This window comes from Hyla sarda, chromosome 5 (assembly GCF_029499605.1).
Source record: "Hyla sarda isolate aHylSar1 chromosome 5, aHylSar1.hap1, whole genome shotgun sequence".
NCBI classification, from domain to species: Eukaryota; Metazoa; Chordata; class Amphibia; order Anura; family Hylidae; genus Hyla; species Hyla sarda.
Window position 1 is genome coordinate 321,057,447 of NC_079193.1, and position 131,788 is coordinate 321,189,234.

General features: G+C 43.5%; 2 protein-coding genes and 1 long non-coding RNA gene across 3 annotated transcripts; 1 reads left to right on the plus strand and 2 right to left on the minus strand.

The window, feature by feature from the left end:
• Window positions 1–36,238: 36,238 nt before the first annotated feature.
• Window positions 36,239–68,644, plus strand: LOC130274216 (uncharacterized). Its single transcript, XR_008844287.1, has 5 exons — window positions 36,239–36,345; window positions 37,902–38,042; window positions 39,935–40,110; window positions 62,711–62,823; window positions 68,250–68,644. It is a non-coding gene; the product is annotated as an uncharacterized LOC130274216 (long non-coding RNA).
• Window positions 68,645–73,368: 4,724 nt separating this feature from the next.
• LOC130274217 (uncharacterized) lies at window positions 73,369–74,824 on the minus strand. Its single transcript, XM_056522274.1, has 2 exons — window positions 74,210–74,824; window positions 73,369–74,123 (listed from the first exon to the last, which is right to left on the minus strand). The coding sequence occupies exons 1-2, from the start codon at window positions 74,332–74,334 to the stop codon at window positions 73,523–73,525; spliced, it is 726 nt and encodes a 241-aa protein (XP_056378249.1). The 5' UTR covers window positions 74,335–74,824; the 3' UTR covers window positions 73,369–73,522.
• Window positions 74,825–87,195: 12,371 nt separating this feature from the next.
• PSKH2 (protein serine kinase H2) lies at window positions 87,196–114,315 on the minus strand. The gene is made up of 3 exons (XM_056522275.1): window positions 113,881–114,315; window positions 102,832–103,498; window positions 87,196–87,824 (listed from the first exon to the last, which is right to left on the minus strand). Exons 1-3 carry the CDS (start codon window positions 114,120–114,122, stop codon window positions 87,510–87,512), a joined length of 1,224 nt encoding a protein of 407 aa, XP_056378250.1. The 5' UTR covers window positions 114,123–114,315; the 3' UTR covers window positions 87,196–87,509.
• Between the last annotated feature and the right edge of the window lie 17,473 nt (window positions 114,316–131,788).

A 131,788-nucleotide genomic window follows, 5' to 3' on the forward strand; every position in this document is an offset into this window, starting at 1 on the left:
TACCACTCACATTGGAGAAGTTCTAGGAGGGAAACTTTTCACAGTCTGACTTGTCACAGCAGTGGTGGTATCCTATTAGAGTACCATACTGGAATTCAGGGAGCTATTTAGAATTTCCCATCCTTTTACAATTGTATGTAAAGTTAGACTGCATACCTGAATTTATTCATGAACAGGAGTGTTCCAATACTTTTGTCGATATAGTGTAGGTTCAGGTCCCGCATCAGACATATTGAGAGGGGTCCTACCTTTGGCCCCCAGAGCCACCCCAACACTCAGCCACGCAATTCCTCCTACCACTAATCCCCACTAAGTGCTCCGGCTCAGTCAGTGATTGGCTAAGCAGGCCATCACTGAGGTGATAGGATACAGGATAGGGTATAGGTTTATAATAGCTGGGGAGCCCCTATCATTCAATGTTTTGGATCTTGTAATCTATATAAAATACTTACATATAAACTGTCCCTCAAATCTAAGCACATGGTAGCAGTATGGTCCCTTTCATCCAGGCCTTCACAGGTATCTCTTCTGATATAGGTTTTTATATCCATATATAAATCATTTTTAAAGATCCGTTTTTTGTTCCGTTATGAAAACCCTGAAAATCTGCCATTAAACGTCCGTTAGAAAATCCCATACGTCCGTTAGAAAATCCCATTATAATCTATGGGATTTTTACGTTATCCGTTTTAATCCGTTATAGTCTGTTATTAATAACGGACGTTATTTTATGACGGGAGAATGAACGGAAGAAATAGTGTATGCATTCTTTCTCCCGTTGCTATCTTCCATCACAAAATAACGTCCATTACTAATAACGGACTATAACGGATTAAAACGAATAAAGTAAAAATCCCATAGACTATAATGGGATTTTCTAACGGACGTATGGGATTTTCTAACGGACGTTTAATGGCCGATTTTCAGGGTTTTCATAACGGAAGATCAAACGGATCTTTAAAACGGATGAATTTTATAGTGTGAAAGCAGCCTAAGGCCTCGTTCACACTGACTTTGGGCTCAGTTAGGTAGAGCTCCATTGGCAGTTCCATCAAGTTTAGCAGAGAAAAAGATGTGCAAGTACTCATTTTTACTCTGCTAAATTCCTGTAAAATTACCGAATCACCGACAGACCCCATGAAAAAATTAATGGGGTCCATCGGGACCCGGCCATAGCCATTTGCATCCGACCCATTTCAGGGTCCGATTAGCTCAAGAAAAAAAAAGAGTCGATCGGACCCTTAACGGATCGGATGCAAACACCAATGTGAGCCTAGCCTTAAGGACATTTCCTAGTTATGAGATATCATAAGGAATCACTTTTTTTTATTTTTATTTTTGAAATATCCTTAAAGTCATCATTTAAACATGTTAAGCCAGAATATACCTTTAAAACCTTTTTTTTATTTTATCATTTCTATAAAAGACCAAGCAGTTATTTCTATCTTTCCATGTTACATTCCATTATTGGCCTTGATCCACTTAGAAACAACATAGGAACGTGACTGGCATTCTATTTTAATACCCCTTAATATTAAGTAGAAAGGGCTTGATTCTTGCAGGAGGGCTAGACCAGGTTTATCATCCCTAGATATAATCCAGTTAATATTTTTAGGAATGCAGCCTCCTAATTCAGCCAGTTATAATGAAACATGACTGCAAGTGCACAGCCTTGTTATGTGAAATAGCTTGCCTGCACGAGCCAGAATGCCCAGGGGAAAGCACTGGAATGTAAGGAAAAATTCACTGCTGACAAGAAATCAATAACGTAAAGGGACATTGGGATGTAATAATATTCTAGTAAACTGAGTGCACATTGACCACACACCAGGCTTCCTCTACTACTGTATATGCTGAAAAGCTCACCGCATGCAGTCTGATGCCTTACTATGAATACTGATTAAACATTTCTGTCAAGATTTACATCACATCTAAACCTATATCTCTATACTTAAATGGGAAACAACCTGTCTACGGTGTCAAAAAGGATAATAAAGTAATTTACTAATATAATGTTATTAGCTAGAGATGAGTGAATTTTTGAAAAATTCAATTCGGCCATATGGTGAGAGAATGACAAAGCCTGGAGATGGCGGCAGCCTAACCAGACCAAAGGGCTTCACAATATAAAAGATTAAAGATATTTTTTTAAATTGCATGTGGCCATGTTAACATCCTCCGGATACTTGATGAAAAACTGCCACACAGCAAAGTAGCTGATTTTCCCCCCAACAATCTGCACTGACTGACTGCTACTGCCGCCAACTCCAGGTACCCCTGTTCCACTACCTCCCAGGCAGGTAGGCTGCCGTGAAGCAGGTGGTCTACCCGGGCACGTTTGGCTCCAGACTTCTCACTGCTGCCACCATGCTGACTCCCAACCATGCTACCACCTTGCTGGCAACCTGCCAACCTCTTTTCCTGATGATGAAGCCCCTTCTGCACCTGGCTCCCAAGTGCATTCAGCTTCATCATCATTGAGTTGTGTCAGCACGTCACTGATGTCCTCCTCAGGTTCCTCAACAGTGTCTGCTTCAGGAGCCTGAAAGCTCCCAACGCCACTCTCCTTATCACTACTTGCCTGCCTAGCAAAGGAAGTGGGGGATGTCTCCTACACTTCTTGGCTGGGCTGCTGACTGTCCTCTAGTAGATCATCCTGAATAAAAAGTGGAGCTGAACCCACAGCATAGGATACTTCTATGGGGGTGGGAACAGCATAGGACAGAGGCAATTGGAAGACAGGGACTCCGCCCAGGCCATGCCAACTGATGATTGTCTCTGATGAACCCACCGACTGTTGACTGGGGGTGTCAGATGTCACTTGTGATAAAGTGGATGATCGAGTTAACCAATCAATGACAGCAGATGGGTTGCTGGTCGAGACATGACCGCTAGCTGATACCAGGAGCTCTGGCCTCTCGCTGCGACTCCTACTGCCACTCAGCCCTAGTCTGCTGCGACCTCTGCCTGCTCCTGATGAATTTAGGCCTCTGCCACTCCTCTGTGCATGCCCTGGCTGCCTGACAGACTTAGTGCGTATATGAGGGGAGTACAATACGCTTCACTACGCTTAAAACAGTATTTGTCTAGAACAGCAGCAGGTGTGTACTTTTTGCTGGCCTTTAACAGTAACTAGGCCCTTAAGAGTTTAACAGGAACAAAATGGTACAACACTTAGATGTATGTATGTGGTATACACTTATGAGGGGAGTTCAATGCACTCCAGCACGCTATAAACAGTATTTTACTCAAATATCATGTTTATTAATGTAACATTGTACAGTTACATGTTTATTCTGCTTTCTAGGGCTGTCTTAATAGGTTCCCTATACATGCAGTATCTATATGTTGGGAATAGTTATTAGGAAGCTTGAATTTTTGCGCAAAAGTGCATATCTGTTATATGTGCTGTCATTTACCAGGAATTGTGACTATCTTTTCTGTGTCAGTGATATTTTTGATTCTAATATATTTTGGGTAATTTTTTAATGTCATCCATATTAAAAGTTATGTTTTAGTAATATTTGTTAATCTATACCCCAGTATTTGATATTTGAGTAGAATGCATTAAGGTGGGGAAACATATGGCTTGCTTTTTCTGAACTATAAGAAGCATTTTTGTTACAAACAGTATTTGTCTACAACATCAGCAGGTGTGTACTTTTCGGCAGGTGTGTACTTTTGGCTGGCTTTTTACAGTAACTAGGCCCTTAAGACTTTTACAAGAACAAAATGGTACAACACTTAGATGTATGTATGTGGTATACACTTATGTGGGGAGGACAATGCGCTACAGTATGCTTAAAAAAGTATTTGTGTACAACACCAGCCGGTGTGTACTTTTGCCTGGCCTTTCACAGTATCTAGGCCCTTGAAACTTTAACAGGAACAAAATAGTACACCACTTAGATGTACTTATGTGGTATGCACTTATGAGGGAAGGACAATGCGCTCCAGTACGCTTAAAAAAGCATTTGTGTACACACCAGTACTGCAGCACACAGTCGTTGTGTACTACACTAAAATTGTCCTTTCTCTCTCAATCTCACTTATTTCCCTATCAGGGCTTCTAGGCAGGATTTATGCTTAACCCCTTAACGACCATGGACGTGTATACACGTCCAGTGGCCGTTACCGAGGTATGACGAGGGCTACAGACTCAAGCCCGCGTCATTCCGGCCAGCCCCCAGCTGATTCTTGCAGCTGGGGGCCGGCGTTAATAGCCGACATGCGGCGATCGCCGCAGCCGGCTATTAACCCTTTAGATCAGCATCTAAAGGTGCCTGTATCCAGTCCCTGGTGGTCCAGTGGGGTGGATCGCTCCCCCGCAGCGCGATCACGGGGGAGAGATCCACTACTGAGGTAGCCTGAGGGCTTACCTCTCCTCCTGTGTCGGCTCCGGCTCTCTGAATGATACAGCCTCGCAGGGCCAGGCTTTATCAATCGAGCGCAGAGCACACAGATGAATGGGATTGTATGTAATCCCATTCATCTGTATGAGGAATCAAATGATTCCTCCTAAAAGTCCCCTAAGGGGACTAAAAGTGTAAAAGAAAAAAAGGTTAAAAAAAAGTTTAACACACACACATTAACCCCTTCCTTATTAAAAGTTTAAATCACCCCCCTTTTCCCAAATTCCATATAAATAATATATAAACATAATAAAAATAAACATATGTGGTATCGCCGCGTACGTAAATGTCCAAACTATAAAAATATATAATTAATTAAACTGCACGGTCAATGGCGTACGCGCAAAAAAATTCCAAAGTACAAAATAGGGTATTTTTGCTCCCTTCTTATATCATGAAACAAGGTGAATAAAAAGCGATCAAAAAGTCCGATCAATACAAAAATGGTACCGATAAAAACTTCAGATCACGTCACAAAAAATGAGCCCTCACACTGCCCCATATGCAGAAAGATAAAAAGTTATAGGGGTCAGAAAATGACAATTTTAAACGTATAGATTTTCCTGCATGTAGTTATGATTTTTTCCAGAAGTACGACAAAATCAAACCTATATAAGTAGGGTATCATTTTAACCGTATGGAACTACAGAATAAAGAGAAGGTGTAATTTTTACTGAAAAATGTACTGCGTAGAAACGGAAGCTCCCAAAAGTAACAAAATGGCATTTTTTCTTCAATTTTGTCGCACAATGATTTTTTTTTTCATTTTGCCGTAGATTTTTGGGTAAAATGACTGATCTCACTGCAAAGTAGAATTGGTGGCACAAAAAAATAAGCCCTCTTATGGATTTTTAGGTGCAAAATTTAAAGGGTTATGATTTTTAAGAGGTGAGGAGGAAAAAATTAAAGTGCAAAAATGGAAAAACCCGTGGTCCTTAACCCCTTAAGGACGCAGGACGTAAATGTACGTCCTGGTGAGGTGGTACTTAACGCACCAGGACGTACATTTACGTCCTAAGCATAACCGCGGGCATCGGAGCGATGCCCGTGTCATGCGCGGCTGATCCCGGCTGCTGATCGCAGCCAGGGACCCGCCGGCAATGGCCGACGCCCGCGATCTCGCGGGCGTCCGCCATTAACCCCTCAGGTGCCGGGATCAATACAGATCCCGGCATCTGCGGCAGTTCGCGATTAAAATGAACGATCGGATCGCCCGCAGCGCTGCTGCGGGGATCCGATCATTCATAACGCCGCACGGAGGTCCCCTCTCCTTCCTCCGTGCGGCTCCCGGCGTCTCCTGCTCTGGTCTGTGATCGAGCAGACCAGAGCAGGAGATGACCGATTATACTGATCTGTTCTATGTCCTATACATAGAACAGATCAGTATTAGCAATCATGGTATTGCTATGAATAGTCCCCTATGGGGACTATTCAAGTGTAAAAAAAAATGTAAAAGTAAAAGTAAAAAAAAAGTGAAAAATCCCCTCCCCCAATAAAAAAGTAAAACGTCCGTTTTTTCCTATTTTACCCCCAAAAAGCGTAAAAAACATTTTTTATAGACATATTTGGTATCGCCGCGTGCGTAAATGTCCGAACTATTAAAATAAAATGTTAATGATCCCGTACGGTGAACGGCGTGAACGAAAAAAAATTAAAAAAGTCCAAAATTCCAACTTTTTTAATACATTTTATTAAAAAAAAAATTATAAAAAATGTATTAAAAGTTTTTTATATGCAAATGTGGTATCAAAAAAAAGTACAGATCATGGCGCAAAAAATGAGCCCCCATACCGCCGCTTATACAGAAAAATAAAAAAGTTATAGGTCATCAAAATAAAGGGATTATAAACGTGCTAATTTGGTTAAAAAGTTTGTGATTTTTTTTAAGTGCAACAATAATATAAAAGTATATAATAATGGGTATCATTTTAATCGTATTGACCCTCAGAATAAAGAATACACGTCATTTTTACCAGAAATTGTACGGCGTGAAAACAAAACCTTCCAAAATTAGCAAAATTGCGTTTTTCGTTTTAATTTCCCCACAAAAATAGTGTTTTTTGGTTGCGCCATACATTTTATGATATAATGAGTGATGTCATTACAAAGGACAACTGGTCGCGCAAAAAACAAGCCCTCATACTAGTCTGTGGATGAAAATATAAAAGAGTTATGATTTTTAGAAGGCGAGGAGGAAAAAATGAAAACGTAAAAATTAAATTGTCTGAGTCCTTAAGGCCAAAATGGGCTGAGTCCTTAAGGGGTTAAGGGGTTAACTTGAATCGCTGCTGTTCTGTGCAACACATTGTGCAACACACACTGCTCTCTGTCCCTCTGTGCAACAGAACGCTGATTTGACTAGGAGGTGAATCGCTGCTGGAAAAAAGCTTTTCTGGCCAACACACAGCGCTGTGTGTCCCTATCAATCTCTCTGCAATGAAAGGCTGAAGTGGCTGGCCACAGTATGGCTGCCCATTATACAGGGCTGTGATATCACAGGGGTGACTGGCTGCTGATAGGCTGCCTGCTGCATGTGATTCAGGGTCATCCCGCGTACCCTTGTTCTCGCCTTCCCAAGATTCCTTGCCCCATGTCCTCACATGTGGGTCTGCCATTTTAGATGCCCTGGAGGCTGGACTGCACTAAATGTAGTTTAATGAAGTGATTTGCGCATTGAATTGCACCGATATTCGCATTCGCTGCAAATAGAATTTTTCCTGAAATTCTAAATAAATTCTAAATTGGTCAGATTCGATTTGCTGTATAAGCTGGGCTGCCTTCCTTGTGGCATCACAGGCTCTGAATACAGAGATCTCATATACCTTTTCCCTTTTCTTTCCTGTCTGCTTATGATGAGACCAGTGATGTAAAGGTGGGAGCTGAAATTACTGTTCATTAGATTTATGACTCATTAGACAAGGCAGCAGTGAGTCTGTTCTGACAGAAAATACTGTGGCTGAGAAAGGCTTTCTGCTACCTTATCTAATTCTACATAAATGTAATAGGTAGTTATAAGACCCCCCCCCCCCCCCTCCCTTTACATAACTGGTTTCATCCCAAACAGCCAGGAGGGGAGATTTGAGGAGGCAAGGGAGCTCTTTGCATTCATAGCCTGTGACGTTATGTCTCAAGTACAAGAAAGATAGATGATATGGAAGATCTGCGAACTATGGCTAATAACATTATATTAGCAAGTTGCTTTATTGTCCTTTTTGACACCATACACAAGTTGTTTCTTTTGTTGTTGTTTTTTAACTAAAATACTACATACTGCATACATACTGCAACAGGCCAATAAATCTTTCTTATAACCCTACATTGCGAGTTGCAATGATTTTAATTGCTTGTTTCCTTTTTCTGCTGATACTTGTCTATCTAAGAAAATATCTCAGGGTCCTATATATATATATATATAGTCATGGCCGAAAATGTTGGCACCCCTGAAATTTTTCAAGAGAATTAAGTATTTCTCAGAGAAAAGTATTGCAGTAACACCTGTTTTGCTATACACATGTTTATTCCCTTTGTGTGTATTGGAACTAAACCAAAAAAGGGAGGAAAAAAAAGAAAATTGGACATAATGTCACACCATCTCCAAAAATGGGCTGGACAAAATGATTGGCAACTTTATCTTAACCCCTTAACGATGCAGGACGTATATTTACGTCCTGCGCCGGCTCCCGCGATATGAAGCGGGATCGCGCCGCGATCCCGCATCATATCGCGTCGGTCCCGGCGCTCATCAACGGCCGGGACCCGCGGCTAATACCACACATCGCCGATCGCGACGATGTGCGGTATTAACCCTTTAGAAGCGGCGGTCAAAGTTGACTGCTGCTTCTAAAGTGAAAGTGACCCGGCTGCTCAGTCGGGCTGTTCGGGACCGCCGCGGTGAAATCGCGGCGTCCCGAACAGCTGACCGGACACCGGGAGGGCCCTTACCTGCCTCCTCGGTGTCCGATCGGCGAATGACTGCTCCGTGCCTGAGATCCAGGCAGGAGCAGTCAAGCGCCGATAACACTGATCACAGGCGTGTTAATACACGCCTGTGATCTGTGTAAAAGATCAGTGTGTGCAGTGTTATAGGTCCCTATGTTAATAAAGGTCATTTAACCCCTTCCCTAATAAAAGTTTGAATCACCCCCCTTTTCCCATAAAAAAAATAAAACAGTGTAAAAAAATAAATAAATAAACATATGTGGTATCGCCGCATGCGTAAATGTCCGAACTATAAAAATATATCATTAATTAAACCACACGGTCAATGGCGTACGCGCAAAAAAATTCCAAAGTCCAAAAAAGCGTATTTCGGTCACTTTTTATACCATTAAAAAATGAATAAAAAGTGATCAAAAAGTCCGATCAAAACAAAAATCATACCGATAAAAACTTCAGATCACGGCGCAAAAAATGAGTCCTCATAACGCCATGTACGTGGAAAAATAAAAAAGTTATAGGGGTCAGAAGATGACATTTTTAAACGTATAAATTTTCCTGCATGTAGTTATGATTTTTTCCAGAAGTGCGACAAAATCAAACCTATATAAGTAGGGTATCATTTTAACCGTATGGACCTACAGAATAATGATAAGGTGTAATTTTTACCGAAATATGCACTGGGTAGAAACGGAAGCCCCCAAAAGTTACAAAATGGTGTTTTTTTTCCGATTTTGTCGCACAATGATTTTTTTTTTCGTTTCGCCGTGCATTTTTGGGTAAAATGACTAATTTCACTGCAAAGTAGAATTGGTGACACAAAAAATAAGCCATAATATGGATTTTTAGGTGGAAAATTGAAAGGGTTATGATTTTTAAAAGGTAAGGAGGAAAAAACGAAAGTGCAAAAACGGAAAAACCCTGAGTCCTTAAGGGGTTAAAGGGGTAGTCCAGTGGTGAAAAACCTATCCCCTATTCTAAGGATAGGGGATAAGTTTCAGATCGCAGGGGGTCTGACCGCTGGGGCCCCCCACGATCTCCTGTACGGGGCCCCGACTCGGTGGCCCAATAACGTGTGTTGACCACTGCACAAATTGGCGGCCGACACACCCCCTCAATACAACTCTATGGCAGAGCTGGAGATTGCCGAAGGCAGTGCTCCAGCTCTGCCATAGAGTTGTAGTGAGGAGGTGTGTCAGCCGCCGCTTCATGCGGTGGTCAACACGCCCCCTTCCCGCAGGCTGTCGGGGCCCCATACAGGAGATCGCAGGGGTACCCAGCGGTCGGACCCCCCTCAATCTGAAACTTATCCCCTATCCTTGCCAAAAAGCTCTATCTTGGTCTCATCTGTCCACAAGGCATTTTTCCAGAAGGATTTTTGCTTACTCAAGTTCATTTTGGCAAAATGTAGTCTTGCTTTTTTATGTCTCTGTGTCAGCAGTGGGGTCCCCCTGGGTCTCCTGCCATTGCGTTTCATTTCATTTAAATGTCGACGGATAGTTCGTGCTGACACTGATGCTCCCTGAGCCAGCAAGACAGCTTGAATATCTTTGGAACTTGTTTGGGGCTGCTTCTCCACCATCCGGACTATCCTGTGTTGACACCTTTCATACATTTTTCTCTTCCGTCCACTCCCAGGGATATTAGCTACAGTGCCATGGGTTGCAAACTTCTTGATTATGTTGCGCACTGTGGACAAAGGCAAATCTAGATCTCTGGAGATGAACTTGTAACCTTGAGATTACTGATATTTTTCCACAATTTTGGTTCTCAAATCCTCAGACAGTTCTCTTCTCCTCTTTCTGTAGCCATGCATAGTGTGGCACACACAGACACACAATGCAAAGACTAGGTCAACTTATCTCCTCTTTATCTGCTTTCAGGTGGGATTTTTATATTGCCCACACATGTTACTTGCCCCAGGTGACTTTAAAGGAGCATCACATGCTTGAAACAATCTTAGTTTACCACAATTTTGAAAGGGTGCCAATAATTTTGTCCAGCCCATTTTTGGAGTTTGGTGACATTATGTCCAATTTGCTTTCTTTCCTACCTTTTTTTGTTTAGTTCCAATACACACAAAGGAAATAAACATGTGTATAGCAAAACATGTGTAACTGCAATCCTTTTCTGTGAGAAATACTTCATTTTCTTGAAATATTTCAGGGGTGCCCACATTTACAGCCATGACTGTAAGTACAAGAAGGATTAAGATATTTTTTTAATAGAAGTAATTTACAAATCTGTTTAACTTTCTGTCATCAGTTGATTTAAAACAAAATGTTTTCCAGTGGAGTATCCCTTTAAGTGCCCAGTAGGCATTCCTATGCAGGGCTAGATCCCAGGTAAGTCCAGCCCATTTGCTCTTTATCACTTCCTGCTTGCATTGGCCGACCCCACTGAACTGACAGCCACTAGATATAGAAGAGATGGGCTGGACTTACCTGGACTCTTGCTCTGCAGCTGAACACCTCCTGGGGACTTGAACTTTATTTACTTATATTGCGACAATTGAGAGTACTATGGAGCTAAAAAAAAAAAAAAAAGGTTTGGCTGGAATCATGATAACTAGCCCTATCTAGTTATGTGATGAAAGGTCCTTTTAGTTAGAGCAGCAATAAAAGAGCATGGATAGAGATAGATAGATAGATAGATAGATAGATATACTGTATATTAAGGGTGTACTTTATCTAAAACCAGCACGATTCTGGTCTATGGGATTCACCTGGTACCATAGTTCAGCTTTATTCAAGTGAATAGATCTGAGCTGCAAGAAATCAATAACCTATTGAGGACATAGGTCATAAACAAGAATGACCTTTTTCTAATTTCACACAACCCCTTTAACCCCTTAAGGACACATGACGTTCTCATACGTCTCCATTTCCGAGTCCTTAAGGACACATGACGTATGAGAACGTCATGTGTTTTACCGGCCCCCCGCAACCATCTGGAGCGGAGCCGGTCCCCGATGCCTGCTGAAATCGTTCAGCAGGCATCGGGGCATATCGCCCAGGGGGGTCATTATGACCCCCCATGTCGGCGATGGCCGCAGATCGCTGGACAATTCAGTCCAGCGATCTGCGGCGGATTCCGGGTCAATCGGGTCTCCAGTGACCCGGTGACCCGGAATTATTGGCTGATCGGGGCCGTCAGAGACGGCCCCGAACAGCCAGAGGCAGCAGGGGTGAGGTGGCACTGGTGCCACCTCACGATCGCCCTGATTCGTCGGCCGGATTACCGGCCGACCAATCAGGGCGCCTGCTGCGGGTGTCACTCCCGCAACCCGCTCCGCCCCTCTTCCGGAGGACGTGAGCGGGTGCGGGACGTGCACCCCGGGTGCTGGGGACCCCGATCCCCGGCGTCCCTGTTGGGATCGGGGCCCCAGGAGCAGCGGCGGCGGCGGAGACGACGAGGGACTGACCTGTGCGGCTGGATCGTTGGAGGTGAGTGACAGCCTCCTGCTGTTGCTTAGCAACAGCTCCCAGCATGCAAAAAGGGCATGCTGGGAGCTGTAGTTATGCAACAGCAGGAGGCAGACCACCACAACTCCCAGCATGCCCTTATGGGCATGCTGGGACTTGTAGTTTTGCAACAGCTGGAGGCACATTCTTTCTATGGAAAAGTGTACCTTCAGCTGTTGTGTAACTACAACTCCCAGCTTGCACAATCAGCTAAAGTGCATGCTGGGAGTTGTAGTGGTGCATCTGGTGGTTGCATAACTACAACTCCCAGCATGCCCGTTGGCTGTCGGTGACTGCTGAGAGTTGTAGTTTTGCAACAGCTGAAGGCACACTGAGTTAAGTAGCAAACCAGTGTGTCTCCAGCTGTTGCATAACTACAATCCCCAGCCAAAGTAGTATGCCTCCAGCTGTTGCATAACTACAACACCCAGCATGCCCTTCCGCTGTCCGTACATGCTGGGGGTTGTAGCTTTTGCAACAGCTGAAGGCACACTGGTTGCAAAACACTGAGTTTGTTACCAAACTCGGTGTTTCACAACCTGTGTGTCTCCAGCTGTTGCAAAACTACAACTCCCAGCATCCACTGATAGACCGTACATGCTGGGAGTTGTAGTTTTGCAACAGCTGGATGTCCCCCCCCCCCAATGTGAACGTACAGGGTACACTCACATGGGCGGAGGATTACAGTAAGTATCCGGCTGCAAGTTTGAGGTGCGGCAAAATTTCTGCCGCAGCTCAAACTGCCAGCGAGAAACGACTGTGAACCCCCCGCCCGTGCGACTGTACCCTAAAAACACTACACTACACTAACACAAAATAAAATAAAAAGTAAAAAACACTACATATACACATACCCCTACACAGCCCCCCTCCCCAATAAAAATGAAAAATGTCTGGTACGCCACTGTTTCCAAAACGGAGCCTCCAGCGGTTGCAAAACTACAACTCCCAGCATGCACTGATAGACCGTACATGCTGGGAGTTGTAGTTTTGCAACAGCTGGATGTCCCCCCCCCCCAATGTGAACGTACAGGGTACACTCACATGGGCGGAGGATTACAGTAAGTATCCGGCTGCAAGTTTGAGCTGCGTCAAATTTTCTGCCGTAGCTCAAACTGCCAGCGAGAAACTACTGTGAACCCCCTGCCCGTGCGACTGTACCCTAAAAACACTACACTACACTAACACAAAATAAAATAAAAAGTAAAAAACACTACATATACACATACCCCTACACAGCCCCCCTCCCCAATAAAAATGAAAAATGTCTGGTACGCCACTGTTTCCAAAACGGAGCCTCCAGCTGTTGCAAAACAACTACTCCCAGTATTGCCAGATAGCCACTGACTGTCCAGGCATGCTGGGAGTTTTACAACAGCTGGAGGCACCCTGTTTGGGAATCACTGGCGTAGAATTCCCCTATGTCCACCCCTATGCAATCCCTAATTTAGGCCTCAAATGCGTATGGCGCTCTCACTTTGGAGCGCTGTCGTATTTCAAGGCAACAGTTTAGGGCCACATATGGGGTATCGCCGTACTCGGGAGAAATTGGGCTTCAAATTTTGGGGGGTATTTTCTGCTATTACCCTTTTAAAAAATGTAAAATTTTTGGGAAAACAAGCATTTTAGGTAAAAAAAATATATATTTTTTTACATATGCAAAAGTCGTGAAACACCTGTAGGGTATTAAGGTTCAAATTACCCCTTGTTACGTTCCCCGAGGGGTCTAGTTTCCAAAATGGTATGCCATGTGTTTTTTTTTTGCTGTCCTGGCACCATAGGGGCTTCCTAAATGCGGCATGCCCCCAGAGCAAAATTCGCTTTCAAAAAGCCAAATGTGACTCCTTCTCTTCTGAGACCTGTAGTGCGCCAGCAGAGCACTTTTCACACCCATATGGGGTGTTTTCTGAATCGGGAGAAATTGGGCTTCAAATTTTGGGGGGTATTTTCTGCTATAACCCTTTTTAAAATTGTAAAAATTTTGGGAAGCCAAGCATTTTAGGTAAAAAAAATATATATTTTTTTACATATGCAAAAGTCGTGAAACACCTGTAGGGTATTAAGGTTCACATTACCCCTTGTTACGTTCCCCGAGGGGTCTAGTTTCCAAAATGGTATGCCATGTGGGCTTTTTTTGCTGTCCTGGCACCATGGGGGCTTCCTAAATGCGGCATGCCCCCAGAGCAAAATTTGCTTTCAAAAAGCCAAATGTTACTCCTTCTCTTCTGAGACCTGTAGTGCGCCAGCAGATCACTTTTCACCCCCATATGGGGTGTTTTCTGAATCGGGAGAAATTGGGCTTCAAATTTTGGGGGGTATTTTCCGCTATTACCCTTTTTAAAAATGTAAACATTTTGGGAAAACAAGTATTTTAGGTAAAAAAAAATTATCTTTTCTTACATATGCAAAAGTCGCGAAACACCTGTAGGGCATTAAGGTTCACGTTACCCCTTGTTACGTTCCCCGAGGGGTCTAGTTTCCAAAATGGTATGCCATGTGTTTTTTTTTGCTGTTCTGGCACCATAGGGGCTTCCTAAATGCGGCATGCCCCCAGAGCAAAATTTGCTTTCAAAAAGCCAAATGTGACTCCTTCTCTTCTGAGACCTGTAGTGCACCAGCAGAGCACTTTTCACCCCCATGCGAGGTGTTTTCTGTATCGGGAGAAATTGGGCTTCAAATTTTGGGGGGTATTTTCTGCTATTACCCTTTTTAAAAATGTAAAATTTTTGGGAAACCAAGCATTTTAGGTAAAAAAAAATATATATTTTTTTTACATATGCAAAAGTCGTGAATCACCTGTAGGATATTAAGGTTCACTTTACCCCTTGTTACGTTCCCTGAGGGGTCTAGTTTCCAAAATGGTATGCCATGTGTTTTTTTTTTGCTGTCCTGGCACCATAGGGGCTTCCTAAATGCGGCATGCCCCCCAAAAACCATTTGTCGCTCCTTCCCTTCTGAGCCCTCTACTGCGCCCGCTGAACAAATAACATAGACATATGAGGTATGTGCTTACTCGAGAGAAATTGGGTTTCAAATACAAGTAAAAATTTTCTCCTTTTTACCCCTTACAAAAATTCAAAAATTGGGTCTACAAGAACATGCGAGTGTAAAAAATGAAGATTTTGAATTTTCTCCTTCACTTTGCTGCTATTCCTGTGAAACACCTAAAGGGTTAATACACTTACTGAATGTTTTATTGAATACTTTAGGGGGTGTAGTTTTTATAATGGGGTCTTTTATGGGGTATTTCTAATATGAAGACCCTTCAAATCCACTTCAAAACTGAACTGGTCCCTGAAAAATAGTGAGTTTGAAAATTTTGTGAAAAATTTCAAAATTGCTACTGAACTTTGAAGCCCTCTGGTGTCTTCCAAAAGTAAAAACTCATAAATTTTATGATGCAAACATAAAGTAGACATATTGTATATGTGAACCCAAAAAAAATATATTTTGAATATCCATTTTCCTTACAAGCAGAGAGCTTCAAAGTTAGAAAAATGCAAAATTTTCATTTTTTTCATCAAATTTTGGGATTTTTCACCAAGAAAGGATGCAAGTTACCATAAAATTTTACCACTAAGTTAAAGTAGAATATGTCACGAAAAAACAATCTCGGAATCAGAATGATAACGAAAAGCATTCCAGAGTTATTAATGTTTAAAGTGACAGTGGTCAGAATTGCAAAAAACGCTCCGGTCCTTAAGGTATAAAATGGCCTGGTCCTTAAGGGGTTAAGTAGATGGATTAATGTCTAATCTCTTTTTATTTGGCTTTCAATTACAAGCAGACAAGGTAATGTTGAAGTACAAATTGTAGAAAATGCCCTTAAAACATGACATGACTTACATGCAGATAACAAAGCTCAAGGAATCGTTGTTGACTAAACAAGGATAAGCCGCACAGCATAAACAAGCTGATTAAAAACACTAATAGCATAGTCAATAAACAATAAAAAAAAAAACATCATGTAGTGCAAGCTGACATAGTCCTTGATTATGTACAAAAAAATCTTTTGCACAGACTTCAGACTCCTGCTGGCCTGGCAGAAGTCTAAAATCAGGAAATGCTGAGGAGTGTGTGCAGCCTTAACCAGTCATAGCTCATCTCAAACTAAATTGCTCTGGGCTGTGTGTAGTAGAGTGAGGGAGGAAGTTCTCCTCTGTATGGCTTCTGATGATGTCACACCTGCTGGGGAACACCCCTTCCCAGTTTGTGAATCTGACTGAGACTGAGCAGAAAATACAGAGCAATATCAAGGTACAAAACTAACAAATAATAAAAGTAAAGACAGGGGGGGGGGGGTTATCATGATGGGGGCAGTGAATTGGGAGGATTATAAAATTTAACAAGATCATGAGAGGTAATCTTTAGAATAGAAGTAAAGCAAAATACCAACAAATAAGAGCTATCATAGAAGTACAAAAGATTTCCAGCACAAGTAGGATGCCCTAAAGGGAAGATAACATACCAGCCACATGCTGACCCCTGGGTTCAACGTGTGGCTGGTATGTTATCTTCCTATTAGGGTATCCTACATGTGCACTTGTGCTGGAAATCTTTTCTACTTCTATGATCGCTCTTTTTTGATAGTCCTTGATTGTAGAAAGACAAAGTAAAAACAGGAACAAGAGAAAAAGGTTAGAAGTTAAACAAAAGATAAAAAAGAGGGGGTAAATGTAGGAGGAAAAGCCTGACAAGTTGGATCTCAGCACTGCAGAAATGATGGACCAGGGGGCCACCTCTGAGTGGGCCCCCGACTGGAGTAGGAAGGAGGACAAAGGGTGCGGGATCACATAGCAGAGCTCAACAGAGAAATGTGAGAAAATCAGGGGGGTCTGTAAAAAGAATCCAGGTGCTCCAGAGTTTCAAAAAGGCTTGGGTGCTATTGTGCTTCATGAATGACAGAATCCCAGTCCGCAAATACCTCAACCAAAAACGGATGTACTTGGATATTTGGTAAAAATATATAATATTTAAAAACACATATAAAATAGATCACATATAGGCAAATAGATACCCAATATTACAATCATCAAAGGATATATTCTGTAAAATCAAAATGAAGTGGCTCAAACAAAAAGTCCGGCAACAGTATGAATCTTTATAGTATAGTAAATGAATACTGCAGTGCCGGAAGCATTTGACATCACACCCCGCCCCCTCATGATGTCACGCCCTGCCCCCTCAATGCAAGTCAATGGGAGGGGGCGACTTGTATTGAGGGGGCGGGGGTGACATCATGAGGGGGGCTAAGACGTCACGAACTGCCACCAAAAAATGGTGAAGGATTCCCTTCTTGACTAGCTATCTTAGGGGTGTTTGTAACACATCGACAAGAGCTGCTTAAATCTCAAAAATCGGATTCCAAAACTTAGAGATGGCAGGACAGCTCCCACCTCCAAGCTGCACCTTCAACACAGATCCAAGACCTCAGGGTACATACGGTGCATATCCACGGTGCAACGGTACCACCAAGAGATAATCTTTCATTATTTTCCTTTGTTATGAAACCAGACAGATCTCATGAGGGAGAACGTGCGCCTTACTGATTATATCATCCATACGTGTCAAATTTAGTTCTTTCTCACACTTATTGAAAAATGGAGCTTGTTCAACATTATATTCTCACAATAAGACATTGCACATTTTAGATCAGCACAGAGGCACCACTTCACAGGCAAGGAACAGATTATCAAAAGTATTTAGGCTTAGATATGCATTGAAGAGCACACTGTAGGTGCGGACAAAGGAGCAGAGCTTAAAGGAGTAGTCCAGTGGTGAACAACTTATCCCCTATCCTAAGGATAGGGGATAAGTTGCAGATCACAGGGGGGTTCGACCGCTGGGGCCCCCCGCGATCTCCTGTACGGGGCCCCGACAGCCCGCAGGAAGGGGGCGTGTCGACCACCGCACAAAGCAGCGGCCGGCACGCTACCTCAATACAACTCTATGGCAGAGCAGGAGCGCTGCCTTCGGCAATCTCCGGCTCTGCCATAGCAATGTATTGAGGGGGCGTGTCGGCCACCGATTCGTGTGGTGGTCGACACCCGCTATCTGGCCGGAGAGACTGGTCCCCGTACAGAGAGATCGCAGGGGGCCCCAGCATTCGGACCCCCCGCAATCTCAAACTTATCCCCTATCCTTAGGATAGGGGATACGTTTTTCACCACTGGACTACCCCTTTAAAGCATAACTGTCAGATCCCACAAAAAAACAACAACACTGTTGTATGTCACTCAGTACCTAATCCTGATCATGTGAATGTAATTTTTATGTCTATATCACCGATATTTCACTAAAAGAATAGCACATTATAGTTGCTCAATGTCTTTTCCATCTTGTCAAATGGAGGGGATGTGTCCTCTTGCCTGCACTGTGCTTACTCCTCCCCCTCCCTCACTCTGCTAACTCACTAGTGTTGGAGTTAAAGTGTTTGGATAACTCTTTTTACAGCAGTGTTGCCTTCTGCTGTGTGCCTACATCTTTTGTAAAACTATAACTCCCAGCATGCTCAGACGGTCGAGGCATGCTTGGAGTTGTAGTTTGGCAACAGCTGAAGGCACATGATTGGTAAAATTCTGTATTACAGGAGTGTTGCTGCATGCTGTGTTCCTTCTGCAGCCTTGTCAACCATCGCTGTGATGAGTGGCAGGGGCCATATTCGAATTTGCGATATTTCGCGAATATATGGACGAATATTTGTCCTATGTTCACGAAATTCGCATATTTGCTATGTTCGTTCTCTTTTTTTTCCAAGCGAAAATTCGTAATTAAAAATTTGCATAGTGCGCATGTGCGATTATATCTTTCACCTAAAAGGGATCAGTGTCCAGTCTGGAAGAGCGATATTCGCATAAATATTTGCATACATTTGCATACATTTGCATAAAACTGAATATTCGTCATTACGTATATATATATATCCTTATATTCTAAATATTCGCAAAATCGCGAAGTGCCAATATTCATGGTAAAAATTTGCATTTCGAATATTCGCGCTCAACACTACAAGCTAATGCTGCTGTGTGACCCCTAGTGGTGGGATTTTCTGAGGCACTTTTCTTTAATAAAATTTGAGCATTTTTTAAAGAAGTATATTAGAAAAACTATTGTTTTGCCAAGATGTACAACATATAAAAACTTTTTATATCTTACAGTGCCCATTTAACCATAACTAGCGAGAGAGGAGCTTCCACCGAGCTCCATCAAGGGGGGTATTCTGATGTCGACTTAGACCCGATTCAGCCTTGGTCTAGAAAGCTTATCCGGTCCTAGAAGAGACTTAGACATTCCTGGGAGGAACACTGGATTTTTAAAAATCTGGTTTACAGTAGGTGCTTCATGTCGGGTATAACTCTACAAAGACTATTGGCCAGGAACTTGGAACACATTTTAGTAACACAGTTGATCATGGATAGAGGTCAGTAGTGTCCACAGGCAGTAGGATATTTGTTTGGTTTGGGCAGGACCACCACATAAGAAGATGGATTAAGATGGCGAGATGATAGGATCAGCCGGTGAATAGGATAAGATTGCCTGCATACCAGACATATCGGCGACATAGTGTTATATTCATTGGACTATACCCCCAGTGATCACAGTAGAGATGGCTGGCTATTATCCTGGGACCCCACAATGCCCATTGCGTTGTAGTCTTAAAGGGGTACTCCGGCTCCAAGACATCTTATCCCTTATTGAAAGGATAGGGGATAAGATGTCTGATCGCGTGGGTCCCGCCACTGGGGACCCCCGCAATCTAGCATGCAGCATCCACCTGTAAGCACTGCTGGAAGCGCTGGAGGCTTTCAGTGTTATGCCTCCCGACCACGGGGATGGAGTATCATGATGTCACGACTCCGTCCCCGTGTGATGTCACGCCCCGCACCCTCAATGCAAGTCTATGGGAGGTGTGCGTGATGGCATAACACTGAGAGACTCCAGCGCTTCCAGCAGTGCATACATGTGGGTGCTGCATGCTAGATTGCAGGGTCCGCAGCGGCGGGGCCCCCACGATCAGACATCTTATCCCCTATCCTTTCAATAGGGGATAAGATGTATTGGGGCCAGAGTACCCCTTTAATAATATCTTTACATGCCCTGTGAAATCCTTACATTTCTCAGTCAATGAAATAGATAATTGATTTTGTGTCACTTTGAGCCAGGAAGGAATTTGTCTGCCTAATACAGTATTTTCCAACCAGTATGTCTCTAGCTGTTGCAAAACTACAACTTCTAGCATGCCCGGACAGCCAAGCGTGGTTGGGAAACAATGGCCTAATATGATGATGGAATGATGAAAAATCTTCAACGTTAACCAATCTGCCAAACCAATCACATCCGTGCAATATAGAAGTAAGAATTGAAGTATTCGCTGGAATCATTGTCCTCGATAGAACGGGTCAAGTGCTCCCTTGCTGGAATTTCTTAACAACGCATCCCATCCAATTTTAAAGTTTACACTTACAGGAATTAGTTCTCAGTCGTCCCTCGAGACATTTCCTATCTGTTTATATAACAACTGTACTTTGCAGGAATGCAGGTTCTTAGAAGAGATTGGTATCGACCAAAAACACTGAAAATACCCATGTACTATAATCAGACTCTACATTCCTGTGACTTGCTTAACCCAAGCAGTATACATTATATGGGGTAGGCTGGCAAAGTTTAGATTAAAGGTCGCCTATTATTTATAGGGGGGGGGGGGGACTTTTGACAGCCCACAGTGACATGTCTTAACCCCTTAAGGACCCAGCCAATTTTAACTGTAGGACCCGGCCATTTTTTGCACATCTGACCACTGTCACTTTAAGCATTAATAACTCTGGGATGCTTTTACCTTTCATTCTGATTCCGTGACTGTTTTTTCGTGACATATTCTACTTTATAAAGCAAGAAAAGAGAAAGAAACACTGTATAACAGTGCACACCCAATATTCTACTTTATGTCAGTGGTAAAATGTTGTCGATACTTGCATCATTTCTTGGTGAAAAATCCACAAATTTGATTAAATAATTGGGAATTTAGATTTTTTTTTTTTACTTTGAAGCTCTCTGCTTATAAGGAAAATGAATATTCCAAATAAATTATATACTAATTCACATATACAATATGTCTTCTTTATATTTGCATCATAAAGTTGACATGTTTTTACTTTTGGAAGATATCAGAGAGCTTCAAAGTATAGCAACAATTTTCCAATTTTTCACAACATTTTCAAAATCGAAATTTTTCAGGGACCAGTTCAGTTTTAAAGTGGATTTGAAGGGCCTTCTTATTAGAAATACCCCATACAAGACCCCACTATAAAAACTGCATCCCCAAAGTATCCAAAATGACATTAAAAAGGTTTGTTAACCCTATAGGTGTTTCACAGGAATAGCAGCAAATTGAAGGAGAAAATTCAAAATCTTCATTTTTTACACTGGCATGTTCTTGTAGACCAAGTTTTTGAAATATAACAAGGGGTAAAAGGAGAGAAATCTTCCTAAAATGTGTAACCCAATTTCTCTCGATTAAGGAAATACCTCATATGTGTATGTGAAGTGTTCGGCGGGTGCACTAGAGGGCTCAGAAAGGAAGGAGCGACAGTGGGATTTTGAAGAGTGAGTTTTTCTGAAAAGGTTTTTGGGGGGCATGTCACATTTAAAAAGCCCCTATGGTGCCAGAACAGCAAACAAAAACCCACATGGCATACTATTTTGGAAACTACACCCCTCAAGGAATGTAACAAGGGGTCTAGTGAGCCTTAACACCCCACAGGTGTTTGACCACATTTCGTTAAAGTTGGATGTGTAAATAATTCTTTTTTTCACTAAAATGCTAGTTTTCCCCCAAATTTTAATTTTTTACAAGGTGTAATAGGATAAAATGCCCCCAAAAATTTGTAACCCCATCTCTTTGAGTATGGAAATACCCTATGTGTGGACGTCAAGTGCTCTCTTGGCGCACTACAATGCTCAGAAAAGAAGGAATCACATTTGGCTTTTGTAAAGCAAATCTTGCTGAAATGGTTTTTGGGGGGCATGTCGCATTTAGGAAGCCCCTATGGTGCCAGAACAGCAAAAAAAAAACTACATGGCATACTATTTTGGAAACTAAATGTAACATGGGGTACAGTGAGCCTTAACACCCCACAGGTGTTTGACGACTTTTTGTTAAAGTTGGATGTGTAAATGAAAAAAAATTTTTTTTCACTAAAATGCAGTTTTTCCCCCAAATTTTACATTTTTACAAGGCGTAATAATAGAAAATTACCCCCAAAATTTGTAACCCCATTTCTTCTGAGTATGGAAATACCCCATGTGTGGACGTCAAGTGCTCTGCTGGTAAACTACAATGTTCAGAAGAGGAGGAGCACCATTGGGCTTTTGAAGAGTAAATTTGTTTGGAATGGAAGTCAGGGGCCATGTGCATTTACAAAGCCCCCCATGGTGCCAGAACAGTGGCCCCCACATGTGACCTCATTTTGGAAACTACACCCCTCACAGAATTTAATAAGGGGTGCAGTGAGTATTTACACCCCACTGGCATTTGACAGATCTTTGGAACAGTGGGCTGTGCAAATGAAAAATTACATTTTTTCATTTTCACGGACCACTGTTCCAAAAATCTGTCAGACACATGTGGAGCATAAATGCTCACTGTAACCCTTATTACATTACAGGAGGGGTGTAGTTTCCAAAATGGGGTCACATGTGGGGGGGGAGTCCATTGTTCTGGCACCAGTGGGGCTTTGTAAACACACGTGGCCTTCAATTCCGGACTAATTTTCTTTTCAAAAACCCAATGGCGATCCTTCTCTTCTGAGCATTGTAGTTCGCCCGCAGAGCACTTTACATCCACATATGGGGTATGTTCTTACTCAGAAGAAATGGGGTTACAAATGTTTGGGGGCTTTTTTCCTATTTTCCTATGTGAAAATGAAACATTTAGGGTAATTTTTATTGAAAAAATTCAACTTTTATGAAAATTCTTCAAACACCTGTGGGGTGTTAAGGCTCACTGTACCCCTTGTTACGTTCCGTAAGTGGTTTAGTTTCCAAAATGGGGTCACATGTGGGTAGTTATTTTTTTGCAATTATGTCAGAACCGCTGTAAAATCAGCCACCCCTGTGGAAATCACCAATTTAGGCCTCAAATGTACATAGTGCGCTCTCACTCCTGAGCCTTGTTGTGCGCCCGCAGAGCATTTTATGCCCACATATGGGGTATTTCCGTACTCAGGAGAAATTGCATTACAAATTTTGGGGGTCTTTTTTTCCCTTTTACCGCTTGTGAAAATAAAAAGTATGGGGCAACACCAGCATGTTTTATTTTTTTTACACTAACAGGCTGGTGTAGCCCCCAACTTTTCATTTTCATAAGGGTAAAAAGAGAAAAGGCCCCCCAAAATTAGTACAGAAATACCCTATATGTGACCCTAAACTGTTTCCTTGAAATACGTCAGGGCTCCGAAGTGAGAGAGCGCCTTGCGCATTTGAGGACTAAATTTGGGATTGCATAGGGGTGGACATAGGGGTATTCTATGCCAGTGACTCCAAAACAGGGTGCCTCCAGCTGTTGATAAACGCCCAGCATGCCTGGACAGTCAGTGGCTGTCCGGAAATGCTGGGAGTTGTTGTTTTGCAACAGCTGGAGGCTCCATTTTGGAAACACTGCCGTACGATACGTTTTTCATTTTTATTGGGGGGGGGGCAGTGTAAGGGGGTGTTTATGTTGTGCTTTACCCTTTATTATGTGTTAGTGTTGTGTAGTGTAGTGTTTTTAGGGTACATTCACACTGGCGGAGGTTTTCAGTGATTTTCCCGCTAGGAGCTTGCGCTGCGGCGAAAAATTTGCTGCAGCTCAAACTTCAAGCAGGAAACTTAATGTTAACCCACCAGTGTGAATGTACCCTGTACATTCACATGGAGGGGGGCAAACCTCCAGCGGTTTCAAAACTACAACTCCCAGCATGTACTGACAGACCTTGCATGCTGGGAGTTGTACTTTTGCAACAGCTGGAGGCACACTGATTGGAAAACCTTCAGTTATGTTCTGTTACCTAACTCAGTATTTTCCAACCAGTGTGCCTCCAACTGTTGCAAATCTACAACTCCCAGCATGTACTGATCGCCGAAGAGCATGCTAGGAGATGTAGTTATGCAACAGCTGGAGGTACGCAGCTACAACTGCCAGCACATGCCGAGATAGCTGTTTGCTGTTTGGGCATGCTGAGATTTGCAGTTTTGCAACATCTGGAGGGCTACAGTTTAGAGACTACTGCATAGTGATCTCCAAACTGTGGCCCTCCAGATGTTGCAAAACTACAAATCCCAGCATGCCCAGACAGCAAACTGCTGTGTGGGCATGCTAGGAGTTGTAGTTTTGCAAGATCTAGAGGGCCACAGTTTAGATACCACTGCACAGTGATCTCCAAACTGTAGCCCTCCAGCTGTTGCAAAACTGCAAATCCCAGCATATCCACACAGCAAATAGATGTCTGGGCATGCTAGGAGTTGTAGTTTTGCAACATCTGGAGGGCTGCAGTTTAGAGACCACTGTATAGTGGTCTCAAACTGTAGCCCTCCAGATGTTGCTAGGCAACTCACCGGCTTCTGTAGGATCCAGGGAGCCAGCCACACGACATCGCCGCCCACCGATCCCCGTCGCCCACTGCCGTCGGATGGGATCTTCGGTGCCGGTCCTCTCTTGGTTTCCCGTTCTGCCCCGCCTATTGTGGGTGGGCAGAACAGAGAAACCGAAAGTTAACCCACCTGCCCCCGATCTTCTATTGGTCGTAGCTTCTAGATGCCCAATAGCAGGGATAGGAGGGGTGGCACCCCTACCACCTCGCTCCTATTCCTTCAGGGGGATCGTGGGTGTCTTGGACAACCCCGATCCCCCTTATTTTCTGGGTCACCGGGTCACCATAGACCCGTATGACCCGGAATCACGCAAATCGCATGGGGAGGCCTGATTTCAGCAGGCATCCCGGTCCGATCCCCGCCCGGCACGCGGCGGGGACCGGAATTGCCCATGACGTAACTGTACGTCATGGGTCCTTAAGACCCAGGGTGCCGTGACGTAGCGTTACGTCATGGGTCCTGTAAGGGTTAACCCCTTCATGACCCAGCCCATTTTCACCTTCATGACCTGGGCATTTTTTGAACATCTGACCACTGTCACTTTAAACATTAAACTAACTAACTTTGAAACTCTCTGCTTGTAAGGAAAATGGATATTGCAAATAAATGACATATTGATTCACATATACAAAATGTCTACTTTATGTTTGCATCAAAACATTGACAAGTTTTTACTTTTGGAAGACACCAGAGGGCTTCAAAGTTCAGCAGCAATTTTCCAATTTTTCGCAAGATTTTCAAAATCGTACTTTTTCATGGACCAGTTCAGGTTGGAAGTGGATTTTAAGGGTCTTCATTTTAGAAATACTCCATAAATGACCCCATTATAAAAACTGCACCCCCAAAAGTATTCAAAATGACATTTATTAAGTGTTTTAACCCTTTAGGTGTTTCACAGGAATAGCAGCAAAGTGATGGAGAAAATTCAAAATCTTCATTTTTTACACTCGCATGTTCTTGTAGACCCAATTTTTGAATTTTTACAAGGGTGGAGAGAAATCACCCTAAAATTTGTAACCCAATTTCTCTCAAGAAAGTAAACACCTCATATGTGTATGTAAAGTGTTCAGCGGGCGCAGTAGAGGGCTCAGAACGGAAGGAGCGACAATGGGATTTTGTAGAGTGAGTTTTTCTGAAAGGTTTTTTGGGGGGCATGTCCCATTTAGGAAGCCCCTATGGTGCCAGAACAGTGGACCCCCCCCCACATGTGACCTCATTTTGGAAACTACACCCCTCATGGAATTTAATAAGGGGTGCAGTGAGCATTTACACCCCACTGGCATTTGACAGATATCTGAAACAGTGGACTGTGCAAATGAAAAATTGTATTGCGTTTATGTCAGAACTGCTGTAATAATCAGCCACCCCTGTGCAAATCACCTCAAATGTACATGGTGCACTCTCCCTTCTGAGCTTTGTTGTGCGCCCCCAGAGAACTTTGCGCCCACATATGGGGTATCTCCGTATTCGGGAGAAATTGCATTACAAATTTCAAGGATCTTTTTTCCCCCTTTACCTCTTGTGAAAATGAAAAGTATGCGGCAACACCAGCATGTCAGTGTAAAAATTTAATTTTTATACACTAACATGCTGGTGTAGACCCCAACTTCACCTTTTCATAGGGGTTAGAAAAGAAAAAGCCCCCCAAAATTTGTTAGGCAATTTCTCCCGAGTACGGCGATACCCCATATGTGTCCCAAAACTGTTGCCCTAAAATACGATAGGGCTCCAAAGTGAGAGAGCGCCATGCGTATTTGAGGACTAAAATAGGGATTTGCATGGGGTGGACATAGGGGTATTGTACGTCAGTGATTCCCAAACAGGGTGCCTCCAGCTGTTGCAAAACTCCCAGCATGCCTGGACAGTCAATGGCTGTCCGGCAATACTGGGAGTTGTTGTTTTTCAACAGCTGGAGGCTCCGTTTTGGAAACAGTAGCGTACCAGACGTTTTTCATTTTTATTGGGGAGGGGGGCTGTGTAGAGGTATGTGTATATGTAGTGTTTTTTACTTTTTATTTTAGGTTAGTGTAAGTGTAGTGTAGTGTTTTTAGGGTACAGTCACATGGGCAGAGGTTCACAGGAAGTTTGCTGCTGGGAGTTTGAGCTGCAGCGCAAAATTTGCGCCATCTCAAACTTGCAGCACTCACTGTAAACCTCCGCCCATGTGAGTGTACCCTGTACATTCACATTGGGGGGAGGGGGGGGCAAACATCCAGCTGTTGCAAAACTACAACTCCGAGCATGCCCTTTGGCTGTACGTGCATGCTGGGAGTTGTAGTTTTGCAACAGCTGGAGGCACACTGGTTGCAAAACACTTGAAAGTTTATTACTTAACTTAGTGTTTCCAAACCAGTGTGCCTCCAGCTGTTGCAAAACTACAACTCCCAGCATGCACGGACAGCCAAAGGGCATGCTCGGAGTTGTAGTTTTGGTCTGTCAGTGCATGCTGGGAGTTATAGTTTTGCAACAGCTGGAGGCACACGGGTTGGGAAACACTAAGTTAGGAAACGGACAATGTTTCCCAAGTAGTGTGCCTCCAGTTGTTGCAAAACTACAACTCCCAGCATGCCCAGACTGCCCAGGCATGCTGGAAGTTGTAGTTCGGCAATATATGAAGGATCAGATGTTGCCGAACTACAACTTCCAGCATGCTTGGGCAGTCTGATATGCTGGGAGTTGTAGTTTTGCAACATCTGGAGGTCCACAGTTTGGAGACCACTGTATAATGGTCTCCAATCTGTGCTCTTCCAGATGTTAGAGAACTACAACTCCCAGAATGCCTGGACTGACTGAGCATGCTGAGATTTGTAGTTTTGCAACATCTGGAAGAGCACAGATTGGAGTCCATTATACAGTGGTCTCCAAACTGTGGACCTCCAGATGTTGCAAAACTGCAACTCCCAGCATGCACAGAAAGCCAAAGGCTGACTGGGCATGCTGGGAGTTGCAGTTTTGAAACTCCCAGAGGCAGCGGTGAGATCACTTTATGGCGATCTCACTGCTGCCAATGAAGATGCCGCCCTGCTGCTGCAAACTCACCGCGGGGAAGCACCAGCACCGGATCGCCTGGAGGACGCCGCTCGCGCCGGGACCGCTCAGGACACCGCATGGCCAGGTAAGTGACGCCGGGGGACAGGTAAGGGAAACTTAGCAGAGCGGTGTGTGTCCCGATCCCCTTGATCGGGACTCACACACCGCGCTGCTAAGTATTCTCATAGCGAAAGCTGCTATCAGCTAGTCAGATTTCACTAGCTGATAGCAGTGATCACTGGGGGGGGGATGAAACCCTCCATGGTCGCATGGTAAGATGGCTGGCTATCAGTGATAGCCACCATCTTACCGGGCGCTGCGGGATGCCGCGAGTAGCGGCAAAAATGTTCATGACTTACCTGGTACGTCATGGGTCGGGAACACCTTCCCACTCATGACGTACAGGTATGTCATAGGTCGGGAAGGGGCTACAGGGGTACTCCGGTGGAATTTATTTATTTTTTTAAAATCAACTGGTGTCGGAAAATTATACAGATTTGTAAATTACTTCTATTTAAAATTCTTAAGCCTTCCAGTACTTATCAGCTGCTGTATGCTCCAGAGGAAGTTCTGTAGTTCTTTCTAGTCTGACCACAGGGCTCTCTGCTGAAACCTCTGTCAATGTCAGGAGCTGTCCAGAGCAGGAGAGGTTTTCTATAGGGATTTGCTTCTACTCTGGACAGTTCTTGACACGGACTGAGGTGGCAGCAGAGAGCACTGTGGTCAGACTGGAAAGAACTACACAACTTCCTCTGGATAATACAGCAGCTCATAAGTACTGGAAGGATTAAGATTTTTTTAATAGAAGTAATTTACAAATCTGTACAAAATTCTGGAACCAATTGATTTGTAAACATTTGTATTCCATCAGAGTATCCCTTTAAACCAGTGGTTCTTAACCTGGGTTCGATCGAACCCCAGGGGTTCGGTGAGTCAGTCTCCAGGGTTCGGCAGGGAGGCCAGCCAGTTGTTTTTGCCTCGGCACATCCCTGTGTTCCGAAAGATGCTTTCGGAACACAGGGATGCCTCTGTTAAGTCCCTGCGGCCCCAAGTTTACTTTAAAAACACGTTGACCTCCGGGAGCTAGCGCACGCAGGGACGTCACTCACGTCCCATGTGTGCGCCCATGGCAACGGATCGCGAAGGAGTGGAGAAGAAGCAAGAAGGACGTGCGCTGGCAGTTGGTAAGTGTTTACCAGCGGTGCGTCAGCTTCGGTGTTCCGACCAGTGATCCTCCGGTCCTGCTATGGCCGGACCCGAGGAGCGATGGTCGGAACACTGAAGTGGGGCAGTACACAGGCATACAGCCTTCAGCCATACTGTATGGCTGGAGGCTGTATGTCTGTGGGGGAACATACTGCACCTAATGTGGGGGGAACTATACTGCCAACGTAATGTGGGGGACTATACTGCCGGCCTAATGTGGGGGAACATACTGCCAGCCTAATGTGGTGGACTATATTGCACCTAATGTGGGGGAACATACTTCCAGTTTAATATGGGGGACTATATTGCACCTAATGTGGGGGGAACATACTGCCTGCCTAATGTGGGGGAACACTGCCTGCCTAATGTCGGGGAACACTGCCTGCCTAATGTGGGGGAACACTGCCTGCCTAATGTGGGGGAACACTGCCTGCCTAATGTGGGGGGAACTCTGTCTGCCTAATGTGGGGGAACACTGCCAACCTAATGTGGGGGAACACTGCCATCCTAATGTGGGGGAACACTGCATGCCTTATGTGGGGGAACACTGCCTGCCTAATGTGGGGGAACACTGCCTGCCTAATGTGGGGGAACACTGCATGCCTTATGTGGGGGAACACTGCCTGCCTAATGTGGGGGAACACTGCCTGCCTAATGTGGGGGAACATTGCCTGCCTAATGTGGGGGAACACTGCCTGCCTAATGTGGGGGAACACTGCCTGCCTAATGTGGGGGGAACACTGCCATTGTTGCGAAATTGACATGAGAGTGGCACTTGCCAAGGTGAAGCCATACATTTCTTAACTGGTCTCTGAAAGACAACAGCAGAAGTCACACTGATTTGCAGTAAATATTCATTATGTTTTTGTTTTTGTGTGAAAATCATGTTTTCATGGTTTTGTTCTTTGTGCTTAATGGTTTTGTTCATTTTGTGCTTAAATATATACCTCCTATGTTTTGAATTTGAAAAAATCATATTTTATTTTTCCAATTAAGAGGGGTTCGGTGAATGCGCATATGAAACTGGTGGGGTTCAGTACCTTCAACAAGGTTAAGAACCACTGCTTTAAAGAGAACCTGTCAGCAGCTTTTTCAAAGTGATGTAGTTTTCAGTAGTGTGATGTAGATAATTAAAAGGGGCATTCAGGGACTATATGATTGATGCCTGATCACAGGATAGGCTATAAATTGGATAGGCTATAAATTACTGCTGCTGTGGCCTTGTTACCACCAACACTGTGTCTGTCATGTTTAAGGTAAGGGATTCCTCGTTAAAAGGGGGGCTTTTGGGGGGGTTGGTGGATGGTAGGCTTTAGCAGCTATAATATCCCCTAGTCATGCGGGTCATGTGACTAGGTGAACTCTATGGTATTTAGCTTAAGGACCTTTGGAGGCCATGTGACGTAAGCAATCCCATTACACCATGTAATGGTGAGTGGCAAATGTTCGGACCAATCAGATTCACCACGCCCCCTGCCCATATAAGGGAGCGGCGGCCATCTTATCTCTCTCTTACCTTGTGGGCTGTCAAGCGAGCAAGACCTACAGCAATTATCGCAGTGAGTTAGGCCCGAGCCTTGCGGCAACGGCTGAACAATCATAATTATAGAGTGTATCCATTCCCAGACACTCTGCAGTATCTCCGGACCTAATAACTCCCCTAAATCCGGACGGATGTGCAAATCTCTCACTAAATTCAGAGACTGTATGATTGGCGCAAGGTCCGCAACAACTGTCAGTCACTAAGCCACTTAAGGACTGTTTGTATGAGACTGTTACAGAATAATGTACAAACATATGCCGTGTATGAGAGCTCATAGATGTACGCACCATGTCACTGTAGTGAACAAATGAACAGAACAATGCAAAAACCATATGCCCGGAGCAAACGCTGACAGTATACCCAGGACACATGTTAAACCGTATACACCGGACAACTGCTAAACCTTGCTCATCAAGGCTTAACCATGTACATACTAGTAAGACGCAGGGTCTCCATCCCCTTGACACTTAGCAATGCCTGCACTGACTAAACGCTATACAGTAGAATTCATAGTCTGAACTGCTATCAGCGTAAACATGACTAAACGCTATGCTCATACTAGTGATAAAAAATAATAATAATAATCTATACAGGACCATCGCTAAAGCATATGCCCAGACTGCTGAGGATGTCAACTGCTATACCTTGCACAACAAAAGTTATACCCGTAAAATACCCATAACAGTCAATTGATGTTATCACTGTAACACGTTCTGGGCATCCAAGCTGCAGTTAATCATGATGACCTGTTCTGTCTTACCGCAATCCAACGACATTTCAAAGTACACCATAACTGTGATGCCTCTGGACTCAAATTCGGAGGAATCGATAGGATCTTCATTAGTCTACAAAGAGGTGAGAGGAAAAAACTACTGGCTCAACGGGAGATTAAATTGATTGTGAAATTAAAAACAATGCAACCCTCTGGCTTAAACGATTACATTAGCTATGTCACCTTTTTTACAATAATTGATTTCAGTACACGTTTGTAATCTATTCCCTTTGGTCCAATCCCAAGTGTCTATTTCTGATTTTATCAGTGTGTTTAGATTTTAACTGTATGTATTTTATCTCTTTTTGCTTTTAGTTTTTCGGGTTTGGGAGCCCACCTTTGAGAAATCGTCCTCCATCTTGTTGCACCTTACTATTTCCAATAACCATTGCTGACTTTTGCACTTTGAGCTTTTTATTCTTGTCATTCACTTAACTATTGCTGAGCCATCACCTTTTGCCCTTAAGCACTTTTATCTTTTGTCATTTTTTGCAAATTTTCTGTTGTATTCCTAGGGCTCCACATGCCCTTGGAATTCTTAAAGGTCACCATACACAACTGGCTATTTGATTTCTTTGCATGTGGGCAATTCATCGTGTGTTCACATTTTTACAATATATGTTTCATATCTTTATATATACTTTTTAGTAAATCATGTGGTTATTCAATGCAATACCATAGTGTATATTTTTTCACACCCAGTCAGGTTGGTGGCATAATCACACACGCACACTATCCTAGTTGGATATTTATGCACACTCGTGCAACATTGTTCCACTCCCCCTTTTCCAGACAGCCATATACACTCATTCCCCCACATGCACATTTATATTTTCTCACATTTTCACAAGTTTATTCATATGTCATGTTCCCATCTATATGCATCACTCTCTTTTCCCGTTCACATACTCACAGTAACCCTTTATATGGTTTCTAGGCACACACACACACACACACACACACATACACACATATTTCACAGCATCATATTTTATTGTGAATAATAATAATAATAATAATAAAGAAACTCTCTTTGTGTACACTTTATTTGATTATCTAACACCCAACGGTATACCATCTGTATTTATTCTTTTATTGGAATATATCATTTCTAGTTGCAGATTTTTCCATATTCAGTACAGGTTGGTATATACTCACTTTCACGTTTTTTTTTTCACATGTGTTCACTGTTCACTGTTTTGTATTTTGTCACTATCACCGTTTTTATGTGGGTATTCACATTTATTCATTTGCGCATGCGCCTATAACGTTTATCCTGGCCCCGTCTTATTATCTTGTCACATGACAATTTACCTCCGTGATCTCTGCCCCCCCCCCCCCCCGGTGTGATCACGCGGTAACAGGCCAGCACCTTGTTTATGCTACGCATTTATATGCATTACGTCATCGCGCTTACGTGCCTCCGGTGACGTGACCTAATGCGGTCACGTGACCCGAGTCACTTCTGTGTTAACACGCCAGTTTGCCGGCGTTCATGGCCGATACAGCGGTCTCTATGCCACAGGTACAAGTGATTATGTCAGCTGCTCATTCACTTTAGATCATGCTCATTGGCCTTTTGAGGTGCTAATCATGCAGCGGTGTCATAGGATTGGCTAGAGCACCTAGACCAGGAATAGCCACGCCCCCTGACAAAGCGCACTAGCGCGAAACGTACGTTGGGATAAGTGCTGGTGGTGTATGGCTCTGCATTGGTAATTCTTTTGTTTCCCTCTCCATGTGCTTCCAACATCTATTGCTATTTCTTTCCGGTTTATATACTGTGATTCCATGTTTGCTCTGATTGATGTGGTTTGTACTTATTGTTCTACCTATCATACCAATGTGTAAGTCTGCATTCCCTGCTGTCTATCCAGCTCTGTGCACGGTGCTCATTTCAGTTTTTTTAATGTTTTATATTATGGATTCCTAATAAAGTTTTGTTCATTTCTATACATTGGCTGTTGCTGAATATATTTCTGGTGGTTATACAGTGGTCCCTCAACATACGATGATAATCCGTTCCAAATGGACCATCGTTTGTTGAAACCATCGTATGTTGAGGGATCCGTGCAATGTAAAGTATAGGACAGTGGTCTACAACCTGCGGACCTCCAGATGTTGCAAAAGTACAACACCCAGCATGCCCGGACAGCCAACGGCTGTCCGGGCATGCTGGGTGTTGTAGTTTTGCAACATCTGGAGGTCCACAGGTTGTAGACCACTGTTAGAGGAAGTTGTACTTACCTGTCCCGCCGCTCCGGACCGTCACAGCTGCCCGGGATGTCGCCGTCCAATCGCTGTCCCCACGTCCCCGGGGTGTCCCTGACGCTCCGGCAAGGCCTCTGCTTCCCCGGCATCCGCGCGCTCCGTCGTCGCCATCACGTTGCTACGCACGCCGCTCCTATTGGATGACGGGACGGCGTGCGCAGCGACATGATGACGTCGATGGAGAGCGCTGACGATGCAGGGGATCCGGAAGAGGACGCGCCGGAGCCCCGAGGACAGGTAAGTGATCATCAGCGGACCACATGGGACACCGTAAACGGCTATCCGGTGGCAGGTGAAGCAGTCTGCGCTGCCGGATAGCCGTTTATGCGATGGCCCCGACATACAAAAGCATCGTATGTTGATGCTGCCTTCAACATGCGATGGCCTCCGAGAGGCCATCGCATGTTGAAATTATCGTATGTCGGGGCCATCGTAGGTCGGGGGGTCACTATAGTTATCACCGTATGCTCAAATCCAGCTATGACCATGCATCGAAACAAACCCCAACGTATCTGCATAACAAATGTTAAACGTGTGCAGAACAAGTGCGAACATATGCTCAGACTGACTGGTATAACAACATCCACAGAAGACAACTAGGCACGGCATGCACGCCACAATCCTGTGCAGAATACAACTGCTAAGAACATGCCAGATGAATGCTATGAAGATGTGGGAGAAGCGCTATGGACATATGCAAGATGTAGTTATAACGTATGCTATGAACGAATGCGAGATACACGTGCCGAGACTGTGCTTAGGAAATGAGATGCTAGAATGTAAGCATGATAAGAAAAGCTAAGACCATATCCACTATATGTAGTGAATGTATGTGAGATACGAATGCTACAAAGGTATGAATCTTAATGCTACGGGCGTATGTGCAACATAATGCTATGAATGTATGCGAGACATAAACATGAGAATATGTGATCAATGATTGCTGTGAATAGTGATGAGCGGCATTGGCCATATTCGATTTCGAGATATTTTGCAAATATATATAAACAGATATCCATCCCATATTCGCGAATTTCGCGCATTTGTTATATTCGTATATTTGCATATTTGAATATTTGCATATTCGCATATTCAAGGAAGAAAACAGTGAGGGGGGTGGGCAACTAAACTATTGGTTGCTAGGGATGTTGTTGATCACCTCTGACAAGTGTATTTGCATCATTCTAATTGGCCCACAAGTGAAAAGAAGGAATATAAGAATATTCACATATGCGCATATGCGGAAAAAAGTCAATATTCGTAATTTTGAATATATAGCGAATATATTCGCAATATTTGTGAATTTGCAATATTCGCGATAAAAATTAGAAATGTGAATTTTCGCGCCCAACACTAGCTGTGAATGTGAGTGTGACATAAATGCTGCGAAGGTCAGCGGGACATAACTGCTGTGTATGTATGCGGACCATGAAAATTATGAACATATATGAGACATACATGCTATGAACACGTGCAGGACGACTATAAATGTGAACAGAACATAAATGCTACCATCACAAGCGATACGAATATGCTGTACAGTACAAATGCTAGCAGCGTGTACATAACTCAAACTACAAACATCTGCTCATACTAACGCTACAACGACTGCGCACAATAATTGCTAAATGAATGCAGCGAATGCTATAGATGCTAAATGCTATCCCATGCCCAACTAAAGCTATGACCGTACTATATGCGTAACCGCCAATAAGCTATCACCGTATGCAGCAAACAATGCTATACGCCTGCACAGAACAACACTATGCGATTATGAACGTACCCGAGATAACATATGCCAAGAACAAGAGAAACATGCTATAATGTACCTATGGTGTCAATGCTATGACTGTAAACGTAACATGCAATGCTAAGACCAAACCACTAATATGAATACTACAAGTGAGTTTGAGATAAAGGCAACCACAGATGTGACCCAAACGAGCATATGTAAATGAAAAACGCTCTGAATGTATGCGAGACATAATTGTAATAAACGTAAATGTGACATGAATGCTGCGAACCTCAGTGTGAATTACTGCTCTGCATGTATGTAAAATGAAAAGCTACGTGAGACCTACATGCTAAAAACATATAAAACTATGAACGCATACGTGACATGATTGCTACCAACATGAGCGGCCTAATGCTGTGAGCAGAAACGTTATACCTGCTATGAACCTAAGAGATACTGTTTAGAATATATGCGAGACATAATGCATTGAAACATGCGAAAATGAGACATGAATGCTGTGAATGGAAGCATCATATTAACCCTGAGAATTGTGTGTGACCTGATTTTTTTTATGTAATACATAATATAGTGCTGGGCAGTATACCGGTTCATACTGAATACCGAAATTTTTGTCCTGCACAATATGAATTTTTCCTCATACCGCAATACCAGTTCGGCCCCTCCCCCTCGGGAATAAATGAATTATCAACCCAGCGCTGCGCTTTCTCCACATCGGGGAACTAATCATATGTGACCCGCGAGCGCTGTTCTGCTTCTCCCCCCCCCCCCCAATTAATTATCAGCCCAGCGGCGTGCTGTCCCCATCGGGGAACTAATCACGTGTCACCCGCAAGCGCTGCCCTCCTTGTCCTCTTGTTTGTTGCGGGCCACCAGCACTGGAACTCTGTACTGTACGCTGTATCCCTATGCCCGGGCTGCAAAATATAAATAGAATAAACTTTAACTCACCTTCCCCCGTTGGTCCGGTACCGGCCTCACCTGCTTCCTGGGGATGGGAACGTCAGAGAGCCGTCAGCCTATCGCCAGCCGCAGCGATGTTCCGCCTCGTCTGGTGATAGGTTGAGCCCTCTGTCATGTAAGAAGCCATATCTACAAAAAAAAAAAGGGGAGGTTCATTTAGTCCGGTCCCCCGGCCCTAAGTAACGTCGGCTGGGGGAAGGGACACTGCTGCTTTAAGAGCAGAAGACGTCGGAAGCACGCTGCTGACGTCACGGTCCCTGCCCCAGCTGCGCAGGAGGACGAGGACATCCCGCCGCCTAGAGATGCTGCATCCTCCCTGCAAGACGAGGAGGTGTACGAGGCTATAAACGAATGACGGAGGGTAAGAGGTGAGAGTGGCGAGGGAGGGTTTGCTGGCTAGAAGAGCATGGAGCAGTGTTTCCCAACCAGGGTGCCATCCGCTGTGGCCAAACTACAACTCCCAGCGTGCCTGGACACCCAAAGGCTGTCTGGGCATGCTGGGAGTTGTAGTTTGGCCACAGCTGGAGGCACCCTGTTTGGGAAACACTGGCATGGAGTATGACGGGGGGCGGGGGGCAGGTACATGGAGGACAGATGGGGGGGTGGGTTGGAAAAGGAACATGAATAAGCCCCCCTCTGACCTCCTTTTCCAATACCCCCCTGAAAAAGGAGCACGGAGGAGGACAGGGGGGAGTGTTGGAAAAAGGAGCATGGAGGAGGACGGGGGTTAGAAAAGAAGCATGAAGCGCCGTTCATTCGCATAGTGACATCCTCTGACCTCGGAAGTCAGTGTTTTCCAACCATGGTGCCTCCAGCTGTTGTAAAATTACAACTCTCAGCATGCCTGGACAGCCAAAGGCTGTCTGGGCATGCTGGGAGTTGTAGTTTTGCAACAGCTGGAGGTTCCATGGTTAGAAAACATTGGCTTACAGTATCTACCTCGACTAAGAGCCAGATTAGGCTCGAAACGCGTCGGTTTCTTTCTTTTTGTGTGTCGTATGTCCATGGATATCCCATGTTTTTAACCTAATGGATTAAAAGTCAAGTTTTATATATTTTTTCACCTCTCAAGTGGAGCAGCTGGAGGCCCGTGCTTTTTTGCCCTTTCCTTGTCCATGAATGATAGATGTGTGTAAGATGTGTGTGGAGATGTATTCTGTGGGGGGGGGATCTGGAGGCGGCGGGTGTATTATGTATGTGTGTGTATGTACTGTATGTATGAATGATGTGTGTATGTACTGTAGGTGGCAGTATTATATTCAGGGGATACAGTGTGTGGAATTATTATATTCAGGGGTACAGTAGGTGGCAATATTATATTCAGGGGGTACAGTAGGAGGCAGTATTATATTCATGGGATACAGTGTGTGGAAGTATTATATTCAGGGGGTACAGTACATTGCAGTATTATATTTAGGGGTACAGTAGGTGGCAGTATTATATTCAGGGGGTACAGTAGGTGGCAGTATTATATGCAGGAGGTACAGTGGATGGTAGTTTTATATTCAGGGGATACAGTGTGTGGCAGTATTATATTCAGGGGGTACAGTGTGTGGCAGTATTATATTCAGGGGTACAGTGTGTGTTAGTATTATATTCAGGGGGTACAGTAGGTGGCAGTATTATATTCAGGGGGTACAGTAGGTGGCAGTATTATATGCAGGAGGTACAGTGGATGGTAGTTTTATATTCAGGGGATACAGTGTGGCAGTATTATATTCAGGGGGTACAGTGTGTGGCAGTATTATATTCAGGGGTACAGTGTGTGTTAGTATTATATTCAGGGGGTACAGTAGGTGGCAGTATTATATACAGGAGGTGCAGTGGATGATAGTTTTATATTCAGGGGGTGCAGTGGGTGGCACTATTATATTCAGGGGGTACAGTATTTAGAAGAATAATAATGATTATTGTCTTCATACAGAGGATGAGGATCTACTGACAAAGTGAGGAGCCTATGGTGTCCGGGCGTGAAACTCTGCAGAGAAGATGGAGCTGGAAGACGTCCTGACATCTGGACCAAATGAGGAAGAAAAGAAAAGACAACAGAGAAGACGTCATTCAGGTCACTGATATCATTGTGTATTCTCCTGACTGTCCCATCAGCAGTAATCACTTGTTAGTTCTGCAGTGATGAATGGTGACCATGTAGCCTAATCTGTGGCTCTCCATCTGTAGCAAAACTACAACTCCTATAATGCCTGAGGTCCTCCAGACATGATGGGAGTTATAGCTTTATAACAACTTTAGAGCAACTGGAACCAAGGTGATTGGTGGGGGTCCCAGCAGTTGGACCCCCTCCAGACAAATGGGCTGCTTATTTTTAAATGTCTGTTTTGTCTGTCCGGCCCTGCCTGTTAGTCACTTATAGCGTTGTGTATTCTGACTGTGTCTCATCAGTGCTGTAGTCACTGATATCTTTGTGCGGCTGAGTAAGGGGTCGTCCGGGATTGGGGTAGCGGGTCGTCAGGTGGTAGGGGGGGGGGGGCCCTGGGCAATTTTTCGCACCGGGGCCCTGGGGTTTCTAGCTACGCCCCTGTTCCCGCGAATAGTTCAAGTGAGATTGAGGATACTACCAGTAACCACGGCATTTCGTGTACTGTAAAACAGTTGTGAAGGTATAAGCATCGTCACTCCCAGTGAACGTCTAGGCAATTAGGGCGTTAAACAAATATGTGTCTGAACCTGGCATAAACTAGAGAAACAGCACAACAATAGTGCACACTTAACTGAGTTAGAAGAGGGGGAGAAAAAAGGGGGGAAAAGACGGAAGAAAAGTAAAAGAAGAAAAAAAAGGGGGGGCGCAAGAGAGGCCCAGGAAGGGGGAGATGGGGGGGGGGGGGGAGAGGGCGAAAGGAACGCCATTTTTTTATGTATATGCCATTGACCATGCAGTATAATTAACGTTTTATTTTTATAGTTCGGACATTTGCGCATGCGGCGATACCACATATCTTTATTCTTATTATGTTTACATATTTTATATGTGGAATTTGGGAAAAGGTGATTTAACTTTTTATTATGGAAGCGGTTAAAGTGTGTGTTTTTTTTTTACTTTTATTAAACTTTTTTTAAAAACGTTATTGGTTCCTTTTTATGAGGAATTCCTTATACAGATCAATGGAGTTCCATTGAACTTCATTGATCTGTGTTATCTTTGCTCATTTGGATTAGCCTGGTTCATCTAGGCTCAATCAAATGAAGACTGTGGACACCAGGGAAAAAGAGGTAAGCCCTCCGGCTAACTCCAGAGTGAACGGCCTCCCGCAACCATGCTGTGGAGGGGGGGGGGGGGGAGGAATCCACCCCACTGGACCACCAGGGAGCATTTACATCATGTCCCTTTAGATGCTGATGTCAGCTTTGACAGCAGCGATCTAAAGGGTTAATAGCCAGCCATGGCAATCGCCGCATGTGGGCTATTGACCCCGGCCCCCAGCTACAGGAATCAGCTGGGGGCCAGCCGGTATGGCGCTGGCTTGAGTCAGGAGCCCACTCATACATTGGTTGCTGTCTCCTTAAACAGCAACTACCGGTTAAACGGCTAACCGGTGGCTGCTGAAGCAGTCAGTGCTGCCGGATAGCCATTTTTGCGATGGCCCTGACACACAGCAGCATCGCATGTTGAATGTATCGTATGTCAGGGCCATCATATGTCGGGGGACCACTGTATTGGCAGTTCTTTCATGTCTTATATAGACAGGGCTGTGTCTTTAAATATCTTGTCCAATTAGTTTCCCCCTTTATCATAAATTTACAAAATATTCAAAAATTCTGTTTTCTCTTTGTCATTTTGGGGTATTTAGTGAAGATCAATGGGAGGAGGGGATTTTTTTTTTTTTTGTGTGTGTGTTTTAGCACGATGCTGCAAATGTGAAAGATATAGGGTTCAGAAAACTTTTCAGGTACACTGTATGTAACCATTCATTCTGTATTTTTTATCCTTTGCTTGTGAAGGCTTTTATGGAGACCTCCAATATAATGATGCATAATACATGAATACAGGACAGTATACGGCAAAACACATGGTAACAGATATATAAATAAATTCTTGAACATTCTATGACCCGCAAATAACTAGTAACTATCCAGCGAAAGAATAGAAGAATTCTGCCACCTGCCTGCCAGAAAAGGTATTACATACACATGAAGGCATTTAAATTAAATGTTTTTACTTATATGTCCTCAGAAATAATTGTTTGCAAATATATTTGAACAAATCCACCTTTATTATTTTACATAAAGACGATCTCAATTCAGCTGGACAAATATAGCAAGGATGAACACACTGTGTTGTGATATCCCTGTGCTATCTGTGTTTTCCATAGGACTGCATTATACATACTGAGCTGTGGTATATGAAGGTCTAAAATGTATCTATCAAGCATCTGAGACACTTTTACATTACTACTATTGACACTTTATTGCTGGTTTAACATGTTGCAGCTGCATTAAGGTGGTGTGTTATCTGAGTACTGCATACCTTAAGGACGCAGCTCATTTTCACCTTAAGGATGCAGCCTTTTTTGCAAATCCAACCAATGTCACTTTAAGCATTAATAACTCTGGCATGCTTTTACTTTTCCAAAGTCAAAATTTATTGAAAAAGTTTGTCAAAAATGTATACATCAAATGTCACAGTAATTCAACATAAATTCAAAGCAGTAGAAAACAGGGGAAGCGTTAATTTTTAACGTAAATTTGTTTTCCCTTAGTCCTAACAGCAGCACAAGTGGGGTGTTCTGCCCCTGTGAAGCTAGCAGGACGGTGGAATTTTTAATTCCGCCCAAGTAATTAAACATTTAATTAGTACCCCATATAAGGCCTCCTCCCTTAGGCCACATTGCTTTATAACAAGTAACAAACAAAAATATACGGGCGGGAAATTTGTGTGCTGCTGTTAGGACTAAGGGAAAACAAATTTACGTTAAAAATGAACGCTTCCCTTACGTCCTAACCAGCAGCACAAGTGGGGACTTAGCAAGTAACAATACAAATAGGGAGGGACTACGGCAGAGTGGCACTTAGGATTGATTGCCCAAAGGCCAACTCTTCCGATCGTTTGGCATTGACCCTGTAATGACTAATAAACGTATTATGGGTGCCCCAGGAGGCAGCCGCACAAATTTGATCAAGAGGAACAGCTTTCCTTTCTGCAAAGGAAGTAGAGACTGCCCTAGTAGAATGGGCAGTAACAAAGGCAGGAGGAGTTAAGTCCTGGGCTACAAAGGCCTCCCGGATTGCCTCCTTAATCCATCTACTCAGAGAGGGTTTAGAGGCTTTAAGACCCTTGTTCTTCCCTGAAAACGAAACAAGAAGGTGCTCCGATCTTCTAAATTCTTCAGTTCTGGAGATGTAGACTCTGAGAATTCTTGAGATGTCCAGAGTGTGGTCAGCAACTTCCTCAGGAGAAGCTGGATTAGGGCACAGAACTGGAAGGGATATGACCTGGTTGGTGTTGGAAAACGTCGGAACCTTAGGAACAAAGGTGGGTAAATATCTCAACAGGACTCTGTCCTGGAGAAACAATGTATAAGGCTCAAGGGACGAAAGGGCCTGAAGCTCGCCAACCCTTTTGGCTGAGGTTATGGCCAACAAGAAGGTGACTTTAAGGGACAAATACCTAAAGTCGACCTCTTCTAGCGGTTCAAAGGGATGAGAGCATAACCCTTTAAGAACAGTAGGCAAATCCCACTTGGGAATGGGTCTGAGAACTGTAGGTTTAAGTCTTTCATCTCCCTTAAGGAATCTTTTGATTAGAGATTCTTGAGATAAGGACCTGCCTAAAAAGGCAGAGAGTGCTGAGACTTGTACCTTTAGAGTGGATGGGCTAAGACCCTTGTCAAGGCCATCCTGAAGAAACCATAGTATTGCAGAAAGAGGAGGATCTGAGGTTACTACCTCTTTCGTAGCACACCATTGAAGGAAAATCTTCTTTATCCTGGAATAGACCTTATTTGTAGACTCTGCTCTAGAGTGTGCAATGGTTCTCAAGACCTCCGCAGGAAGCCCACTACTTAGTAGGGTCCTGTCAATCTCCAGGCTGTTAGATTGAGTCTCCTCAGATCTAGGCAGGAGCCTGTGTTGTGAGACACAAGGTTCTGCACGTGGGGAAGCCTCCAATAACAACCCTGACTCATCCTCATGAGTTGGGTGAACCAGGACCTCTTGGGCCAGAATGGTATGATGGCAATCACTGAGGTCTGGTCTTGCCTGACTTTCATCAATACCTTCGGTATCATGGAAAGTGGAGGGAATATGTAGGCCAGCCTGAACCTCCATGGAATGGACAGAGTGTCTATCGCCACTGGGTTGTCCTCTTTGTAAAGAGAGCAGAATTTGTTCACCTTGGCGTTCAGACGAGTTGCCATGAGATCTATCTCTGGCAAACCCCACCTTAAGGTTATCTTCTTGAAGATGTCTTCGTTCAGGGACCATTCTCCTTGGACCGGAAGCCCGCGACTTAGACGATCTGCCACTATATTGAGATCCCCCTTGATGTGGATCGCAGAAATGTGGGTTAGATTGAGCTCTGCCCAAGAGAGGATCAGTCCGGTCTCTTTGAGGAGCACTTGGGACTTCGTGCCACCCTGTCTGTTGATGTAAGCCACTACCGTGGTGTTGTCTGACCGGACTCTTACCGCCTTCCCTAGAACAAGAGGCGTGAAGTGGAGGAGAGCTAGACGAACTGCCCTCAGTTCTCTCATGTTGGAGGAGAGAAGTCTCTCCTGAGGGGACCAGGTACCTTGTACCGGAATCTCGTCCAGGTGGGCTCCCCAGCCCAGAAGGGAGGCGTCCGTTGTCAAAGTGATCCAACGAGGTTGAATCAAGGACTTCCCATCTGTCAGATCCCTCCACCATCTGAGGGATGCTCGGACTTCGGGCGACAGGGTGCATTTTCTGTCCAACCCTCTGGGGTTGTGGTTCCAGACAGTCAAGACCTGATCTTGTAGAGGTCGTAGATGCCATAGGGCCCAGGGAACTGTCTCTGCAGATGCTGACATGTGACCCAACATCTTCATCAGAGTTCTGATGGATACTCTGCGAGGGACCATTAGAAACTCGGCGGCTCTTATGACTCGTTCTCTTCTTTCTGTAGTGAGGGACAAAATCATCTGAGAAGAGTCGAGAATGAAGCCCAGAAACTTTCTGGAGGTGGCAGGGATTATTTCGGATTTTTCCCAATTTATAATCCAGCCCAGACGCTGGAGAAAATCTAGAGCCAGATGAAGATGGGAATGTAGTACGTCTAGAGTAGCGGCCTTTAGAAGCCAGTCGTCTAGGTAAGGTATAATCTCTAGACCTCTTAATCTGAGGGCAGAGACTACCGGAGCCACCACCTTTGTGAAGGTGTGGGGAGCAGAAGTGATGCCAAAGGGCAACACAGCAAACTGAATATGCCTTACCACACCTCTTATGGAGACAGCAACCCTCAAGAATTTCCTGTGGGCAGGAAAAATAGGAACATGAAGGTAAGCATCCTTCAGGTCGATAGTAACCATAAGATCTAGAGGGGCCAGAATGCTGATGACAGAGCGAATGGTCTCCATCCTGAACCTTCTTTTCCTTATGAACCGGTTCAAAAAGCGCAGATCTATGATCATACGCCAATCGCCTGACGGTTTCGGCACCAGAAAGATCGGGGAGTATACCCCTGAACCCCTTTGATCGGGGGAAAGTCTTCCAAGGCATGCTTTTCTATGTATTGGAGAACAGAGTTCTCTAGAATAGCCTGCTTTGGCTGAGGGAGTAGTTTTGTTAACACAAATTTTCTTGGAGGAAGGAACGTAAACTCTATTTTGTAACCTGACTGGATAACATCCAGTACCCAGGGATCTTGGATTTCTTTCATCCAAGCTGGAAGAAATAAACTTAAACGACCTCCTACCGGAGGGGGATCGGTAGATGACTTCTCTACCTGACATAGAAGGGAAGGGAGAGGGGAAACGTTGGTGGGTTCTAGAGGAGAGTCACAGCTCGGCTTTTTGATCTTTACCACGGCCACGGCCCCCTCCACGCTTCTGGTTGGACTGGCGCTTTTGGGATCTGGAAGGGCCCTGGTACCTCCCTCCCCTTGCTCTGCCCTTACCCCGAAAGGATTGGACAGGTAAGGATTTTCCTTTTCTTTCCGCATATCCTTCCATAATGCGGTCTAATTCGGACCCAAAAAGCCAATTGGGCTCAAGAGGCATACCACAAAGATTAAATTTGGAGGTATTGTCCGCCATCCAGGGGCGTAACCATAAGGGGCGCCTACTAGCCGAAGAGAGTCCCATAGACTTGGCCGCAAGCTTGAGGTGCTGTTGGGTCGATTCACAGAGAAAGTCCACTCCTAGAAGCAGTGTTTTAAAACTGTCCAGGATATCTTCCCTGGCAACATTTCCCTCAATCTCGGACTGGATCCGAAGAACTCTATCCTTCACGAATTCAGCAACTTCGTTAGAAGCAATAGCCACAGTAGCAGAAGCTGATGCCGCAGTGTAACTGCGCCTCAATAATGAGTCCACCTTTCTATCAAGGGGATCCTGAAGGTTGCTTCCATCGTCCGCTGGAACAAGGACCCTCCTAGATAGTCTATTGACCGCCATGTCGACCTTAGGTGGAGGGACCCAGGAATCTAATTCAGCCTCCGGCAATGGGTACATGAGTCTGAACCTCCGGGTGAGAACCGCTGGCTTGTCCGGATGTTTCCATTCTATTTTCATTATTTTCCTGAGGGTATCATCCACCTTGAAAACCCAAGGCTCCCTAGCGGTGGATGTTGAGGCTTCCCCCTGATCAACATCCTGGTCCCCTGACCGGATGGATCTAAGTAATCTCTGAATTTTCTCTATTGGAAAAAGTGGTTGAGAGACTACTTCTTCTACAGATAGCTCCGACTGATCTCCCACTGACATGGCGGGGTCTTCTACAACCGAAGGAGGGCTAGATGAGGTTCTAGGCCTTTTGGGAGCTAAGGAACTCTTTATTTCTGAGATAGAATTGCCCATAAACTCTTTCATCCATACAAACATGTCATGGACAGTGGGCTCCGCAGGGTTAGCAGGTGGACGACACCCAGGACACCTATTGTACTCATAGGCATCCGGTAGCGGGGTGCCGCAATCAGCACATGTCAAATGACGCTTCTTAGAGGCGGATTTGCGACCTCCAGACAAATGATCACTCAAGGAAGGAGTAGACATTGTCTAAGAGAAAAGAAATCAAAGGGTTAGAAACAATTCTACCTAACCCTGTTGCAGAGCAACCTACAAATAAATACCTATTAGGTAAATAGTTTTGCTCTAGCAAAGAAAACTCAAGGTATAGCAGAGGTTTAACCAGTGCAAGTACTCCAGCTAGGGTAGCAGCAAGAGACACACTAATGGTCCAGCTGCTTTTTATAGGGGAATGGCGCCTAGATTTAAGTTAAGCCCCGCCCCTACAGGATTTGATGTACAATACCGAACAAAACATCCAATTCATGGAGAAATGCAGATTATACAGGATGTGATCCTTCCCACCCTTGGAAGGGGCACATGCACAACAGGATTTGCGAAAAATCCTAGAAATTAAGGTAATCTGCGCTTTAGAAGCGCAGACGCCGGACCGGAAGTCGTCAGACGACGCACTTCCGGTCCACGGAGCTGCCGCAGCGATGGGGCGACACAGACAGCGCTGCCAAATAAGGTAAGGGCGGACTTAGCCCAAACAGAGAGGCATCAGCGGACCCCTAACAGTTGAGAGGGGCGCACAGAGCTGCTCACGCCAACTCTCGCAACTTTGGTCAGAGACCGAAGTCGCGGACCGCTGAGCTTGGGACAGAACGCTGTCCCGCAGTAGAAAAAGATAAGAAAACATATGTATATAAAAAAAAACTCTCCCCTAAGACTTGGGAAGGGAGAGGGATGCATGCAGGCTCTGCTAAAAAGCAGCAGAGCCTGCACCGTCCTGCTGTCCGCACAGGACAGAAAAAAAGCAATGTGGCCTAAGGGAGGAGGCCTTAAGGGAGATGAAAGACTTAAACCTGCAGTTCTCAGACCCATTCCCAAGTGGGATTTGCCTACTGTTCTTAAAGGGTTATGCTCTCATCCCTTTGAACCGCTAGAAGAGGTCGACTTTAGGTATTTGTCCCTTAAAGTCACCTTCTTGTTGGCCATAACCTCAGCCAAAAGGGTTGGCGAGCTTCAGGCCCTTTCTTCCCTTGAGCCTTATACATTGTTTCTCCAGGACAGAGTCCTGTTGAGATATTTACCCACCTTTGTTCCTAAGGTTCCGACGTTTTCCAACACCAACCAGGTCATATCCCTTCCAGTTCTGTGCCCTAATCCAGCTTCTCCTGAGGAAGTTGCTGACCACACTCTGGACATCTCAAGAATTCTCAGAGTCTACATCTCCAAAACTGAAGAATTTAGAAGATCGGAGCACCTTCTTGTTTCGTTTTCAGGGAAGAACAAGGGTCTTAAAGCCTCTAAACCCTCTCTGAGTAGATGGATTAAGGAGGCAATCCGGGAGGCCTTTGTAGCCCAGGACTTAACTCCTCCTGCCTTTGTTACTGCCCATTCTACTAGGGCAGTCTCTACTTCCTTTGCAGAAAGGAAAGCTGTTCCTCTTGATCAAATTTGTGCGGCTGCCTCCTGGGGCACCCATAATACGTTTATTAGTCATTACAGGGTCAATGCCAAACGATCGGAAGAGTTGGCCTTTGGGCAATCAATCCTAAGTGCCACTCTGCCGTAGTCCCTCCCTATTTGTATTGTTACTTGCTAAGTCCCCACTTGTGCTGCTGGTTAGGACGAAAGGGAAGCGTTCATTTTTAACGTAAATTTGTTTTCCCTTAGTCCTAACAGCAGCACACAAATTTCCCGCCCGTATATTTTTGTTTGTTACTTGTTATAAAGCAATGTGGCCTAAGGGAGGAGGCCTTATATGGGGTACTAATTAAATGTTTAATTACTTGGGCGGAATTAAAAATTGCACCGTCCTGCCAGCTTCACAGGGGCAGAACACCCCACTTGTGCTGCTGGTTAGGACGTAAGGGAAACAAAAGTTTCCCAACAGTGTAAGCTCATCGGTCACATAAAGGGTCAATTACACAGAACATAAGGGGTACTCTGAGTAGTCAATCTCTCATGAGGTTAAGTGGGCAAGAGGTATATTACTAAGGTTCATCCGACTGTGATGGCCAGTGGCGAAGGTGGGTTAGTCATTGTCGGAGAGTAATTCTAAGGGAGAGGGAGAGTACATATCAGGGAAAGTGCATCCGGAACTGGCAACAAAGACAGGACAGAGAAGAGGCCGACGACAATATCTGAAGCATAAGGTTAATAAATCATGAGAGTAGAGAAAAAAGGGAAGAGACGAGACAAAGATGGGGGAAGAGAGTGGGGGCTTTTACTTTTCATTCTGATTCCAAGATTGTTTTTTCATGACATATTCTACTTTATGTTAGTGGTAAATTTACGTCGATTCTTGCATCATTTCTTGGTGAAAAATTCCAAGATTTGATGAAAATTTAGCATTTTTTTTTTACTTTGAAACTCTCTGCTTATAAGAAAAATGGACATCCCAAATATATTATATATTGATTCACATATACAATATGTCTACTTTATATTTGCATAATAAAGTTGACATGTTTTTACTTTTGAAAGACATCAGAGGGCTTCAAAGTTCAGCATCAATTTTCAAATTTTTCACAAAATTTTCTAAATCTGAATTTTTCAGGGACCAGTTTTGAAGTGGATTTGAGGGGCCTTCATATAAGACATATCCCACAAATGACCCCATTATAAAAACTGCACCCCTCAAAGTATTCAAAATGACATTCAGCGAGTGTGTTAACCCTTTAGGTGTTTCACAGGAATAGCAGCAAAGTGAAGAAGAAAATTAAAAATCTTCATTTTTTACATTGGCATGTTCTTGTAGACACAGTTTTTGAATTTTTACAAGGGGTAAAAGGAGAGAAATCTTCCTAAAATGTGTAACCCAATTTCTCTCGAGTAAGGAAATACCTCATATGTTTGTGTCAAGTGCTCTGTGGGTGCACTAGAGGGCTCATAAGGAAAGGAGCGACAATGGGATTTTGCAAAGCAAATTTAGCTGAAATGTTTTTTGGGGGGGCATGTCTCATTTAGGAAGCCCTTATGGTACCAGAACAGCGGAAAAAAACACATGGCATACCATTTTGGAAACTACACCTCTCAAGGAACGTAACAAGGGGTACAGTGAGCCCTTTGTTAAAGTTGGATGTGTAAATGAATTTATTTTTTATCACTAAAATGCTGTTTTTTCCCAAAATTTTACACTTATACAAGGGGAAATTGGAGAAAATGTCCCCCTAAATTTGTAACCCCTTTTTATCTGAATATGGAAATACCCCATGTGTGGACGTCAAGTGCTCTGCTGGCGCACGACAATGCTCAGAAGAGACGGAGTCACATTTGGCTTTTGGAAAGCAAATTTTGCTGAAATGGTTTTTGGGGGGCATGTCGCATTTAGGAAACCCCTATGGTGCCAGAACAGCAAAAAAAAAAAAACACATGGCATACTATTTTGGAAACTACACCCTTCATGAAACGTAACAAGGGGTATAGTGAGCCTTAACACCCCACAGATGTTTGACGACTTTTCATTAAAATCAGAGGCGTAAATGCTCACCGCACCCCTTATTACGTTCCATGAGGGGTGTAGTTTCCAAAATGGGGTCAAATGTGGGGGGGGGTCCATTGTTCTGGCACTACGGGGGCTTTGTAAACACATGTGGCCTTCAATTCCGGACAAAATTTTCTCTCCAAAAGCCCAATGGGGCTCTTTCTCTTTTGAGCATTGTAGTGCACCCGCAGAGCACTTTACATCCACATATAGGGTAGGTTCTTACTCAGAAGAAATGGGGTTACAAATTTTGGGGGGCTTTCTATTCCTATTTTCCCTTGTGAAAATGAAAAATTTAGGGTAACGAGCATTTTATTAAAAAAATTTTTTTTCCATTTTCCCATCCAACTTTAACGAAAATTCATCAAACACCTGTGGGTGTTAAGGCTCACTACACCCCTTGTTACGTTCTGTGAGGGGTGTCGTTTCCAAAATGGGGTCACGCGTGGGGAATAATTTTTTTGCAGTTATGTCAGAACTGCAGTAAATTCATCCACCCCTGTGCAAATCACCAATTTAGGCCTCAAATGTGCGTAGTGCACTCTCACTCCTGAGCCTTGTTGTGCGTCCCAAGAGCATTTTACGCCCACATATGGGTTATTTCGTTGGTCTTTTAATCCTTTTACCTCTTGTGAAAAGAAAAAGTATGGGGCAACACCAACATGTTAGTATAAATTTTTTTATTTTTTACACTAACAGGCTGGTGTAAACCCCAACTTTTCCTAAGGGGTAAAAGGAGAAAAAGACCCCCAAAATTTGTAACACAATTGCTCCTGTGTACAGAAATACCCCAAATGTGGCCCTAAACTGTTTCCTTGAAATTTAACAGGGCTCCGAATGAGAAAGCGCAATACGTACTTGAGGACTAAATTAGGGATTGCATAGGGGTGGACATAGGGGTATTCTACCCCAGTGATTCCTAAACAGGGTGCCTCAAGCTGTTGCTAAACTCCCAGCATGCCTGGACAGTCAATGGCTGTCTGGAAATGCTGGGAGTTGTTGTTTTTCAACATCTGTAGGCTGTTTTGAAAAAACTGCTGTACGATACGTTTCTCATTTTTATTGGGGGGGACAGTGTAAGGGGGTGTATATGTAGTGTTTTAGCCTTTATTATGTGTTAGTGTAATGTTGTTCAGGTACATTCGCACTGGCAGGGGTTTACGGTGAGTTTGCCGCTAGGAGTTTGCGCTGCGGCGGAAAATTTGCCGCAGCACAAACTTGAAGCAGGAAAATCACTGTAAACCCGCCGTGTGAATGTACCCGGTTCATTTACATGGGGAAGGGGGCAAACCTCTAGCTGTTGCAAAGCTACAACTCCCAGCATCCACTGACAGACCGTGCATGCTGAGAGTTGTACTTTTGCAATTTCCAGAGCCCCTTAGCTATCTGTACCTTTGTGAACCTCAGGTCAGACCAGATGATTGTATCCTGCTGGGAGCCAACCTACAAAGATTTTCAAAAGTCTTCAGGGGATTTACTAACTCAGGAACTGCTCCAAATGGGTTCACTCCTTCAGCATCATCTGCCATATACTACCTAAGGTACTCCTGTTGTTGGAACTGTTCAAGACCTGAAAAAGTTCAGTAAAAGTTTATGCAGCATAAACATTTGGGTCCTGGTGTCTTAGTTCTATCTCCACACATAACATCAAGGGCCTCCCATATTCCACCGGACAGGACATCATCACTAGGAAAGTGCCCCAGGGGAAACAGACTTTACATGAACCATGCAGCCCCCCGGGGGAATGCTGGGGTCCAAACGCCCACCTAGCCACCTGTGACACCTGTGACTTCTTTGATTCTGGACGAGGAGCACTACAAGTACTAGCAGACCCTGCCCCATATTAACATGTGGACCCAACCTAAAGTTGTGTGTTTCGAAAGGGGCGCAGCTTGTGTTCACATCCCTGAAACATATTCATCAATCCCAGGAAACAGAAAATTGTCTTACAAAAAGGAAGTAAACGCCAAGTTGGAAGTGTAGATCCACCTTTTATTATGTGGTGAGACATTATAGAAATAAACTGCAGACATCTTAATCTTGAAGGGGTACTCTGCCCCTAGACATCATTGGGGATAAGATGTCTGATCGTGGGGGTCCCACCGCTGGGAACCCCCACAATCTCTCCTGCAGCACCCTGTGTCATCTTTAGCATGGAGCGCTCGCTCCGTGCTGCAGATGACACAGGGTGCTGAAGGAGAGATTGCAAGGGGGTTCCCAGCGGAGGGACCCCTGCGATCAGACATCTTATGCCTTGTCCTTTGGATAGGGGATAAGATGTCTAGGGGCGGAGTACCCCTTTAAGTATTTATATATTACATCAAACCCACTGTTATTACTAAATCATCATAAATGCAAGGGCAGAAAGAAAAAGAGGGGTGCTCTCTGGTGTGCTGTTTATAGGAAAAAATGGATAAAAACCCCCACCTCGTCGTGGGTGTCACACTTGATCCTCTGGGGTGGTCTGGCAGAACAAGCGAGACCCAATGGCGGTGGTGCGGTGGGTGGAATATGTGCAGTGTGCAGCTAACTTTCTCTTTTCTGTATCCACAAGGGTACGGAAGTGTAGAAGCAGAGTAGTCTGAGAAAAGGAGGGAAAAGGATGAAGCGCTTCTGCTGGTAATAACGGGACTCAGAACGCCACGGTAGCACAAGACGATATTTATTAAAATAATTCGGACAACGCATTTCGGTGCAGGGACACGACTTCCTCAGGTCCACAAAACAATTAAATTGCTGCGTCATGGGGTATGTTGCTGTGCTTTTGGTGGCATCAACCCAAGGACACAGCAATTTGATTGTTTTGTGGACCTGAGGAAGGCGCGTGCCTGCGCCGAAACACGTTGTCCGAATTATTTCAATAAATATCATCCTGTGCTACCGTGGCGTTCTGAGTCCCGTTATTACCAGCAGAAGTGCTCCATCCTTTTCCCTCCTTTTCTCCGACTACTCTAAATCATCATAAAGTCAATTATTAGTGTGGAAAGAACGCCAAAAGAAAAAATTCAGCTCTGCTACATCAGCAAGAAAGAGCACAAACAAACTTGCGTTTCGTGGTCACTGAACCCTAGTCAGGAAGGAGACAAGACTCATACACTTGAGAATTCCTGTCGAAAAGAGAACGATTCAAAGAACTGGGAACGACACAAGATCCGTCACATCCAGGGCGAGAAGCCATTGCGCGGCAAGAAACCGAAACTCCGGATAAACTTTAGATGTCCTTCTATTGAACCTCCACGGGGAGGAGGACTCCGGGGTCAACAACTATTATTATAAGCGTCTTCCTCATATCACTTTATTGTATGTACTGTAAGTAAATAATATAGAGAGGAATGTCTGTTTATATTTAGGAAGCAGTAAAGGAAAACTGTAAGCCGGGCCCGCAGGCTTGTCTCTGAGATTCAGAATATTGTTAGACTATTGGCATTCTTCCTGGCATTCTCTGCTCATTCACATGACAAGGACATTTGTCTGAATCAACCACTATTGTTCTGCTTGTCCCACAGTTTCTTGCAGTTCCTCAGTGCATTCCTATAGTGTTAGCTTTTATCGCCATCTAGTGGCAGTAAAGAAGAATTACTGTATTTATGAGCAAAACGTCGGATTAGTAAAGGAGGAGATTAGTGATCAAAGCCTGAAAACCAGTGCTGTTCTTCGAGGTCTTCATTGGACGATTTCTTGGTTCTTCTTAATATTAGAAGCATTTTGTTTATTGTCTTCTCTTTAGAGATCTTCTCTATAGAGCTATGGCGCCCATTGCTGACAAGATTGAAGGAGATTACATTGCTGTAGGTGTCAGTTTAGTTCTGTTCCATTTATAGATACATAAATGGAAGATGTTGATGTGATTTTTACCAAGGTGGTAAAAAAGAAAAGTACAATGTAAAATGTTTTTTTTTTTTTTTTTTTTTTTTTTTAGGCTTTAGGGTTTGAGGAAATCACCCAAGGAAACAATTTTTGCATTGATCTGTTTACTGCCCTGATTTAAAAATTAAACTCCTTGTTTTTAAGTGATGGTGCATGCAGAGGGGCCCGCCACTGCCAGCCATTTTTTCTTTTAACTACTCGCAGCGCAGGTGCATAGCAGTCAGTGACTGTGGGGCTGGCGGCCGCGCTGAGCCTCAGTCTGGTGATTACCTGCCCGTTTAGGGATAGGTAACCCTGACTGCAGGGACCTAAAGGGTTAAGGAGCCCAGTGACAGTTTCCTTCCCTTCTTTTTCTCCCAAAGAGGTAGGCGGGGATATGTGGGATACGCCCTGATATATATTAGGACCAATCCTCCCCTGGTGCTTCCTTTTGGACTTACCAGCGCTGGGAGAAGGTAACTTTCCCACCCGCCCTCCCCTTGTTTGTTGTATGATTTGTATAACTGTTCTTAGCCTCGCACCTGGTTGTAGGGCGTGCTGGTCTTTTGTTACCCCCTATATAACTAAAATAAAAAAAATTAAAAATTAAAATTAAAATGCATAAAAAAAAAAAAAGAATATGTGGATTTCAACGGAAAAAAAAGAACCTTTTTTGACTAGCAATATGTGATCTTGATGTGCTTTTGTGCTAGTGGTAATTATGCTGTTTCTCTCCCTATTTTTTATAGTTTTTTTGTACGTTCTCTAAGTCACAGCTGGCCTGGTGAGTGAGGAGTTGAAGGAAAAGGGCCGATAGCACATATGCCTGCCTGAAGGCCAGCGGCCGGCATGTTGCTTCGGCAAGAGCTGTATGCAAGTTTACGGTTAAACTTATGTTAAGGTTAACTGCAATGCAGTTTTTATATGGTTAAGCTATTGTTATTATTACAATAAATTTGAGCTGTGACCACCACCCAGCCCAGTTAAAATGGAATAAGTGTCTGTCTTTATTGGGGGAAAAGGGGGAGAGGGCTCTAGGTTATGGAGCGGTAAGTGCAGTCAGTCCCTACCTGTCCCCTGTAGCCAGTGCCGCAGCACGGGAGGAAGAAGAGAAGGCGGGACAGGCTGTCGACACCACCGTGGAGGGACTTCCGTTGAAGGAGCCGGAGCTGAAGTGAAGTGAGTGTCGACCAGACGAGGAGACTGCCTGCTTGCTTGTCAGTGAGTAGTTAAGCAGGCAGAGAGAGCAGCAGGCGCCAGCAGCAGTGGCAGTGTCAATAGAAAACTGTTGCTGTCTCCTGCAGTGAAAAGGTGGACTGTCTTTGTATGTCGGATGGGGTTTAGAGCCTTTAAAGCTGCTGTTTATTTGTTTAAAGCAGTGGTCTGCAGACTATGGACCTTCTAATGTTGCAAAACTACAACTCCCATCATGTCTGGCCAGCTCTTGGCTGTATAGGCATGCTGGGAGTTATAGTTTGGCAACATCTGGGAGGTTCACAGTTTTGGAGACCACTGCTTTAACCCCTTAACAACACATGACGTAAATGTATGTCCTGGTGCCCTGGTACTTAACACATCAGGACGTACATTTACGTCCTGTACATGACGTGAGCTTCGGACCAGTGCTTGCATCATGCATGGCAGGCATCAATATGCATGGCCCACTGTCATCAACAGATCACAGCACCTGCGGCAATGCGGGCGTCTGAAAGGATAATCATAAACTAATCAGTGTTATGCCTATGCATAGCACTGATTAGTATCTGCAATCTTAAGGATTGCTATAAATAGTACCCTATGGGGACATTAAAAAATGTTTAAAAAAAAGCTCTCCCCCCCCCCCCCAAATAAAAGTTTAAATGGCCCCTTTTTCCCATTTACCCCAAAAAGTGTAAAAAAAAAATAACCCCTTCCCTCTTTGGCGATTTTTCATTTTTGGACTTTTGTTTTTTCCTCCTCACCTAAAAATCATAACACTTTTAATTGTCACGCCCCCTCCCATAGACTTGCATTGAGGGGCGGAGCGTGAGGTCACACGGGGGCGGAGGCGTGACGTCACACGCCGCCGGCCCCGTGATCGACAGTAATCAGACCCAGAGCAAACACGCTCCGGGGACTGATTACAAACGGGGTGCCGCATGCAAGATCACGGGGGTCCCCAGCGGCGGGACTCCCGCGATCAGGCATCTTATCCCCTATCCTTTGGATAGGGGATAAGATGTCTAAGCACCGGAGAACCCCTTTAAGGTCAAAATGGGCTTGGTCCTTAAGGGGTTAATGCAAGTCTATGGGAGGGGGCGTGATAATAGTCATGCCTCCTCACATAGACTTGCATTAAGGGGACGTGGTGTGACGTCACAAGGGGGTTGGGCCGTCATCCTCCGCCCCTACATCGCCAGTCATCAGGCACAGAGCATAGCTCGCTCCATGCACATGATGGCAGGCATGCTGCAGGAGAGATTGAGGGGGTTCCCAGCGGCGGGTTCCCCGCGATCAGACATCTTTCTATCCTTTGAATAAGGGATAGGATGTCTAGGGGCGGAGTACCCCCTTAAGGACCATGCCAATTTTCGTTTTTACACTTTCATTTTTTGCTCCTCGCCCTTTAACCCTTTAATGACATAGTGCATACAGGTACGCCCTGACGTCCTGGTACTTAAGGACACAGGGCGTACCTGTAAGGCCCGTGGGAATTTTGTTCCCTGCCGCATGCTGGGCGGGGACCGGACCGGGATGCCTGCTGATATCTATGAAAAGGCACCCCGTGCAAACCCCTGGGGGGTCCTGACACCCCCCATGTCGGCAATCGCCGCAAATCGCCGGTCAATTCAGACCTGTGATTTGCGGCAATTCCGGGTCAATCGGGTCTCTGGTGACCCGGAAAAAAAGGGTGAATGGGGCTGTCCGAGACAGCTCTATTCACCCTTACCCAGCAGGAGTGAGGTGGCACTGGTGCTACCTCCCGATCCCATGATTGAACTTTCGGAACGACTGACCAATCAGGACCCTGCTGGGCGGTGATCGGGCCGGCGATCGGGGCCGGCGAGGGTCTCTTACCTCTCCTTGGTCTGGTGCGGTGGCAGGACAGGAGCAGCAGGATCGGTGGCAGCAGCAGCGGTGGTCCCGGCGGCAGGATACAGCAGAAGGTGAGGCCTGTTCACCTCCTGCTGTTGCTTAGCAACAACTCTCAGCATGCACAGCCAAAGGGCATGCTGGGAGTTGTAGTTTTGCAACAGCTGGAGTTCCAAACTACTTTTCTATGAAAAAGTGTGCATCCAGCTGTTGCATAACTACAACTCCCAGCATGCACAGACTACCAAAGGGCATGCTGGGAGTTGTAACAGTGTGCCTCCAGCTGTTGCAAAACTACAACTCTCAGCATGCCCTTCGACTGTCAATGGATGCTGATTGTTGCAGTTTTGCAACAGCTGGAGACACATTGATTGTGAAACAGAGTTTGTGTCCTAACTCAGTGTTTCGCAACCAGTGTGCCTCCAGCTGTTGCAAAAATACAACTCCCAGCATGCACTGCACTGCCGTATACGGTTTTACAAAAGCAGGCAAAAACGTGGTCGACCGCGTTTTTGCCTACGGTCGGGAAACCGCATACGGCCGAAAACGCAGCCGACCGGAGGCTGCGGTTCACTCCGGTCGGCTCATAGACATGCATTAAATACGGTTCCCCTATACGGCTGAGTGCGGGTGCCGCGATTGAGCCCCGCCCCCCTCATCTCAGCCGTATACGGGAACGGTAAGTACAAAACGTGGTGTGAAACCACCCTTAACTCCATTCCGGGCACCCTGCTTGGGGCATGAGCAGAGCTTACTGATGTCACCGCTGCTGTTCTCCCACAGTGGGACCCACAGGGAGCAGCAGCAGTGATGTTAGTAAGCTCCGCCCATGCCCCAAACCGCTGCTGCTCTCTGCTGGGTCTCAATGCAGTGGTGACGTTATTAACCCCTTCATGACCCTGGGTTTTTCCATTTTTGCACTTTCGTTTTTTCCTCCTTACCTTTAAAAAACCATAACTCTTTCAATTTTGCACCTAAAAATCCATATGATGGCTTATTTTTTGCGCCACCAATTCTACTTTGTAATGAAATCAGTCATTTTACCCAAAAATCTACAGTGAAACGGAAAAAAAATTCATTGTGCAACAAAATTGAAGAAAAAACACAATTTTGTAACTTTTGGGGGCTTACTGCTTTCTACGCAGTAAATTTTTCGGTAAAAATGACACTTTCTCTTTATTCTGTAGGTCCATACGGTTAAAATGATATCCTACTTATATAGGTTTGTTTTTATTGTAATTCTGGAAAAAATCATAACTACATGCAGGAAAATTTATACATTTAAAATTGTCATCTTCTGACCCCTATAACGTTTTTTATTTTTCTGCGTATGGGGCGGTATGAGGGCTCATTTTTTGCGTCATGATCTGAAGTTTTTAGCGGTACCATTTTTGTAATGATCGGACTTTATGATCGCTTTTTATTCATTTTTTCATGATATAAAAAGTGACCAAAATTACGTTTATTCGACTTTGGAATTTTTTTGTGCGTACGCCATTGATCGTCCGGTTTAATTAATGATATATTTTTATAATTCTGACATTTCCGCACACGAAGATACCACATTTGTTTATTTTTATTTACACAGTTTTTTTTTTTTAAATAGGAAAAGGGGGGTTTTATTAGGGAAGGGGTTTATTCACTTTTTTTTTCCACTTTTTTTTTGCAATGTTATAGCTCCCATAGGGACCTATAACACTGCACACGCTGATCTTTTACATTGATCAGTGGTTTCTCATAGGAAACCAGTGATCAATCATTCTGCCGCTTGACTGCTCATGCCTGGATCTCAGGCACTGAGCAGTCATTTGGCGATCGGACAGCGAGGAGGCAGGTAGGGATCCTCCGGCTGTCATGTAAGCTGTTCGGGATGCCGCAATTTTGCCGCGGCGATCCTGAGCAGCTCCCTGAGCTAACCGGCATTAGTTTACGTTCACTTTAGACGCGGCATTCAACTTTGAACGCCGCGTCTAAAGAGTTAATAGCGCGCGGCACCGCGATCACTGCCGCGCGCTATTAGCCACGGGTCCCGGCCGTTGCTAGGTGCCGGGCCCGACATGCTATGACGAGGGTCCACGCCGTGGCCCCACGTTATAGAATGGGAGCCGACCTATCACATACATGTATGTCATGGGTAGGGAAGGGGTTAAGCTCTGCCCATGCCCCAAGATGCGAAGATCCACGCCACGGAACGAGACAAGGTGAGTACCGTTGTCATCAGTGTCACCTGCACTACCTGTCGGTACCGACAAGTTAGTGAAGTTGACACTGGTGACAGATTTCCTTTAATAGCCATAACTCTTATTTTTTCATCTACACCTTTTTGTGAGACCAATTGTACTTTGTAACATAACATAACATAACATATGCTCCTAAACGGAAAGAAAAATATTTGTGAGGTGAAATTGGAAATAAAAAAAAGCAGTTTTGCTAATTAGTATTTTTTTCATTTTAACAACATTAACTGTGCGGCCAAACTAACATAATCTTGACGTAATGCAATTTTTGGTGGTCGCCATTAAAACAATACCCGATTTGTATAGTTTGCCTCATGTTTTACTAATTTTAAAAAAATGCGAAACTTTTTAGAAGAATTTTTGTTTTTCTTTTAAACTGCCATTGTGGTAAAAAAACGCAATTCTGGGGTTTGGTATTTTTTAACATTTGCGCCATTCACCATACGGGATAAATAATGTTATTGTAACACTCACGTTTCTGAAGACAGGAACTCTGGTGGATGTGGATCCGCTGGACCTGTGGGGCAGATGACTCGGACCGTACCAGGGAGCGGAGTCTAAGGTGCCGCTGGTTTTCACCAGAGCCCGTTGCAAAGTGGGATGGATTTGCTGCGGCAGGCGGCACCGAGGTCGCTACCCCTGGCACGGCTCGACTACACAGGCGGTTGAGGAGATGCGAGGCACAGGAGGGATAAGGCAGCTCGTAGTCTGGATAGCAGAACGTCAGGGAAGGCAGCACAGTAGTGTAATCAAGACGTAGCAGGAGTTCAGTAGGTAGGCGGCAGAGGAGCAAGGTCAAAGTCACAAAGCATGGGACCAGATACACGGCAAGGCAATACTGAGGAATGCTTTCTCTAAGGCACAAGGCAACAAAGATCTGGCAGGGGAGTGAGGAGGGTGGAGGAATTTATAAATGAGCCACAGATGAATTACACTAATGAGCGTACTGTCCCTTTAAATCTTAAAGCTCCAGCGCGTGTGCGCCCTAGGGGATGGGGACACGCGCGCCGGAGCAGAGAAGCAGAAGCAGGAGAAACACCCAGAGAGTGACGGACTGGGGCTCGCATGTGGGCGCATCCAGCGATGTGAGTCCCATCCCCATCCGCAGCAGCAGGTAAGGGGACCATGCGCTCACGGCCAGCGTCTGTGGCTGGAGCGCATAACGTAACAGTTATTATTGTATTCAGAGGGTGCAGTGTGTGGCAGTCCTCCCTTATTTGTTTAATTAGGCTGTAAAACATAGATAATTGTATTCTTTTATCTACGCTATATATTGTACACTACAGTGACAGTTAAAAAAAACAAATGTAAGTATTACTTACAAATGATATTCATGGGTGGGGTACATTAGCATGAATGTGGCATACCTTGTGGGGGAGGAGCTTAGGGGCCTCCTCAATAGCTCTCACAGGGGGCCCCCAAATTTATTGTTACCCCACTGGGTGCATGTCTAATTTTCATGGGCATGTTCACATAATGGAACTTTAAACAGAAATCCATTTAAAATCTGATCCCAAACCAAATCTTCATTGGGAACGTGCAAAATTTAATCCCAAAATCCACAGCATACAGAATGAATGCCAGTATCAGGAATATAAGGGTATGACCTTGGATTTTCGACGCAGATAAGAAACAGCTTAGAGGAATGATCAGCTCTTTTGACATGTTTCAGTAATCTTAGAACTCTATATTGTGTTGTTCCTCTGTTATTCCCCTTGGAAATTTATGAATACAGTAAACTGAGTATATTCATCATTAGGAAATGCCATATAACCGTCATACACTGATGATTTCAGGATCATTGGTTGTTTTATGCACAGTGGTATCAGGTCCTCAGGGATGTGATGTATTTATTGTAACAAACCTCCGCCTGAACTGAAGCTTTTTCATATATCACATCCCTTCCTCTTCATCCAACCATGACCCTTCCCTTCAATTCCTAGGTTGAACTTGACGGATGTACGTCTTTTTTCAACCATACAGTGTGGCAAAAAAGGATTTAGTCAGCTAGTGGGGTATAAATACTCACTGCACTCCTTATGAAATTCTGTGAGGGGTGTAATTTCCAAAATGGGGTCACATGTGGGAAGATCCTCTGTTCTGGCACCACGGAGGGCTTTGTAAACGCACATGGCCCCTAACTTCCATTCCAAACAAATTCACTCTCCAAAAGCTCAATCGCACTTCTTCTCTTCTAAGCATTGTAGTTCGCCTGCAGAGCACTTGGGGGGAGATTTATCAAAACCTGTGCAAAGGAAAAGTTGCTGAGTTGCCTGTAGCAACCAATCAGATCGCTTCTTTCATTTTGAAGAGGCCATGTTGAAAATGAAAGTAGCGAGCTGATTGGTTGCTATGGGCAACTGGGCAACTTTCCCTCTGGACAGGTTTTGATAAATCTCCCCCTTGATGTCCACACATGGGGTATTTCCATACTCAGAAGAAATGGGGTCACAAATTTTCAGGGTCATTTTTTCCTATTACCCCTTGTAAAAATGTAAAATTTGGGGACATTTTTTTCATTTACACATCCAACTTTAACAAAAAGTTGTGAAACACCTGTGAGGTGTTAAGGCTCACTGTACCCCTTGTTACGTTCCTTGAGGGGTGTAGTTTCCAAGGTAGTATGCCATGTGTTTTTTTTTTTGCTGTTATGGCACCACAGGGGCTTCCTAAATGCGAAATGCCCCCCAAAAACCATTTCAGCAAAATTTGCTTTCCAAAAGGCAAATGGAACTCCTTCTATTCTGAGCATTGTAGTTCACCCGCAGAGCATTTTATGTTCTAACATGGGGTATTTCTATACTCAGAAGAGATGGGGTTACAAATCATGGGGGGCATTTTCTCCCATTGCCTTTTGTAAAAATGGGAAATTTGTGGCAAAAACTGCACTTTTTTTTCATTTACACATCCGACTTTTACGAAAAGTCATCAAACACCTGTGGGGTGTTAAGGCTAACTGGACCCCTTGTTACATGCCTTTAGGGGTGTAGTTTCCAAAATGGTATGCCATGTGGGGGGTTTTCTGCTGATCTGGCACCATAGGGGCTTCCTAAATGCAACATGACCCGCAAAAACCATTTCAGCAAAATTCACTCTCCAAAATCCCAATGTTGCTCCTTCCATTCTGAGCCCTCTACTGCGCCTGCCGAACACTTGACATACACATATGAGGTATTTCCTTACTCGAGAGAAATTGGGTTACAAATTTTGGGGGACTTTTTCTCCTATTACTCCTTGCAAAAATTCAAAAACTGGGTCTACAAGAACATGCGAGTGTTAAAAAATGAAGATTTTGAATTTTCTCCTTCACTTTGCTGCTATTCCTGTGAAACACCTAAAGGGTTAACACACTTACTGAATGTCATTTTGAATACTTTGAGGGTGCGGTTTTTATAAAGGGATCATATATAGGGTATTTCTAATATGAAGGCCCTTCAAATCAACTTCAAAACTGAACTGATCCCTGAAAAATTCAGATTTTCAAAATTTTGTGGAAAATTGCTGCTGAACTTTGAAGCCCTCTGATGTCTTCCAAAAGTAAAAACACGTAGATTTTATGATGCAGATATAAAGTAGACATATTGTATATGTAAATCAATACATAATGTATTTGTAATGTCTATTTTCCTTACAAGCAGAGAGCTTCACAAATAGAAAAATGCTAAATTTTCTATTTTTTCATCAAATTTTGGAATTTTTCACCAAGAAATTATGCAACTATCGACAAAAATTTATGACTACCATAAAGTAGAATATGTTACGGAAAAAACAATCTCAGAATCAGAATGAAAGGTAAAAGCATCCCAGAGTTATTAATGCTTAAAGTGCCAGTGGTCAGATGTGCAAAAAATGGCCGGGTCCTACACTGAAAATTGTCTGGGTCCTTTAAGGGTTTGTGCGCTGCCCTGACTTTTGGAGCTCCGCTCACAGCGTCCGGAAGTTCATTACTTCGAACGCTGTGTGCGGGCTTCCGTGTTCGCGGCCGCCGGGCGTGACGTCACGCCCGGCCCCTCGTGATGTCTCGCCCACCCCCTCGTGATGTCACGCCTGCCCCCTTTACCAAAGATTTTCGTTGAGGGGGCGGACGAGACGTCATGAGGGGCGGGCGAGAAGTTACGAGGGGCCGGGCGTGACGTCACGCCTGGCGGCCTCGAACACGGAAGCCCGCACACAGCATTCGGAGTAATGAACTTCCGGACGCTGTGAGCGGAGCTCCAAAAGTCAGGGCAGAGCACATTCCTTTTAAGAGATTAAAATGGACAGAGATGTCAGCAGAGAGCACTGTGGTCATGATGTCAGCAGAGAGCTCTGTGTTCCAAAAAGAAAAGAATTTCCTCTGTAGTATTCAGCAGCTAATAAGTACTAGAAGGATTAAGATTTTTTAATAGAAGTAATTAACAAATCTCAAAGGAGGTAGTGCGGCACTGCGTGAGTGTGCTGGATTAGGAATGGCAGGTGGGAGTCGGTGTAGCTGTAATGCCTCTGGTGGTGCTCAGATACTATAATAAGCAAAGTTCATGATATCCGTGAAGAGAAATGAAAATATCGGCACTCACCAGTGTGGCTGCCGGGTCTTCTTTATTGAGACATACTCACATGCGGGGTACAGAAGAAAGGGGAGTGGCCGGACGAAGCACACCAAGTGTGCGAAACTAGAGCTCGGTCGCCACCACTTGTCCCCCCACTCCCCTCTCTACTGTACCCCGCATGTGAGTATGTCTCAATAAAGAAGACCCTGCAGCCACACTGGTGAGTGCCGATATTTTCATTTCTCTTCACGGATATAATTAACAAATCTGTTTAACTTTCTGGCACCAGAGTACCCCTTTAAGGAAATAAAGCAATAAATCATCTAAATGTCTTAAGAAAGGTATTTACCTGGACTATGTTTGTTAGACTCTACTGCAATGTTTAACCAATCTAACAAGTGTTTATAATGTGACAGATGCTGTGTAAGCATGTGCTGAGACCCCGACTGATCAAAGCTTTTCACATATCCCTGTGACAGGCTCCCGAATGAGACAATCATTTGCATATTTTTCATTATCAGAATAGAAGGTGAGATTCACACGTGTTTCCTCTAGATTTAATTATTATTATTTTTTTCTTTTTTATGGAGACTTCATTCTAGTTAAGGGGATATCAACCACTGAACAGTTCTGCTTATCCTATTTGTCATTATTCTGCATCAATGTTGTATCGGTGATTATCTACAAAGTAGAAACTGACATCTAACCTCAATTCAATCAGATTGTAAGCAGAAGCTACAGTGCTCACCAATCTGTGCCTCTTTAACTATAGCCAAATTACAACTGCAACCATCCTGTGATAGCCTTCAGCTGCCAGTGCATAATGGGAGTTGTAGTTTGAATGGGCACTGACAGATACAAAAACTTTTTACTGTATATGTTGTAAATCTTGGCAAAACATTTACCTTTCTAATATACTTCATAAGAAAATTGTATTTCCTTTTTATAGAAATGATTCCTTTTAAAATAATGGCTTTGTCCAAGATGAAGTACAGGCCTGGACAAAGTCCAGTACTGTCTGACATTACTCCTCTGTGCTCTCTCCTGTCTGATGGTAAATATGAGAGTAAAAATTTTCCAGGTTTTCAGCGCAATCCACCAAGGATGGGTCAGAGTTTCTTCAAAGGAATTTTATTTGCCAAAGAAACAACGCGTTTCAGAGCTTTGGAGCTCCTTCGTCAGGTAAACATGGCAGTATGCATGGTGGATTGCGCCGAAAACCTGGAAAATTTTTACTCTCCTATTTACCACTGTACCTACCGGCCAGGAGCACTCCTAGATTCGGGACCAGGAGGCTGCACCACCTGCATGATCACCCAAGCGCATTTGTAGTTGTGTCTTCATACACAACTAAGCAAGGTGAGTGGTTCACTAACACCCACTGCACACCACTTGCTTGATAACACACTGTGTATCAAACTATACCTGTCCCATGAGGAGCTCTGCCATTTTTTCCTCTCTAGACTTACACTCTCCTGTCTGATAGCACTCCTCTGTGCTCTCTCCTGTCTGATAGTACTCTTCTGTGCTCTCTCCTGCCTGATAGTACTCCTCTGTGCTCTCTCCTGTCTGATAGTACTCCTCTGTGCTCTCTCCCCTCTGATAGGACTCCTCTGTGTTCTCTCCCCTCTGATAGGACTCCTCTGTGCTCTCTTCTGTCTGATAGGACTCCTCTGTGCTCTCTCCTGTCTGATAGTAGTCCTCTGTGCTCTCTCCTGTCTGATAGTACTCCTCTGTGCTCTCTCCTGTCTGATAGTACTCCTTTGTGTTCTCTCTTGTCTGATAGTACTCCTCTGTGTTCTCTCCTGTTTGATAGTACTCCTCTGTGCTCTCTCCTGTCTGATAGCACTCCTCTGTGTTCTCTCGTGTCTGATAGTACTCCTGTGTGCTCTCTCCTGTCAGATAGCACTCATCTGTGCTCTCTCCTCTCTGATAGGACTCCTCTGTGCTCTCTCATGTCTGATAGGACTCCTCTGTGCTCTCTCCTGCCTGATAGAACTCCTATCTGCTCTCTCCTGTCTGATAGTACTCCTCTGTGCTCTCTCCTCTCTAATAGGACTCCTCTGTGCTCTCTCCTGTCTGATAGTACTCCTCTGTGCTCTTTCCTCTCTGATAGGACTCCTCTGTGCTCTCTCCTGTCTGATAGTAGTCCTCTGTGCTCTCTCCTGTCTGATAGTACTCCTCTGTGCTCTCCTCTGTCTGATAGTACTCCTCTGTGATTTCTTCTGTCTGATAGCACTCCTCTGTGCTCTCTCCTGTCTGGTAGTACTCCTCTGTGCTCTCTCCTGTCTGAAAGTACTATCAGAGCACAGAGGAGTACTATCAGACAAGAGAGATCCCAGCACAGCTCTAACTGACTTCAATTGGTAAAGTTCAAAAATATTGCTGAAAAATGCAGCACAAAAGAAGTTGAAAACTGTGTGTCTTTGGTGCTTGTTTTGCAATTGTGAACATACTCTTTTAGACTGTGTTTTAGCAGGACACCGGCAGGCATAATACACAAATTTTGCAGTATAGTACAGAAATGGCATAAAATACTTTGCTCACAGCAAACAAGAAACAAGGTCGAGTTACTTTGAAAAAAATACTTGGTTATACAAGAACCCTAAACAATATATGGAACACAACTGAAAATGCATGCATACTGCCATGTTTACCTGACGAAGGAGCTCCAAAGCTCTGAAACGCGTTGTTTCTTTGGCAAATAAAATTCCTTTGAAGAAACTCTGACCCATCCTTGGTGGATTGCGCCGAAAACCTGGAAAATTTTTACTCTCCTATTTACCACTGTACCTACCGGCCAGGAGCACTCCTAGATCCGGGACCAGGAGGCTGCACCACCTGCATGATCACCCAAGCGCATTTGTAGTTGTGTCTTCATACACAACTAAGCAAGGTGAGTGGTTCACTAACACCCACTGCACACCACTTGCTTGATAACACACTGTGTATCAAACTATACTTGTGCCATGAGGAGCTCTGCCATTTTTTCCTCTCTAGACTTACACTCTCCTGTCTGATAGCACTCCTCTGTGCTCTCTCCTGCCTGATAGTACTCCTCTGTGCTCTCTCCTGTCTGATAGTACTCCTCTGTGCTCTCTCCCCTCTAATAGGACTCCTCTGTGTTCTCTCCCCTCTGATAGGACTCCTCTGTGCTCTCTTCTGTCTGATAGGACTCCTCTGTGCTCTCTCCTGTCTGATAGTAGTCCTCTGTGCCCTCTCCTGTCTGATAGTACTCCTCTGTGCTCTCTCCTGTCTGATAGTACTCCTTTGTGTTCTCTCTTGTCTGATAGTACTCCTCTGTGTTCTCTCCTGTTTGATAGTACTCCTCTGTGCTCTCTCCTGTCTGATAGCACTCCTCTGTGTTCTCTTGTGTCTGATAGTACTCCTGTGTGCTCTCTCCTGTCAGATAGCACTCATCTGTGCTCTCTCCTCTCTGATAGAACTCCTCTGTGCTCTCTCATGTCTGATATGACTCCTCTGTGCTCTCTCCTGCCTGATAGAACTCCTATCTGCTCTCTCCTGTCTGATAGTACTCCTCTGTGCTCTCTCCTCTCTAATAGGACTCCTCTGTGCTCTCTCCTGTCTGATAGTACTCCTCTGTGCTCTCTCCTCTCTGATAGGACTCCTCTGTGCTCTCTCCTGTCTGATAGTAGTCCTCTGTGCTCTCTCCTGCCTGATAGTACTCCTCTGTGCTCTCCTCTGTCTGATAGTACTCCTCTGTGATTTCTTCTGTCTGATAGCACTCCTCTGTGCTCTCTCCTGTCTGGTAGTACTCCTCTGTGCTCTCTCCTGTCTGAAAGTACTATCAGAGCACAGAGGAGTACTATCAGACAAGAGAGATCCCAGCACAGCTCTAACTGACTTCAATTGGTAAAGTTCAAAAATATTGCTGAAAAATGCAGCACAAAAGAAGTTGAAAACTGTGTGTCTTTGGTGCTTGTTTTGCACTTGCGAACATACTCTTTTAGACTGTGTTTTAGCAGGACACCGGCAGGCATAATACACAAATTTTGCAGTATAGTACAGAAATGGCATAAAATACTTTGCTCACTGCAGACAAGAAACAAGGTCGAGTTACTTTGAAAAAAATACTTGGTTATACAAGAACCCTAAACAATATATGGAACACAACTGAAAAGCACTATGTGCAGAATAAATAATGAATATCTGTCACTATCAAGAACAATCCTAAGTATAGCAGAAATCATTTCTAAATAGACAGTAGATCAGAAGTAGCAGAAAATCAAAGACAAAAACAATAACCCAACATGGGTCAAAAGATAATAGTACAGTAAGTAACACCTAAGTACTTAAAGGGGTACTCCGGGGGAAAACATAAAAATATTTGTAAATGACTTCTATTAAAAAATCTTAATCCTTCCAGTACTTATTAGCAGCTGTATACTACAGAGGAAATTCTTTTCTTTTTGGATTTATTTTCTGTCATGAGCACAGTGCTCTCTGCTGACACCTCTGTCCATGTCAGGAACTGTCCAAAGCAGAAGAAAATCCCCATAGTATACATATGCTGCTCTGGATAGTTCCTAAAATGGACAGAGGTGTCAGCAGAGAGCACTTTGGTCGTGACAGAAAAGAAATCCCAAAAGAAAAGAGCTTCCTCTATAGTATACAGCCACTAATAGTAAAAAAAAAAAATCCAGCGGAGTACCCCTTTAAGTGTTACTTTCTGTACCATTATCTTTTGAGCCATTTTGGGTCACTGGTGTGGACTTTGATCTTCTGTCACTTCTGATGTCTTGTTCATTTAGAAATGTTTTTTGTTATTCTTAGGATTGTTCTTCTTTGCCACCACCCAGCTATCTACATGACCAGGCAACCTCCTTTCATTGCTCCATAGTCCAGTTCTGATGCCCACATGTCCATTGTAGACACTTGTAATAGTGAAAAGCAGTCAGTATGAGCTCTCTGAGCGTTCTGATGATCTACAGCCCACATACAGAAAGATGCACGGCAATGTTTGTTCTCTGACACCTGTCATAGAGAGCTATTGTTTTTTCACTCATTTGTGCTACAATTATGTTGTAGACAGTCTAGTCTTTTCTCCCCAGAAGTATCAGTGATGCTGGGTGCTCAGTTGGGTGCCCAGTTGGTACTAACCACTGCATACAGGAAACACCCCACAACACCTTTTGGAGATGCTATGATCCAGTCATTTAGCCATCTAGCTGATGTAAAAGTCTCTTAGATCCTCATGCTTGCCCATTTAATGGGGTACTCCACTGGCCAGCCTTTCAGCTGAGTTCGGAACATTTAGTTCCGAATGCTGTGCTTGTGCTGTGGGGGTCGGCCATGCCCCCTCGTGATATCAGGCCATGTCTCTCAATACAAGTCTATGGGAGGTGGCGTAACGGTAACACGCCATCTTCCATAGACTTGCATTGAGGGGCGAGCCTGATGTCATATGGGGGCATGGCCAGCTCCTGCAGCACATACAGCATTCGGAACATTAGTGCCGAATGCAGCCGGAAGGCTGGCAAGTGGAGCACCCCTTTAAACTACTTCCAAAACATCTTCAAAAACTATTGACTTGCTGCCTAACATATCCCATCCCTTAAAGAGGTACTCCGCCGCTAGACATCTTATCCCCTATCCAACTGATAAGGGATAAAATGTCTGATCTCGGCTGCGGCACCCCAGACATCCGGTGCACAGAGCAATCTCCCTGGTGCACCTGGTGCTCATATAGAGCATTGGGTCCAGCGCCAGAGGCTCGTGATGTCCCCTCACATAGACTTGCATTGAGGGGTTGTGGCCGTGACGTTACGAGCCTCCGCCCCGCATTGTCTATCATCCGGCACCAAGCGAAGTTCGCTCCGTGCATCGGATGTCTAGGGTGACTGTGGCACTGTAATAATCTAATCAGTGAAAGATTTTGCTGACTTACAATGACTGGACCTCTCAATATACTGTACTTGATTTTCTATATTAGAGAAGGACACAGATTGTCTGGCATTCACCTGACAATGAGTGTACCGGACCCTTTCAAAGCCAGGAGAGGACTTGCTGGCCACGTTTCCTGTTTCTGCAGCCTCCAAGAGTCAGTTCATTGTGTAGAGAGCCCGGTGTGCACAGTCTGAAGGGAAAAGCTGCAATCCTGATGGATCCTGTCCAGCCTTTAGCATAGGTGGAATAACAAAACCACTTGGAAGGCAGCTGGAGTTGGATGGCACCGATAGTGAGTGGTTACTGAGTATGGCTGTGCTATGCAGAGACTGTTACCATGTTCCTGCACCTGTACCTGTTATTAAAACTTCAGTAAAGTTGTTGGATTCCACTCTTGACTGGTTATTGTTGACCCGGCACCTTACAACTTCCCACAGGCTTTTCTATAGTATGTAGTGTGAAGGGTTACACTGTTAACATAAAGTGGTACCAGAGGGAACCTATTGGTTTATACAGTGCTATTTGTCCAGTCATTAAAGGGGTACACTGGTGGAAAACTAGCGGAAAACAAATCAACTGGTGCCAGAAAGTTAAACAGATTTGTACATTACTTTTATTTAAAAATCTTAGAGGGGTACTCTTATGAAAAGCACATTTTTTCACATCAACTGGTGCCAAAAAGTTATACAGATTTGTAAATTACTTCTATATACAAATCATAATCCTTTCAGTACTTATCAGCTGCTGTATACTACAGAGGAAGTTGTGAAGTTCTTTATAGTCTGACCACAGTGCTCTCTGCTGCCACCTCTGTCTATGTCAGGAATTGTCCAGAGCAGAAAAGGTTTGTTATGCGTTTTTGCTCCTTCACTGGACAGTTCCTGACACGGACAGAGGTGTCAGCAGAGAGCACTGTGGTCAGACTGGAAAGAACTACACAACTTTCACAACTTCTTCTGGAGAATACAGCAGCTAAGTACTGGAAGAATTTCTGGCACCAGTTGATTTTAAAACGTTTTCTTTCCCCTGGAATGCCCCGTTAACTAAGAAATCTGCCAAGCGTCCATTAACTGAGAAATCTGCAGAGCGTCTCTAAATATATAGCCTCTATTACAGATCCAGAGTAGATCATAACTACCCTGAATACTTCAGAGCTCAGACATGGTTTTGGAAATATCACTTTCATCTTCCCAGCATGTATAGAAATGATTGGTTTAAAGGACTTTTAGGTACACTGCTTGGCACAGCTATGGAAATGCTAAGGGTGGCAGTGTTAAGGTAATATATAGGCTTGCACAGTCATCAGGACACTGTGGTGACACTGTTATTGGAATGTGGCAAACACCTATTTTGGGGGTGAGTAAATTTAGGCTTGAACTTTTATGTTGACTTTTAGGCTTGCACTGTTATGGGGACACTGTGTCTGACACCCACTATCATAGAGTTCCTGTTACAATCATTATTATAGGCGTGTTATGGCTGGCACTCTTATGGGGACACTGCATGGCTCTATTTTAATGATTGCAGAATAGAGATTAGCCGGCCAGCACTGCTATATCCCATACTACCTTCTCAACACCGGATTCGGTCTCCCTCAGGATGGATTAGTGATTCTCAATTACATAGAAAGACAGTTCCCATCGTAAGTATGCATATGAAGAAATGAGAAATGGCACTCCCCTGTCTCTTTATTGTATCAAAATGTGCAAGTTTAAAATCAGCATATTCACCTGGCAAGGTGCGGACATGAGTGTGTGCGCTTACAGGTGACAATTGTTTACTCAGATTGAGCTTCAACAGAATCTCCCCTTCCTGTGCTTTCGCATCCCTCAGATTCCTTTTTACCTGGATGACGAAAGTAACTGGGCGGGGATAGCAAGCATAGGTTAAAACAAGTGAAATTACATATACACACAGTTAAAACCATAATAAGCAGTGTTCATAAAAATAGACCCAAGTCAGTACGATCATTTAGACCCCCGAGCTCCTGAGCTCCTGTCTTTAATATTCAGCGGGCCTCTATCTCACTGACCATACCTGTTCACGGAACCGGGTATTTAACGCAGGGTAGTGCTGCCTATATAAAACCTTCTGCACGTGCAAATTAATGCATACACTGTGAAGGTTGTTCTGCAACAAATACACTCTGTTCCATTTTTTGTGTCTCCTCCTATGGAGACGTATTTTCCCGGTGTGAACTGAGAGCACCAGTTACAATGACCGCATTAGTAGTTTCCTATTAATGCTGCCTTCTCTAACCATGATCTATTTTGTTCATTTTCTTTGAATTTACTGCCCGTCAGTTTGTCTTTTAAGTTCTTGGTTTTTTTTAAAGTGATTATGTTTTTTTTAAGGTTTAACATTTCCTATTGTGTCTCTTTTGATTGAATGCCAATTCAAAAAAGTGTAGTGTTTTATAATCTCAGCCACGGGACTATATTTGAAAGAGAAGGAGAATCTGTTTTCTTTTTACAGATTTTTTTCTTTTGGTTTTTTATGTAGTACAATTTTTCTATCCATTTTTCTGGCCCTGTTGAACAAATGTTGTGATAAGGAGTGAGCTTGCTGTTCGAATACTTCATCTGCACTGTTTATTCTTTTTAGTCGAAGATATTGACCATACGGAGTTGCGTTTTTGGTATGTGCAGGATGGTAGCTTGAGAAATGGAAATATGAGTTGGAAGCTTTTTTTGTAGCCTTTTGTAACCAACTCATTGTTCTCTACTACCACCTGCACATCCAAAAACTCAAGTTCAGTTTTACTATGTTTACTTGTGAAACGCATATTCATATTGTTTTAATTCACCATTAACACAAATGCGTTAAATTACCCGCTCCAGAGCATAAACACGTCGTCTGGGAATCTAAAGTAACATCGTACAAATCTTAGGAAGGGATTTTGTAAAGAGAATACATGTTTTTCCTCAAAGCGTGGCAGGAAAAGGTTTGCCAGCGTGCAGAAAGATGGGACGCTACTGAGGAGGGGCCTGAGGAGCCAATCGATATACTTTGATAAAGACTCTGTTAGAGACCCTACCCCGGAGATTATCGGTCTCCCGGGTAGAGTCTCCAACGTCTTCTGTATCTTAGGCAAAAAATACTAATTTGCCTCTTTTGGCATTTCTGGCAATAATCGTTCAGCTAATTTTTCTGATAGTACCCCTGTCTCAATCTGTCTCCTCAGGAATGACTGTAATTTTGACTGTAATCCTTTCATTGGATTTTTTAGTTAGTTTGGTATAAGTATCTGTGTCATCCAAATGAAGTATCATTTCTTTCACGCAGTAATCCCTTGATAGTATCACCATGTTACCCCCTTTATCTGCCCTTTTTATGATTATCTCATTTTGAGATTTTAGCCATTTAAGAGCCTCCAGATCCTTTTTATTTAGATTAGGGGGTGCACAGGGATACATCAGGGCCCTTACGTCAGACAACACTCTTTGTTGAAAAAGGTCTATGTTACCTCCAGGTGTAATTGGGGAGGGAGAATTCTGATTTATTCCCTGATTTATTCTAAATTCTTGTATCTCTAGTACGTCCTCATCATTTTTAGATACCATTTTTTCTTCTCCCATTAAATCTAGCCATGCTCTTAAACCTTCCTTTTCAGAGCTATTCATTTTGCCCACAATACTAAAACCCAAGGGTACTATTGCTGATGGGATTTCCCCCTCTTTCCTTTCTTAACTTCTAGTGTTTTTATTGTTTTTTTGATCTGAAAAAAACTTTTAGATTTAGTTTACGTATTCCTTTGTATGTAGTGTGTGTGGTTGGTGTATACTATATATAACGGTGTGTGATTAGAAATCACACACCATTATATGAACAAAAATAAAAAGCTGCGGCCCCCAAAAAATGGGGGGGGGGGGCCAAATGCATTGCCCTGAACCCCTAATAGGGCCCGGGTCAAGCTGAAAAATCTCTGGCAGACCCTTGGGGACCTATTAGGGGGTCGGGGGGGGGGGGATTTTTTTAAACTTTTTTTTTTTTACTTTTTTACACTATTTTCTCCTACCTTTCCCTGGGGGTTTTTCTGTCCCTGCTCTATGGGGGATTGTCCGTCCTGAGGGGGCTCTGATCTTCACAGGGGGGCAGTCCCTGGCAACCTGGAGCAGCTCTGCCCGCTGACTGAACTCAGCTAACGGGCAGGGCTGCGAGAAGATGCAGTTAACCCCTCCCCCGCCGGCTGCTATTGGCTGGACCATCGTCCAGCCAATAGCAGCGCTCCTGGGGGGGTGATGAAATCGCCACCTCCCCATAGATACAGTGGGTGATAGGGGGTGTATTGTACACCCCCGATCACCTTGTATCTTCGGGTCAGCGGGTCACACGTGACCCGTATGACCCGAATCATGGCAAATCGTTGGTGTGAAAATTAGCATAAACGAAAATTGCATGTGCGAAAATTACCATATGCGAAAAATTTGCATAAATGAAAATTCGCATATGCAAATTTTCCCATATGCGAAAATTCGTACGCCAGTCTCACACAATAATATTAGAACCTTCTTTAGACCGCACAAGCTGGAAGCAGAGAGGGGTGATAACTGTGATGTGTACTGTGAAAAAAAAAAATATTCGTAATTACGAATATATAGTGCTATATTCAAGAATATGCGATATTCGCGGATAATATTCGCATTGCGAATATTCGCGAGCAACACTAGTGTTGACCACCAGACGAAGGGGCAGCCGACACACCCCCTCAAAAAAAAGCGCTATGGCAGAGCCAGTGATTGCCAAAGGCAGCGCTGCATCAGTCCCCCAAAAAATTTGAGTTCCTGGATTTAAATATCTATATTCAGGATGGCTGTTTGCATACTGCCACCTATTTTAAGGAGGTGGATGCAAACAGATACCTCGACTTTAACAGTTGCTATCTTAAATAATGGAAGAAGAACATTCCATTCGGTCAAATGAAAAGAATCCGAAGGAATTGTTCTTCCACACAAAAATGCCAGCAACAACTTGATAACCTGGAGGATCGTTTTAAACAAAAAGGGTATCCCAAACCCCTTATACAAGGAGCACGCCAGAGAGTGGACGAATTAGAACAAAGTGCTTGCTTGAAAAATAATAAACAGGGTAATGCAGAGGGTGGTTATAATGATGAATTTGATTCTATTTTTCTAAGTAGGTATTACACTTCACACACCAATATTTTTATTTTTTTTGTATAGGTAATATCACCAGCTCATATTATTGTGCCATGATTACTGGCACCATATGTAGTCCCCCAGTTATTCTTCTTTAGTTTGTTTTTCCGTGTCCTGTGCAGTATTTCTCCCAGAAGTCCACTTGATGGCCCACATGGTGGTCTACACCCCGAAGTCGTCAATTTTTACTCTAAGAGAGAGTGTGCAGCTGTTTCTGGAGACGGTCAACAATAACCTCTGCATGGTGGAATAATAGGTCACAATGTTTATCAGGATCAGTAGAAGCATCACCCACTCGATGATTATGATGGGGATTTCACGGATCTCTTCCCAGTCTTCATCATTATAGAATAATTCCTTTAATGTTTCATATCCAAAATAGAAAATTGTGCAGACAAAAGTCAGGCCACAGCAGGTGCATCTACTATGGTGGATGACTTTGTTTGCTCCTGGTAATTTATACATCTGGATGGACTGCCCAAGGTAGTATAAGGCTTCACATGTAATTGAAATTATCGTGCTGACAAAGTGTATCCTGGCATATTCTTTGGGGGAAAATACATGCATGACAGCTGTGCCAAAACAGGAGGCCCCCACAATGGCCAGCAGGATCCTCTGGATCAGGACCTGATGACCCCTGAACTCTTCAGTATGCATAACCATATACTTATAAATAAGAAAGGTTAGTACCAAAGTGCCAATGGACGTCCCCATGAATCCAATTCTGAATAATATGCTTTTGGGAAAGAAATTTCCCACGTCACTGTGAAGGAAAAGAAACCAATGTTATTATGGATATTTCCTCACTCCCAACCCATGAAATAAGAATCATGTGCTTGTTTATCTTACCTGATGCTCATCAGTGGTGAGGTTGCAAGGCCGAGGACGACCGTCATGATGTAGCTGGTGGCAAGCCAGGCCGCACACCAAAACGCCAACAGGAGGGGGACGAACTCCAAACCTTTTAGCTCCATTTCAGACAAGTAGAAGAAGAAGACGCTAATCTCACTAATCTCCCTAATCTCACTGTAACAATCGACAGAATGAAGGCTCGGGCGGCTGTCAGTGGAATGTCAGGACTCCAGCTGCCTATGACATCACATGTGACATGTCAGAATGACTGCTTGTTTCTTGGAGCTGCAATGATTTAGTATCTGCTATAGACAGAACCTGATGTTTTTACTATGGACCTTACAGACCCCAGAACCCAAGTAATTAGTGCAGGGGCTCCATTTTGATCATCTCATATTTCACATTATTTGAGTTCCAGGGCTCAGATACATTTTCACCCTCTATAGCAGTGGTCTTCAAGCTGTGAACCCCCAACCGCTGCAGAACCACAACTCCCAGCATGCCCAGACAGCAACTACGCATAAGGAAATAGTCTAAATAAACTTTTCTTATATATAGAATCCCTGAAATCTCCAATCTCTCCTTTTATTGGTTTATGATCTGCGTTACTTATTTGTAAAAAAAAACTATGTTTCTGATTGTCTTCCCCCCACACACTTATGGGCTATCTCTTCAAACGAATTTATTTGACCTAAAGCGTATAATTGATTTACATAAATAAGCCCCTTTTCATCCAAAAGAGTGAATCTTTAATTTTAAGGAATTCTTTATTTGACCATAATGAAGTAAAGTCAAAACTCCATGTGATTTAAAAAATGTTTAAGTTCCTCCCATACTTTATTATATAGATATGCATGGGTGTAGTGAGTATCCCAGCTTCCAAAATCTCAAAAATATCCTTATAACGACCCATTAGGGTATGTTCACACTACAGTGTGTGAACGGAATCTCCGCTCGCTGAATTCAGCGAGCGGAGATTCAGACTGGCACCCAGCGGCGGGGGTAGGAGTGGGCGGCACTGAGCCGTCACCAATGACAGCTATGCAGTGCTCGCGGACTTTCGGGCAAAGATTGAACATGTTCTTTCTTTGCGCGGAACAATTTCAGCAGCTGAATTGTCCATTGCTGAAATTCCGCAGTGTGAACGGGTCTCGCGGAGACCCATTCACACTAATGTTAAGTTCACACCGCGGAATTCGGCTCGCGGAATTACGCCCGTGGAATTCCGCGGGAATTCCGTAGTGTGAACATACCCTTAGAGAGAAAAAATAGGACTACATTTTTCCTCCTTCTCATAATAGTCTGCAATTTTAGTGCTAAAAAGTACCTAAAAAAAAAGTGCCCAACCCCCATCGTGCTTAGCTAACGTTAAAGAAACATATTTCATTCTTGTGCTTTCCTGCCCCAAAGTAGTGAATTTAATAAAGAAATAAGAGCTTGGGACCATTTTTCTGATATCCATACAGTATAGAAACATAGAATGTGTCGGCAGATAAGAACCATTTGGCCCATCTAGTCTGCCCAATAATCTGAATCCTATCAATAGTCCCTGGCCCTATTTTATATGAAGGATAGCCTTATGCCTATCCCATGCATGTTTAAACTCCTTCACTGTATTTGCAGCGACTAATGTTGCTCACAAATATTCGCAATTAAAATTTTAATTGCGAATATAGCATATTTGCCAATTCGCGAATATTGGGAATATAGCACTATATATTCATAATTACGAATATTCGCTTATTTTTTTGCGCATATGTGAAAATTTGTGCGCATGTGCCCTCCCTTCATTAATGGTATAGAGAACTGTGACTAGTGCATCAACTCTGTGATTATTTGCCTGTTAAACCCAATAGGCTAATTGTGGTCTATGGGGATCTCACTGCATGTAAGATAAGCAGGACCGTCTCAGCAGCACAGTGGGATGGGAGACTGTCACTGGTTCAAGTCCCAGGGTGGACAGAGTGTTACAGTGTTGTGGTTAAACTTTACATTCCTGGAAAAGCTGTTGAGTTGCCCATAGCAACCAATCAAATTGCTTCCTTCATTTTTCATAGGCTTTTTCAAAAATGATAAAGCGATCTGATTGGTTGCTATGGGCAACTCAGAAACTCTTCCTCTGGACAGGTTTTGATAGGTCTCCCTCTATGGGGGAGATTAATCAAGACCAGTGTAGAGGAAGAGTTGTGCAGTTGCCCATAGCAACCAATCAGATTGCTTCTTTCATTTTTCCCAATGCCTCTGCAAAATGAAAGAAGCGATCTGATGGTTGCTATGGGCAACTCAGCAGATTTTCCTGGAAAAGTTTCTGAGTTGCCCATAGCAACCAATCAGAGTGCTTCCTTCATTTTTCAGAGGCCTTTTCAAAAATGAAAGAAGCAATATGATTGGTTGCTATGGGCAACTGCACAACTCTTCCTCTACCCTGGTTTTGATGAATCTCCCCCATAGAGGAAGATCTATCAAAATCTGTCCAGAGGAAAAGTTTCTGAGTTGCCCATAGCAACCAATCAGATTACTTCCTTCATTTTTCAGAGGCTTTTTAAAAAATGAAAGAAGCAATCTGATTGGTTGCTATGGGCAACTCAGCAGCTTTTCCCCATAGACCACAATGGGCCTACTGGTTTCAATGGGCAAAAAATCACAGAGTTAATGCACTAGACACAGTTCTCTTTACCATTAAAGGGGTACTCCAGTGAAAACCTTTTTTCTTTTAAATCAACTGGCTCCGGAAAGTTAAACAGATTAAAGATCGTAATCCTTCCTGTACTTATTAGCTGCTGAATACTACAGAGGAAATTATTTTCTTTTGTCTCTGATGACATTACGAGCACAGTGCTCTCTGCTGACGTTATTATAATAATAATAAGTCTTTATTTATTTATTGTTGTTCTTAGTGGGATTTGAACCCTCTCCAGCTCCACTATATCTTTCTTGTACACTGGTGCCCAGTACTGTACACAGTATTCTATGTGAGGTCTGACTAGTGATTTGTACAGCGGTAAAATAATTTCCTTGTCGTCGGCATCTATGCCCCTAATGATGTACCCCATGATTTTTTTAGCCTTTGCAGCTGCCCGACACTGGTCACTACAGGTAAATTTACTGTTAACTAAGACTCCTAAGTTCTTTTCCATGTCAGTCGTCCCAAGTGTTCTCCCATTTAATACATAATCCCAGCTCGGATTTTTCTTCCCCATGTGCATTACCTTACATTTATCAGTGTTGAACCTCATCTGCCACTTCCCAGCCCAATCCTCCAACCTATCCAGATCCATTTGTAACAGTGCACTGTCCTCTATAGTGTTTACTGCTTTACAGAGTTTGGTGTCATCTGCAAAGATTGCTATTTTACTATTCAACCTCTCTGCAAGGTCATTCATGAATATATTAAATAGGACAGGACCCAAGACGGACCCCTGTGGTACCCTACTAGTAACAGTCACCCAATTAGAATAAGTACCATTAATAACCACCCTCTGTTTCCTATGATTGAGCCAGTTACTTACCCACTTGCACACATTCTCCCCCAGCCCAAACCTTCTCATTTTATGCACCAACCTTTTATGTGGAACCGTATCAAATGCTTTGGAAAAATCCATATATACGACATCCAGCGATTGTCCCTGGTCCAGTCTGGTGCTCACCTCCTCATAAAAACTGATCAGGTTAGTTTGACAGGATCAATCTCTCATAAATCCATGCTGATACAGGGTCATACACTTATTTTTATCAAGATATTCCAAAATAGCATCTCTTAGGAAACCCTCAAACAATTTACATACAACCGAGGTTAAACTAACAGGTCTATAATTCCCAGGGTCACCTTTTGACCCCTCCTTAAATATTGGCAGCACATTTGCCATGCGCCAGTCCTGGGGAACAGTCCCTGTCACTATAGAGTCCCTGAATATTAAAAATAGGGGTCTGTCTATTACATTACTTAAAGGGTAGCTCCCACCATCCTATTTTTTTTTTTTGCTAGCCCGTTCCCCCCCCCCCCGCTACGGCACTAGCCCGTTCCCTCCTCCTCCCCCCCCGCCCCGCATATCCCGTTCCCTCATTACACATGCAGTTACTGCAGAATCACGAGGCGTGCAGGGACAGCGGCGGCAGCGAGGCGGCGGCAGCGATGTGCGGTTGGAGTGGCCTCCCAGCCAGTGGCCGGGGAGCCAATGCGCTCGCTCCTGCCTGTCTGATTGAGAGGCAGGGAGCGAGTGCAGCCTAACTGAAAAAGGACTGATTGCCACTCCAAAATCAGTCCTTTTTCAGTAGCCGGTTTTTCAATGTAAATTAAACCTTTTTAATGAAAAAAAAAATAATAAAAGTATATTAGAGATATGTTGTAGTACATAAGTACTACAACATATCAAAAAATAAAGTTGGTGACAGTGCCCATTTAATTCATTTAGAACATGGGGGTGAATGCCATCTGGACCTGGTGATTTGTCTATTTTGATTTTTTGTAGGTGGCACTGTACTTCTTCCTGGGTTAGACAGGTGACCTGTACTGGGGAGTTTACCTCATCACACTGTATTTCACCTGGCATTTCATTTTCCTCGGTGAATACAGTGGAGAAGAATTTGTTAAGTATATTTACTTTTTCCTGATCCCCGTTTATAATTTCTTCCTCATCATTTTTTAAAGGGCCAACACTTTCATTTTTGACCTTTTTGCTATTTATATAATTAAAGAACATTTTGGGGTTAGTTATACTCTCTTTGGCAATGAGTCTTTCTGTCTCTATTTTTGCGGCTTTTATCTGTTTTTTTACATATTTCACATTTTTCTCTATAGCTTTTTAATGCTTCTTCACTGCTGTCCTGTTTTAGTAATTAATATGCTTTATTTTTGTCATTTATTGCCCCCTTAACATTTTTATTCATCCATATTGGTTTTCTTTTATTTCTGACCCTTTTATCCCCATAAGGTATATACATCTTACAGTGAAAATTTGAGATATTTTTAAAAGTCTCCCATTTAGTGTCAGTATTGTTCTTTTTGAGGACATTATCCCATTTTAAATTGTTATGGGCTTCTCTGAGTTGATCGAACTTTGCCTTCCGAAAGTTCATTGTTTTTGTGGCCCCTCGAGAGATTCCCTTATTGCAGAACAAGTTATAATGTATTAAATTATGATCACTATTTCCTAGGTGTCCATCTACTTGCACATTAATTACTCTGTCAGGTACGTTGGTAAATATTAAGTCTAGTAGGGCGCCTCCTCTGGTCGGGCCCTGCACCATTTGGTACAGATAATTGTCTTTAGCTATAGTCAGAAACCTGTTTCCTTTAACCCCTTAAGGACTCAGGGTTTTTCCGTTTTTGCACTTTCGTTTTTTCCTCCTTACCTTTTAAAAATCATAACCCTTTCAATTTTCCACCTATAAATCCATATTATGGCTTATTTTTTGCGTCGCCAATTCTACTTTGCAGTGACATTAGTCATTTTACCCAAAAATGCACGGCGAAACGGGAAAAAAAATCATTGTGCGACAAAATCGAAAAAAAAACACCATTTTGTAACTTTTGGGGGCTTTCGTTTCTACGCAGGGCATATTTCGGTAAAAATTACACCTTATCATTATTCTGTAGGTCCATAAGGTTAAAATGATACCCTACTTATATAGGTTTGATTTTGTCGCACTTCTGGAAAAAATCATAACTACATGCAGGAAAATTTATACGTTTTAAAATGTCATCTTCTGACCCCTATAACTTTTTTATTTTTCCACGTATGGGGTGGTATGAGGACTCATTTTTTGCGCCGTGATCTGAAGTTTTTATCTGTATGATGTTTGTTTTGATCGGACTTTTTGATCACTTTTTATTCATTTTTTAATGGTATAAAAAGTGACCAAAATACGCTTTTTTGGACTTTGGAATTTTTTTGCGCGTACACCATTGACCGTACGGCTTAATTAATGATATATTTTTATAGTTCGGACATTTACGCACGCGGCGATACCACATATGTTTATTTTTTATTTTTTTTACACTGTTTTATTTTTTTTATGGGAAAAGGGGGGTGATTCAAACTTTTATTAGGGAAGGGGTTAAATGACCTTTATTAACACTTTTTTTTTACTTTTTTTTTGCAGTGTTATAGGTCCCATAGGGACCTATAACACTGCACACACTGATCTCCTATGCTGATCACTGGCGTGCATTAACACGCCTGTGATCAGCATTATCGGCGCTTGACTGCTCCTGCCTGGATCTCAGGCACGGAGCAGTCATTCGTCGATCGGACACCGGGGAGGCAGGTAAGAGCCCTCCCGGTGTCCGATCAGCTGTTCGGGACGCCGCGATTTCACCGCGGCGGTCCCGAACAGCCCGACTGAGCAGCCGGGTCACTTTCACTTTCACTTTAGAAGCGGCGGTCAGCTTTGACCGCCGCTTCTAAAGGGTTAATACCGCACATCGCCGCGATCGGCGATGTGTGGTATTAGCCGCGGGTCCCGGCCGTTGATTAGCGCTGGGACCGACGCGATATGATGCGGGATCGCGGCGCGATCCCGCTTCATATTGCGGGAGCCGGCGCAGGACGTAAATATACGTCCTGCGTCGTTAAGGGGTTAAAGTCGAAGTCGGCCCAGATCTCCATGAACCCAAACCCCTCCTTCCTACACCAGCTTCTGAGCCACTTGTTTACCTCCCTAATCTCCCGCTGCCTCTCTGGTGTGGCTCGTGGTACAGGTTATATTTCAGAAAATACTACCTTGGAGGTCCTTGCCTTAAGCTTGCAGCCTAAGTCCCTGAAATAATTTTTAAGGACACTCCATCTACTTCTTACTTTGTCATTGGTGCCAATATGTACCATAACTGCTGGGTCTTCTCCAGCCCCACCCAGCAACCTGTCAACCCGATCCGTGATGTGCCGAACTCGAGCGCCAGGAAGACAACACACTGTTCGGCGATCCCGGTCTTTGTGATAGATCGCCCTGTCTGTCCCCGTAATAATTGAGTCCCCCACTACCAGTACCTGTCTGGCCTGCCCTGCTCTCCTCCCTCCCTCCTTACTGGAGCAGACACCCCGCCGGCGGTCAGAGGCAGAGTCCTGCTGCAGTACCGCTAGCTCTGAAATGGCATCCTCCTCATCTACAAACCGGACAAACATGTTGGGGTGTGCCAGTTCAGGACTAGATTCCCTGACACTTTTCCCTCTACCCCGTTTTCTAACTGTAACCCAGCTAACTGCCTGACTGTCCTGCACCTCCGTCCCACTATCCTCCCCCACCTCTACCCCAGAGAGTACTTGCTCAGTGAGCAGGAGACTCCTCTCCGGGTTGTCAATGCATCTCAGTGTTGCCAGTTGCTCCTCTAGATCCAGGATCTGGGCTTCCAAATGAGCAACTCGCACACATCTCGCACAACAATATGCACCCTCAAACTGTTGTTCAAGGATTGCATACATTGTGCAAGATGCACACTGGACTGCCTTTTCCAACATGGAGGTCATACTAGATTTGGGGATTGCAAAAATTTACAGAAAAGAGAAAAAAAAAATATATTTCAATTTAAACTTCCTGAATTTAAAGTCCTTTAATTTTAAGTCCCCTCACTTTTATACTCACTCACTTGTATGCTTCACACTCTTGTATACAGACAAACAATCGCTAGCTCAACATAGTGTACTTGCTTTATATTTATCACAACCACAACCACCTCTCTTCCACTGCCTGGAAGTGAATTCACTTTAGTGAATTATTATTTTTTTTTTTCATTTACACATCCGAATTTAACGAAAAGTCGTCAATGACCTATGGGGTGTTAAGGCTCACTGGACCCCTTGGTACGTGCCTTGAGGGGTGTAGTTTCCAAAATGGTATGCCATGTGGGGGTTTTCTGCTGTTCTGGCACCATAGGGGCTTCCTAAATGTGACATGCCCCCCAAAAACCATTTCAGCAAAAATTCACTCTCCAAAATCCCATTGTTGCTCCTTCTCTTCTGAGCCCTCTGCTGCACCCGCCGAACACTTGACATACACATATGAGGTATTTCCTTACTCTCGAGAAATTGGGTTACAAATTTTGGGGGGCTTTTTCTCCTATTACCCCTTGTAAAAATAAAAAAACTGGGTCTACAAGAACATGCGAGTGTAAAAAATGGAGATTTTGAATTTCCTCCTTCACTTTGCTGCTATTCCTGTGAAACACCTAAAGGGTTAATACACTTAGCCAAATGTCATTTTGGATACTTTGAGGGGTGCAGTTTTTATAATGGGGTAATTTGTGGGGTATTTCTAATATGAAGGCCCTTCAAATCCACTTCAAAACTGAACTGGTCCCTGAAAAATTCCAATTTAGAAAATTTTGTGAAAAATTGGAAAAGTGCTGCTGAACTTTGAAGCCCTCTGATGTCTTCCAAAAGTAAAAACCTGTCAACTTTATGATGAAAATATAAAGTAGACATATTGTATCTGTGAATCAATATATTATTTATTTGGAATGTCTGTTTTTGTTACAAGCAGAGAGCTTCAAAGTTCGAAAAATGCAAAATTTTCAATTTTTTCATCAAATTTTGGAATTTTTCACTAAGAAATGATGCAAGCCTCAACAAAAATTTACCACTACCATGAAGTAGAATATGTCACGAAAAAAACGATCTCAGAATCAGAATGAAAAGTAAAAGCATCCCAGAGTTATTAATGCTTAAAGTGACAGTGGTCAGATGTGCAAAAAATGGCCGGGTCCTTAAGGTGAAAATGGGCTGGTTCCTTAAGGGGTTAAACCCCACTGGCATTTGACAGATCTTTGGAACAGTGGGCTGTGCAAATGAAAAATTTTCATTTTTCATTTTGACAGACCACTGCTCAAAAAAATCTATCAGACACCTGTGAGATGTAAATGCTCACTGCACTTCTTATTAGGGGTGTAGTTTCCAAAATGGGGTCACATGTGGGGGGGGGGTTCACTGTTCTAGCACCATGGAGGCCTAAACGCACATGGCCTTCAATTTCAGCCAGATTCTCTCTCCAAAAGCCCAATGGTGCTCCTTCTCTTCTGAGCCCTGTAGTTCCCCCGCAGAGCACTTTACATCCACATGTGGGGTATTTTCTGACTCAGAAGAAATGGGGTTACAAATTTTGCGGGGCTTTTTCTCCTATTACCCCTTGTGAAAATGATAAAATTGGGGTAACAACAGCATTTTAGGGGAAAAAAAATGTAAATTTTTTTATTTTCACCTCCAACTTTAACCAAAATTTGTCAAACACCTGTGGGATGTTAAGGCTCACTATACCCCTTGTTACTTTACGTGAGGGGTGTAGTTTTCAAAATGAGGGTCACATATGGGTGTTTTTTATAATTATGTCAGAACTGCTGTAACTACCAGCCACCCCTGTGCAAATCACCAATTTAGGCCTCAAATGTATATGGTACACTCTGTTTACACTAACATGCTGGTGTAGACCCCAAATTTACCTTTTCTTAAGGGGTAAAAGAAGAGAAAAAAAATTTGTAACCCAAAACTGTTGCCTTGAAATATGAGAGGGCTCCAAAGTGAAAGAGCACCATGTGCATTTGAGGCCTAAATTAGGGATTTGCATCCACCACCAAATTACCCCACGGCAGTTCTTCCCAAATAGGGTGTCTCCAGCTGTAGCAAAACTCCCAGCATGCCAGGACAATCAATGGCTATGCCGATGTTCTGACCCCTGTATCACCCGTCATTACGCACAGAGTAAGTTTGCTCTGTGCAGTGATGACAACAGTGTGCCGCAACCGAGATCACAGGGGTCCTTTGGAGAGGGGATAAGATGTCTTGGTGCGTAGTACCCCTTTAAGAGGGAAAAACATGATATATATTTAACCCCAACCCAAATGTACCCTATTTTTATTTTCTACCTAAGGTACATAAAGACCGAGAAAAAAAAAAACACCTGGTCGTCCGATAGTTTCCAGATGTTTATCTGAATATATAGACCATCAGTTACAGAAATGTGTGGTGTCTTTACCAGCATACCTCAGAAATAAAAGGGCATTTATTAACCCTATTGAAAGATATCATACGGGAAGAGGACTATATGTGGGCAACACTAGATGTTGCTTCATTATATAGTAACATACCACATGACAGAGGAGTGGAAGCTGTGTGATCTTTTTTAGTGGAAGATCCCTTGATGCCCATACATCAGAGGAACTTCATTTTGGAGGCCATTAAAGGAGTAGTCCAGTGTTGAAAAACATCCCTATCCCAAGGATAGGGGATAAGTTTCAGATTGCGGGGGGTCCGACCGCTGGGGGGCCCTGTGATCTCCTGTACGGGGCCCTGGCTCACTGGCCAGATAGCGCGTGTTGACTAGTGTTGAGCAGCATAGGCCATATTCGAATTTGCGATATTTCGCGTATATATAGACGAATATTCGTCATATATTCGCTAAATTCGCATATTCGTAATATTCGCGTTATATTTTCGCATAAGCGAAAATTTGTATAAACAAAAATTCACATTTGCTAAAATTACCATATGTGAAAAATTTGCATAAGCGAAAATTCGCATATGTAAATTTTCCCATATGCGAAAATTCATATGCCAGTCTCACACAGTAGTATTAGAGCCTTCTTTACACCACACAAGCTGGAAGCAGAGAGGGATGATCACTGTGATGTGTACTGTGAAAAAAAAAAAAAAAAAACAATATTCGTAATTACGAATATACAGTGCTATATTCGCGAATTCGCGAATATGCGATATTCGCGAATAAAATTTGCATTGCGAATATTCACGAGCAGCACTAATGGGTACGCCCTGGGTCCTGAAGTACCAGGACATCAAGGCGTATCCATACGCCCTAGGTCCTTAAGTGGTTAAGGAAAATATTGCCAGTTTCATAGTCTTCTCGGTCTCTGAGAAAATGATCTCTTTTGGTTTCTTTTATAATTTTCTGTAGAGTAGTCAATCTTTTCTCAATTTTTTTCTGGAAGTCGTTATACGCCTGCTCAGACGTTCATTTTTTTTATTCAGTTTTAGCAAGTTGCAGTTCTTTTATTTTTTTGTTTTATTCCTTGATATTACTCTCTAGTACCAGGCTTAGTATACTCAGGGAATAAGATTTGTGCATGAAAATGGTTTTTGCTCATGAATTGACATGGGTTGTTCACATTTTAAGCAGTGCAATGTGAACGATCCATGTCAATTCATGAGAAAAAAAACTTTGGAATTCAAAGTATCAAGGCTTTCAGAAAAAGAAACAAGATTGTTTGGTTTTGGTTGTGTATATGTAATTTCACTTGTTTTAACCTACGCTTGCTATCCCTGACCAGTTGCTTTCGTCATCCAGGTACAAAAGTACTTGAGGGATGTGAAAGCACAGGAAGAGTAGGGTCTGTTGAAGCTCAATCTGAGCGAAACAATTGTCACCTGTAAGTGCACACACTGGTGTCTGTCCCTTGCCAGGTGTATATGCGATTTTAAACCTGCACATTTTGATACAATAAAGAGAAGATATAGAGTGAGTGCCATTTCTCATTTCTTCATATGCATATCTATTTTAATGATGCTTAGGCTGACACTTTTTTAATATATTGAGGTGCGCACTATTGTGAGGACACTTTATGTAGCACTTTTATGTAGAAGTTGTGGTCTTTCCCTCTTATGCATTTACTAGGCATCAACAATGTTACCTATGAGATGATTAGAGTGACTGAAGGGCTAAGAACTGTAGATCGCTGTCACTGCTGAGCTTCTTTATGACTGCCAATATATGAAGGTGCGGAGATAGTGGTGTCCAATGGTCTTTTTAGACAGACCGATGGGCTGTGTATGACAAACGCCGATCCCGTTGATCGGCACTCCTTTGCCATCACAAGGCTCTATCAATTGTGCAGCTGGGCCGCATGAGCGATCGCTGTATCTTTTGTGCAGGCCTTCAAATTTATCACTGTTAACAGGGCAACAGGCGGCTGATAGCAATAATTAATATGAAGCCAATTATTGAGAAAGTTCATTACCCAGATATTTTGCCAAATAAAAGGGCCTTAGGTCTGTATGATTGTACGGTACTGAAGTCACATGTACTTGAAGGGCACGTGGGTCATATCACAAATATGAAACTTAACTTTTCAGATGATTTTATAAAGAATTATCAGAAAACAAGAAAAGAGTAAAGCAATAAGTTATACATTTGAAAAAATAAAGATAGCTACCCAACTTTAAAGAGGTATTCCGCTCTTAGACATCTTATCCCCTATCCAAAGGATAGGGAACAAGATGTCTGATCATGGGGGTCCTGACGCTGGGACACCCCCACGATCTTTGTGCAACAACTGGCATTCTGTGCTGCTCCAATTTCGGAAACGCTCGGTGACGGAGACGTGACATCACGCCACGTCCCCTTGTGACGTCACGTCATGCCCCCTCCCATAGACATGAATGGAGGGGGCGTGGTGTGACTTCACGAGGGGGCATGGCATGATGTCATATCTCCGTCTTGGAAATTCAGCATTTCCGAAACTGGAGCAGTACCCAGCACAGAATGCCAGGTGCTGCATGGAGATTGTGGGGGGTCCCAGTGGCAGGGCTCCCACGATCAGACATCTTATCCCCTATACTTTGGATAGGGGATAAGATGTCTAAGGATGGAATACCCCTTTAAAGGAGTTTTCCAGGCAATATTTAATGATGACCTATCCTTAGGATAGACCATCAATAGATGATCAGCAGGTTGCCAACACCCTTAACACTCGCTGATCAGCTGCTGTATGTGTAAGAGCCATGGTAGTGCTATAAACAATGAAAAGTAGGAAGCAGATGGTGCCATACATTGTGCAGTGGTCAAGTTGGCTTACTGCAGCTGAGATCCTACTGAAATAAATGGGAACTGAGCTGCAGTAACCCAGAAGGGCCACTATACAATGTACAATAATGTCTGCTTCCTGCTCTTTTGACTGTTTAGTAGTGCCATGGTTATGGCAAACAGCTGGGTGTCGGCACCCCATCAATCTCATATCGATGACCTATCTTGACAATAGGCTAACAGTACCTTTTGCCCAGAAATTTTTTTCAAGCCACAAAGTAATTTTTATATGGAAAATATAAAACTTTGGATAGTAAAAGATATAGTTCTCCCATCCCCCTTAAGCACACACATCCTGGATATGAATAGTATAAGATAGTCTGGCATCTTATTATTTACAGTCAATGACATCAGTGACAAGGATGGGACTACTGTTATTTTGGAGCATTCTTATTAATGTGTTGAGTTTTCATATAAAAAGTCTATAAGTGAAAAGTAAATTAGACATAGTAATAAAAAAAATTATGTGGTAGAGGTATAACATGATGTGAAATGCTCATAGCGAGGGCTCCCTGCTCACATGTGCATGATAACGCATATTGCGTTCCATGATCTCCTTCATTCTCCGGGACTTGTTGGAGTTACCGGACTTCAATGACTGCTCGGATTTGGTGCTCTGACACCGAGATGAGACTCTTCTTCTCAGGTTTTGTGAGATTGACCTATGAAGATTTTTCATGGATGATGACGCGGCCATAGTTTTGATCCATGGGTGTTGTATGGCATCACTGGCAGCTGACCGGTCTTTGGAATCTACAGTGAGCAATCGGTCTACAAAGTCCTTTGCAAGATTGGAAACACTTGGCCATGGCTGGAAAAAAATAATAATACCTTATTTATTTATTAGGAAATAGTTATATACTACAGTGGTAACATGAATATTAACAATAAATATATAGTACCATTACAATGTATACATCAGAGTACAATAAGAAAGAACTTAAAAGGGCGCTGAACAGAGTGTTAAAGGGGTGGTCTGGGGGAAAAAAACGTATCCTCTATCCAAAGAATAGAAGAAAAGTATCTTCTGGGACCCCCCATGATTTTCTGAACAGGACCCAGCTCTCTAAAAGGAGCACATATTGCAGATGGCAGTAAAATAATCAATCTAAATACATTAAAATCAGTCAGTGCTCCTTTCCTGCAGGCAGCCTCAGTACAGCATTGTTCAGTATATGCAATCGGAAGATTGATGTTATTTAGTTTGGAAAAGTGACATCTTAGGGGCGATCTGATCACAATATACTGTACAAATATCTTTCTAGTGATCTTTGTATACCTAGGCCGGTAACCATGAATAGGGTGTCCTCTACTTCTAGAGGAAAGAAGGTTTCCTCCGTCATGGGGTCAACTTTTCTCTTCACAGATTTTGATAAATCTCCCCCAATGTGTCATTTTTACCAAAAAGTGCAATGCATAGAAACGAAAGCCCCCAACATTTGAAAACGTTTCATTTTTTAAAAGTTTTGTTGGGTTCGTGGTAGATTTTGTGGTAAAATGAGTGACGTTATTACGAAGTACAATTGGTGACACAAAAAGCAAGTCCTCATATGGTTATGTAAGTGGAAAATTAAAAGCATTATGGCTATTAGAAGGAGAGGAGGAAAAAGACGAAAGTGCAAAAATGAAAAGTTCTCCCTTTTTCCGTCACAAAATAATGTCCATTAGTAATAACGGGCTGGGATGGGTTAAAACGGATAATGTAAAAATCACATAGACTAAAATGGGATTTTGTAACAGTCCAGAGGATAGTGGATAAGATGCCTGATTATGGGTGTCCCGCCGAGTGTCTGCACGGAGATTGTGGGGGCCCCTGCGGTTGGACCCCTGTTATCAGACATCTTATCCCCTATCTATAGAAATGGAGTACCCATTAAAGAATGGATTAGAGGGGACTAAGTGTTCTAGATGGAAGGCCACAGAGGAGAATGGTGCAATAGTCAAGTGGGAGATTCAAAGGCAGAGGACTTTTAGGACAGGGGATATAGTTGTGCCATCCACTGTCATTGATAGATGGGGGTGGAGCGAGATGGGGAAGATAGTTTTCTCCATATTAAGTTTCAAAAAGTTGGAGGAGAAGAAGAAAAATATGGCTGATAGACCTGGATAGCAGACAGCAGCTGCTAAAATGAATGCCCAATGACACAGAGGGGTTAAGGTGGCATACTGCAGATTAGCCCTGAAGCTGAGCGGCAATACCATGTCATGTCCCTTTGACAAGTGTGGCGCTGTTTCTAGATGAAAGCAACCATGTTCCATCAATTAGTAAAGCTTTCTAAGACCCACATGGGCTTTATGGAGGGAGATTCATCAAGACCTGTGCTGTGGAAAAGTTGACCAGTTGCCCATAGCAACAAATCAGATTGCTTCTTACATTTTTCAGAGGCCTTTTCATAAACAAAAGAAGCGATCTGATTGGTTGCTATGGGAAACTTGTCAACTTTTCTGCTTTTCATGACCAATGCAAGTGCAGCTTTCCTATTTCTTGAGCATTATAAGAATCTAAGCCAGCCTCTTATTGGTTGCTATGGGCAGCAAGGCCTATTTTGTGATAATTTCTTACCCTTTTCAACAACTCTCAAGAATCATGCTTATTTATGTGGTGAGGGTGTGATGAGGGCAGATGTTATTACCCTAGGGGCAGATTACATTAACCCCTTGTATTCGTGACCCCAGGGCGTGGTTAACCTCAGCACCACCTGAGGTATGGCTGCTGAATCCTGGGCTAGGCGCGGGGCAAATAATTACTCCAATGCAAAGTTACAGAACAACGGCAGCTTTACTGAGGCAGACAGATGGAATAGTCTTTACAGCTCATTCAGACCCAAGGAGATAACCAGTGACTTAGGAGACTTGCGGGCTCACTGGGACTTGTAGTGGACTTGGACAGGATGCTGCAGACCCCTTGCCCCCGCCCCCCCCCTGCACCTGTTCCTTTGTATATCTGCTTCTATACTTGTTATATAGAGTATTGTATATAAAATGTGTTATGCCTTTAAGACCTTTTGTTATGTGATTGTAACCCAGTGAGGTACCAGTGACCATGTGACCTAAGGGTGACATATGGGACCCCACCAGATTCTCCCCCATATAAGCCCTGGGTGGAGCCTCCTAACTCTCTTTAAGTCTTTGCTAAGTTGCAGTAAGATCAAGTCATAGGTGTGTGTCTGGAGTCCTAAAGAGGCCTAATGTCTACAACGCAGCCACGGATCCTCAAGTCCAGTACCCCACAGGTCAAGTCAAAGCCTGGTAAGCTACAGTCGGGGTGAAGTCATAGTCTGCCATAGTCAAGTCAGTCCAAGTCAATCTGTCTTCAGTCAGCGTGGCTGTGCAGCAAATTGTCCCAGTCCACCATAAGTTCCAGCAATCCCTGAGGTCTCTGAAGTCACTGGTCACCTCCTTGGGCCCAGCCAAGCTGTATAGACTGTTACATCTGTCTGACTACAGCTGCCGTTGTTCCGTAACTTGGTGTCGGAGTCATTATTTGCCCCCGTGCCTAGCCCAGGATCCAGCGGTATTCCTTCGGGTGGTTTAACACAAGGGGTTAATGCCATCTTCCCCTAGGGTAATTCCATCATCACACCCTCAACACAGACCGACTTGACTAGGACTGACTAGACTTCACCCCTTGTGTAGCTTACCAGCATTGACGTTCCCCTGTGGGGCACTTGGTGATGGAAGCGTGGCTGTGTGACTAGGCCTTGGGACTCCTCACGACACCAGACACTCTCAGTTCTTGACTGTTCCTCAGCATGTACTCAAGAAGCTCAAGAGACTGAACTAGCTCCTCCCTTGATTTATATGGGAGCACTTTGGAGGGGTCCTATAGGTCACCACACAAGTCACCTGGTCACTGGCACCTTCCCTGGTTACATGACTTGGTAACAACATTTAAAGGCATATGAACAATATAAGGACATTCTCATATATAACATAAGGCACTTAATAACCATTTAAGAAATATACAATAAGGGTGGACTCAGGGGACACTGAGATAGAGTCCGCCACACAGGACAGAAAGGGACAGGAGTGTAACTCCTGTACTGGGCCACCACATTTACATTCAGGGGTCCCTGTGCATACAGCTTAGAGAATGTTACAATGTATCAGTATAGATTAAATCAGTATGGAGTCCAGAACAGGAGTGAGATTTGTACCTCTGCACTGCATGGTTCACCCAGGATTAGCTGGCTGCTGTAGGAATGAGACCTCTGAAGCCAGGGTTCCTTAAAACACCTTGCAAAATAACTTAATGTCTGATGCCATCCAGTACAATACAGGCACTGGAATATATCTTAAAAGGTACAGCTGGATGAACTTATGATTCAGTAGAAAAATAACTTCTTTCACAGATACTTTGAGGAAATTTATCAACAGGTTTAGGGCCTTTTTTGGCATCGGAAAGTCTCTGTTGCACAAAATTTGAGTGAATTTTTTGCTGAAGTGATTTGAACGAAACACCTTTTTGCATTTTTCACTTTGCCGTGGTAGCTGATTTATAATGTGCGACTTTTCTGAAGAAAAAAAAATCATAAATTTGTCGCAATGCCCTCAATGACATTACAAACATTACTTCATATAAACACTATGCCGGACCTGGCTTACAAAAATATGATATATTTTACAGTATGTAATCCTAGCCTTACATACTTAAAGTGTTACTGTCATTAAAAACAACTTTGAAATAGCACATATAGTAGAGTAGGACAGGCACTGCAAGTAGTCAGCTGTCGGCTAAATAACGGAACATGGGTCTGTCTGTGGTGCTAATCGATCCACACAGAAAGCAGTCTAATGTAAACAAACAAAAAGAAAAACAAACTTCAGTACTCACCAAACTAGTCCAACAGAAAAACGGCTGGTTTATTTCAGTTTAGTTTATGAAAATCATAAGTCGCAAGCAGGAGCGTAAAGGTAGACAACAGACTATTACCGGATGACGCGTCACTGACACTAAACAGTCTGTCGTCTCCCTTTATGTCGTCTCCCTGCTTGCGACTCATATCAACTTCCTTCCTGCATCGGGTGATATCAGATGTTCATAAACTAAAGTGAAATAAACCAGCTGTTTTTCTGTTGTACTAGTTTGGTGAGTGCTGAAGTTTTTCTGTTTTATTTTTTATATTTTTCTATTTGTTGGTTCATTGCGCTCCACTCCCTTCTGAGCGGCAGATTAATATATTAGTTCCCGGGCCAGCCTTCTTCCTGGTGCCTGAGCCTGTTACATGGCACTGTCGCACAGCCTTTTACCGGCTGAGACGGGACATCACTGTGGCAGGCAATTAGCTGAATGCATTGTGACGTGTCGGGCACCTAAAAAAGGAAGAAGACCAGAGGAAAGTGATTCCAGTGGCACCTGGGGAGCGATAAAAGGAAAGTTAAGGTTTATTATTTTAGTTGTGCCATCCAGGGCATAATAGCAAAATAAAAATATGCCGGAGTTCTCCTTTAATTGTACATATTATAGTATATAAAGGAGTTTCCCAGGACTTTTAAATTGATGTCCTATTTATGAACTTTACCAGTGGTTCTTAACCTGGGTTCAATCGAACCCCAGGGGTTCGGTGAGTCAGTCCCGGGGGTTCGGCGGGGGAGGTCGCAACAGGACAGGCAAACCAAGCAATTGCTTGGGGCCCTGAGCTGGCCCGGGGCCCTGAGCAGAGCCGGTGTTTGCCCGTCCTGTAGCGACGGGGCAATTCCCCCCATCACTATTAACTCCCTGCGGCCCCGCATTAAGTTTAAAAACGCAGGGCCACCGGGATATAGCGCATGCCGGGACGTCAGTGACGCGTGCGCCCATGGAAACGAAGGCGCCGAGGACCGGAGGTTAGAGAAGGAGGAAGATGCGTGCTGGCCAGCTTGGTAAGTGAACAGCGGCACGTCATCTTCGGTGCTCCGACCACACTGCCAGCCTAATGTGGGGGGAACACTGCCTGCCTAATGTGGGGGGGAACACTGCCTGCCTAATGTGGGGGGAACACTGCCTGCCTAATGTGGGGGGAACACTGCCTGCCTAATGTGGGGGAACACTGCCTGCCTAATGTGGGGGAACACTGTCTACCTAATGTGGGGGAACACTGCCTGCCTAATGTGGGGGAATACTGCCTGTCTAATGTGGGGGAACGATTCCTGCCTAATGTGGAGGAATGCTTCCTGCCTAATGTGGGGGGAAACACTGCCTGCCTAATGTGGGGGGAACACGGCCTGCCTAATGTGGGGGGAACACTGCCTGCCTAATGTGGGGGAACACTGCCTGCCTAATGTGGGGGAACACTGTCTGCCTAATGTGGGGGAACACTGCCTGCCTAATGTGGGGGAACACTGCCTGCCTAATGTGGGGGGAACACTGCCTGCCTAATGTGGGGGAACACTGCCTGCCTAATGTGGGGGAACACTGTCTACCTAATGTGGGGGAACACTGCCTGCCTATTGTGGGGGAACACTGCCTGCCTAATGTGGGGGAACACTGCCTGCCTAATGTGGGGGAACACTGCCTGCCTAATGTGGCGGGAAACACTGCCTGCTTAATGTGGCGGGAAACACTGCCTGCCTAAGGTGGGGGGAACACAGCCTGCCTAATGTGGGGGGAACACTGCCTGACTAATGTGGGGGAACACTGCCTGCTTAATGTGGGGGAACACTGTCTGCCTAATGTGGGGGAACACTGCCTGCCTAATGTGGCGGAACACTGCCTGTCTAATGTGGGGGAACACTGCCTGCCTAATGTGGGGGAACACTGCCTGCCTAATGTGGGGGAACACTGCCATTGTTGTGAAAATGACATGAGAGTGGCACTTGCCAAGGTAAAGCTGCGCATTTCTGAACTTGTCTCTGAAAGATAACAGCAGAAGTCACACTGATTTGCAGTAAATATTCATTATGTTTTTGTGCGAAAATCATGTTTTCATGGTTTTTTTCTTTGTTCTTAATGGTTTTGTTCATTTTGTGCACCTATGTATAAATATATACTTAAATATATATACCTCCTATGTTTTGAATTTGAAAAAATCATATTTTATTTTTCCAATTAAGAGGGGTTCGGTGAATGCGCATATGAAACTGGTGGGGTTCAGTACCTCCAACAAGGTTAAGAACCACTGAACTATACATTTGTCTCACTGAGTTTTGCCATTGTTTGCCTGGTTCTTCTGTCCTCATTTTCTCACACCCTAATACAGTATAATGCTACGTATAAATAATATAATACATGATCGCTAAAAACTTTCATCTATGTAGCAGGGGAGAGATGGTTATCTAAGAAGACAGAGCACATCTTACAATTGGGTGAATTTCCATTCGGTAAGACTCGTCATATGATCTTAGACCTTGTGAAATTAACTACACAGATGTCTGGGAAAAAGAGACTAATGAGAACAGAAAGATTCATTTATATCTTACGATACTTTAAATGTTAATATGAATTAAAACTATAGCCTGATGCCATTAACTCAGAACCAGACAAATGAATAAGAAGAACCTTTGTAGGGAATGTCACAGAGTAACATTGTGCGGAAGGTGACATCAGAGTCCATCAAATTTAACCTATAACGGTGATCAAGCCAGAAGTAAAACAAGGCCTTTCAGAAAGTTGTCTGCTAAAGGGTTAAAACAAAAAACACGTGGATTGAATCTTCATTCTATTTATAGCAGATACTGTGTCTCCAAACTTATGTCATAATGGGAAGTTATAAAATATATATATAAAAAGGATTCAGTATAAACATGGAACCTAGTTACTTTATAGACAGTGCTTCACATCAGATTTTTTATTTTTACTTTTTTGCACACCCAACATCACTAGTTCTACAGCGCTATTTGTTTCATTCTAGCACAGCTATATCTAAACATTTTATTGCTATAACTAGGGCATGTTATCACCAGTCTGACTTAAGGAAAATCCCAGTCTTTAGAGGAAGTGCTTTGTCCTGGGTCAGCTGACTTCCTGTGAACTACAGGATGTCATAATTACCTACTGGATCCTTTAGGCAATTTCCAGATCTCTCCACTCCCCACACTGTTCTATCTGTATACTGCTGCTGATGCCAACTCTGAGCAATCAGGATATATAGTTGTCATAATACACCTTCCCTGAGGTTGTGTTTACACGTAGATTTTTTTTCCTTTTTCATTGCTATAAAAATTTTGCTATCTAGCCCAATTGTGCAACATGAAATATCATTGCTGGAATACTCCTTTAAGGAAGAGTATCAGTGATATATTATATACAAATGTGGGAAAGTTTATGTGACAGATGATAAGGAGCACAGTTCATGAAAGGTTCATTAAGATGCCACAAAGTAAATCGAGCGAAAAGGAAGCGACAAATTGACCCATTCATCCTTGAGACTTTTTAACTTAAAGAAATACAGTATGTAACCTACAGATATATTGTTGCCTTCTTATTGTGCTGCAGTGTATTATATAGCCTTGGCAGGTACTACCTAGTTGTTGTAAGCCTACACAGCCAAGAGTGTCAGTGCTTCTACAGGAAAGCTGGGTCACAAGAATCCTGATTTACATTAGGAAAACCAAGCAAAAAAGTGAAGAGTCCGACAAATGTTGCTTTAGAGACAGTTTTTACGACCTGTATCCAGGGGCATTCACCTGGTTCTTCCCAGTTCTGAACTGACTGCAAAAATAACAACCAATTCACTTAATAGGATCCCAACTCAGCTTTCCCTGAACTCAATTCTACCCGTATACTTTTGATTATGCCACTGAATGTCACTGCAACGTTAACCACCAGGCTGTTCAGCTAATTTAATAAACTACTATAAAGCCATTTTAACAGGGCAGAATTTTAATGGGATTCTTCTGCACTGTCCACAGTGGAAATATTTCCGGTAGAAATTCAGATACCAGCCTCCGCAGAAAGAATTAACAGGTCAATTATGGTATATATGGGCATTAAAGGGACCGTTATACTATAAGGGAGGACAGTGGGACCATTATACTTTAGGGGAGCACAGAGGTGCCATTATACTATATAGGAGGAGAAAGGGACCATTATACTATAAGGGAGGACAGTGGGACCATTATACTTTAGGGGAGCACAGAGGTGCCATTATACTATATAGGAGGAGAAAGGGACCATTATACTATAGAGGAGCCCAGAGGGGACATTATTCTTTAGGGGAGGACAGAAGTACCATTATACTATATAGGAGCACTGAGGGGCCATTATATTATATAGGAGCAATGAGGGGCCATTATACCGAAGTGGAGCACAGATGCATGGCGCTCTCTCATTTTGGAGCCCTGTCGTATTTCAAGGAAACAGTTTAGGGCCACATATGGGGTATTTCGGTAATCGGGAGAAATTACACTACAAATTTTGGGGGCTTTTTCTCCTTTTACCCCTTATGAAAGAGAAAAGTTGGGGGCTACACCAGCCTGTTAGTGTAAAAAAAAAAATGTTTACACTAACATGCTGGTGTTGCCCCATACTTTTTAATTTCACAAGCAGTAAAAGGAAAAAAAGCCCCCCAAAATTAGTAACGCAATTTCTCCTGATTACGGAAATACCCCATATGTGGGCGTAAAATGCTCTGCGGGCGCACAACAAGGCTCAGAAGAGAGAGCGCACCATGTACATTTGAGGCCTAAATTGGTGATTTGCACAGGGGTGGCTGATTTTACAGCGGTTCTGACATAAACGCAAAAACATAAATACCCACATGTGACCCCATTTTGGAAACTACACCCCCTCCCACGGAACGTAACAAGGGGTATAGTGAGCCTTAACACCCCACAGGTGTTTGACGAATTTTCATTAAATTTGGATGGGAAAATGAAAAAAAAAAATTTTTTCACTAACATGCTGGTGGTTACCCTAAATTTTTCATTTTCACAAGGGAATATAGGAAAAAAAAGCCCCCCAAAATTTGTAACCCCATCTCCTCTGAGTAAGAACATACCCCATATGTGGATGTAAAGTGCTCAGCGGGCGCACTACAATGCTCAGAAGAGAAGGAGCGCCATTGGGATTTTGAAGAGAAAATGTGTCCGGAATTGAAGGCCACATGAGTTAACAAAGCCCCCATAGCGCCAGAACAATGGACCCCCCCCCCCCCCACATGTGACCCCATTTTGGAAACTACACGCCTCATGTAGTGTATTAACCCCTTCCCGCAGAATGTCATATATAAACGCCGGGTTGTGCAGTGCGTTCGCGCATCCCGGCGTTTATAAATGACATTCAGTTAACCCGGCGATGCGCAGCATCGCACGGGTTAACTGGCAGAAGTCCCGCTGTTTCCAGCAGGGGACAACTTCTGCTTCACCCCCTTGTCAGCGATCACTGTGATTGGTCCCTGTGGACCAATCACAGTGATCTGGGGTGAAAGTTCAGATCCCCCGCACTGCCCGCCCCTGGAAGTCGGGCAGAACGGGGGACGATGGCTGCGGGGGCTCACGGGGACCTGCGGCATAGGAGGGGAACATCAGGGGACCGGCGGCCTTACCTGGCGGGACCGAGGAGCAGCGGCAGGACCGGCCACGTGGACGAGCAGCGACGGGACCGGCAGGTAAGTATATGGTCCTCAGAAGCAGCAGTGAAGATCTTCACTGCTGCTTCTAGGAGTCTGAAAACTACAACTCCCAGCATGCCTAGACAGCCTTTGGCTGTTTGGGCATGCTGGGAGTTGTAGTTTTGCAACATCTGGAGGGCCCCAGTTTGGAGACCCTTGTATAATGGTCTCCAATCTGTGCTCTTCCAGCTGTTGCAAAACTACAACTCCCAGTATGCACTGACTGTCCAGGCATGCTGGGAGTTTTAGTTCAGCAAGATCTGGCCCTTCAGATGTTGCCGAACTACAACTCCCAGCATGCCCTTCAGCTGTCTGGGCATGCTGGGAGTTGTAGTTTTGCAACAACTGGAGACACACTGGTTGGGAAACATTATCTGTTTCTAACTCAGTATTTCCTAACCTGTGTGCCTCCAGCTGTTGCAAAACTATAACTCCCAGCATGCACTAACAGACCATGCATGCTGGGAGTTGTGGTTTTGCAACAGCTGGTGCACCCCCCCCCCCCCCCCCCTGTGAATGTACAGGGTACATTCACATGGGCGAGGCTTTTACAGTGGGTTTCTCGCATCTTGAGATGCAGCAAATTTTGCACCGGGAAACTCGCTGTAATCCCCCGCCCATGTGACTGTACCCTAAAAACACTACACTACACCAACACAAAATAAAATAAAAATCTAAAAACACTACATATACACATACCCCTACACAGCCCCCCTCCCCCAATAAGAACGTCCGGCACACCACTGTTTCCAAAGCAGAGCCTCCAGCTGTTGAAAAACAACAACTCCCAGTATTGCCGGACAGCCGTTGACTGTCCACGCATGCTGGGAGTTTTGCAACAGCTGGAGGCACCCTGTTTGGGAATCACTGGCGTAGAATACTCCTATGTCCACCCCTATGCAAATCCCTAATTTAGGCCTCAAATGCGCACGGCACTCTCACTTTGGAGCCCTGTCATATTTCAAGGCAACAGTTTAGGGCGACATATGGGGTATCGCCGTACTCGGGAGAAATTGCGTTACAAGGTTTGGGGGGCTTTTTCTTCTTTAACCCTTCATGAAAAGGAAATGTTGGGGTCTACACCAGAATGTTAGTGTAAAAAAATTAAATTTTTTACACTAACATGCTGATGTTGCCCTATACTTTACATTTTCACAAGTGGTAAAAGGGAAAAAAGCCCCCCAAAATTTGTAACGCAATTTCTCCTGACTACAGAGATACCCCATATGTGAGCGCAAAGTGCTCTGGGGGCGCACAACAAGGCCCAGAAGGGAGAGCGTACCATGTACATTTGAGGTGATTTGCAAAGGGGTGGCTGATTGTTACAGCGGTTTTGACAAACGCAAAAAAAAAAAAAAAAAAAACACATGTGACCCCATTTCGGAAACAACACCCCTCACGGAATGTAATGAGGGGTGCAGTGAGAATTTACCCCCCACAGGTGTCTGACGGATCTTTGGAACAGTGGTCCGTGAAAATGAAAACTTGTACAGCCCACTGTTCCAAAGATCTGTCAGACACCAGTGGGGGGCAAATGCTCACTGTACCCCTTGTTACGTTCCTCAAGGGGTCTCGTTTCCAAAATGGTATGCCATGTGTTTTTTTTTTGCTGTTCTGGCACCAGAGGGGCTTCCTAAATGCGATATGCCCCCCGAGCAAAATTTGCTCTCAAAAAGCCAAATATGACTCCTTCTCTTCTGAGCATTGTAGTTCGCCCATAGTGCACTTCAGGTCAACTTATGGGGTACCTCCATACTCAGAAGAGAAGGGGTTACAAATATTGGGGGGTATTTCCTGCTATTAACCCTTGGAAAAATGTGAAATTTGGGGGGAAACACACATTTTAGTGAAAAAAAATAAAAAAATTTTTACATATGCAAAAGTCGTGAAACACCTGTGGGGTATTAAGGCTCACTTTATTCCTTGTTATGTTCCTCAAGGGGTCTAGTTTCCAAAATGGTATGCCATGTGAGGGTTGTTTGCTGTTCTGGCACCATAGGGGCTTCCTAAATGCAACATGCCCCCCAAAAACCATTTCAGAAAAACGTACTCTCCAAAATTCCCTTATCGCTCTTTCCCTTCTGAGCCCTCTACTGCGCCTGCCGAACACTTTACATAGACATATGAGGTATGTGCTTACTCGAGAGAAATCGGGCTACAAATATAAGTATACATTTTCTCCTTTTACCCCTTGTAAAATTTCAAAAATTGGGTCTACAAGAACATGCGAGTGTAAAAAATGAAGATTGTGAATTTTCTCCTTCACTTTGCTTCTATTCCTGTGAAACACCTAAAGGGTTAAAATGATGACTGAATGTCATTTTGAATACTTTGGGGGTGCAGTTTTTATAATGGGGACTTTTGTGGGGTATTTCTAATATGAAGACCCTTCAAATCCACTTCAAACCTGAACTGGTCCCTGAAAAATAGTGAGTTTGAAAATTTTGTGAAAAATTGGAAAATTGCTGCTGAACTTTGAAGCCCTCTGGTGTCTTCCAAAAGTAAAAACTCGTCACTTTTATGATGCAGACATAAAGTAGACATATTGTATATGTGAATAAAAATTTTTATTTTTTTATTTGTAATATACATTTTCCTTACAAGCAGAGAGCTTCGAAGTTAGAAAAATGCAAAATTTTCAAATTTTTCATCAAATTTTAGGATTTTTCACAAGGAAAGGATGCAAGCTACCATAAAATTTTACCACTAAGTTAAAGTAGAATATGTCACGAAAAAACAATCTCGGAATCAGAATGATAACTAAAAGCATTCCAGAGTTATTAATGTTTAAAGTGACAGTGGTCAGATGTGCAAAAAACGCTCTGGTCCTTATGGCCAAAATGGGCTTGGTCCTGAAGGGGTTAAGGGGTACAGTGAGCATTTACGCCCCACAGGTGTCTGACAGATTTTTGGAACAGTGGTCCGTGAAAAGGAAAAATGTAATTTTTAATTTGCACAGTCCACTGTTCCAAAGATCTGTCAAACGCCAGTGGGTTGTAAATACTCACTGCACCCCTTATTAAATTCTGTGAGGGGTGTAGTTTCCAAAATGGGGTCACATGTGGGGGGTCCACTGTTCTGGCACCACAGGGGGCTTTGTAAACGCACATGGCCCCTGACTACCATTCCAAACAAATTCTCTTTCTAAAAGTTCAATGGCGCTCCTTCTCTTCTGAGCATTGTAGTGCGCCCGCAGAGCATTTTACGTCCTAACATGGGGTATTTCCATACTCAGAAGAGATGGGGTTACAAATTTTGCACTATAGTGAAACATTTTTTTTTTCATTTCCACATCCGATTTTAACGAAAAGTCGTCAAACACCTGCGTGGTGTTAAGGCTCACTGGACCCCTTGTTAAGTGCCTTGAGGGGTGGAGTTTCCAAAATGGTATGCCATGTGGGGTTTTGTGCTGTTCTGGCACCATAGGGGCTTCCTAAATGTGACATGCCACCCAAAAACCATTTCAGCAAAATTCACTCTCCAAAATCCCATTGTTGCTCCTTCCCTTCTGAGCCCTCTACTGCGCCCACCGAACACTTGACATACACATATGAGGTATTTCCTTACTCGAGAGAAATTGGGTTACACATTTTTGGGGCTTTTTCTCCTATTACCACTTGTAAAAATTAAAAAACTGGGTCTACAAGAACATGCGAGTGTAAAAAATGAAGATTTTGAATTTTCTCCTTCACTTTGCTGCTATTCCTGTGAAACACCTAAAGGGTTAACAAACTTACTGAATGTCATTTTGGATACTTTGAGGGGTTCCGTTTTTATAATTGGGTCATTTGTGGGGTATTTGTAATAGGAAGGCCCTTCAAATCCACTTCAAAACTGAACTGGTCCCTGAAAAATTCCGATTTTGAAAATTTTGTGGAAAATTGCTGCTGAACTTTGAAGCCCTCTGATGTCGTCCAGAAGTAAAAACATGTCAACTTTATGATGCAAATATAAAGTAGACATATTGTATTTGTGAATAAATATATAATTAATTTGGAATGTCTATTTTCCTTACAAGCAGAGAGCTTCAAAGTTAGAAAAATGCTACATTTTCTAATTTTTCATAAAATTTGGGAATTTTCACCAAGAAATGATGCAAGTATCGTCAAAAATTTACCACTACCATAAAGTAGAATATGTCACGAAAAAACAATCTCGGAATCAAATTTATGAGTAAAAGCATACCAGAGTTATTAATGCTTAAATTGACAGTGGTCAGATTTGCAAAAAATGCTCCCGTCCTTAGGGTCATAATGGGCTCTGTCCCCAAGGGGTTAATATTGGTCTCATTATTGGCAATATATATGGATATATGGGGATATTTCTCCAAATAAAATTTTGTTACAAATCCTGTTAGTACTGTGTGTGTGTGTGGGGGGGGGGGGGGGGGAATGTAAAGAATAAAAATATTATGAAAACTGATCTATACAATTTGTTAGCAGAATTGCTTTTGTAAAGGGAAGGATAATTGAATAGAGGATGACAATCTGATCTGACTGCTGTTTTCCCAGGCAAGCGCACTTTTTTTTATTATCAACTGTTGCCAGAAAGCTAAACAGATATGTGAATTACTTCTGTTAAAAAAAAATCGTAATGCTTCCAGTACTTATTAGCTGCTGAATACTACAGAGGAAATTATTTTCTTTTTGGAACACAGTGCTCTCTGCTGACATCATGAATACAGTGCTCTCTACTGACATCTCTGTCCATTTTAAGAACTGTCCAGAGTAGGAAAAAATCCCCATAGCAAACATATGCTGCTCTGGATAGTTCCTAAAATGGACAGAGGTGTCAGCAGAGAGCAAGGTGGTCATGATGTCCGCAGAGAGCTCTGTGTTCCAAAAAGAAAATAATTTCCTCTGTAGTATTCAGCAGCTAATAAGTACTGGAAGGATTACGATTTTTTAATAGAAGTAATTTACAAATCTGTTTAACTTTCTGGCACCAGTTGATTTAAAAAAATAAAAAGAAAGTTTTCCACCGAATACCCCTTTAAGATGCACACACAGTTGAAATAAAGCACGCAGCACTAGCAGCAGGGGAACCAGCAACCGAGACTTCTGGAGCAGGAAGCATGAATATACCATGCTGCCTGTCCCAGAAACTTTTGGCCAACCAAAATCCTCAGCATCAGGTCCATGATGCTCATAATCTTGCCCCGATTTGATGTGGCATTCCAACCTCTGTGGTGGTCACCATCTAAACCCTCGCCTACCACCTTCCTTGCCACCTCATTGAGTTTTAAAGCAATATTTTATAGTATAAAACACACACACTCTGTATACTTACTTCACTTAAGTAACTATATTTTCCTTTCAGGATCAGCCGGTAAAGTCTTGTTCGATTTTCATCTTCAAAGGGCATAGATCCACTTAGTAAAATATAAGTGATGACTCCAAGAGCCCACATGTCCACTGCATTACTATAAGGTCTTCTCAGAATAATCTCAGGTGCTATGTACTCCGGAGTCCCACATATGGTCCTCATAGACCAGTCTCCTCCTTTGTTACCAGAATTTGCCAAACCAAAATCGGTAACTAATATCTTAGAGTCAGCACCAGGGTGGTAATAGAGAAGATTTTCTGGTTTTAGGTCTCTGTGTGTTATTCCAAGTCCATGGAGGTAGTTTATACCATCTAAAACCATCTGAAGCACCTTGGTTGCATCTCGTTCAGTAAATGATCCTTTAGCAATAATTCTGTCCATCAGTTCTCCACCTGTGGCTAGTTCCATTACCATGTACACTCGGTCATAAGCTTCGAATACTTCAATGAGCTGGATGATGTTGTGATGGCTGACTCTTCTGAGGATGTTAAGCTCTGACTCGCAGACTTCTTTGCCTTCTTTGGCTCTTGTTTCTATCATTTTGATTGCAAATGGTTGTCTGGTAGCTCTGTGCTCAACTCTTACCACTCTGCTGAAACTTCCCCTTCCAATAAGAGCCTTGATATCATATCTGAAAAACAAAATAAATGTAATCACAAATGTATACTTAAATAGTTCTTAAGGTTAGAAAAAGACCAGAGTCCATCAAGTTTGTTCCTACTGTGTTGATCCAGAAGAAGGCAAAAAAAAAAACATGAGGCTGTTGCCAATTGCCACATACCAGGGGGGAAAATTCTTTCCTGACTCCAAAAATGGCATTAGAATAAATCCCTGGATCACCATTTTTCTTTATAGATTTAGTATCCATAACCTGTAATGTTATTACTCATATGAATTCCTTCTCGTTTTTTCTCCATCAACTGATACTGTACCTAACCCTGACATTTCCATCTCGGTATGTGGTACTACCAAAACTCCTGGGCAGCAGGCTCGCTGTCTTGGAGTTATACTTGACTCTGATCTGTCTTTCACTCCCCATATTCAGTCTCTTTCACGTTCTTGTCACCTGCATCTCAAAAACATTTCAAGAATCCGCCCGTTTCTCACTACTGAAACTGCTAAAACTCTCATTATTGCTTTGATTCACTCCCACCTCGACTACTGTAACTCTTTACTAATAGGCCTTCCTTTCTCCAAACTCTCTCCTCTCCAGTCCATCCTTAATGCCGCAGCCAGACTCATCTTCCTCTCCAGCCGCTACACCGACGCCTCCTCCCTGTGCCAGTCACTACACTGGTTACCAATTCAGTCCAGAATACAGTACAAAATCCTCAGTCTCACACACAAAGCTCTCCACAATGCTGCACCTCCCTACATCTCCTCTCTCATCTCCGTCTACCATCCTACACGTTCTCTCCGATCTGCTAATGATCTCACACTAACATCTTCTATAATCCAAACTTCTCACTCCCGTCTCAAAGACTTCACTCGTGCTGCACCAGTTCTCTGGAATGCTATCCCTCAATCCCTCAGACTCAACAACAACATCCATAGTTTCAAATGTGGCCTAAAAACACATCTCTTCAGACAGGCCTATAACAGTCTCTAATTGGCCTCAACATATCCCCAACATACCCCCAACATATCCCCAACATATCCCCAACATATCCTCAACATATCCCCAATATATCCTCAATATATCCCCACACCTCTTGTTTGAATAGTTATTGTGTAATTTTATGTCTGATACTTGTCTTTGTTTGTACCCCATAATTGTAAGCGCTGCGGAATCTGTAGGCGCTATATAAATAAAATATTGTGTCAAGTGGCCTCTGCGTTCAATATTTCAAATGCAATGCACATTTCTTACATTTTAGGGGGGGAAAAGTTTTTTTTGGACAGTAAATATTGGAATCAGAATATGCTGACCCATAACCAGCATTGTTGTTACTAAAATGTAAAGTAGCAAATATTATCACTATTTATGCCCATACAGAATAAAATCATTATTAAAGAGAATCTGTCACTAGGTTATCCTTTCCAAGGGCAGCATAAACTATTCACAATGATACCAACATATTTTCATGCAATAGATCTTACAAAATCATCAATAATATCCTGCAGCACAAGCCCCGTGCAGTGCCATTCCCCCTGCACACTTACCAGTGATTGACAGTTGTCAGTCAACACACAGTATACGCAGGAGGTTGTCAGTCAGCGAGCAAAAGGTGGGCAGAAGTTGTTCCTCACGACTACAGATAAGCAAATTTTTCAAAAATTCGATTCGGCCAGTTTGACAAATTTTTCCCCAAAATTTGGTTAGATTCAAATATATTTGCGCCGAATTGCCATTAAAAATGGCTATTTCCGGGCTACACAGAGCTTTTACACTTACTGCCCCCTATTAGCTTTAACCAGAACAAAACGTAGAACTGCAGAATGCGTATATATTTTTTTTATTTTTTTTTACAGTAATACACCCCATTAGTCTCTGCTTTCTCAGCAATGGCTGCTGAATATATAGGGCTGTGACATCACAGGGCTGGCTGGCTGCTGATAGGCTGCATGTCGCCATGTGATTCAGGGTGATCCCGCCTACCCGCCTTCCCAGACTTCCTTGCCCCATGTCTTCATACATGTAGCCGCCATTTCCCCCCCCCCCCCCCCATACCCCCCCCCCCAGCCCGCACAAAAGCCAGCGATTCGTTACCACGAAGTGCAAGGAAATTCAGATTAGTTCAGAATCGAATTTTTGAAATTCGGAACGAATTCGACTTCGCCCATCTCTGTTGTGACTATGCAGGGCTACCGTGCACACACAAACATTATTGTCAGGACTAGCGGCTGGGGTGAATGCCACAGACCACAGATGTTTACCAGTATGTGTACCTGCACTGTTGTACTACTAGCCCCAGTGCATTAAACTGCAGAACATTCAAGGAAACAGGGCAACATTATAAATAGTACAAGAATGCAGCCTCTTCAGTGTTTACTCCTGCTCATCCTCGCATCATTGTACTTTGTAGCCAAGTTGCAAGAAACTACAATGTTGCCCTATTCACTTGAATGGTAAAGCAATGCAGGTTTGAATGCTGGTAAACTTTGAAAAGGCTGCAGTGTTTGTACCAGGGCTGCGAAACCCTCAAACAGCTGAACTGTGGGTGTGCTGGAAGTCAGACCCCTGCCAACCGAATACTTAGTCAAAGGGGCGTAGCTATACGGGGTGCAGAGGAAGCAGTTGCATCGGGGCCCTGGTATCTAAGGGCACCCCAAAGCACATCTGCCCCATAAGTGAACAGTATTATAATTGGCACATGGGATCATGTTTCAGATTTTTTTGTTTTTAAACCGATTCTTTAACATTTACCTAAACGTTCACATAGCTTTTGACATGTTAGAAGTTGTGATCGGTGGGGGTCCAGCTGCTGTGACCACCACTTATCGATAGAACTAAGACACACAAGTGTTTTTTGAGCAATGTGTCTCTCAGTTTTCGGCTTTCCTCAGCATATTGTTCTATACTTTGGCGCCTTGATTAAACTGACTTAACTAGTGAATTAACATAAACTATGCAGAACACTGACGATCATTTACATAATGCAAGGCTATATATAGACCGTGATGTGCTCTATAATCTTACTTGTCTGGACTTGTACAACCAAATGTACATGAAATATCTTTTCTGTCATCTCTTTAAAGCTTCATGGTTCCGCGATTTCACAACAGAAAGAAAAGGTCTCAGGTAAATGACCTACGACCTCTTCATGTTAAAGTATGACTGGACACAAAATATATTGAAAAAGACTGATAATATTTAGCCTGTGCCGACATAAAGTGTGAACTTGGTGCTTTAGTATAATGATTTCCCTTACTCCTTCCTAAATCTATCTTGAGGATATCCTATTGTCACGTGAGAATTGGTTTCACCAATTATTGCTGTTCTCATTGTAGAATCATTCAGTAAAAAAAAAGGACACAAATTTAATAAAGAGGTGTAATCACAGTAGGTGCCTTCTGCCGACATCCTCTTGCTCCCCACTGGCCTTTGCCCCATGACCTCCTACCACCTTGCTGTTGTGCCTGATACTTCAGGGTGATTAATTTCAAATACATTAAAGGGCTATTCCAGGCAAAAACATTTTATCCCCTATCCAAAGGATAGGGGAAAAAGAGGTCTGATCACGGGAGGCCCGCTGCTGAGACCTCCCGTGATCTCCCTTCAGCACCCGCATTCTATGCAGTTGCTGAATCTCCAGTTTTGGAAACCTCCGGGTTTCCGGAGTAAAGTGAAAAATAAGTGAAATATATGTGTATAGGACAGAGGGAGGGTTTTTGTATGTTTAAATATATATATATATATATATATATATATATATATATATATATATATATATATATATTAGCCATGGGGGATTGGGGGAGGTGATAGATAATAGTACAAAAAATTAAGATGGAGGGGGGGAGGGTTAATCATTACTTCCCCCCCCCCCACCTCCATATTAATCCCCCTGTGCCATTATTCCCCTCTCCATATGGCAAAAGGGGATCAAAGGGGGGGGGAATAATGGCACAAGGGGATTAATATGTAGGGGGGGTGAAGATTATCCCCTTGTTTTATCCCCTTGTGCCATTATTCCCCCCCCCCCCCCCCCCCGATGCCCTTTTGTCATATTCGATAATAATAGCACAAGGGGATTAAGATGGAGGTGGGGGGGGGGAGTAATGATTAACCCCCCCCCCCCCCCTCCATCTTAACCCCTTAAGGACTCAGCCCATTTTGGCCTTAAGGACTCAGACAATTTAATTTTTACGTTTTCATTTTTTCCTCCTTGCCTTCTAAAAATCATAACTCTTTTATATTTTCATCCACAGACTAGTATGAGGGCTTGTTTTTTGCGACCAGTTGTCCTTTGTAATGACATAACTCATTATATCATAAAATGAACGGCCCAACCAAAAAACACTATTTTTGTGGGGAAATTAAAAAGAAAAACGCAATTTTGTTAATTTTGGAAGGTTTCGTTTTCACGCCGTACAATTTACAGTAAAAATAATGTGTGTTCTTTATTCTGAGGGTCAATACGATTAAAATGATACCCATTATTACATACTTTTATATTATTGTTGTGCTTAAAAAAAATCACAAACTTTTTAACCAAATTAGTACGTTTATAATCACTTTATTTTGATGACCTATTACTTTTTTATTTTTCCGTATAAGCGGCGGTGTGAGGGCTAATTTTTTGCGCCATGATCTGTACTTTTTTTTGATACCACATTTGCATATAAAAAACTTTTAATACATTTTTTATAATTTTTTTTAATAAAATGTATTAAAAAAGTAGCAATTTTGGACTTTTTTTTTTTTTTACATTCACGTCGTTCACCGTACGGGATCATTAACATTTTATTTTAATAGTTCGGACATTTACGCACGCGGCGATACCAAATATGTCTATAAAATTTATTTTTTACGCTTTTTGGGGGTAAAATAGGAAAAAACGGACGTTTTACTTTTTTATTGGGTGAGGGGATTTTTCACTTTTTTTTTACTTTTACTTTGGCATTTTTTTTACATTTTTTTTACACTTGAATAGTCCCCATAAGGGACTATTCATAGCAATACCATGATTGCTAATACTGATCTGTTCTATGTATAGGACATAGAACAGATCAGTATTATCGTTCATCTTCTGCTCTGGTCGGCTCGATCACAGACCAGAGCAGAAGACACTGGGAGCCGTAAGCAGGAAGGTGAGGGGACCTCCGTGCGGCGTTCTGAATGATCGGATCCCCGCAGCAGCGCTGCGGGCGATCCGATCGTTCATTTAAATCGCGCACTGCCGCAGATGCCGGGATCTGTATTGATCCCGGCACTTGAGGGGTTAATGGCGGACGCCCGCAAGATCGCGGGCGTCGGCCATTGCCGGCGGGTCCCTGGCTGCGATCAGCAGCCGGGATCAGCCGCGCATGACACGGGCATCGCTCCGATGCCCGCGGTTATGTACAGGACGTAAATGTACGTCCTGGTGCGTTAAGTACCACAGCACCAGGACGTACATTTACGTCCTGCATCCTTAAGGGGTTAAAGGGGTATTCCAGGAAAAAATATCCTTATATATCCTTATATCCTTAATATATTTTTATATATCAACTGGCTCCAGAAAGTTAAACAGATTTGTAAATTACTTCTATTAAAAAATCTTAAACCTTTCCATACTTATGAGCTTCTGAAATTGAGTTGTTCCTTTCTGTCTAAGTGCTCTCTGATGACACGTGTCTCGGGAATCACACAGTTTAGAAGAAAATCCCCATAGCAAACCTCTTCTAAACTGGGCAGTTCCCGAGACACGTGTCATCAGAGAGCACTTAGACAGAAAAGAACAACTCAACTTCAGAAGCTCACAAATACTGAAAGGATTAAGATTTTTTAATAGAAGTAATTTACAAATCTATTTAACTTTCTGGAGCCATTTGATATATAAAAAAGTTTTTTCACTGGATAACCCCTTTAATCTCGTGTGCCATTATTCCTCCCTCCCTCTGATCCCCTTGCGCCATTTCCCCCCCTCCATCTTAATCCTTTTGTGCCATTAATCCCCCTCCATCTTAATCCCATTGTACCATTCCCCCTTCCCCTGATAACCTTTTGCCATATCGGATAATAATGGCACAGGGGGATTAAGATGGAGGGGGAATAATGGCACAAGGGGATTAAGTATGGCATTAGTATAAAGGTAAGAACACTCCTTTTGTCCGTGGGTACCCCTCGCGCTTAAGTTTCGCACGAGGGGGTACCTGCAGACATACTTTCAGCCTTTGGGGGTACAGTCGCCAAAAAAGTTGAGAACCACTGCTCTAGAAAGTGAGACTTTTCTACTGCCAACACATCACCTTTAAGATCTGACTGTTCACTTGCTGTTTAAGGGCACATTTACACTACGGAATTTTGGCTTGGAATTTCCACATGGTAATTCAGTGCATATTCTGCTTGCAGCAGACTCCCATTAATCTAGATGGGATTCTGCTGCTCCATTCACACGACAGAAGTTCCATAGCAGAATTAAATTCTGCCAGAAGATTTAACATGTTCAATCCTTCAGCAGAATCCTCCAGAGAAGTGCTGACACTGCACTTGAGCCGATTCCAGAGGATCTGACAAGACATTTCTCATTGAAATTCTGGTCGGAATTTCCATCATGTGAATGGGGCATAACATTTTGCCACAAGAATATCAATGTTATTCACCTGACAGTGGTTTTAATGTCATGGTGGATCAGCGTTCTGATGTTTGGTGCTCTATAAGAAAGCATATGTGTCACGATTCGGCTGGCTGGAGGTGGATCCTCTGTGCCAGAGAGGGATTGGCGTGGACCGTGTTGGTGGACCGGTTCTAAGTTGCTACTGGTATTGGTCTTGCAGCGGCGGTAGCAACCAGGTCGTATCCACCAGCAACGGCTCAACCTCTCTGACTGCTGAAGATAGGCGCGGTACAAGGGAGTAGACAAGAGCAAGGTCGGACGTAGCAGAAGGTCAGGGCAGGCAGCAAGGATCGTAGTCAGGGGCAACGGCAGGAGGTCTGGAACACAGGCTAGGTACACACAAGGAAACGCTTTCACTGGCACAATGGCAACAAGATCCGGCGAGGGAGTGCAGGGGAAGTGAGGTATAAGTAGGGAGTGCACAGGTGAGAATACTGATTAGGCCTGCTGCGCCAATCAGTGGCGCAGTGGCCCTTTGAATGGCAGAGACCCGGCGCGCGCGCACCCTAAGGAGCGGGGCCGCGCGCGCCGGGACAACACAGACGGGGAACGGGTCAGGTACGGGAGCCGAGATGCGCATCGCGAGCGGGCGCGTCCCGCATCGCGAATCGCATCCCGGCTGGGAGTAATATCGCAGCGCACCCGGTCAGCAGGTCTGACCGGGGCGCTGCGAATGAGAGAACGCTGCGAGCACTCCGGGGAGGAGCGGGGACCCGGAGCGCTCGGCGTAACAGTATGACTGTGTTACCTTTCCATATAGGCAACATTTTCCAATCAGATTTCTACTCCAACACCATATATGATATCTCAGGTCATTATGGTCTTTCCTGACCAGCTTGGGTTTTGCAAACCACAAGGTTTAAGAGATTACAACAATGGCCCTCATTTACTTAGAAAATCGGGTTGTAAGTCTATCTTGCTTTCTTACCCGACTGCTTTTTCCCCCTGGTATTTATTATTATGTCGCATCCTGTTTGTCGCACGTGGGTTTTGTAGGTTTTGGTTTCCAACTCCTCTGAGCTGTCGGGAAAAAATCTACAACAATACAACAAATTCGGGTTGGAAACCTTTATAAATACGTGGGAAAGCTCAGAAATGTCGGGTAACGCCCCTTTTTCGGGTTTGGGAGAATCCACATCGGGTCCGTCGGGAAAAAATGTTGCATCGTGTCGCAGACTGGCGCACGATGTCTGCGACATGGCGCAGACAGATGCGACAAAAAAAAACGACAAAAGAGGTCGGGTTTAGAATAGTAAATGAGGGCCAATGTCTTAAACATGCAAACATTTTATAATTGTTGAAGTGTACATTTGGGGGTTTGACCACCTCAATCTCCATGGGGGAGATTTATCAAAACCTGTGCAGAGGAAGAGTGGTGCAGTTGCCCATAGCAACCAATCAGATTGCTTCTTTCATTTTCCACAGGCCTCTTTAGAGGCCTGTGTAAAATGAAAGAAGCAATCTGATTGGTTGCTATGGGAAACTGCACCACTCTTCCTCTGCACTGGTTTTGATAAATCTCCCCCCATATGTTTAGTAAATATAGCAGTAATGCAATTCAAAATAATTCACATATTCAATGTTTGAAAATATCTTAGCGCGCTTAGCAGCCGCATCTTTAACGTTTGTATAAGTTATCATATCCCGATCTGTTTCTTACTGTTTCTCACTTTTTTTGTTAAAAATGCTGTCTACCTAAAATATGTCAGTGCTTTTGGTGTGTTATGCATAAATCAAGCCTACGGGTTGACTTTTGGGACTGTGATGCATGGCTGGACTTGGCTCCTTTTTAATCACATGTACATAAAGCAAAGTCATCATTTCACTTCTTCTAAGAAGAGCTGTACTTTTCTATGGGATTAAAATAACGCCAAGAAAAATGCCATGTGGGTTTTAACTTTGGCGTTTTTGAAGGCGTTTTTTTTTTTTTTTCTTTTTTTGGACTTATGCAATCCAAAAAAGTGATGGAGACACCTTTTTTAATAACATTTCGTAGGGTACCATTAAAAAAAGGGGGGGGGGAAAGATACAGTAGTGATGGAAAAAAATTGTATTTAATGAAATGTATCTTTTTTTATAATAACATTTTTATAAATTTTTGAACAGGGATCAATTTATGTGTGTGGGCAGAGCACTAAAAATGTCACCGATAATAAAAATGTAGTGTGTGTGTGTTTCAATTTTTTCTTTTTCTTTTAAAATTTTTATGTAGTACTACTACTCCCAGCATGGAACACACTGTACTAATTGACAGATTGCCCCGGGTTTTGTTGCAATCCTCCTGTATAATGTATAGATGCGGCGGCTGCTCTTCTATGGTCCCCTGCAATGACGTATATATACACATATTCATATTTCCCGCAGAGCTGTGATTGGAGAGATGGTTCCAGCCAATCACAGCTCTCTGCGGGAAATATGAATAGGTGTATATATGTACCTCAGTGCGGGTGATCTGCTGTGATTTTTCCTTAGCTGCAGGTATTACCGCTCCCAACATGGAGCACACTCTGCTCCATGCTGGGAGCTGCAGGTATTACTGCTCCCAACATGGAGCACACTCTGCTCCATGCTGGGAGCTGTAGTACCTGCATTTATAGACAGATCGCAACAGGTGTCAAAACTGACACTCGCTGCGATCTGTCTATTAAAGCAGGTACTACAGTTCCCAACATGGAGCAGAGTGGCCCATAGCCCAAAAGGGGCCACACCAGCGGTCGCTGACTTCGACTGGCCCAGCTCCCGGAGGGAAGGTCCAACAGACTCAGTTCAGGGCTCCCCTGGTAGGTCTGGATCTCCCCTACCAGCCCTCCAAATATGCAGTTAAGTACAGATTATAGCGGGTGTCACTCCTGACACCCGATGCAATCGTCCTATCTATTGCAGAGATGCGGAGCAGCTCTATTCAGCGCTCGCATCTCTGCACTACACTCCCGCCAGTGATATGAATAGAACATCACTGATTCATATTTCCCACTGAGAGCGGTGATTGGCTGCAACCATCCAGCCAATCCCCACTCTGGGCGGAAAATATGAATGAGTGATGTTCTATTCATATCACTGGCGGGAGTGTAGTGCAGAGATGCGAGCGCTGAATAGAGCTGCTCCGCATCTCTGCAATAGATAGGACGATTGCATCGGGTGTCAGGAGTGACACCCGGGGCGATATATCTATTAGTACAGGTACTACTACTCCCATCATGGAAAAGTCTGTTCAATGCTGGGAGTAGTAGTACTACCTAAAAAAAAATTAAAAAAGGAGGAAAAAAAAGTGAAACTCACAGACACACTTTATGAAAAAATTAATTAACATTTCGTTATAAAAATTAAAATTTTGTTAAATATATTTTTTCCCATCCCTACTGCATCTTTTTTTATTTATTTTTTTTTATTTTTTTTTTTGGTACCCAACAAATTTAAAAAAAAAACGCCAAAGGGGCCAAAAATGCTATTTCAACTCAAATGCAAAAACGCCAGATAAAATGCCAGAAAACACGTCAGATGCAGGAAATTGCACTGGTGTTTTTTTCTGGCAGAAAAAAACAAGTGGAATCCTAACCTAAGTTGTCATATATAAATAGTCATTCATACTGAATAGTACTGTGCATTAAAATTTGTAAAGATGTCTTAGAAGGAGTTATCATCTGGGGTGCAGTCTAAAGATGATGCACATACTGTACACTATGTGCAACTTTTAAGAGACATGTATTTATATGTAATACAAACATTTTGAAAAGTAATGAGAAATACTTGCCTTGCTATAACTCGGGGGTCAAATTTTGCACGGTATCGAGCTACTTGATTCCTCTTTTCCTCGATGTCCTGATCTCTTTTAGGTTCTTCTTGCAAACCCCAAAATTCGGCTTTGCATTTTACTGGTTCACCACAGAACTGGACGGGGACTATGGCACGGATGAGCTTGACGTAGTAAGGGTTCTTCTTGAGGGGAGGTTCCATGGGCTCTGGGAGCACCTTACTGCTGACTACGCACCCCATCTCAGGAAGATAGGAGCAAAAGGAATAAAACCAGGAAACTGGGACCCATTACACATCCAGTTACCAGAGACAAAAAGAAGAGAGATTCTCCTGAGCAGCTCCACCAGCTCCTCCTACACACTGTCCATGACAACATCTAATAGCTGAGTACATAGTGTGTGACACATGGACATGGAGCTGGGGGAGGCAGCCTAGCAGAACGGAGATAACCTCAGCTGGAACTTCATTAACTAAGAGACCTTTCTCAGACAGGATGAATGCTGCCATATGCGTCCATATTTCAAAATATTGGAAAATGTACCCCAAGTTTCATACAACTTTTGAAAGTTGCCTATTTCCACCAAGTGGAATTAGACATTTAAGTTCAATGTTCCCACGTTGGAAACCATCAGATGCATGTTGTAAAATACTTAAAGGGGTACTCCGCCCCTATACATCTTATCCCCTATCCAAAGGATCTGATCTCGGCTGAGGCACCCCAGACATTCGGTGCACGTCACGGCCACTCCCCAATCTTGATGTTACGGCCACCCCCCCTCAATGCAAGTCTATGGGAGGGGGTGTGCCGCCGTCATAGACTTGAATTGAGGGGGTGCGGCCGTGATGTCTCGAGCGGGGCGTGGCCGTCATGTCCCAAGCCTCTGGTGCGGCACCCGATGCTCTAAGCGAACGCCAGGTGCAGCAGGGAGATCGCGGGGGTCTACAGCAGTGGGACCCCTGCGATCAGACATCTTGTCCCCTTTCCTTTGGATAGGGGATAAGATGTCTAGGGGCAGAGTACCCCTTTAAAGAACCTAAAACTGTTGAGAAAACAGCACCATAGTATGGAGATAGAAGACACTGAAGACTCCTTCCAAATGGTACATTGTGCTTGGCTGGAAAAAGTTTTATGAAACTGGAAGTACAAAGATGGATTGCCGATCGTCCAGGTCTTACACTGTAAACTAGGTTGGGAATACAATAAAGGGCAGCTGCTCCTTAGAGCCTTACCCAGATTCTAGATGATGTAGTATGACATGGAGACTCCACTCAGTCCTTATACTGTATGTGATGAAGTTCTGATGGGTTGTCAGTGGTTCTTTGGTCAGTATGTAAATGATAACCTGATGACAACGATCCGTAGGAATAAACAATGGGAAGGATTCTATAGTGGATGTGAGCATGTGGGTATACAGTGACTGAAGGCACACTATGGGGGGCTGTGTAAATACAAGAGCAAGCTAAAGAAGTGGTCTGCACCATAGAAATCAATGAGATGGCAGCTGTAAAGTTTCTATGGAAGGATGGAGGTAGAGGATGACTTTTATAAACATTCACCATTATATAACATCACTTGTTACAAATAGCATAACTAATACCTAAACAATAGACAACAATCAGATATATAGAAATATCTTAGAGATAATAGATAATAATAAAAAACCATCATAGATTCAACTGTGTCTCATTGGTGAACAAACACTAAAGCTAAGTTTCTACATGTTTTTTTTTTTTTTTGGGGGGGGGGAAACACCAAGAAAAACGCCAATTCTGCCGCATGCCGTTTTTTCGGCCAAAAAACACTGCGGCCAGATGTTAGCTGTAAATCAATGAGAAATTGCAAAATTCTTATTCCACTTGGCATTTTTTTTTAGTCCTTTTGGTGTTTTTTTTTCCCTCTTTTTTGGCATTTTTCAGCTCCTTGGCGGTTTTCCAAAGACGCAGCATGTTGAGCCACTGGCGATTTTTTTCACAAAATCGTGGTGTTTTTCCATACATGTCTATGGAAGTGAAAAAAATGCCAAGAAAAACGATATGTGGGTTTTAACTTTAGCGTTTCTGCAGGCGGTTTTTATTCTCTTTTGGACTTTAGCAATCCAAAAAAGTGATGGAGATACCTTTTTTAATATAATTTCGTAGGGTACCATTAAAAAAAAAAAAAAAGATACAGTAGTGAAGGAAAAAATTGTATCTAACGAAATTTTTTTTTTTTAGAACAAAAATTTTTATTAGTTTTTAAAACAGGGATCAATTTATGTGGGCGGGTAGGGCACTAAAAATGTAGCTGGCAATAGTAAAAATGTAGTGTGTGCGTGTTTTTCACTTTTTTCTTTATTTTAAATTTTTTTTTAGGTATTACTACTCCCAGCATGGAACATACTGTTCCATGATGGGAGTAGTAGTACCTGTACTAATTGACAGATCACCCGTTGCGATCCTCCTGTATAATGTATAGATGCGGTCGGCTGCTCTTCTATGGTCCCCTGCACTGCCGTATATATACACCTATTCATATTTCCTGCAGAGAGCTGTGATTGGCCAGATGGTTCCAGCGAATCACAACTCTCTGTGGGAAATATGAATAGGTGTATATATACGTCAGGGCAGATGTGATCGTCCTGTCTATTGCAGAGATGGAGCGGCTTTCTTCTGCGCTCGCATCTCTGCACTATACTCCGGTCGGCCACTCGCTCATTCATATTACCCTCAGAGAGCGGGGATTGGCTGCAACCATCCGGCCAATCCCCACTCTGGGCGGAAAATATGAATGAGTGATGTTCTATTCACATCACTGGCCGGAGTATAGTGCAGAGATGCGAGCGCTGTATAGAGCCGCTCCACATCTCTACTATGTTATGGACGATCGCATCGGGTGTCACCACTGACACCTAGGGCGCTAGGTCTATTAGTACAGGTACTACTACTCCCATCATGGAACAGTCTGTTCCATGCTGGGAGTAGTAATACTACCTAAAAAATGTAAAAAATTTAGAAAAAAGTGGAACACACACACTTTATTAAAGATTGTTTAAAATTTTGTTATAAAATATTTAAATTTTGTTAAATAAAAAAATTTCCATCACTGCTGCATCCTTTTTTTATTTTTATTTTTTGGTACCCAACAAATTTTGGGTACCAAAAAAAAAACTGCCAAGGTGCAATTTCCACACAAATAAAAAAAACGCCAGAAAAAATGCCAGACGCAGGAAATTGCACTGCCACTTTTTCAGGCGTTTTTCTTGCGTTTTTTTTTTTAAAACCAAAAAACGCAGGATAAGAAACCAAGTAGAAACTTAGCCTTACATTGACCTATTGTAAAGGAAGGAGCAGGATTTATTGTCCTATACAGTCATATAAAAAGTATATTGATGTATACCTGTCTGGCAAATGGCAATAGAACAGACTCTTGTCATTTTCAGACCCACAGTGGTCTTAAAGGGGCTATCCAGGAGGAGGAAAACAAATACTTCTCCTAGCTTTTGGCACTCCGCTTCTGCCCCAGTTCTGTCTCTGAAGTAGACTTTCTGAGATTGGGGTGGGGGAAGGGGTGAGTATCACACAGTGATCCATGGAAGGTGTACTTAGTACCTACGAGTAAAGATTGGTGTGAAAGTGGATCGCAGTTCAAATGAAGTCTACACTGCAGATTAATAGGTCCCATTGTGAAATGAAATGGCGGTAACACATCTTGCCAGAATGAAAACACAACAACGCAAAGTACAGAAAATATTGTTAAATGTTCCATTTAAATTTCTTTAGTTGAATATTTTGTAATTTTCCTATTTTAGAGGCTGCAGACCAGACTTGGAGCTGTATCCTGTCTCACTTCATGACTCACAAACACATCGTGGAGTCACAGAGAAGTGATAATAAGATGTATAGGAAGCTCTGGGGCCGCATTCGAATCACTTCTTTTAGATACTAATTACTTTTCCTTGTATATAAATCGTTATGTCTGAATGTAACCTCTTTCTTGTAACCTCAGTGACACTACACCTGTAACCCACTGCTAGGGTTGCCGCCTTTCTTGGAAAAAAATTACTGGCCACCCTAATTTGCATAATTAATTATATATGCACGACATCCCAGGATACACATATGTGCCCTGATCTGTAGTTTTGAACAATACCATTTTTGTTTTGATGTGACTTTTTGATCGCTTTTTTTTTTTTATTATTTAGAAAATTCGGGAGTTGCAGTTAGTTACTAACTACAACTCCCAGCATGCCCCAATACAGCCTGTGGCTCAGCAGCTGCCCCCAAATAAAGAAAAATAAAAAAAAACTACAATTCCCAGCATGTTGGATTATATAGTATAGATCAGTGTTTCCCAACCAGGGAGGTCTCCAGCTGTTGCAAAACTACAACTCCCAGCATGTTGGACTATATAGAAGTACATTGTATAGGTCAGTGTTTCTCAACCAGGGGTGCCTCCAGCTGTTTCAAAACTACAACTTCCAGCTTTTCGGACTATATAGTAGTATATAGTATAGATCAGTGTTTCCCAACCAGGGGTGCCTCCAGCTGTTGCAAAACTACAACTCCCAGCATGTTGGACTATATAGAAGTATATAGTATAGGTCAGTGTTTCTCAACCAGGGGTGCCTTCAGCTGTTGCAAAAGTACAACTTCCAGCATGTTGGACTATGTAGTAGTATATAGTATAGGTCAGTGTTTCGCAACCAGGGGTGCCTCCAGCTGTTGCAAAACTACAACTCCCAGCATGTTGGACTATAGAGCAGTATATGGTATAGGTCAGTGTTTCTCAACCAGAGGTGCCTCCAGCTGTTGCAAAACTACAACTTACAGCATGTCGGACTATATAGTAGTATATAATATAGGTCAGTGTTTCACAACCAGGGGTGCCTCCAGCTGTTGCAAAACTACAACTCCCAGCATGTTGGACTATATAGAAGTATATAGTATAGGTCAGTGTTTCTCAACCAGGGGTGCCTCCAGCTGTTGCAAAACTACAACTCCCAGCATGTTGGACTATATAGAAGTATATAGTATAGGTCAGTGTTTCTCAACCAGGGGTGCCTCCAGCTGTTGCAAAAGTACAACTTCCAGCATGTTGGACTATGTAGTAGTATATAGTATAGGTCAGTGTTTCTCAACCAGGGGCGCCTCCAGCTGTTGCAAAACTGCAACTCCCAGCATGCTGGGAGTTGTAGTTTTGCAACAGCTGGAGGCACTGTGGTTGGGAAACACTAGTATAGGTTATGGTCCAACATTGATTATTGCTTGAATAAATACCGGCCATTGCATTGCCGGTATTTTTAATATAAAATAACCGGCAGGGTGGCCAGAATACCGGCCAGGTGGCAACCCTACCCCCTGCCCATCACACCCTCGTATGCAGCTGTTAGCATGAAGGAAAGCTGTAGGTCCCACCTATGGAATGTGATACCCCCCTATAAGAAGCCGAATGCAGTTCACATGTCTGTATTTACACTACATGAACTTACTGAGGACAAACAGGACACAGGGAAGTATCAACAAAGCTGGATCATCCGGTTTCACTCTTCTTGATGCTTTTTTTTTTGTAGCATACCTGTCTCTTCAGGTGACTTTTCAGTGTAGGCTTTATTTTGTGTACATGAGGAATTGCAGTATTTCTAGCCATTGTGAAGGAGATTTATCAAGCTCCGTAGTATTTTTTTTTTTTTTGCGTAAAAAAGTCGCACATATGACTTTTCTATACATGCTGTGACTTTTTGATTTTTGCTTATTCCAATGCACATTTCTGAAATCTGCTCACGTAGTATTTTTTTTCCTTTGCAGTGGTCATGTTTTTATCAAATGCGATAGTCGCTATTTATGAAGAAAAACAGTTGCATCTGCATTTAAAAGTCGCATATGTATTCCAGGTCCAACCTGGCTTACAGAAAATACATACGTCCGCAGAAAAGGACATTAACACCGACTTTAACAACTGTTCTTGTTCTGCATCATAAAACAAAGTTACTACATTAATGTTAATTATAGAAAAAAATAATTATATAACTAATAACTCTATTAATTTTAAGGTTGAAAATACACACCGTTCACCTTGTTAATTTTAGGACATGTACATGATGGCATACCCACTGAATTTTTAAATTAATGTTGTGTTAAAATAGAATACCAAATAATTGTGTAAGAATGTTTACAGACTATGTAAATAACCTATATGTGGCACTAAAATTTTTCCTTAAAAAAAAGAAACATCCATAGTAAGGCTGCATTCACACCTTGTTTTTTACATACGTGCTGGGGGAGGGGCAAACCGGGCACTCCCGTACCCCAGCCGAATCAGCCCGTGACTCCATTTACTTTAATGAGCCGACCGGAGTCAAACGGTGACTCCGGTCGGCTCAGTTTTGACCCAAATGCGGTTTCCTGACTGGACCTAAAACCGTAGTATACTACGGTTTTAGGTCCGGTCCAAAACCGGATAAGGGTCAAAACTGAGCCGACCGGAGTCACCGTTTGACTCCGGTCGGCTCATTAAAGTAAATGGAGTCACGGGCTGATTCGGCTGGGGTACGGGAGTGCCCGGTTTGCCCCTCCCCCAGCCGGATCCGGCACCCGTATGTAAAAAACGTGGTGTGAATGCAGCCTAATACAGCTTCATGCACATTTTGGGGTGGGTAACGTACTGAGCCGTTTTTTTTTTTTGTTGCTTCACTATGGTTTCTGTGCCTGTTGGTGCTGCGCTGTCTTCCTTCCTGACGTAAACTCCGGCCTCAGCGCAGCGACGTGAGACTCCGCCCACTAATGTCACAAAATGCGGGCTCAAAATTAAACAAAAAAGCCTCCAGAGTACGAATATTCATGGTGCGGCATAGTATGTTTTTAATATTTTTTAATTTCTGAGGAGGGTGGATGGGTTGTTGCGGGATAGTTGGAGTGCAGCTATTTAGTGCCAGGCAGGCCAGTCAGGGTGTCACCCGATGCGGTACACCCCCCTCCCCGTCACTCTTTGGCAACGCTACTGGGAATAAAGGGTAGATAAAGAACATCGGCTATTAACATGAGGGAAAACTTTTCTGCTTAAAAAAATGCTTTTGTAAGCGAGTTACCCGAGTTTTTCTTATGTGTGCTTATTTATCAAGGTTGTGTGACTATTTGATAAATAGGTCACATGTAAGCAAAAGTAAGTTTAAAAAAAATTGTTATACAAAATCCATACGTTTGAAAATAATGATAAATCTCCTTCTATTTGATTTGTATCAGGCATTTATTAGCAGTTTACCCCTCTGCCGGGGAAAGTAAGTATTCGTTTTCTTAGACCATGAAGCAACTGGAGCCACCTAGACAATGAATTATTCTTGTTTCCTCATAGATTGTAAGCTCTTGTGACCAGGGCCTTCACTTCTCTTGACTATTAGTGTGTATTTTTATGTTTGATTTTGTTTGTGTGTGTACCATCAGAATCATAAGTGCTGCAGAATATATTGGTGCTATTATTATTGTTCAAAATAAATACTAAATAACTGACTCATTACTTTATGTTAGTAAACTATAACTAGGTAACTCTTAATTATGTTTTTCTTATATGGTTTACTTATGTATTTCCATGTGCACTACAGTATATTCTACTATTACATGTGATTGTTACCCTTGTTGATGAAAACCCAATGAAAAACAATAGAAAAAGAGAAGAATCTTAGGTAGGTAGGTATTCTTCATGGATCCTGGTTGTGGAGAATCTTGGGTAGGTAGGATTGATTCATTGATCCTGGTTGTGCCAAATCTCTGCTACCTTCAGTTTTCTTGCTAAAACTGTGCATTATGAACTTGGCCTAATACAGGAGCCTCTTCACATAAGTGAACAATTTCTGGACATAATGTAAGTGTAAATTGTAGGAATAATTGTTACATACCTTTGTAGTGACACTGGGGTGCAAGGTATAAATGTCAGTTCATGACGCCAGGGCACCGTTAACCAACATGGTCCAAGGTGGAGACAGCTTCTCCTGGGCCAGGTGCAGGGCAATAAACACAGAGACAGAAGCAGATGATACAATACTCGCACTTAGAGTAGAGTAGAAGGGATGAAGTGTAACCCTTGGGAGCCATGTTGCCTTGCTGGGACTTATGGTGCTTTACACCCACTTGAATTGAAAATACATGAGACTTGATTCTGAGATATCCCACAGTGACTAGGATTCTGCTTAGGTCCAATTTAACTGACACTGCCAGGGAATAAACTAGCCCTTGGGATCCAGCTGCTGGTGGCTTTCTACTGTATCCCTCCCGGACTAGCACTGTGTGGCCCATTGACTCACCAGGTCCTGTGCACACAGCTAGGAATTTCCGACTTCTGGGACGGAAATGCTTGCAGAATAGCATGGACGCTTGTTTAGAATTTTCTTTACGCTTCTCCTTGGATCACCTCTCTTCCAACTCCTTTCCACACTGCAACTAACACTGAGCTCTGCACACACTGAACTAAACTGTAAACTAAGCCCCACACACTATATATAAGGGCAATTTAGGGGTCTCCCATTGGGTATCATGGTCACCTGGTTGCTCTGCATAATCTCTTAAGGGTACAGTCCATATTTGAACACATATAATACAGTAATACACTAAATAACATAATCACATATAAAACAACAGAGCAGTGGGCCCAACACAGGAGCAGCAGGTATGCTCAGGGCAATTTCTAGCCCACAGGACAGCCTTTGGTGCTGGGACACCACACCTTCCCTCTGCACAAGCAGGATAACATGTATATTAGAAAGTAGCACTCGATCCCAATATAAACTGAAGGTGGCAATACATATTTAATAACTTTCGTCTGACTGTATTTTCCATAGACAGTCATATGTTGACCTGCATATACACATGGACATTCAGCACGGCCTAACAATATATTTCCTTTATGGAGAGGAGAGTGGTAAGCCAGAGCAAGATAGCCCTGGTGCTGGCTTATATCTCCCAGATCAATAGGGTCGGGTGCAGTGGCGTTGCTAGGGTTGGTGTCACCCGGTGGGGTAGAAAATGGTGTCACCCCAAACCTTTCCTCCCCCCCCCCCTCCAGTAAGTTTTTAGCCTGTTGTGACAGACACCACTGTTGTAGCGCATTGTGAGAAATTCCAGTATAATAATCAGATATACCAGTTGCCACAGAATGGGAAAGTGTTAAAGAAGTTTTCACTATTTAAATATACAGCTCCCAGAATTACTTAAAGGGGTACTCCACTGGAAAACATTTACTTTTATATCAACTGGTGCTAGAAAGTTAAACAGATTTTTAAATTACTTCTATTTAAAATCTTAATCCTTACAGTACTTATAAGCTGTTGTATTCTCCACAGGAAGTTGTGTAGTTCTTTCCAGTCTGTCCACAGTGCTCTGTCTGTCCATGTTAGGAACTGTCCAGAGCAGGAGAGGTTTGCAATGGGGATTTTCTCCTACTATGGGCAGTTCTTTACATGGACAGAGGTGTCAGTACAGAGCACTGTGGTCAGACAGAAAATAAATTAAAAAAGAAAAGAACTTCCTGTGAATCACTTATACAGCAGCTAATAAGTACTGGAAGGATTAAGATTTTTAAGTAGAAGTAATTTATAAATCTGTTTAACTTTGTAGCACCAGTTGATTAAAAAAAAATTCCCAGTAGAGTACCCCTTTATGCAGTGGTGAGGTTATGCTGGGAGTTGTAGTTTCACTTAACATAACTGTAGAACTGACAAGCGACTACAGCTCTGATAGGACATAGAGAGGAGAATGTGCAATGATATCAGTGACTACAGGTGACGTCTTCTCTATATTGAGGAGAATACACAATGATATCAGTGATTACAGGTGACATCTTCTCTATAGTGAGGAGAATACACAATGATATCAGTGGTTACAGGTGACGTCTTCTCTATATTGAGGAGAATACACAATGATATCAGTGATTACAGGTGACGTCTTCTCTATAGTGAGGAGAATACACAATGATATCACTGATTACAGGTGACGTCTTCTCTATAGTGAGGAGAATACACAATGATATCAGTGATTACAGGTGACGTCTTCTCTATAGTGAGGAGAATACACAATGATATCAGTGACTACAGGTGATGTCTTCTCTATAGTGAGGAGAATACACAATGATATCAGTGACTACAGGTGACGTCATCTCTATAGTGAGGAGAATACACAATGATATCAGTGACTACAGGTGACGTCTTGTCTATAGTGAGGACAATACACAATGATATCAGTGACTACAGGTGACGTCTTCTCTATAGTGAGGAGAATACACAATGATATCATTGATTACAGGTGAGGTCTTCTCTATAGTGAGGAGAATACACAATGATATCAGTGACTACAGGTGACGTCTTCTCTATAGTGAGGAGAATACACAATGATATCAGTGATTACAGGTGACGTCTTCTCTATAGAGAGGAGAATGTACAATGATATCAGTGACTACAGGTGACGTCTTCTCTATAGTCTTCCCTTATCTAATTCAGATGGTACATACCGCCAGGACTTGTTCCAGCTAAAACTTCTCTCTGCAGAATGTGACGCCCAGACGTCTCCTCACTATGTCAGTGCATTCTCATCCTCTATATGAAAACAAGTATTATTATAAACCTGCCAGACACTGTATCCTCTAAATATAATACTACTATATACTATACTCTTTGATTATAAACCTTCCATACACCATACCCACTGAATATAATACTACCACACACTGTACATTCTGAATATAATACCAACACATACTGTACCCTCTGAATATAAATCTGCCACATACTGTACCCTCTGAATATAAATCTGCCACATACTGTACCCTCTGAATATACCGCCACACACTGTACCCTCTGAATATAAATCTGCCACATACTGTACCCTCTGAATATAAATCTGGCTGTGTTGCTAGTGGATGATGGGGGTGCTAGTACTGGGGAGGTGTTGCTGGAGGATGATGAGGGTGCTACTGGCCATCCCCCCTGGCAGTATCACCTCCATCATCCATCGGCAGAATCGTCCTCCTGGCAGGAGCACCCCCATCATCCACCATCAGGATCTGCTGATGGAGGTGCTGCTGCTGGGGGAGGGGGAGCATTAGGTAGGCCGCAGTTCCCCCAATTAAGGTAGGTAGCAGTTCCCCCACATTAGGTAGGTAGCAGTTTCCCCACATTAGGTAGCATAGATTCCCCACATTTGGTACCAGTTACCCCACATTAGGTAGTAATTTCCCCACATTAGGTAGCACAGATTCCCCACATTAGGTAGCACAGATTCCACACATTAGGTAGCATAGATTCCACACATTTGGTACCGGTTACCCCACATTAGGTAGTAATTTCCCCACATTAGGTAGCACAGATTCCCCACATTAGGTAGCACAGATTCCACACATTAGGTAGCATAGATTCCACACATTAGGTAGCAGTTTCCCTACATTAGGTAGCACATATTCCCCACATTAGGTAGCAGTTTTCCCACATTATGTTGCAGCCTTCGCACATTAGGTAGCAGTTTTCCAACATTAGGTAGCATAGATTCCCCGCATTTGGTAGTAGTTTCCCCTCCATTAGGCCGCAGGTTCCCTTGCCTGTTCCCCACAATAGGTCAAAGTCTCCCCACATTAGATCGCTGGTTCAAACAAACCCCCCCCCCCCCTCCCCCCACACACAAAAAAAACCACACACACACACAACACAGAGACACACACAGATAGAGAGAGACACACACACACACAGTCAGAGAGACACACACTCACAGAGAGACACACACACACAGAGTCACACACAGACAGAGAGCCACACACAGACAGAGATAGCGACAGACACACACACAAACACACACATAGAGACACACACTCACAGACACACACACACACAGTCACACACAGACAGAGACACACAAACAGAGAGTGAGACAGACACACACTCACTCACCCATCCAGCGCAGCACTCCTACTCTCCGGGCGCTCAGCGAGTGACGTCACGTCCTCCTGCGCCAGCCCTGCGGAGGGACGTCGGACCGGCGCAACAGAAGACGTGGGGGCGCAGGCCGGTTCACTGTGCAGGTGACGGGGGGAGGGTGGGAGTGCTAGTACGGAGGCGCAACAAGTGAGGACCGGGGGGGGGGGGGCAGGTGATGCTATTACAGAGACAGCGCAAGTGGGGGCCGGGGGGGTGCTGCTAGTACGGAGACAGGCAGCGCAACTGAGGACCGGCGACGTACCTGGTGTCACCCCATCAGGATGGTGTCACCCGGTGCGGGCCGCACCCCCCGCACCCCGGTCGCAACGCCACTGGTCGGGTGGTAAAAAGCCAACATGCTTGACCCTTCTCTCCACCAACATCATGTTTTGGTATAAAGTCAGGAGGCCACCATACCCCCTAGGTTAGGTGCACATCAGCGTTTGACATCCATTTAGTTAGGGTCCGTCGACGTAGTTCCATCCACGTACAGGGCCACGTACAACAATGGTAAATGCAAATAGAGTTGTAAGGACCAGGATCCAGCAGCCGCTCCTGAGGCAAATTTAGCAACCCAACAACCACCTCAAGGGAAACCTCAGGATCAAGCAGGCGCATGAATCTCATTCAAAGGTAGGATAGTTTATTACCCACAATGCAACACGTTTTGCAGAAGACCGCTTCATCAGGTCTTCCGCAAAACGCATTGCATTGTGGGTAATAAACTATCCTAACTTTGAATGAGATTCATGCGCCTGCTTTATCCTGAGGTTTCCCTGGAGGTGGTTGTTTAACCTCTTAAGGACCAAGGACGTCCGGGGACGTCCTGGCACCCTGTGCCTTAAGGACCAAGGACGTCCCCTGACATCCTGGTGTTTCTCCGGTCTCTGCCACGTGCCGGGCAGAGATCGGAACAGCATTCCTGCTGAAATACTTCAGCAAGCATGCCGTGCAAATGCCGAGGGGGGTCCCTGGACCCCCGCATGTCGGGGATCGCCGGAGATCGCTTGCGAAATCACGCAAGCGATCTTCGGCGATTCGGGTCATTCGGGTCAATTGTGACCCGATGACCTGGAAATAAATGGTGATCGGCAGTGTACAATACACCGCCAATCCCCTGCCGTTGCTGGGGGGCGGTGACAATACTGTCACCGCCCCAGCAACGCTGTTATTGGCTGGCGATCTCCGGCCAATAGCAGAGCAGCAGAGGAGGGGTTAACGGTCCCTTCCCGCTGCTGCACCCGCTCTCATCGTTCAGTCAGCGGGTGCAGCAGTGAGAAGAAGCCTGTGGATCCCCCCTCGGAGCTCCGGAGCCCCCTCAGGAGCCTTAGAATAGGGAAAGCTAATTGCAGGGACAGGTAGGAGTTTATTAGTTGAAAAAAAATAAGTAAAAGTAAAAAAAAAGTAAAAAAAATAAAAGTCCCCAGGGTCCTATTAGGGTCTGATCCCTGAACCCGGGACCTATTAGGGGTTCAGGGAGCTGCGTGCGCCATCCCTTTTTTTTTTTTGGGCCGCAGCTTTTTTTTTTATTAAAAAAAAATCCCCCCCTGACCCCCTAATAGGTCCCCCAGGGTCCTATTAGGGTCTGATCCCTTACCCCGGGTCCTATTAGGGGTTCAGGGAGCTGCGTTTGCCACCCCTTTTTTGGGGGGGGCCGCAGCTTTTTTTTTTTTTTTTGATTACTGTATTACACTTTTTTTTACACCAAGCATCACACAGTACATACTTCCCTGCCCCCCACACACACACTTGTATGCCCAGCAGTTCATTGCCCACCATCCTGATTCTGTTTTGGCCAGGCCCAATGAATGGTGCGCCATTGATGCAGCGGAAATGAGGACATTTTGGGGCCTCGCGCTGCATATTAGCCTGGTCAAAAAACCAAGTGCTCGTCAGTACTGGAGCGGGGACGTCCTCTATCAGACCCCGCTTTACAGTATGGTGAAGACACGGAGGCGGTTCGAGGCCATTCGGAAATGCCTGCATTATTCAGATAATGCGGCATGTCCGCCCCGAGGTGATCCCGCCCATGACCGGCTTTACAAAGTAAGGTCATCGATCACTTTGGGGCCAAATTTTTGGAGGCCTACGTACCCCTCAGGGACTTCTCAGTAGATGAGTCTCTCATCAGTTTTAAGGGGAGACTCAGCTTCCGCCAGTATATTCCCTCGAAGCGGGCACGGTATGGCGTGAAGCTCTACAAACTTTGTGAGAGTACCTCCGGGTACACTCTCAAGTTTAGAGTATATGAGGGACGAGATTCACGTATTGAACCCCTAGAATGTCCCCCCACTCTGGGTGTTAGCGGGAAAATCGTTAGGGACCTTATGCACCCATTGCTGGATAAGGGTTTCCACGTGTACATGGATAATTTTCATACCAGCATCCCTCTGTTCAAATCCCTTTCCGCCAGATCCACGTCCACTTGTGGGACTGTGCGGAAGAACCAGAGAGGCCTCCCTCTAAATTTGGTCCAGTCGCCTATCCCCAAGGGTGAGTCCCGTGCCCTGACCCATGATAACCTGTTGTTGGTGAAGTATAAGGATAAGAGGGATGTCCTTATACTCACCACTATTCATGGGAACGGCAGCACCCCTGTCCCTGTGCGAGGTACCGTGGGACCGGTCCTCAAGCCCGATTGTATTCTGGACTACAATCGGTATATGGGGGGAGTTGATCTCTCAGATCAAGTCCTCAAGCCATACAACGCCATGCAGAAAACACGGGCATGGTACAAAAAAGTTGCGGTCTACTTGGTACAGGTTGCCATGTACAACGCTTTTGTACTATCCCAGTACGCTGGCAACACAGGGACATTCCTCCAGTTCCAAGAAGAAGTCCCAAGGTTCCTGATCTTTGCTGACCGGGAAAGATCAGGCCGGACTTCACAAGGGTCTGGAGTTATAGGCGCCAGGATCGTCCCAGGCTAACACTTTCCAGGTGACATTCCCCCCACTGGAAGGAAGGGGCAATCCCAGAAGAAATGTAGAGTGTGTTACAGGAAGGGGATGCGGAGGGACACCAGGTATCAATGTGACACTTGCCCAGATAATCCGGGCCTCTGCATAGGCTGCTTCAGGGAGTATCACACTTCCATGGAGCACTAAATTTTCCCTTTTCATTTGAATTTTCCATAATTTGACCAATGTACCAAGTCCAGAGTACATTCCAAAATATAACCCCCATAAAATCACTAAATTGCCCCCAAAAAAACTGAAAAAACAAAACCTGATAAGACCTCTGAGGGTGTTTTTTCAAAAATGGGTCATAGGTCACTGAGTCACTATCATCGGGGACTTTTTTATGTTGCCTCAAATGTTGCTCTCTCTCCACCTGAGCGGGTGCGCATTTGAGGCAACAGGTTAGGGACGGCCACACACATCACATTCCCAGAATGATGATTCAGAGCATAGGGTTTGGGGCAGGCATATTTTTTTAGTTTTGGCTATGCTCTGGGTCATCATTCTGGGAACATATCCTGTTTTCTTATGTTTTATAATTTTCTGGCCCACTGTAGCCCATATTACGGGCCTCTGTACCCCACCTGTCTACCCCAGTTACGTCCCGTTGTCCCCCATAGTGTTCCCCTATTTTAGGGCTCAGTGCTCCCCCCATTAACACTCCTTGATCAAGCTCAAGGTCCCTGACTGCGCTCCCACTCAAGCAAGACCTGCTGTGCAGCCGCCAAGCCTAAATCATCAAAAAATAAGGTATGTCCTTACTCCAAAGAAATGTATTTACAAATTGTGGGGTGTCTTTTCTGCTATTAACCCTTGTAAAAATGTAAAATTTTGGGGGAAACACACATTTTAGTGAATTTTTTTTTTTTTTTACATATGCAAAAGTTGTGAAACCCCTGTGGGGTATTAAGGCTTACTTTACCCATTGTTACATTCCTAAAGGGGTCTAGTTTCCAAAATGGTATGCCATGTGGGGGGTATTTTGCTGTCCTGGCACGATAGGGGCTTCCTAAATGCGACATGTCCCCCCCCCATTTCAGCAGTTTGCAAATGTGACTCCTTCTCTTCTGAGCATTGTGGCGCTCCTGCAGTGCACTTGATGTCCACTTATGGGGTACCTCTATACTCAGAAGAGATGGGGTTACAAATTTTGTGGGGTCTTTTCTACTATTAACCCTTGCAAAAATGTGAAATTTGTGGGGAAACCCACATTTTAGTGAAAAATTTTTTTTTTATTTTTTACATATGCAAAAGTCGTGAAATCCCTATGGGGTATTAAGGTTCCCTTTACCCCTTGTTACATTCCCAAAGGGGTCTAGTTTCCAAAATGTAATGCAATGTGGGGGTTTTTTTTTTTTGCTGTCCTGGCACCATAGGGGCTTCCTAAATGCGGCATGCCCCCAGAGCAAAATTTGCTTCCAAAAAGCCAAATGTGACTACCCCTCTTCTGAGACCTGTAGTGCGCCAGCAGAGCACTTTTCACCCCCACATGGGGTGTTTTCTAAATCGGGAGAAATTGGGCTTCAAATTTTGGGGGGGTATTTTCTGCTTTAACCCTTTGTAAAAATGAAAATTTGTTGGGAAACCAAGCATTTTCGGTAAAATTATTATTATTTTTTTTACATAGGCAAAAGTCGTGAAACTCCTGTGGGGTATTAAGGTTCACTTTACCCCTTGTTACATTCCCCAAGGGGTCTAGTTTCCAAAATATAATGTCATGTGTTTTTTTTTTTTTGCTGTCCTGGCACCATAGGGGCTTCCTAAATGCGATATGCCCCCAGAGCAAAATTTGCTTCCAAAAAGCCAAATGTGACTACTCCTCTTCTGAGACCTGTAGTGCGCCAGCAAAGCACTTTTCACCATCAAATGGGGTGTTTTCTGAATCGGGAGAAATTGGGCTTCAAATTTTGGGGGGTATTTTCTTTTTAAAAATGTTCAATTTTTGAAACACCTGTGAGGTATTAAGGCTCACTTAATTCCTTGTTACGTTCCCCGAGGGGTTTAATTTCCAAAATGTTATGCCATGTGTTTTTTTTTTTTGCTGTTTTGGCACCTTAGGGGCTTCCTAAAGGTGACATGCCCCCCAAAAACCATTTCAGAAAAATGTTATCTCCAAAATCCCCTTGTCGCTCCTTCCCTTCTGAGCCCTCTACTGCGCCCGCCGAACAATTTACATAGACATATGAGGTATGTGCTTACTCGAGAGAAATTGGGCTACAAACACCATTAAAAATGTTCTCCTTTTACCCCTTGCAAAAATTAAAAAATTGGGCCTACAAGAACATGCGAGTGTAAAAAATTAAGATTTTGAATTTTCTCCTTCACTTTGCTGCTATTCCTGTGAAACACCTAAAGGGTTAAAACGCTGACTGAATGTAATTTTGAATACTTTGGGGGGTGTAGTTTTTATAATGGGGACATTTATGGGATATTTCTAATATGAAGACCCTTCAAATCCACTTCAAAACTGAACTGGTCACTGAAAAATAGCGAGTTTGAAAATTTTGTGACAAACTAGAAAATTGCTGCTGAACTTTGAAGCCCTCTGGTGTCTTCCAAAAGTAAAAACTCATCAATTTTATGATGCAAACATAAAGTAGACATATTGTATTTGTGATCCAAAAAAAATTTATTTTGAATATCTATTTTCCTTACAAGCAGAGAGCTTCAAAGTTAGAAAAATGCAAAATTTTCATTTTTTTCATCACATTTTGGGATTTTTCACCATGAAAGGATGCAAGTTACCATAAAATTTTACCACTAAGTTAAAGTAGAATATGTCACGAAAAAAGCTGGTGTGAAAGAGTCCTTAGACCAGTGGTCTCCCAGCTGCGGCCTTTTTAGATGTTGCTTATCTACAGCTCAGGATGCTGGGAGTTGTAGATTTGCAACATCTGGAGGGCCGCAGTTTGGAGACCACTGCCTTAGACATTTAGCTAGGTATTGCGGGTCATCCCTGTCTGCGAGGTTATGACTTGACCCATCCCTTGTATAAACTAATAATTCCTCTAATCCTGGG

Excerpts from the sequence above, each read along its gene's own strand:
- LOC130274217 (XM_056522274.1), bottom strand. The coding sequence starts at position 74,334 with ATGGAGCTAAAAGGTTTGGAGTTCGTCCCCCTCCTGTTGGCGTTTTGG. Across the intron at positions 74,124-74,209 it reads TCACCACTGATGAGCATCAG|TGACGTGGGAAATTTCTTTC; the intron begins GTAAGATAAACA and ends TTTCCTTCACAG.
- PSKH2 (XM_056522275.1), bottom strand. The coding sequence starts at position 114,122 with ATGGGGTGCGTAGTCAGCAGTAAGGTGCTCCCAGAGCCCATGGAACCT. Across the intron at positions 103,499-113,880 it reads GACCCCCGAGTTATAGCAAG|ATATGATATCAAGGCTCTTA; the intron begins GCAAGTATTTCT and ends TTTGTTTTTCAG. Across the intron at positions 87,825-102,831 it reads AATATAGTTACTTAAGTGAA|CCATGGCCAAGTGTTTCCAA; the intron begins GTAAGTATACAG and ends ATTTTTTTCCAG.